Consider the following 144,179-nt stretch of genomic DNA (forward strand, 5'->3'; position numbering starts at 1 on the left):
GGTCGAGAGTCATGTGAGGTCTTGTTGTTTGCGGGACGAGTTGACGTTTTTATTGGTACCATTTTCGGACACATGACATTTTTTGATCGCTTTTTATTCTGATTTTTGTGAGGCAGAATGACAAAAAAACAACTATTCATGAATTTCTTTTGGGTTTGATAAAATTGATAAAGCAGTTTTATTATTCGGGTCAGTACGATTACAGCGATAACTCATTTATTTTTTGTTTTGGCACTTTTATACGATAAAAACTATTTTATATAAAAAAATAATTTTTGCATCGCTTTATTCTGAGGACTATAACTTTTTATTTTTTTGCTGATGATGCTGTATGGTGGCCCGTTTTTTGCAGGACAAGATGACGTTTTCAGCAGTACCATCTTTATATCCGTCTTTTTGTTCAGCGGTATGATAAAGTGTTTTTTTGCCTCGTTTTTTTATGGTATCACTGAAGGGTTAACTAGCGGGAGTTTTATAGGTCGGGTTGTTACGCACGCGGTGATACTAAATGTGTACTTTTTTTTTTTTTAAATTTAGATAAAGAAATGTATTTATTGGAACAATATTTTGTTTTTCATTATTTAGGAATTATTTTTTTTCACACATGTAAATATTTTATTTTTTTTTACTTTGTCCCAGGGTGTGACATCATGTTATAGTGTCAGATCGCTGATCTGACTTTGCAAAGCACTGTCAGATCAGCGATCTGACAGGCAGTGCTCCGAGCTTGCCGACGCCTGCTCTAAGCAGGTGCTTGCAAGCCACCTCCCTGCAGGACCCGGAAGAAGCCCCGTGGCCATTTTGGATCCGGGGTCTGCAGGGAGTAGGACGTAGGAGACCCTCTGAACAACGCAATCACATCGCGTTGTTCCTAGGGTCTCAGGGAAGCACGCAGGGAGCCCCCTCCCTGCGTCATGCTTTCCTATGCCGCCAGAACATGTTTGATCGCAGTGTTCCAGGGGTTAATGTGCCGGGGGATGTAATAATCAACAATGTTGGGAGATGTAATAATCAGCTGACACCCGGCGGCGATCGGCCGCGCTCCCCCCGTGACCGTGGCCGATCGCCTATGACGTACTATTCTGTCCATGGGAAGTAGGGCCCAGGTCACATGGACGGTATAGTACGTCTAATGGCAGAAAGGGGTTAAAGGTTGCCTTTTCCAGATGGCATGTTTCAGTTCTTTCCAAAGATGCTCAATAGGATATAGATCAGGGTACATAGAAGGCCACTTCAGAATAGTCCAATGTTTTCCTTTTAACCATTCTTGTTTGTTTTTAGCTGTGTGTTTTGGGTCATCCTGTTGCAAGACCCATGGCCTGCGACTGAGACCAAGCTTTCTGACACTGGGCAGCATATTTCTCTCTAGAATCCCTTGATAGTCTTGAAATTTCATTGTACCCTGAGATTCTAGACACCCTGTGCCAGATGCAGCAAAGCAGCCCCAGAACATAACAGAGCCTCCTCCATGTTTCACAGTAGGGACAGTGTTCTTTTCTTGATATGCCTAATTTTTATGTCTGTGAACATAGAGCTGATGTGCCTTGCCAAAAACTTCCATTTTTGTCTTACCTGTCCATAGGACAGTCTCCCAGAAGCTTTGTGGCTTGTCAACATGTAGTTTGGCAAATTCCAGTCTGGCTTTTTTATGATTTTTTTTTTCAACAATGGTGTCCTCCTTGGTCATCTCCCATGAAGTCCACTTTGGCTCATACAACGATGGATGGCGCAATCTGACACTGATGTTCCTTGAGCTTGAGGGAGAAAAAGTTCTGAAATCAATCTTCTTAGGGCAGAGACACACTGCCATATTTCTTGTGTGTGAATCGCATAACACTGCAGGAACTGGCCGGCACCTCTCCTGACCTGAGCATGACAGCATGAAGGATTACTATGCAGCTGTCAAGCTCAGGTCAGGAGAGCCAACAGCCAGTACAAGGTTTATGATGCGATTCTCGCATGAGAAATACAGCAGTCTGTCTCTGCCCTTAGAATGATTATTTTTACACAACAAAAAAGCGAGCATTTTCAACAGACATGTAGACTTTGTATATGTACTGTGTATTTCTCTTATTTTTCTTGGTGGGATTCAAACAAGACCCCAGTGCTGTAAGGTAACAGCGCTAACCAATGAGCAACACTGACTGTACACATTCAAGATATTATTTCACTCACTAACAATATTCTAGCTTTGCAATTTGATTAATCAGTTGTGTCTTTGTCCTTTGGTCCCTTTCATTATTGGCAAGGGTCTTTACAGCATGACCTCCAACAGCCCCCTTGATGACCCACCCTGGAAATATCTAGAAGTTAAAGGGAATGTTCTCGTAGATAAGAATTGTTAACTTTTACCACTCTTTCAAAAACAGCGGACATTAGCAAGGCACTACTAGCAAAACGCAAAAGGTTGGAAATGTATACAAAGGCATCCTTAAAAACCAGTAATCAGAAGATTGAAAATGTTTGGAAAACACAACAAGATCAGAGGTAAATTACTATGCAAGATGGATAGTATTTTTGTAACATATCTTAAAAACGCTTCAGACACATACTTGTGCTATAGAGGAAAAATAGGCATGCTGGAAGTAGCATCACAAAAATTCATAGGTCCCCATAGGTAAGTTAGAAATGTCCATCTGCTGGTTGATAGCCAACCAAACTACTGTATAGTAATGCAAACCACATCATACCGACTTTTAGTTGAGCAGTGCCCCTATTCCTACGCCATCACTGTGATGGAATAATATGGTGATTAACAGGAATAACTACCTTAAAGCAATGTAATATTACTGGGAAATAAGGGATTAATATCCCTTATACAGCCTAAGATACATTTTTACTAGCTACTACAAATGACTGCAGTATCAAGTAAAATTTAAAACTAATGATTTATTACAGGCAGAAGATGAATGATGACTATTCTCAACAATTTAAGACTTTATTTCAGCAATGGGAAGATGACGTGCAAAAAGCAGAAGAACAAGAAGAAAAAGTAACGGTAATACCATGAATTGTGTACAGTACTGTGCAAAAGTTTTAGGCTGATACGGAAAAAATATGGCAAAATAAGAATGCTTTCAAACATAGAAGTGTAAAAAATGTATTTATATCAATCAACAAAATGGAAACTGAATGAACAAAAGAGAAATCTAAATCAAACCAATATTTGGTGTGATCATACTTAGCCTTCAAAACATAATGTAATCCCAGACAACTTCAATGATGTTGAAAATAGGGCCCTGTGAGGTCCAGATCATCACTTCCACAACATCTTGTTCTTCTGTACTCTGAAAATACTTCTTAATGACATTGTTTGTATGCTTGGGGTCATTGCCCTGCTGAAGAATAAACCTGGAGCCCATCAGACTCCTCCCTGATGACTTCCTGTTTATTATACTTTGCTTATTTAGTACCATCTTATTCCACAGTGCTCTACCGACATCATCACTGTCCGCATTGTTGCTCACAATCTAAATTCCCTATCAGTATGTCTTTGGAATGGAAGGAAACCAAACTACCCAAAGGAAACCCACGCAAGCACACAAGAACATAGAAACTCCTTGCAGATGTTGTCCTTTGTGGGATTTTATCCTATATGTTTCAGCATTGAGAACAGTAATAATCTTGACCAAATCCCCATTTCCATTTGCTGAAATGCAATCACAAACTTGCAAGGAACCTCCAGTGTCTCACTGTTGTCGGCGGACACTCATAATTGTACTGCTTTTCTGCCCTTCAGTAAATCAAGTGCCTCCTGTTACCAGGGCTGTGGAGTCGGAGTTAGTTTTGGTTGGAGTCGGTAGAAATGTACCAACTCCAGCTTTAAAAAAAATGTATTAATATTTCATAATTGAACTTTCATATGAATTTTATAAATGTTACTCAATATATATAATACTCAATATATAATATATATATTGTAAAGGCAGTGACCGGTGTCATATGTGAGGGTCGCTATGTATCCCCCAGGATGTGCTTAGAAGCATAGTAGATCCGCTGGAGTGCCCTGTGCTCACAGCAGGTTTGCCTGTGAGACACAGGGAAGAATAAAAGTGAATGTGAACTGGATCAAGTTATTTGACCCAGAAATTATGTAGGAAAACCCGGTATGGGCTTTTATTTTTGAAACGGACTGCAGGAAGGTAGTGGGGCCGGTCCGTTTCCTCCAGCCCAGATCTTATAGTGGCCCATGGCCATAGAATCTGGAGGAAAGAAAAAAAAACCCTGCAAGAGAGTTTGGGTGTGTCAGTATTGGTCTGGGAATCAGACCTAGCAGGAGGCTTATGAGGAGCTCTTTCCGTGTGGAGCAACACGGGCCAGGCCGAGCCTGAAAAGCCTGACACCCCAGCGTACACGGTGGTATAATACGTTCACGGCAACGGATTGTGGACTGTTGTTATTCTTTCCGGCTGCATACCGAAGGACTTGTTTGCTTACTTTTCCGGTTTGTGAGTATGCTGTGAAATAAACAAGACTTTATTTTGAACTTTATATGGGTCACTGCGTATTCACTGCACAGCAAGGACATCGCTACATCACTATATATATATATATATATATATATATATATATATATATATATATGTTCTATCAAACTATGAACAACAGTGATAAGCAGTTCTGCTGGAGATAGACACATTTCTTAGTTCTTGTGTGTCACTGTTCTCCACTGCCCTTATCTAATCTTATACTTGATTAACCTCATGCTGCCCTAACCCCCCTACTTACAATGTATGAAACTGAAAGTGAAAATATGTTGCAAATTCTTAGTAAAGCTCCTCCTCTAGACTAGATGTTTGGTGTGCATCTTCCAAGCATCTCACAGCTGCTACTCAGAAGAGGAAGACTGTAAGGGTATGTGTCCACGTTCAGGATTGCATCAGGATTTGATGTCAGTATTTGTAAGCCAAAACCAGGAGTGGAACAATTAGAGGAAAAGTATAATAGAAACATATGCACCACTTCTGTATTTATCACCCACTCCTGGTTTTGGCTGAGAAATACTGACATAAAATCCTGACCAAATCCTGATGCAATCCTGAACGTGGACACATACCCTAAGAAGTATTATCCTTTCAACAAACTTTGCATCAGTTAACTGTGAGTACATGAGGAATAACAGTATTACTGACCACTATCAGTTGTACGACCTGGCAATAATTTTGTACAATTGTTTTTAGGAAAAACAATTGTCATTTGGATTGTGAATGCAGAATTAAAAACCTGAGAATGTCAAAGAAGCGTCACATTAAATCAGCTGAATTTGAACATTTCACCATCACTCAAGATAGAAAACATTATGTCTGTCAGTGTATGACAAATGATCCAGACGAAAACAAATGCTGTGAAGCCAAGATCAGTGCATATTCAGGCAATGATAAAAATGCTCCTACCAGAGCTTCTAATTTAAAGAGACATTTACAGCTCTTTCATCCAGAAGTACTGAAAGCAGTGGATGAGAAAGACTGCATCCAAACCAATGAACCAGTGCCCAGCTCTTCCAGCCAAACAAAGGAGCAGAGAACTTTGCAGCCATCAGTTGCAAGATATTTTGTCAGTGACAAAGTTACTGTGACAACGACAGTAGATACATTTCAAAAAACAGATCATAGAGCTTGTTGTAAAGGATAGTGTGCCTATTTCATTATTTTCACGACCAGCTTTCATGTGTCTGAATGGGAAATGGCCCGCAAGCTTGGTGTTTCTCTGGAGAGAGAGAGTATTAGAAAATTAGTAATCGAAGAAGCTTTTAAACAAAAGGAAGAACTTAAAAAAAACTCTCAAGGGACGCTGTTTCTTAAAATGGATGCCTGCACACGTCACAGAGTGAACTATTTTGCCATCAATGTCCAATTTGTTTGTGACAAAAATGAAATAGTTACCAAGACATTGGCAGTAAAAGACACCAAAGCTCATCACACCAGTGAGTTTCTCCAGGTCTTGGTGGAAAAGGTTCTGCAAGACTACGAATTTAAAGAGCAAGTTCTTTCTGTCGTAACTGACAATGCTTCAAATATGATAAGTACTATTAAAGGGACTCTGTCACCTGAATTTGGAGGGAACAATGTGCGCAGGCGTGTACTATTGAGGACAGAGAATGAACTTCAATCCAATATTGCAGCCAGCATGCAGCCAGCGGGTAAGGAAAAGGTGAATCAAACACCCGAAAACCCCGCCCCTATGGCTGAAGATTGTTCCCTCCAAATTCAGGTGACAGAGTCCCTTTAAGCTAATGAATGAGAGTAATGATGGTGACCAGCAGCTAGAAGAACATTCTGGGTCCACAGACAGAAATGTTTGAAATAGAGGAACACAGTATTGTAACTGAGGAGCAAACTGAAGTTGCTTCAGATGAACAGCAACATGATAGTTTAGATGATCTTGTTGAAACTGTCAATACGTTCTTTCATTCATCACATGCGCTGTGTTGTGCATACGCTACAGCTGGCTATAAGATACAGTCTGCAAGAAGGACATGCTGCTGCACTGATTGGCAAGGTGAGAAAATTGGCTACTGTTGCCAGAACCCCTAAAGTTGACTCAATTTTGAAGAGACGTGCTGGAAAAGGGGCAATTATTGATCAAGCCACATGATGGGGCAGTACTTACTTAATGATTCAGCGCTTGGTTGAACTGAAAACCTTTCTTGTAGACATGGCTAACCCTCAACTGACGCTAAATGAAAGTCAGTGGAATCAGGTGACTGAGCTGGAAAAATTGCTAGAGCACCCATTTACAGTGACTAAAAAATTACAAGCAGAGGACTTAACTCCAGGTATTTTCTTAAAGGGACACTGTCACCTGAATTTGGAGGGAACAATCTTCAGCCATGGAGGCGGGGTTTTGGGGTTTTTGATTCACCCTTTCCTTTACCCGCTGGCTGCATGCTGGCTGCAATATTGGATTGAAGTTCATTCTCTGTCCTCCGTAGTACACGCCTGCACAAGGTGCAATCTTGCCTTGCACAGGCGTGTACTATGGAGGACAGAGAATTACCTTCAATCCAATATTGCAGCCAGCATGCAGCCAGCGGGTAAGGAAAGGGTGAATCAAACACCCGAAAACCCCGCCTCCATGGCTGAAGAGTGTTCCCTCCAAATTCAGGTGACAGTGTCCCTTTAAGGAGTGGAAGAACCTGATGTTTCGCCTGTCCCAAAGAGGAGGGTTAATTGTAAGTGGCATTGCTACATCAATGAAATGGAGAGAGGAGCTACTATTACAAAATAACATTCTTTTGGCAGCTGTTTATGTAGACCCAATGCATCGGATTCTTCTAGATGATCAACAGCTAACTAAAGGAAAAGAAGCTCTGTTTGAAATAGTAGTAAGGATGAAAGGGTTGCAGAACAGTCAGGAGGAACAAGAAGAATTTGGTCGTCCTGCCACATCTTCACCCTCATCAACTGATGAAGAATTTAATTTCGAAAAATATTTGGATCACAAGGACCGTGCAAAGCGTTTCCGCATAGAAGAATCATCCCCATCAAAGAACACAGTCAGTACATTTCAGCAGAAGTTTTCATGTGCACTAAAAGAAATTGAGAAATTTGACCGTTCATCAAAAATAACAGTGCAACAAGCGATTCCTCTGTATATTGACATTGTCAGAGATGTTGCCCGAGTGGTTACTGCTTTGCCACCAACCCAAGTTCGTGTAAAGAGGTTGTTCTCTGCTCTCAAAGTAATTACCGTATATACTCGAGTATAAGCCAACCCGAGTATAAGCCGACCCCCCTAATTTTGCCACAAAAAACTGGGAAAACTTATTGACTCGAGTATAAGCCTAGGGTGGAAATGTAGCATTTACCGGTGAATTTCAAAAATAAAAATAGATCATCATTTCCCCATAGCTGTGCCATATAGTGCTCTGCACCGTTCATATTGCCCCATATAGTGCTGTGTGCCGTTCATACTGCCCCATAGATGCTGCACAGATGCCCCATATAGTGCACAGATGCCCCATATAGTGCTGTGTGCCGTTCATACTGCCCCCATATAGTGCTGTGTGCCATTCATACTGCCCCCATAGATGCTGCACAGATGCCCCATATAGTGCTGTGTGCTGTTCATACTGCCCCCATATAGTGCTGTGTGCCGTTCATACTGCCCCCATATAGTGCTGTGTGCCGTTCATACTGCCCCCATATAGTGCTGTGTGCCGTTCATACTGCCCCCATATAGTGCTGTGTGCCGTTCATACTGCCCCCATATAGTGCTGTGTGCCGTTCATACTGCCCCCATATAGTGCTGTGTGCCGTTCATACTGCCCCCATATAGTGCTGTGTGCCGTTCATACTGCCCCCATATAGTGCTGTGTGCCGTTCATACTGCCCCCATATAGTGCTGTGTGCCGTTCATACTGCCCCCATATAGTGCTGTGTGCCGTTCATACTGCCCCCATAGATGCTGCACATAAATCTGTGCTGCCGCTGCTGCTGCTGCAATAAAAAAAAAAAACCACATACTCACCTCCCTTGATTGCAGCTCCCAGCGTCCGGTCCTGGCGCCTCCATCTTCCCGCGTCTCCGCTCTGACTGATCAGGCAGAGGGCACCGCGCACACTATATGCGTCATCGCGCCCTCTGCCTGAACAGTCAGAGCGCAGACGCCGGGAAGATGGAGGCGCCGGGAAGATGGAGCGACGCCCGGCGGCTGGAACGCGGACAGGTGAATATAACATACTTACCTAGTCCCAGCGATCCTCGCGCTGTCCCTGCCTTCCTCCCCGTCTTCTGTGCTGCAGCATCTTCCTGTCAGCGGTCACCGGCACTGCTGATTAGAGAAATGAATAGGTGGCTCCGCCCCTATGGGAGGTGGAGCCGCTTATTCATTTCTGTAATGAGCGGTCCCACGTGACCGCTGAAGAGGGGAAGACGCTGCAGCACAGAAGACGGGGAGGAAGGCAGGGACAGCGCGAGGATCGCTGGGACTAGGTAAGTATACCTCAGCGCCCTCTCCCCCTCACCCGCCGACCCCACCGCTACCGTGACTCGAGTATAAGCCGAGGGGGGCACTTTCAGCCCAAAAATTTGGGCTGAAAATCTCGGCTTATACTCGAGTATATACGGTAGATCAGATTTAAGGGCATCCATGAAGGAGGATCTGACAGAGGCAATACTTTTTCTGAGGACAAATTTCTAGATTTCTTCTTATTAACTGCATAACAGTGTTTATTGCATATTTACTTACAAGAGTTTAGAAAAGTTTATAAGTTATTTGCTATATTCTAATTGTATTCTAATAAATATAGTTTTTGCTCTAAGTGGTCTGATTACTTATATGATGGTGAGAAACTGAATAAGCACGATGTTAATATTTGACAACAGTAAATTTATTCTTACGAATTAGCCATTTATGAAGGAGTCGGAGCCAGAGTCGGAACCTGATAAAATCCAGGAGTCGGAGTCGCAACTGTGGCTTACCGACTCCACAGCCCTTCCTGTTACAGCCAAATATTTCACATTTTGATTCATCAGTCTAGAGTTCCTACTTGTATTTTTCTGCACCCCTTATCCTGTTTTCAGTTTAATCTCATTTATGTGGAGTTTTTTTTTTGTCACTTTTTTTTGACTTGTGGTATTCGTTGCTGTCTTTTGCGCCAAATTCTTCCTAATGGTGCATGTAGTTCATGAAGTTTGCGCAGTCAAAAATGGTCTTTATTTTTGTCTGTTACCGTTTTGCAACCTTTTAGCATAAAGAGTCACATGTTACAAAAATTGTGCAAAAGTTTTTGGTGTACATAATCATTGCGGTTGGGATTGGAATATGTTTGTGCAAATACTTTCCAAATTTTCAAACAGCTGAAAATTAGGAATCAGGTGAAAACATCTGTAAATTAATTGCCATAGGGCAGGACACGGTGAACTTTTTTATTCTTTCCCCATCATGTTACATTGTTATATTATCCATGCTTATTAACCCCTTTCTGACCTCGGACGGGATAGTACGTCCGAGGTCAGAAGGCCCGCTTTGATGCAGGCTCCGGCGGTGAGCCCGCATCAAAGCCGGGACATGTCAGCTGTTTTGAACAGCTGACTTGTGCCCGTAACTATTAACTAGTTAAATGCCGCTGTCAAACGCAGACACCGGCATTTAACTACCGCATCCGGCCGGGCGGCCGGAAATGACGGCATCGCCAACCCCCGTCACATGATCGGAGGTCGGCGATGCTTCTGAATAGTAACCATAGAGGTCCTTGAGACCTCTATGGTTACTGATCGCCGGTAGCTGTGAGTGCCACCATGTGGTCGGCGCTCACAGCACACCTGATTTTCTGCTACATAGCAGCGAACATCAGATTGCTGCTAAGTAGCAGAGGCGATCGCGTTGTGCCCGCTTCTAGCCTCCCATGAAGGCTATTGAAGCATGGCAAAAGTTTAAAAAAAAAAAAAGTAAAAAAAAGTGAAAAAAATAAAAAAAAAATATAAGTTTAAATCACCCCCCTTTCGCCCCAATCAAAATAAAATCAATAAAAAAAATAAATCTACACATTTGGTATCGCCACGTTCAGAATCACCCGATCAATTAAAGCATTAACCTGATCGCTAAACGGCGTAGCGAGAAAAAAAATTCAAAACGCCAGAATTACGTTTTTTTGGTCGTCGCGACATTGCATTAAAATGCAATAACGGGCGATCAAAAGAACATATCTGCACCAAAATGCTATCATTAAAAACGTCATCTCGGCACGCAAAAAATAAGCCCTCAACCGACCCCAGATCATGAAAAATGGAGACGCTACGAGTATCGGAAAATGGCGCAATTTTTTTTTCACCACTTAGGTAAAAAATAACCTAGTCATGTTAGGTGTCTATGAACTTGTACCGACCTGGAGAATCATAATGTCAGGTCAGTTTTAGCATTTAGTGAACCTAGCAAAAAAGCCAAACAAAAAACAAGTGTGGGACTGCACTTTTTTTGCAATTTCACCGCACTTGGAATTTTTTCCCCGTTTTCTAATACACAACATGCTAAAACCAATGATGTCGTTCAAAAGTACAACTCGTCCCGCAAAAAATAAGCCCTCACATGGCCAAATTGACGGAAAAATAAAAAAGTTATGGCTCTGGGAAGGAGGGGAGTGAAAAACGAACACGGAAAAACGAAAAATCCCAAGGTCATGAAGGGGTTAATGTACAAGTGGTTATTTTTAGGCTATTATGGTAGCTTGAGACATGTAATGTTTCATAGTTGTATTTCCATCTGTAGTTATTTATACTGCGTATTTGATTATTGAAGTATATACACTAGTGAACTACAGTACAGACCACAAGTTTGGACACACCTCATTTAAAGATTTTTTTGTTTTCATGACTATTCACACTGAAGGCATCAAAACTATGAATTAACACATTATATACTTAACAAAAAAGTGTAAAACAACTGAAAGTATGTCTTATATTCTAGGTTCTTCAACGTAGCCACCTTTTGCTTTGATGACTGCTTTGCACACTCTTGGCATTCTCTTGATGAGCTTCAAGAGGTAGTCACAGGGAATGTTTTTCACTTCAGAGGTGTGCCCTGTCAGGTTTAATAAGTGGGATTTCGTGCCTTATAAATGGGGTTGGGACCATCAGTTGTGTTGAGCAGAAGTCTGGTGGATACACAGCTGATAGTCCTACTGAATAGACTGTTAGAATTTGTGCAAACTTTGAAAGTGTCCCCAAGTGCTGTGGCAAAAAACATCAAGCACTACAAAGAAACTGGCTCACATTAAGTATATAATTCCACATGTGTTAATTCATAGTTTTGATGCCTTCAGTGTGAATGTACAATTTTCAAAGTCATGAAAATACAGAAAAATCTTTAAATGAGACGGTATCTCCAAACTTTTGGCCTGTACTGTATATATGGATAATTCTTTATTATATACAGTAGATATATTGCAGCTTTGATCTTTCTATCCAAAGTTTACATTAATTTCAACATATAATGTTTGTCGGAATAATGCGATTGACTTACAATTGGTCCATGCACACAAAGACCATACTGAATGTATAATATTAGACACATAACCTAAAAGCTTTATTTCCTTTCACAAACTAGAATATGTTCCGTCAGCAACAGAAACTTTTTCAACAGGCCAGAATAGTTCAGAACCAGAGATTAAAAGCAATCAAGCAACTCTATGAACAGTTCTTAAAGGTACGGTAATTTACAATTGGATTTTTTATTAGACATTATACCATATCAAAAATTATTAGTTTGATATCTGAAAGTATTTAATACACATCACATTTGAATACCATCCATTAATATATCCCTATATCTTTTATTAAAGGGTTGGTCCAAAAATGCCTATCTAATCATTTTTCTAATATGCTTTAATTTAATTTCTGCTCACTCGTTCTGTTCTTACAGTGTACAATGACCGTTCCCGTGTACCCTCTTTCCGGCTAGTCACATTTGATCAGAACTGGCGAGAGAGCGCATTGTAGCACAATGACGAGATCTTTTACTGTGTAAATTGCCTCTTCTGAGAAAAAGAGGACTTAAACTCTATAGCGCCACCTGTTGGAAGTAGCGATCCTACAAGTCACAATCTTACTGAGATCTTACTGAGCATCCGTTGGAAATGACATGACACTTGCTTCAGTAGAGCACTCACTAGCACAGCCCCTGAAATGGAGGTCACTTATGACGCTTAATTTCATGGAGGGGACTGAGGCGGTGGTAGTGACGGCATCTTCTCCCCCTGGTGAAGACTCTTTTGAATATCCCAGCATGCAGTGGGATTTTAAAATGAAACGTTAAAGAGAAAGTTGTAGAGAAAAAAAATAAAGCAGTCAGAGTAGTGTCGTAACGGTAGGGACTTTTTAATTAGAGTATATTAGAAAAAAGATTAGACTGACATTTTTTAAGAGTAAAATAAAATTTAGTTTGGGATCACCCCTTCACCCTGAAGCCGGTAACATACGGCAGTATCTCTCCTTCCAGATATTCCATAGTGCAGTATATCTCTCCTCTCAGCCCCCCTGCAGTACATCCCTCTCTCTCCAGAATTTTATGCATTAAAATTCAGGTACTACCGAATTCAACGGATCCGTCAGTTTACTGGATGCGTTACATCCGTTTGCCAATCTTTTTACGTCCGTCGATACGTCGCGCCGACGCATTATGACGTCAGTCTCAAGACGGAAGTGTGAAAGTAGTAGCCTTATAGTAATAAAGGAAGCTCCGCCTCTTTCTTGGATATCATCCCTCACAGAGCAGCTCAGTTGCAGATATGTGTGAGTCAGCCAGCGGAGACTGCACTGTGCATGATAGACATTGAGCATTAAAACAGTGGCAACTGCAGGGTCAATAGAACAATAGGGATGTACTATGTGCAAATAGGGGTTAAAACAGGAGTTATACTGGCACCAGTGAATAAATGTACAATATGTGTACATTGTAATTTTGATAGTAACCTTTTAATTTCATGCAGACTTGTTCTTGAATGTGTCAATGGAATTGTGGAAAACTAGCATACTTGCTCCTGATAATGCTAGCCAGAGTCTTTCCATGTTGTTCACAGCACCCCATAATGTGTAGATGTATTTACAGTGTTTTCTTTTATAGAGCATGCATGAACTAGAAAAAAACAACGGAAACCTCTTAACCAGTGCTCAAAATGAGCTCAAGAAGGAAATGGCTATGCTACAGAAAAAAATATTGATGGACACTGTAAGTCAAGGTCAAATACTCTATTACGATATGACACATTGCTCATACTGATTTTTCCATAAAGCTTTTATTATGAAAATATAAGTATAAAAAATAGTTTAACATCAGTGTCCTTTTTCTTCTGCCAGCAACAGCAAGAGATGGCAAGTGTTCGAAAGTCTCTTCAGTCAATGTTATTCTGATGGATCCCTGACGGAATAACTTGTACCTAAGTAACATATAATATAAAATTATCCACCAAATACACAAAGTTGCATTTTAAGGCATGATTTAGAAAGTTATGTTTGGTTTATGTAACTAAATAGTGAAATGTTATGTATATGTCAAAGCAAAAATATGTTAAAGGGTGTTATGAGAGTAATAAAGTTTGTTTTCTTCCAGATAAAAAAGTGAGGATATTGGCTTGTTTGATATTCAAGTAAAGGGTGCTGTGTCACCATACCAGGCACAGCCACTGTTCAAAAGTGGTACTGTGTCTATTGGGAAAAGGGGGTAGAGAAGTCAAACAGCATTTTCTTTTTAATCTCATAAAACCCCTGAACTTTATTACTGTAGTCTATACTTCAGTATGTTATGTGAAATGCTAACTAGTAAATTTATTGAATATAAATACACCATTTGCAACATCCAATTATTTATTGATATTCTACAGACTAATTCTACAGACTAACTTGATTTGCAACTACGGTAATTTAGCAGTTGTGTCTGTGGTTAAATATAATTCTACTGACCCTAATGAACATTCAGTGAGTGTCAATTATTCTAAATGGTGTCCTTGCCTCATTAGCATAAAACAATATTGAACAAATTACTTTTACAGAATGCATGTCCACCTTGTTTAATAATCTCCGGTTTGGATTATTTCATCACACATTTCATAATAAAATTTGTGTTTTTGTGCACAATTTGAAGCAAAACACAGTAAAGCATATTTAATAAAACATTTATTAAACATAAAAACAATTCTGGCTAATAAATCCTTTTTTTTTGCTTTTCCTTTTATAATGAAAATAAATTATTCAGCTTCACAAAGCCCAAGGCTATGGACAGTACGAATGTTTCATAAAAAGATAGTTTTCCAGTTTAATACTGTGTAATTATTTCAGAACTATGATTATTATAAAAAAAATAATTCTGTTGGTCCAGAAGAGACTCAGGTCACGCATAGGAATCTGGAATCCTTGCAAATGAAATTTTCATAACTGTGTGAATTCTTTGTTTATCATGCCACTTCCTAAATAAATAAAACGGTTTAAACAAATTCCCTCTCACTATAAAATGCCAAGATTTAGAACTGCACATGTGGAGGAGAAGAAACAATAATTTCATGTGACTGGCAAAATATTAAAACCAATTAACTGAATAAAGAGCAAGACTATTTGGATTCAACAAAATAATACATTGAAACAGATTGTTATAGGGTTATGGATATTTTTTTCTCACTAACCAACAGTCATATCCATAAACAAAATGTATTCTGTGACTTACACCGCGCCATCAACATAAAATGCCACACTCCCGAATCAAAAAGAATCCACTATACTGAGTGGACTTGGTCACTGTGAAGCTGCAACCGATCCAAACATAACAAGGTGTTTACTATTTTTTTTTTAACAATATATCCATCCCCTCTATTGTTTAAGATGGGTGCGGGAAAGCTAATTGTGCTTATTTCCCAAAAAGATTAACCTTTAATTAAAATTTGCTTAATTAAAGAGCACTATTTGTCAAGGTATTAGACAATTATTAATATGCAGTTCATTCATTCCTTATTTTTCTGCTTAGCACTATAAACTCAGCATGCAATAATTAATTGCTCAATGTTTCTTTTCCTCCACTTGCTTTAGCAGTCAATCACTATGGTTTGGATTTTGAACCTGCTCTGCAGCTGGCATAGGAGGGATTCGGAAGACTGATATTCGCAGATGTGTTGCTATTTGCAGGCAAACGCCTATGCAGTATCTCAGCAATTCAAACAAAGAGATGGCCTGAAAAAAAAAAAAGGTCAATTAAGTATCATGGATGAATACTGTATTCTGAAATGCACATTACTGTATTTTACAAATATATTATCTGAGCAAAGTTCAGTCTCAAAAATACACTAAAGCCGATATCAACTTACATTTTCACACTCTCTAATGATAAAATATTAGCCATATTGGTATTAATTTTATTCAAAGGATGTAGATGGCACAAACTGTGAAACTTGTGATCAACTGCAATAGATAGGTGCGTTGCAGTTGTGATGTTACTGCTGCAGCAAGTAAACAGAGACCATGGCAGCTCTGAAGAGACGGCAATGGACTTGTTATTGCATACCTATATAAGCCTTTGTTATACAAAAAGAAATACAGGATTTATCCTAAACAAATTTGTTTAAAAGGACTGGAGTTTGCAACTATAAGTTAGGCTTTGTTCTTACCATGCTCAAGCACTCCATCTGAAGTGTGTGGATCATGTCATGGGCACGTGGAATGATGCACTCCCCTACCAATGTGTGTTAAATGTTGCTGTCAGATTGACAGCGCCATTTAACATCGCTAACAGCTAAAGGCAGAGCTCTGCTCCGACTGAGGCAGTTTGAAGCAGATGATGGCTGAATAATTCAGCTACCATCTACCTGGAAAGATAGAAAGATACCGGCAGCGGCTTGCGAACCCGCATCAAATGTCAGGGATACGCCTACCTCATAACTGTACGTCATATGTCAGGAAAGGGTTAAACACACAGTGGGCATGAGTTATTGTGAAATCATACCCACTTTTATTGGACAGTAAGGACTCATGCAGATGTCCATTCAAATTGATCAGAACACAGACCGCAATGCGTAAATTGGCTGAAGCTCTCCTGACCCAAGAGTCACAACCTAAGGCCTTTTTCACACATCCGTGTCTCCAGTACGTGTGGTGACAGTTTTCACATGTACCGGAGACACTAACACACGTAGACCCATTGAAATTAATGGGTCTGTGCACAACAGCAGTGCACACGCTGACATGTCCGTTTTTTACCATCAGCATGGGCCGCAAAACGTCCCGCACACAGAGAACATAGATTGATGTAATCCGTGTGACTCGCATCGGCACTGGGGAAGCGATGTTCCCAGTCGGCAGGTGCTTTAGACGCTCTCCCCATTCTCCCCTGCTTTGCCAGCGATCGGCGCAAGGAGAGGAGAATGATGAGCGTTATATTCAAGTCAGAACAATGACAGCAGTTGGGGGCTTTTGGGACTCCAATCAACCTACACCTGCTGCCACTTATAACAGTGACAGCAGGAGCCGATGATGTGGATATTCTTCGCCTGCGCTATAACTAAATAAAAAAAAAACATTCTCACGGTGATCTACTGACAATACAAAGGTGACATCGACCCCACAAATATGAACCCCATTTGCCACCGCTACAGGGCAAGTGGGAAGAATCGGGCAAAGCGCCAGAATTGGCGCATCCATTAGTGTAAAGAACAAACATATATGGAGTCTAAATAACCTCTACAGTCATTTCAATAGAGATATTTCTCGTTTTAAAAATATAGTACATGAAAAAATGGGAATCGGACCTCAACATTTCTTTACAAGTTGAGCAATGGGACAAGGCCATTAAGTCTACTATTTCAATAGCTCTACAAGAGTCCTACTTCAAAGTGATCACACGTTGGTACTACTACACACCAGTTAGACTTGCGCATATATAACAGGATCACTCTCCTTTGTGCTGGAGGAAGTGCGGATATCAAGGAAACCTCTCATCTTTTTTGGGGATGCCCGAAAATAAAACCTCTATGGTCAAAAGTTTCATTTCATATTAATTTATTTGTTAAAAATTTTGTCCTCAGATGGCTCTCCTTTTTCTGGACATGGGAGGAAATGATCCTCAGGTTAAATACAGCCTAATACATATATTTCTAGTAGTCAAAAGTACAATAGCATTCTGGTGGAAAAAAAAAAAAAAATCGGATTCACCCAACTTTACGGATATTCTGGATAAAATCTATCAGCATAGTGCATTAGAATGGAGATTCGCTGCCAACACCAATGGTATTAGAAAATATCTGAAAAAATGGAAGATTTGGAATGACAAGTTTTGTAAAGAGTAAATCTTTTGTAGTCATGCAAAATGGATAAAAATTGTTACTTTATATCTTTTTCCAATACATTGCATAAGAAAAATTGTATTATATTCTATTCAAAAGATCATATTTAATGACTTTTTTCTGTTTTTGTCTATTAGAGATTGATATTTGGTTCTCTAATTTTATGGATTCTCCTTTCCCCTCGCCCTTTTTTCCAATGTCAATCCCTTCCCCAGCTTCCCTTCCCTTTATCCACTACCATTTCTTATGCAAAATTTCAATAAAAAATATTTGAAAGAGAATTGGCACATCTAATAGATGCGCCTTTTCTGGGCAGCTGCGAGCTGCTATTTTTAAGCTGGGGGAGGGGCAAGATCAATGGCCCCTTACCAGCCTGAGAATTCCAGCCCCCAGCTGTGAGCTTTAGCAAGGCTAGTTGTCAAAAATGAGGGGCACCCCATGCCGTTTTTTAAATTATTTATTTAAATAATTATACAAAACAGCATGGGGGTCTCTATATTCTTGATAGCGAACCTTACTGAAGCTGACAGCTGAGGGTTGCAGCCCCCAGCTGTGAATTTTGCCTGGCTTGTTATCAAAAATAGGGGGGAACCCACGTCGGGTTTTTCATTCATTTATTTAGCTATAGCGAAGGCGGCCAGTGAGAAATACTCCAATCATCTGCTCCTGCTGTCACTGTTATTAGCAGCAGCAGGTGTAGGTTGATGGGCGTAATAGTCCCAAAAGCCCCCACCTGCTGTCGTCGTTCTGACTTTAATATAACTCTCATCATTCTCCTCTGCTCGGCCAATCACCGACAGAGCAGGGGAGAATGATGAGAGCAGTTTTCAGCACCCGCCGCTGGAGAACAGTGCTTTTTCCCTGCTGGCTGTCCGTGTGGTGCTGATACGGCACACGATTGCCACACGTGTGCTGCAAGTATTACGTGGATATCTCCGGTACCGGTCTTTCCGGTAATGGAAATTAACAGACATGTGAAATAGATATATATGAATCTGTTTAGTTTGAATCGGGAGACCTGCAGCCGGTCCATGTTCACACCAATTTGCACGAACGTTTGCATGAGCCCTTTGACTAAACAGATTTTCTGCATCTACTATATAATTGTCTTCACTTCCATCTGTCCTTCTGTCTGTCTGTCACGATATTCATTGGTCGCGGCCTCTGTCTGTCATGGCAATTTAAGTCGCTGATTGGTCGCGGCAAAACAGCCACGACCAATCAGCGACTTAAATTGCCTATGCCGCCTAGGCGGCATCAATAGTAAAAAAAAATGTAATGTTAATAAAAAAAAACAAAAAACCTGCTATTCTCACCCTCCGTAGTCCGCCGAGCCGCATGCGCCTGCCGCCATCTTTTGTTCCCGGCGATGCATTGCGAAATTACCCAGAAGACTGAGCGGTCTCGCGAGACCGCTAAGTTATCTGCGAAATTTTGCAATGCATCCTGTGAACGGAAGATGGCGGCAGCTGTGCGCGTATCGCTGGAGCTTCGCTGGATCCCACGAGGTGAGTATATAACTATTTTTTATTTTAATTTTTTTTTTTTTTTTTAACAGGGATATGGTGCCCACACTGCTGTATACTACGTGGGCTGTGTTAGATACCACGTGGCTGCCATATACTACATAGGCAGTGTTATATACTACGTGGCTGTGCTATATACTACGGTGGCTATGTTCTATATTGTGTGCTATATACTACGTGGCCACTGTTATATACTGCGTGGGCAGTGTTATATACTACGTGGCTGCTATATACTGCGTGGGCTGTGCTATATATTATGTGGCCAGTTTTATATACTGCGTGGCCTGTGTTATATACTATGTCGCCTGTGTTATATACTGCGTGGTTGCTATATACTGCGTGGGCTGTGTTATATACTGAGTGGCCACTGTTATACATTGCGTGGCCTGTATTAACGCATCGGATATTCTACAATATATATGTATATAGCAGCCACATAGTATATAGCACAAGCCACGTAGTATTTGTCTGCTATATACTACATGGCTCCTATATATTATGTGGCCTGTGCTATATACTATGTGGCTGCTATATACATACATAAATACATATTCTAGAATACCCGATGCGTTAGAATCGGGCCACCATCTAGTAAACAATAAATGCATTTATTCTACATGTCAACATAGCATAATTCACACCAAAATATGCAACACTTGGTGGTGGATTAACCTGTGGCTATTTTTGGATTCTGTCTGGAGATTTTTCACAACACATTCTGTGCCTATGAATCATCCTTATGCATGACACCAACGCAAATTTCTATGAACTTGTAGACTGACTGGGGGTAATAACAGTTGAAGGGTCAGAATTTATCTTTATTGCAGGTTATGAATGACATTAAGTGAAAGGTCACAGGGGACCAAACACAAGAAGCTGGTGAGGGGTTTAATCCTTACCTCCTTTTTTTGTATAGACCATACAAGCTAGATGCAGAAGGAAATCTAAAGGTTACCCGGATAAAAAAAGAAAGGTGAAGAGATATGAGGACAATTTATTAGTCACGGGGTGAAGGCCTCATGGGCACTCACAGAAGAAGGCATGGGTACCAGGTCACAGTACATTTAGTGGCCATGAGTTGGGAGTGTTTCACTGTTGAGCACTGAATTTATCAGAAATACTTATGAAATAGCATATGCTTTACATTTTATCGGCGCAAGCTGATAGAAGTTGCCTGGAGAAGAAGATGCTACTAATTAGCTCTTGCTGTATTAAGGGTATGTGCACACGTAAAGTATTTGGTATAGAAATTTCTGCATCTTTTCGCAAGAAAAAACCCACGTTTTTGGCATGTGTTTTGCTGCGGATTTTTCTCCATTTATTATTATGAGTGAAATCTACAGCAAAAACACTGATAGAATTGACATGTGGAAGATGTAAAGGGGTTGTCCCACAAACAAAAGTTGATTTTAATCCACAGATATTACAATACTAATAAGTTCCACATTTGGATGTGTTTAAATAAAAAATTCCTGTGCTGAGATAATCTTATAAATGTGCTCCTACTGTGTAATGGCCGTGTCTGACCGTGCAGGAACATGGTCTGATCATACCACAGCTCCTGGGCAGGGGAGGACACAAAACAGTATACAGTCATTACAGCACGGGTTCGCCTGATTCTTTCTTGCTTTGAAGTAATACATTGTTTAAAAACAGGCAGGGAAATGTTTTACCTCACAAAGAATCAGCTGTGACCCCTTGCTGTAATGTCTGTATACTCTTTTGATCATACCTAGTGATGAGCGAGCATGCTCGGATAAGGTGCTGTCCGAGCACGCTCATGTGCTAAAACAGTATTTTTGGCGTGTTCAAAACTATGTTCGAGTCGTAACACACGCAGAGATTGCCTGTTTGTTAAGGCCCCTTCACATTAAGCGACGCTGCAGCGATACCGACAACGATCCGGATCGCTGCAGCGTCGCTGTTTGGTCGCTGGAGAGCTGTCACACAGACAGCTCTCCAGCGACCAACGATCCCGAAGTCCCCGGGTAACCAGGGTAAACATCGGGTTACTAAGCGCAGGGCCGCGCTTAGTAATCCGATGTTTACCCTGGTTACCAGCGTGAAAGTAAAAAAAACAAACAGTACATACTTACCTACCGCTGTCTGTCCCCGGCGCTCTGCTTCTCTGCACTCCTCCTGTACTGGCTGTGAGCACAGCGGCCGGAAAGCAGAGCGGTGACGTCACCGCTCTGCTTTCCGGCTGACCGACGCTCACAGCCAGTGCAGGAGGAGTGCAGAGCACAGCGCCGGGGACAGACAGCGGTAGGTAAGTATGTACTGTTTTTTTTACTTTCACGCTGGTAACCAGGGTAAACATCGGGTTACTAAGCGCGGCCCTGCGCTTAGTTACCCGATGTTTACCCTGGTTACCAGTGAAGACATCGCTGGATCGGTGTCACACACGCCGATCCAGCGATGTCCACGGGAGATCCAGCGACGAAATAAAGTTCTGGACTTTGTTCAGCGACCAACGATCTCCCAGCAGGGGCCTGATCGTTGGTCGCTGTCACACATAACGATTTCCTTAACGATATCGTTGCTACGTCACAAAAAGCAACGATATCGTTAACAATATCGTTATGTGTGAAGGTACCTTTAGGCAATCTCTACATGTGTTCAGGCTGTTGAACAGCCATGCGACATTGTATTCAAGAACGCTAAAGACACTATTAGCACACGAGCGTGCTCGGATAACACCTTATCTGAATACGTTCTCTTATCACTAATCGGACCATGTTCCTGCACTGTCAGACACCGCACATAGCAAGGACACATTTATAAGATTTTCTCAGCATAGGAGCATTTTTTTTTTGTTTTTAACCCCGACTGAGTACATCCTGGAGATTTTGTAAGCATAGCAGCTGCGCGCATGATCAATGCTGGGTGTTCAGCTGATATGACAGCTTACACCAGCACTCACTGCCGCACCACTCTCTGCAGTTTAACCTCATAAATGCTGCAGTCGATATTGAGCACAGCGTTTAGAAGACAATCATTGCAGGGCGCGATCGTTGCCATGGTGACACAATGCTGTCCGGGTCACCACGCTCTAGTAATTTCGTTACATCATGGGCAGTACATGATCTAACTACTGTAACTTAGTGCTACGCTTTATAACTGCGATCAGCTGAAAATATATAATTTATATACACACAATCTCCAAGAAGTTTGTATTTTTATGTACAAAAAACCCCCCGAAAAAAGTGCACATATTTGGCATCGCCACATCCAGAACAACATGCCTCAAAACTGTCACACTAGTTATCCCCTTCAGTGAATGACATCTTGTCCCGCAGAAAACAAGCTGCTATACAGCCAGATCAGCGGAAAAATAAAGTTATAGCTCTCAGAATAAAGTGATGCAAAAACAATTACGTATATACTCGAGTATAAGCTGAGATTTTCAGCCCCCCAAAAAAAGGTCTGAAAGTGCCCTTCTCGGCTTATATTCGAGTCATGGTCGGCAGGGGGTGGAGGTGGGGTGTTCGTCGGGTGAGGGGGAGCGACGACGGTCACATACTCACCTGCTCCTGGCGCGGTCCCTTTATGTCCCATGGTCTCCGGCGCCGGCAGCTTCCTCCCCTGTTCAGTGGTCACGTGGTACCGCTCATTAAAGTAATGAATATGGACTCCACTCCCATAAGGGTGAAGCCGCCTATTTATTCCTGTAATGAGCGGTACCAGTGACCGCTAAACAGAGGAAGAAGCTGCCGGCGCCGGGAGCAGGTGAGTAATTCATATTTACCTTCCCTCGCTCCACCGCCACCCCATCTTCCGCGTCCTCTGCAGTGACTGTTCGGGTCAGAGGGCACGATGACGTATTAGGCTGCCGTCACACTAGCAGTATTTGGTCAGTATTTTACATCAGTATTTGTAAGCCAAAACCAGAAGTGGAACAAATAGAGGAAAAGTATAACAGAAACATATGCACCACTTCTGCATTTATCACCCACTCCTGGTTTTGGCTACAAATACTGATGTAAAATACTGACCAGATACTGCTAGTGTGACGGCAGCCTTAGTGTGTGCGCCGCCGTCTGCCTGAACGGTCAGTTCGGAGAGACGGGACGCTGAGGAGCAGCGGGCAGCGACGAGAGGTGAGTATGTCTTTTTATTGCAGCAGCAGCTGCATTATGTGTGGCACATTGTTATATGGAGCATCTTATGGGGCCACAATGAACTGCATGGAGCATTATATGTGACATATTGTTATATGGAGCATCTATGGGGCCATAATGAGCTGTATGAAAAAGAAAAAATCATCTCCAGCATGGAACTTCTAAAAAGTCAATTTATTGGAAACACTTTAAAATGCAAATATTTGCAAAAAAAGAGATGGGGGTCCCAGGTGGTCAACGCCGACGCGTTTCGACCATCAGGTTTTAGTCATGGCATGAAAATGGAACCACATATTAACATTTTATACAACACAGAACACTAAAACAACAAGTGCTTAGATTAAAACTCAGGTGGGCAATCAGAACATTCATTATATTAACCCCCTGTGAACCGCAAAAGAGAAAGACATGTCCAAGGAAAAAGAACCACATCGGTGTGTCAAAAAGTTACATTAGCCGGAATAATAGAACCAATTCACAGTGTGTACAATATTAAATATCACCTTCTTATGGGGAGAAAAAAAAAAAAAACACAAAAAAAATTGAATTATATTAAATAAAGACATGAAATTATTACATTAACTGCAAAATGAGGTCAAGACGTTTGTTCAGCCCTAAGGGCACCCTTGACTGTAGAGAAAATATCCAAAAAGATTCACGATTTAATATCTTACGTCTATGATCACCGCCTCTAGGGGGTTTATGCACTTTTTCAATAGCAGTCACTTTAATCATGCTGGTATTACCTGCATGGATTGTTTTGCAGTGGTGAGAGACTGCAGAAATGTTATGTGATGTATTATTAAGTGCAGATTCTGAGATATGCTTACAAAATCTTCTTTTTAGAGGGCCCACTGTGCGCCCACATATTGCAGTTTACATAAATCGCATTCTATCAAGTAAATGACACCTTCTGAGTTTCAATTCATGTGTGTTCGAATCGGATAGGTAATGCCAGCCAGACTAGAGGTGAAACTAGTAATTTTTCTTACGAAATTACACATTTTACACGGGTGATGACCACATTTAAAAAAAACCCTTATATGTTAACCAGGCACTATTTCCTGCAGTCAATTTACTGTGGAGATAAAGACTCGGAGATAGGAGGTCACGTAAGGAAGGTGCTTTTTTGGCAAGATATCGTATGTGAGTATGATCTAAAATATGTGCTAGCTTCACATCATTGTATAAAATTGGGACATACTTTTTCACAATTTGAATTATTTCTGCATACTGCGGACTATAAACTGTGGAAAAATTTATCGTACTCAGAGAGTGAGAGGCAGACTCTGTGTGTTTATTCTTGTTAAACCTTTTTCTTTTAATTTTTTTATTATTATTCTTGTTGGGGTTCATAGAAAGAGACCCTGGATCCTCATTATCACTCCATAATAAAGACTTCCTATCAATGTCTTTTGTCACTGATTTTGCTCTGTGTAGCATCCAATTAGGATAACCGCGATCTTTAAGTCTGAAAATTGCAGACTCAGTTTCCTGTGTGAATTGTGCAGCTGAACTACAATTTCTTTTAAGCCTGATAAATTCACCCACTGGTATATTCTTAATGATATGTTTTGGGTGACAAGAGTGTGCCTCCAAAATTGAGTTGCTGTCAGTAGATTTTCTATAAGGGGAAACAGCAACTAAGTTAGTATATTCATTTACTGATAAGGAAATATCCAAATAATTGATAGAAGACTGGGTACCACACGCACTGTGCAGGGGACAGCGCTAGAGATAAGCGCTGTCCCCTGCATCTGGTGCTGAAGCTGCCATTCATATCTTCTCTGCAGCAGCATTTGCTGTCGAGAAGATATGAAAAATCCTTTTTTTTTTTTTTTTGTTTCTCGTGTTTAAAATAAAGATCCCTGTGCCCACCCCCCTCCCACCCCCTGTGCACCCCCCCGCCCCCATTAAAATACTTACCCGGCTCCCTCGCAGTGTCCTGTCCTGGCCGCAGCTTCTCCTGTATGCAGTCACGTGGGGCCGCCCATTACAGTAATGAATATGCGGCTCCACCCCTTTAATCGACGTCTTTTCCCCGCGGTTACCAGGGACGCCTTCGGCCGGGGCTCCCTAGGTATAACGTCAGCTGCCACATACCCTCCTGCTCCCTTCTCCCAGCACACTCCGAAACAGCAAACAGCGGACTCCGGATAGGGTTTCTTTCTCCGGTTTCCCCCGCATATTCCTACGCTGATTGGATACATCCTCCTGCAGCATTACGAGCCGTCACATCGGGATAACAGGCGCACCAATAGCAGGGTAAGCACCGTCCCGCAGCACAGTGTCTATGTTGATATATATGTACGCACTTTTCAGGCATTCTACTAAGGATTTATCTACTCCCTGCTAAGGGTATATACTTATATTTCCATTTTCCGCAATGGTAGGACCCAGTTACCGGCTATACGCCGCCCAGCATCACCTAGCATTTAACCCCTAAGCGCGGCATCACCCCGTTTTTGTGGTAATTCTTTATTTTCTTCCAGGGTAGGCACAGATCCTGTATAGTGATCCCAGCAGCTAGGGGCATATAATTCGTCATCTATTCTTCCTTTCACCGGGCTTCAGCCCACAGTGTGGTGAGCGCCAGTGTGTGTTTTGTATTTCTTTTATTGGTATCTATTTTTATTTTTGAAATTTACCGGTAGCTGCTGCATTTTCCACCCTAGACTTATACTCGAGTCAATAAGTTTTCCCAATTTTTTGTTGCAAAATTAGGGTGGGGGGTCGGCTTATACTCGAGTATATACGGTATTTTCCTATAAAATAGTTTTTTTTGGAAAAGTGGCAAAACATAAAAAAAAAATAAAAAAATTTTTAACTGTGGTATCGCTGTAATTGTACTGACCTAAAGAATAAAGCTGCCTTATCAATTTTACCACATGCGAAACGGCATTAAAAAAAAAAAATGAATTGCTGTTTTTTTGTTCATTCTGCCTCCCTAAGATTGGAATAGAAACCGATCAAAAAATTGAATGTGCTAAAAATGGTACCAATAAAAACATCAAGTCGTTACACAAAAACAAGCCTTCACATGACTTGGCAGAATTATGGAAAAATTACAGCTCTCAAAAAACTAGTTTTTGCAATAAAAGCGTCTTTTAGTGTGTGAAAGCAGCCAAACATAAAAACCCAATATAAATCTGGTATCACTGTAATCGCACTTACCCGAAGAATAAAATGAGGTTATGACTTTTACTGCACAAGAAACAACGTAAAAAATAAATAAAACCGATTCTTCACCTGCTGTTCATTTTTTCGTATTGTCTCCCAAAATTCGCAGTATGGTTCTGCTCACATTTATCTTGTGCTGTATGCTGAGCACTTACAACAGGGTTTATGTGCAAATCTCTGAAATGCGCGATTCAGACACAATCCCCGGTGGAAGATTCTCTATAATAAAATCAAGAACACATGGGCCACCTGCATAGCGAACAAGTCTGTAGGAACCTGTTCACACCACCAAAGAACTTGAAAACACAAAAGCGCACAGAGAGGTCAAAAAATACTCTGTTGTAAAAAAAGTCACAGTAAATAAGCAAGTGCTAGTCAAAAAATGAAAAAATACAGGGTATTTAGTTAATACGATTTTTTGCAAAAAAAGTATGTTAAGCTGCTCCACCAATTGCCAAGGTATAACCATAATAGAGCAGTCCTGTCTAATGTATATAATCCCTATCTGATGTATTTAAAAACCTGATCATCTGTATAGTACCTGTATGAACAGGGCTCAGAGAGAAAATATCCACGTTGAACATGCGAGATGGAACAGCTACAATGCAAATGACCCACAGAGGAGTGGTGAACTCCCCAGTCTTGTAGAAACAAGAGAACAATTATAAAACCAAAAACTGGGGAGTTCACCACTCCTCTGTGGGTCATTTGCATTGTAGCTGTTCCATCTCGCATGTTCAACGTGGATATTTTCTCTCTGAGCCCTGTTCATACAGGTACTATACAGATGATCAGGTTTTTAAATACATCAGATAGGGGTTATATACATTAGACAGGACTGCTCTATTATGGGTATACCTTGGCGATTGGTGGAGCAGCTTAACATACGTTTTCTTGCAAAAAAGTATTACCGTATATACTCGAGTATAAGCCGAGATTTTCAGCCCAAATTTTTGGGCTGAAAGTGCCCCTCTCGGCTTATACTCGAGTCACGGTGGGTGGCAGGGTCGGCAGGTGAGGGGGAGAGGGCGCTGAGGCATACTTACCTAGTCCCGGCGATCCTGGCGCTCCCCCTGCCGTCACACTGTCTCCGGGTGCCGCAGCTCTTCCCCTCTTCAGCGGTCACGTGGGACCGCTCATTAGAAAAATTAATATGGACTCCACTCCCATAGGGGTGGAGCCGCATATTAATTTCTCTAATCAGCGGTAACGGTGACCGCTGATAGAGGAAGAGGCTGCGGCACCGAAGACCAGCTGTCCGGGGGAAGGAGCGGGACTCCGGGAGCAGGTAAGTATGTCATATTCACCTATCCCCGTTCTACACGCCGGGCGTCGCTCCATCTTCCGGGGCTTCGCTCCATCTTCCCGGCATCTCTCCGCTCTGACTGTTCAGGTCAGAGGGCGCGATGACGCATATAGTGTGCCAATGTGACATCGCACCCTCAAACCATACCAGCTAAATCTGAACTCCAATATGGCGCTTCTTCCCTGCACTGTGCCTCAAACTCACATATGGGGAATCTGTGTAGTCAGGAGAAATTGCTCAACAAATTGTGGGTTCCATTTTCTCCTGTTACTCTTGTGAAGATAAACATTTTGGGCTAACAAAAAAAAATTTCTGGGAAAAAATGTGGTTCTTTTTAAATTCTCACTGATCTATGTTATAAACTTCTGTGAAGCACCTGGGGGTTCAACGTGCTCGCGACACATCTAGATAAGTTCCCCAAGGGGTTTAGCTTCCGAAATGGTGTCACTTGTGGGGCGTTTCCACTGTTTAGGCACATCAGGGGCTCTCCAACCGTGAAATGGCATCCGCTAATTATTTCAGCAAATTTTGCATTCAAAAGGTCAAATCTCAACCAAATATGTTAAGAGTGGGCACCATCAAATATAGAAGTACGGGATCACCTATTGCATACTCAAATTGGATACAACACACAAAAAAGGAAAGGTATGCAATAAAGAATGGGATCACCAACACAATAATAGTATACCAAATAATTTATTTACTGGAAACAACACACAGAGCACATTAAAAACATTTAAAAGGCCTCCACCACATGAGTAGAGGTGGCGGGTCCACACTACAGGTTACCAAAAATTATATTGCACAATAGTACACTGATGGGCCACATATGTTATACAAGAAACCTGTGCCCTAATTATAAACATTTTTAGGTTAAATATCCGTACATGGTAATACAAATGGATACAAACATAGTAAATGCCACGTCATGTATAAGCACACAAAAAATAGTGAGAGATCTAGTTGAACAGTCCCATGATCCTCACAGGCTACAGCACACAGAAATTATCTAAAAGCGGTGCTAGGAAGCAAACCTACGGTCAGTCAGAAAATATTTGCCCACTCTACCAAGCGTGCAAAATGCTGCTCTATTTTATCTCACCACGTATAATCTCTGTGGACTGGTGATAGTGTTGGCAAAATACCACCGGATCCTCCTAGAGCTATGTACATCAGCCTGTCAACCCCTTGCATGACGAGCTCTGACTGCAGATAACACAGAGTATCTCACCAAGAGTAGCCTGCTAGATCTCTAGTGTGCTGGGCATAGTGTATCCCATAGACCACATCAGTGTCCTGGACCAACGCGTGTCGACGCACTTAGTGTCTTCCTCAGGGTCAGAGCATGCCCTACTAGTGTGTCCCCAGCAATTTATACAATAAACCTTAATTAATACACCTACCAGGTGTAGGCGAAGATGGCGATAATCAGTCCACATGTCGGCGTTCACTAACACAGGAAGTCCCCGCCGGCCGGAAGTGAGGTGTCGCAACGGCGCCTGCCTGTTAGCCTGGTTGCCATAGCAACTGGCCCGCAGCTTGCTCTGCGCACGCGCAGATACAAGCGTCTAAACTATTGCGCAATACTTCCTCTTACATAAACAAATGTTAGTGACCTAATCCACCGGCGCAGATGGCGTAACTATACAGATTATTTCAATAGTAATTTACGAGGTTAACGTAGACACCAGCCCCGGTTTTATATGCGCATGCGCAAACCGCACAAGAATCTGAGGTACACAAAACGGCACCTGCCTAATACTTGCGTTGCCATGGCACCTCTAAATCTGCTTTGATTAAGCTGCGACGGAAGAAATACCCCTGTTCACACATAACAGTACCCGCTGCATAATCAGTATAGGTGAATGGTAGTCAGGTACCGTACATAGAGCTTACTGCGCATACCCGGTCACTGCGACCTTATTAATATAATTCAAGGTGTGATAAATGCACACCAATTCTCTTAACCCTTGTCAGGCTGCATAATTTTACAACCTTAACAGGCTGCATAGGTACAATTGTACCTTCACATATACCTCCACTGTGGGAAGACTTTACTTGGTTTCAGAAACTAAAGTTCATTCAGCTACAAATGTTATGCTGATATCTATTGTTCAGTGTTGTTACTGGTCACTTATGTTGCTGTCAATTAAGTTAATTCAAACTGGGAGTGGCTTCTACTTGTCTTCCTGCCTCCCTCCTCTCATTAGCCATTTTGCTGTTCATCTCATTGCTGTGAGCACACATTTCTAGGCTTGTGAAGTCTTCAATTTCTTGGAAACGAAGGTAGGAAAGTCTCACAGCATCTAACAGCCAGTTATACCTTTATTCTCATTATGTGGGGACAGAACAGTCAAATTGTCTTTCAGCCTGGACTTGGCTTACATATATTTTGTATGAAACTTATCACTATAGGTATAATTTTTATACGAAAAATGGATAATAATTAGTATCTACATATTGTTTTACGATGTTTTATTTATATTCAGCACAAAATACGAAGCCAAAATTCATCTAGCAAGTCATCATGAGTGATAGTAATGCTGGATCTAGTTTCCGCCATAATCCAAGAAAACGTGTTTGCAGGTTAGTATAATTTTGTGAAAAGCCAATAATGTAGTATTTCGGAAAATTATTTATTTTACATTTTTTCATATTTACAGATTTACGTCTGACGAAATAATGCGAATGCTAGAAGAATCTGATTCTGAGCATGAGGATGAACCATATGTTCCATCTGATGATGAAAACTATGTACCACAAGTGGATGTTACTGAAGAAGATTCAGACATTGAACAAGAAATGGTCATAGAGCATGAAAATGAATACGAATCAGACGAAAGTGTTGAGGATGATTCTGTGCCTCAAAGTGCAGGCGACATTTGGACTGCTAAGGATGAAACTCAATGGTGCAGTAATCCACTGCCAAATGCACAAACAAAATCTCGTAATGTCCTACGACAAAGAGGTGGCCCTGCAGCAATCAGCAACCTATATACAGCAAAAGAGCTATTCAAGTCCATCATGACTCCCGAGATGTGTGACATCATATTACGGGAAACGAATCGAAAGGCCAAGAGAGTTTGTGATGCTTACAACAACGAACTGGTACAACGTTTTCCTGATTCTTCCAAACGGCCACCACAAAAAACATTCAAGCAATTTACTGAAACTGAACTTCATGCATTTTTGGGCATACTGATTGCTGCTGGTGTGCACAGAGCCAACAAAGAGAATCTGGAGGAAATGTGGAATGTTGCTGCTCTGCCTCTTATACGTGCAGCCATGTCTCGTGACCGCTTCAAGATGATACTCAGATTTATCAGGTTTGACAACGAAAATACACGTGCAGAACGTGTACAAACAGATAAAGCTGCACCAATACGGGACATCTGGACAATGCTGAACAGTAATCTGGAGAGAGCCTACAAGCCATATCATTGTATCACCGTCGACGAGCAATTATTTCCATTTAGAGGTCATACTAAATTTACCCAGTATATACCTTCAAAACCAGCTAAATATGGCATAAAGATTTTCTGGGCTTGTGACTCATCAAATGCCTACCCTTTACAAGGTCAGCTCTACACTGGGAAACCAACTGATGGTCCTCGACAAGTAAACATTGGAGAACGAACAGTATTGGACCTAGTGAGCTCGTATAAAGGCTCTGGAAGAAATGTCACCACCGATAACTTCTTTACAACCATGGAACTAGCTAAGGTATTGAACTCCTGGAACATGACACTAGTTGGTACAGTGAGAAAAAACAAAAGGTTCCTACCTAACAACATGCAGCCTGCCAAAGAAAGGCCTGTATACTCGACAAATTTTGCCTACAATCATGATGCAACAGTCTGTTCATATGTACCAAAGAAGAACAAATCAGTCGTGCTTCTATCATCTATGCACATGACGGGAGAAGTTGAAGAGACACTAGCAGCCAAGCCAGAGATAATAAAATACTACAACATAACAAAAGGTGGCGTTGATGTTATGGATAAAATGTTGGGAGAGTACACTGTGAAACGACGAACATCACGTTGGACTTTGGCATTTTTCTACAATATGATTGATGTCAGTGGGTTAGCATCCTACATCATCTACAGAGAACACAATCCAAGCTTCAGGGCAAAGGATCAACGAAGAAAGTTCCTGAAAGATCTCGCAAATCAGCTGTGTATGATTGCAATTGAAGATCGTAGTACAAACAAAATGATAATGAGAAACCATTTTCTTCGAGGTGCAGTAGAAATGGTGCTTGGACGATGCATTGTGGTAGCATCGCAGCCAGCAGCTGGCCCCAAAATACCTCATGGTAGTCGTGGACCCTCCCCTGTTGTTGGTAGTTGCTATGTCTGCAGAGACCTGAGGCGAAAACAACGCAAGACTAGAAAGTCTTGTGTGGTTTGTGTGAAACCCATTTGCGATGAACACTCTGTAGCAAAGCCAACATGCATTACTTGCAAAGAAAATCAATAAAAAAAAGTTTCTTACATTTTCTTTTATAATGTAAATGAACAGTTTTTTACTTGTTTATAATAGTTAAATAGCATTATCATTAAAAAAAAATTTATGCTTTTTCCCTTGCATTATCTTCATTCAAAATATATGAGGTACATTTGTACCTATGCAGCTTGTTATGGATGCAAAAAGATCTCGACCCCTTATCTCGGAAGCGGGTGGAGATATTTTATTGAAATTTGGCCAATATATTCTGGACCAAAAATGTAGAGATGTCACGAAATTTCAGCCCTCTACGTCTTTTCAAAAAAAAGTTATTGCAATTTTAAAACGGAATAGTTACAATTGTACCTATTCAGCCGGATAAGGGTTAAGGTATGTCATATCTCAAAAGATCTCATAGAAAAGTAGGCATTGTTATTCCTTACCAGGCGGAACCTACGTATTACGATGGAACCCCCATGATCATATTTATTACGCGCATGCATGAAAAAGCACACACAAGACAAACCAACGGCCCCTCTGCTATTGGGCTCACTATAGAATAGGTAGCCAAGGTATAGGTACTCATCGCGGACTACCCATTAATGGTCAAATTATAGCAACTACCAACGGCCCACACGCACAGTTGTCACCCTCGTATAGACAACTCAGATGGTAAATACCACCCAGAAATGAGCACCTTCATTCAGGGTGCAGCAGGGTCAAGTTCACCATAACCCAGGCCCACTAAACCCATGTAGGGCAGTGAATCCGGATCCGGTGGCCACTTGAGCCGACAGTACCATTCATAGAAGGCACCGCATGGATAATACAAGACCTAGGGTAAAGAACGAAATGTTAGATAACCATTAAATTCAAGGCGCCGAGTACGGTAAGATGAAGCAACATTGAGATGTTCAACACCCCCGCATATACCTAGCCATAAATGATTTGATTCAGTTGGCTCACGTAGAAATGGTGAGCGGTCAAATGGCGCTCCTTCCCTTCAGAGCCCTGCCATGCGCCCAAACAGTAGTTTTGTCCCTACATATTGAGTATCGGCGTACTCAGGAGAAATTGCAGAACAAATTCTGGGGAGCATTTTATTCTGTTACCCTTGCAAAAATAAAAAGTTGGGGAAAAAGTAACATTTTTGTGAACAAAAGTAAACTAGTTTTTCTTTCCACATAGCAATAATTCCTGTGAAGCATCTGAAGGGTTAATAAACTTCCTCAATGAGGTTTTAATTACTTTGTGGGGTGCAGTTTTTAGAATGGTGTCACTATGGGGTATGTTCTGTCAAATAGGCCTCTCAAAGTCACTTCAAATGTGAAGTGGTCCCTAAAAAAATGGCTTTATAAATAGTGTTGAAAAAATAAGAAATTGTTGATCAACTTTTAACCCTTCTAACTTCCTAACAAGAAAAAAATATGTTTCAAATATTGTGCTGACGTAAACTAGACCTATGGGAAATCTGATTTACAAAAATACTGTAGGCATAAAAATGAAAAAAGTTTGAAAATTGCTAAATTTTCAACATTTTCACCAAATTTCTGATATTTTCACAAAAGCAAGTTGTATCATACAAATTTTACCAATGTCATGCTGTACAATATGTCAAGAGAATATAATCTCAGAATTACTAGAATCAATTGAAGCGTTCCAGAGTTCAAAGTGACACTGGTTAGAATTGTAACGTTTGGCCTGGTCATGAAGGTGATATCAGGATCGGGAGGAAAAAGGGGTTAATGATGTCAATATCAGGGGCATGCCTTAGCGCCATCATGGCGAAAGCGCTTTGTGAACATCAATGTGGTGTGTGCACACGTCGCCATCGTGATCATAACGCTGCTGATGCAATTTCAGCGGGGAACGGATCGCGAGTTCATTCCTGGACTCATCTATCTAATCCATGATCATGCCTCATCACACCTCATTAATGTATTTTATTTGTCTGGTTTGCATTCACAATGCTATTAAGAACAGTGGGGTAGGTCCTGTAGATAGAATAAGCACACCATTCAATTAATTATCGATAAGGAAGGAAAGATCTAGGTATATGGAAGGCAGGAGGTAGATAATAAACCCTAGTTAAAACTTTAATGAATGCCCAATATGTAGTGGCCCCATATGGCAAATCCCAAAGTGTCCGAAGGCAGATTCAACTCTTCTCTCCATGGGTAGACAAAGTACCCTATTCTAACTTAGAAAGCTTTCCCAAAGGTCATGCTTAGTGTATGTCTGAAGCATAATGGAGAGGGTTTTTTTGGCACTGACTCCACAGTGCCATTGCACAAAAAGCAAAATATGGCGTATGAAGTAAAAGCTGAACATAGGCTATGTGTCCATTGACAAAAAATAGCAGCGTTTTGGACACAGCCTACCTACTGCACAGATAAATACGCATGTGTTCAGTGAACCACACAGATTTACCGAATCTAATGAATGGCTATGGGTGAAACTAGACAGTGAAGACCAGTATCCGCTGCAGATAATTGACATGCCGTGGCTCATAAACCCATACTGCAGGTGAGTTTATGCAGAGTTAAATAGACGGACAGTGGGCAGGGGATTTATAGTGGTCGGGGTGCAAGAGCACTTAATTTGGGAAAAGCGTGTTTGTATTGATCTAGTCCATAGGATGGCCACCGGAGAAAAAAGTAGTGAAGGGGCGGCACATAGATGACCAGCAATATACGTATTTAGACAAAGCAGATAGAATTGAACTGTTCCTTAAATCCCTCTTGTTAAACTGTATGTAGCCGAAAAATCCATGCAGTCTCTTGTAGTAGTATTTTATCAAAGTCACCACCCCTCTTTCGTGGTTTGACCAGATCATATACTGAAAATCCAATTGTTTTGGTGTCACCCCCAAGCGTATCCTATTGACATGTCTCCTAAAGGCGAATGTAGTTTCAAAAAAAAAAAAAAGAAGAGAATGTCCAGCTTCACTGAATCCGTAAAAAATAGTTTTTTTTATTCACAAACTTTAAGCATAGAGGATACAGACTTCAGCAAGAACCATATGAGTAAGAATCTCAACGCATTTCTGGAGACTAAGCTCCCTTAATCATGACATGATTGCCTAGTGACGTAGTATATTGCGCAGCCACGTAGTATATTGCCCAGTTACGTAGTATATTGCCTAGTGACGTAGTATATTGCGCAGCCACGTAGTATATTGCCCAGTTACGTAGTATATTGCCCAGTGACGTAGTATACAGTACAGAGCCACGTAGTATATTGCACAGCGACGTAGTATATTGCCCAGCCACGCAGTATATTGCAGTCACGTAGTATATTGCCCAGCCACGTAGTATATTGCCCAGTTACGTAGTATATTGCCCAGTTACGTAGTATATTGCCCAGTTACGTAGTATACAGCACAGAGCCACGTAGTATATTGCACAGCGAAGTAGTATACAGCACAGAGCCACGTAGTATATTGGCCAGTCACGTAGTATATTGCCCAGCTACGTAGTATATTCCCCAGCCAAGTTTGTCACAGGTTAAAAAATAAAAAATAAACATATACTCACCTTTCCGAGGGCCCCTTGTAGTCCACGGCAGCTGCCGGTCCCAGGGTTGGTATGAGCGCAGGACCTGTGATGACGTCACGGTCACATGACCGTGACGTCATGGCAGGTCTTTCTAGCGCAGGGCCTGTGATGACATCGCGGTCACATGACCGTGACGTCATGGCAGGTCCTTCTCGTGCATGCGCGCAGGGCCTGTGATGACGTCGCGGTCACATGACCGTGACGTCATGGCAGGTCCTTCTCCCATACCATCTTTGCCACCGGAACCTGCAACAGAAGATGGCGGCCCACGCGAGCGACTACGGAGGGTGAGTATAGCAGGTTTTTTTTTTTTAAATTATTTTTAACATTACATTTTTTACTATTGATGCCGCATAGGCAGTGTCAATAGTAAAAAGTTGGGGACACTCAGGGTTAATAGCGGCGGTAACGGAGTGCGTTACCCGCGGCATAACGCGGTCCGTTACCGCCGGCATTAACCCTGTGTTAGCAGTGACCGGAGGGGAGTATGCGGGCGACAGGCACTGACTGCGGGGAGTAAGGAGCGGCCATTTTCTTTCGGACTATGCCCATCGCTGATTGGTCGCGGCAGCCATGACAGGCAGCTGGCGAGACCAATCAGTGAATGAATAACCGTGACAGAAGGACAGAGACAGACGGAAGTGACCCTTAGACAATTATATATAAGATTTTATAACTTAGTTATGAACTCCCAGATGGTAAAGGATTTACCAGTAACCATGGTAGTGAAGGTTTTTGTGTTGACAACATGTTGACACGTCACCCATCCGCCACATCTGAAACACCCCTTTGGTGGCTTTGGTAGCCACATGCTCCTTCACTTGATGGTGTGAAGTGGCTTTGTATCACAATATCTCCAATGGAGCGATTCTTGAGGAAATTAATTTGTGGCATTGGCCATATAAGATCAACATCCATTCTCAGGATACCTCAATGTTTTTCCATAACAGCTCTCGTTTGTGAAGCCCCGTTGTCAAAGGTCGCTATCAAGTCTCATAAGAGATCCCATTGGGGGGGGAAGGGGGATGTTGAGGAAGTTTTTATCTTCTGTTGGAGGGCAAATTGGTATTCCTTTCTCAATATCCAATCAGGATAACCCCTTGCTCTGAGTCTTTCTAGAAAGTCTTGGGACTGTTTGAAGTCAACTCTGTAGAGCAATTGCGACTTAGAAGCAGATATTGGCTCTTTGGTATTCCCTTCCTCTGTGGCAAAAGATAGTGGCTATGATACAGAAGAAGGGAATTGGTGGAAGTTGGTTTGCAAAAGATGGTAGTCCTTAAAGAGCCATTACCCTTCTTGGAGATCATGAGGTCATTAAATGACAGTTTGTGTCCATCAATTTCCCATGAGAACCTTAGGCCAAGTAAATTATTAAGAGTTTCCACAACGAGAGTAAAAGTTCTCTAGTGATCCTTTCCATAGGATGAAGATATCATCGATAAACCTCATCCATAACTCTATACTGCCGATAAACCTTTCTATTTCATCTGTGAAAACATCAGCCTCCTCCGACCTGCCTAGGAACAAGTTTGCAATTGTTGGAGTACAGCAATTGCCCATGGCTGTGCCCCTGAGCTAGCAGTAGATCTTCTTGTCAAACAAAAGCACATTATTTCTAAGGCTGTAATTCAAAAGGTCAAGTACAAAGTCACTATGGGCCCAAAATTGTACACCCCTAGATGCCAGAAAATATTGTACTACCCTTAGGCCCATGTCATGCGGTATCAATGAATAGGGCCTCAGCAATAATGCTTGCCAACCATGTTCATTCACACAGTAATACCCTCAAGTTTCTGTAGAAGGTCCATTGTATCCCTGGTGTATGACGGAAAGAGCTGTAACAAAAGCCTTTCCACACTTTTCTAAATTCAGGTGCTTCTCACAAAATTAGAGCATTACCGGTAAGTAATCCGGCTTTTTACTCTTCGCCACGACAGCACCACCGTGCTGAGGACAGTCCTGCCAAAGTCCAGGTCAGAAGCTGAAGAGAGGTCAAGCTTATAGTGGTTATAGAAGGTAGAAGGAGCTGACCACATTGCCGCCTTACATATGTTTTCAATTGGAACGTTTCCCCTTTCGGCCCATGAAGATAACATAGCTCTAGTAGAATGCGCTTTAATGCCCTCAGGAGGATTTTCATTTCTAACGGAGTAAGCCAGCCGGATAGCGTCCCTAATCCAGAGGGATAAGGTGCCCCTCTTGATTCCATACCCCTTCTTGCGGCTCTGGAAGGATATGAACAGAGCCCTACACTGCCTTCAACTCCTAGTCGTTTCAATGTATTTTAATACTATTGTCCTGACATCCAGGGTGTGAAACTTCCGTTCCTCAGGGGTGGAAGGGTTCCTAAAGAAGGTGGGGAGAAGTATTTCTTGTGATCTATGAAATTTTCCTGCCACCTTAGGAAGGTATGAGGGGTCTGTTTTTAAAATCAATCTATCCTGAAACGTCAGTAGGAAAGGTGGGTCTATAGACAAAGCTTGAATGTCACTAACTCTCGTAGCAGATGTTAGTGCTACTAAGAGGGCCGTTTTGAGTGATAGGTGTTTTGGGGATGCTGTATCTATTGGCTCAAAAGGAGGTTCTTTTAGAGTGTTTAGGACCAGGTTTAAATCCCAGGGAGGAACCCTCGGTATGTGAACGGGACTGATCCGTTCACAAGCTGTGATGAATCGGGACACCCATTTATTCCCTGCAACATTATGGCCATGGAGGGCCCCTAGTGCAGACACATGGACTTTCAATGTATTTACAGATACTTTTCCCTTTTGTAGGAATTCTATTGGGTCTAAGATGGGCCCTATCGGGACTTCTGTAGGATCAGAAGTTGTATGGAACTGCAGGAATTTCCTCCATATTTTAGTGTAGATTTTTGTGGTAGACTCTTTCCTGCTGCATTCTGTCTTCGATTTTGGGGGTGACAGGTTCCCTTTAACTAAGACTCACTTTTGGTTAATAGGCTTTGAATTTCTATCTCAAGGGTTTTTGTTGTATTGGCGAATTGAGGGATGTTACAATAAATGCATCATGGGGAATCTGAAGGAATTCGATTTTTATTCCTTCTCTGATTAAACTCAAGATCCACGAGCTAGCAGTTATCTTTTACCACTGTGGGAAGAATAATTTTAGTCTACCACCTACTGGGGTGACTGTTTTTTTAGTACTTATTTTCCTTTCGGAAGCCAGGTCCTCTAAACATAGTACCCCTCTGTTTCTCTTCCTTTGTGGCCCATCTCGTTGGTCTTTCTGCTTGTCTTCTTTTACCAAATGGCCTTCTTTTAAATGCTCACCTATAGACAGGAATAGAAGAATCAGGAAAAGCATTTTTCCTTTCTTTTGTCTTGGTATGTCGTCTAGGGTTTTCCCAAAGAAAAACTCACCCTCACATGGGATAGCGCAGATCTTTGATTTCGACTGCGTGTCCCCTTTCCAACTTTTCATCCCCAAAGCCCGCCTGACATTATTTACCAGACCTTCAGACCTCGCTGCTAGGCGTAGTGCATCCGCTGATGCATCGTCCACAAAGGCTGCTGCCCCTCTAATTAAAGGAATAGCATCCCTCAGTTTATCTCTAGAGACTTTTTTCTCAATCTGCTGGTCCAGTTGATCAATCCATACGAGCATTGATCTGGCGGTGCATGTACTGGCCACTGCTGGTTTAAATATGCCCGCAGTTGCTTCCCATGACCTTTTTAATGATGATTCTGCCTTGCGATCAGGAGGATCGGCAAGCAGGCCTGCATCTTCCACTGGTAGTGTGGCTTGTTTACAAGTAGAGGCAACGGCTGCGTCCACTTTAGGGACTTTAGTCCATGTTAGAAGCTCTTCATCGCTAAATGGGTATTTTCTTTTAGAGGCTGATGGGAGGAAGCTTCTCTGGTCTTGCTTTTCCCATTCCCTTTTTATCAAGGCCTTAACCGCTGGAATTACCGGGAAGGCTCTCCTTTTCCTCTCTGCCAAACCCGCAAACATTATGTCCTGCGTGGTTTGAGCATCTTTTGTCTCCTCACACCCCATAGTGTTTCTTACTGATTTTACTAAGTTAGGGTAAGTTCACACAGGAAAGAAGCTGCATCAAAAACGCAGGTTTAGGTGCATTTTTAGTGTGTTTTTTTTCTCTTTGTCCATGCTAATGTCCTTGAATTTTCTGCAGTAAAAACGCTGCAAATAATGATATTGGCGTTTTTTTGCTGCTTTTTTATGCTAATTTTCAACTGCTTTTTACAGTACCAGCAAAGCCTATGAGATTTTAGAAATCTCATGCACACACACTGGTTTTTTGTGTGATCAGTATTTTGTGCTTTGCTGCATTTTTTGGACACAGAGCATGTCACTTCTTTCAGCGTTTTTGCAGTGTTTTTTCAACGTTTTTCACCCATTGAATGGGTGTTGAAAAAATGCAGCAAAATAATAAACAGGTATCATTTACAGCGTTTTTACCTAAACCTGCGTTTTTGACGCAGCTTCTTTTCAGCCAAGAAGATCAGGTTTTGCTGCAGGAAAAAAAAAAAAAACGCCCTGTGTGAACTTACCCTTTTCCACACTATCCAAGGGGGAAGCATGATCGCCCTTCAATTTCTGATGATAATGATGATGACGATGATGATGAAGAGGATGCGAATGAGGAGTCTGAGTCTATTTCCTGGTCATTATCGGATTCCGAGCTGGAAGCTACTTTCTTTTTGCTTTTACTCTCTGGGGTTGTGTTAGGATGGGCAATGGCTTGCAACTCCTCTCTAATTATAGCATGTATGTGTCTAACTGACATCGCTGCCCCCTGCATGGTCTCACTGATGCATTCCTTAGCTTCTTGGGGTAGGAATCAGGGAGAGGTTGTCTGCATAAGGCGCACTGCTTATGTTTTGATTTTTGCTTCTTCTTGGCCTGAAAGAGGGGGGATACAGCAAGAGAGAAAAGGGTGTCAGCTTAGTAGGAAGAGTTTATACACTCACCCAGTGAAGCTATCGGTACCGGATCAGGAGGCACAGTCCTGGATCTGGAGTCCGCTGCATCACTCTTGCGACTGGCATCAGTAAAACCTCTGCCGGAGTGGTCCCTGCCTGCTGAGTCCCCTGCTGGAGGATTCATGATCTGGCCTGGGGATGACATAATTGCATTGCCGACTGCCAGCGATTCTCCGCTTTTATAGAGCACAATCCACACTTTTTTTTTTGTGACCCGAAAGTCCTCCATCCAGTTCCAGGTCAGCAGCTGCGGTGTACTGCGCATGCGCCTATCAGCGCTACCCCCACTGCTTGTACCTTGGCCTGTGTGCCCCGGAAGTCCAATTTTCACTTCTGGGGCAGGAGCATCTGCGTTAGTGGGCGCATGCGTGGACCCGGCTTCCCGCACCGGGCCGCATCCCGGAACGTTGTCTTCACCCCGCGTGACCACTATGTCAGTCGGGGCCTGCTCCATTCCCGGTACGCCGCTGGAGATGTTAGGGATATGCTCCATGCACCCAACGGCACGTCTCCTGAGTGAGACAGGGCGGCCCTCCCCGTACCCAGTCATCACTCCATCCACCAGACGAGGAGGGAGCCGTCAAATGGAACTCCCCCGATGCTGCCTCTGGACCGCAGCCCCTGCCGTTCTCACGGACACCAAAGAGGTGGCATGCACTGGCCCAGGTATGTTTTCTTGTAGGAGAATCCTGAGGTTCCCATAGGAATAGGCAGGGGCTGACTGGCAAATTTTAGCCTGGGGGGCAAGCACACAGCAGTGGCCCATGAGTAGCGGCTCATCCTTAAAGGGGTTGTCGGATCTTATGCTACATGTCTACAGACACTATGTGTGAATCCTCATATCATGCGCTATGAAGATTCTCTGGTGCCGGCAACAGGTGGTCTTGTGACTGCAAGCATGCGATATATATATTCCCAGCCACATTTCGACTAGACTGTTTTGGGCCTTGTTCAATACAGTTGCATTAGGCCATGCAAGTCTGGTCGGCATGTGACCGCATGTATGCAAATCACAAACTTACAGCCACACACCCGCCAAATAACCACAGCACTGCCAGCAATGTGAGAAGCACAAGTCTGCAGTCCAAAGAATGACAGAGTGAATGCACCAATGGCACACACACACACACGCACAGCCCCACTGTATAATGACACACACATGCACAGCCCCACTGTATAATGACACACACACACAGCTACACTGTATAATGACACACACAGCCCCACTGTATAATGACAGACACATGCACAGCCCCACTGTATAATGACACACACACACAGCCTCACTGTATAATGACACACACACACAGCCACACTGTATAATGACACACAGCCCCACTGTATAATGACACACACACACAGCCCCACTGTATAATGACACACACACACAGCCCCACTGTATAATGACACACACACACAGCCCCACTGTATAATGACACACACACACAGCCCCACTGTATAATGACACACACACACAGCCACACTGTATAATGCCACACACAGCCACACTGTATAATGACAGACACATGCACAGCCCCACTGTATAATGACACACACACACAGCCACACTGTATAATGACACACACAGCCACACTGTATAATGACACACAGCCCCACTGTATAATGACAGACACACACAGCCCCACTGTATAATGACAGACACATGCACAGCCCCACTGTATAATGACACACACACACAGCCTCACTGTATAATGACACACACACACAGCCACACTGTATAATGACACACAGCCCCACTGTATAATGACACACACACACAGCCCCACTGTATAATGACACACACACACAGCCACACTGTATAATGACACACACAGCCACACTGTATAATGACACACACACACAGCCACACTGTATAATGACACACACACACACAGCTACACTGTATAATGACACACAGCCCCACTGTATAATGACACACACACACAGCCACACTGTATAATGACACACACACACAGCTACACTGTATAATGACACACAGCCTCACTGTATAATGACACACACACAGCCACACTGTATAATGACACACAGCCCCACTGTATAATGACACACAGCCCCACTGTATAATGACACACACAGCCACACTGTATAATGACACACAGCCCCACTGTATAATGACACACACACACAGCTACACTGTATAATGACACACACACACAGCCACACTGTATAATGACACACAGCCCCACTGTATAATGACACACACACACAGCTACACTGTATAATGACACACAGCCCCACTGTATAATGACACACACTGCCCCACTGTATAATGACACACACACACAGCCACACTGTATAATGACACACAGCCACACTGTATAATGACACACACACACAGCCACACTGTATAATGACACACAGCCCCACTGTATAATGACACACACACACAGCTACACTGTATAATGACACACACACACAGCCACACTGTATAATGACACACAGCCCCACTGTATAATGACACACACACACAGCTACACTGTATAATGACACACAGCCCCACTGTATAATGACACACACTGCCCCACTGTATAATGACACACACACACAGCCACACTGTATGACACACACAGCCCCACTGTATAATGACACCCACAGCCCCACTGTATAATGACACCCACACAGCCCCACTGTATGACACACACAGCCCCACTGTATAATGACACCCACACACGCACAGCCCCACTGTATAATGTCACACACACAGCCCCACTGTATGACAGGCACATGCACAGCCTCACTGTATAATGACACACACACGCACAGCCCCACTGTATAATGACACACACACGCACAGCCCCACTGTATAATGACACACACACGCACAGCCCCACTGTATAATGACACACACACGCACAGCCCCACTGTATAATGACACACACACACGCACAACCACACTGTATAATGGCATACACACACGCACAGCCCCACTGTATAATGACACACACGCACAGCCCCACTGTATAATGACACACACGCACAACCCCACTGCATAATGACACACACACGCACAGCCCCACTGTATAATGGCACATGCACAGCCCCACTGTATGACAGGCACACGCACAGCCCCACTGTATAATGACAAACACACACCCACAGCCCCACTGTATAATGACACACGCACAACCCCACTATATAATGACAGGCACACGCACAGCCCTACTGTATGACACGCACAGCCCCACTCTATAATGACACACACACGCACAGCCCCACTGTATAATGACACACACACGCACAGCCCCACTGTATAATGACACACACACGCACAGCCCCACTGTATAATGACACACACACGCACGGCCCCACTGTATAATGACACACACACAGCCCCACTATATAATGACATACACACACACACATGTACAGCCCCACTGTATAATGACACACACACGCACAGCCCCACTGTATAATGACACACACACGCACAGCCCCACTGTATAATGACACACACACAGCCCCACTATATAATGACACACACACACACACATGTACAGCCCCACTGTATAATGACACACACACGCACAGCCCCACTGTATAATGACACACACACACACACACGCGCAACAGCACCACTCTATAATGACAGGCACACGCACGGCCCCACTGTATAATGACAGGCAAACGCACGGCCCCACTGTATAATGACAGGCACACGCACGGCCCCACTGTATAATGACACACATGCACAGCCCCACTGTATAATGACAAACACACACAGCCCCACTGTATAATGACAGGCACACGCACGGCCCCACTGTATAATGACACACACACACACAGCCCCCCTCTGTATAATGACAGGCACACGCACAGTCCCACTATATAATGACAGGCACACGCACGGCCCCACTGTATAATGACACGCACACGCATGGCCCCACTGTATAATGACAGGCACACGCACGGCCCCACTGTATAATGACACGCACACGCATGGCCCCACTGTATAATGACACACACACACACACCCATTGTATAATGACAGGCACACGCACGGCCCCACTATATAATGACAGGCACACGCACGGCCCCACTGTATAATGACACACACACACACAGCCCCCCTCTGTATAATGACAGGCACAGCCCCACTATATAATGACAGGCACACGCACGGCCCCACTGTATAATGACACGCACATGCACGGCCCCACTGTATAATGACACACACACACACACCCATTGTATAATGACAGGCACACGCACGGCCCCACTGTATAATGACACACACACACACAGCCCCCCTCTGTATAATGACAGGCACAGCCCCACTATATAATGACAGGCACACGCACGGCCCCACTGTATAATGACACGCACATGCACGGCCCCACTGTATAATGACACACACACACACACCCATTGTATAATGACAGGCACACGCACGGCCCCACTATATAATGACAGGCACACGCACGGCCCCACTGTATAATGACACGCACACGCACGGCCCCACTGTATAATGACACACATGCAGCTCACAGATGCACGCAGCACACACACGCACGCAGCTCACACGCACGCAGCTCACACACACGCACGCACGCAGCTCACACACACGCACGCAGCTCACACACACACGCACGCAGCTCACACGCACACATGCACGCAGCTCACACGACACATGCACGCAGCTCACACACACACACACGCACGCAGCTCACACACACACGCATGCACGCAGCTCACACACACACGCAGCTCACACACACACACGCATGCACGCAGCTCACACACACACGCACGCACGCACGCAGCTCACACACACACACACACACACACACACACACTCTCCTCATACACACACACACTCTCTCCTCATACACACACAGACACTCTCCTCTGTGGTGCAGGGGCGGCTGATGTCCATGTGCAGCTCTTCAGTTTCTCCTGCTCACAGCTCTGCACTGTCCCGGCACCTCCCCCATCTCTTCTTCTCTGCCGGGATAGCAGATAAGAGCAGGAGAAGCCGGAGCTCCGTGCACACACAGGCCGGTATGCCGGTATTCTGACCTTTCATCTTGGCTGCTGGCTCTCTCCCTCAGAGTGGCAGTGGCGCATAGGAGCCTGCTCATCACATACCCCTGCAGCTTGCATGTTAGGGCTGCTGGCGGGATGACACCATCGCGCACTACAGGTGCGCTATGTATTAGTCACTGCCAGTCCTCCAGCGGCCCTGTGCAGCTGCTTAGACCCCGGCCCGGGGGGCATATGCATTTCTGCCACCTGGGCCAGCCCGCGCCTGGGAATAGGAAACCAACTGAGGAGAGGCGGACCGCCCCCTTTTATTTTCTGTAGGTTTCCTGTTCCTGTGGGGCGGATCCCTCTCTCCAGTGGGTGCTGTCAAGGCAAAGAGTAAAAAGTTAATTTCAGTTCTTCAATACAAAAAGTGAAACTCATTATACAGAGTCATTACAGAGTGATCCATTTCAAGTGTTTATTTCTGTTAATGTTGATGATTATGGCTTACAGCCAATGAAAACCCAAAAGTCATTATCGCAGTAAATTAGAATACTTCATAACACCAGCTTAAAAAATTATTTTAAAATCCAAAATGTCAGCCTACTGAAATGTATGTTCAGTAAATGCACTCAATACTTGATTGGGGCTCCTTTTGCATCAGTTACTGCATCAATGCAGCGTGGCATGGAGGTGTTATGGAAGCCCAGGTTGCTTTGATAGCAGCCTTCAGCTTGTCTGCATTGTTATATCTGGTGTCTCATTTTACTCTTTACTCTTCTGATTTTGTGAGAAGCACCTGTATATCCCCACATTTTGACCCAAGCTACCAATGCAGGGCATGAAAGACCTACCTTTAATTGGACTAGGATCTTTATGGATTTCAGGCAAAGAGTAAAACGTTGCCATACTAAGGTGGGTAGGGAGGAGATACGCAAATTCATCCTTACTAATTAAGTTATTCTTGTTGGCCTCACTAAGCAAAAGTTTCAGCTTTTCATACTGGGAGGGAGTAGGACTTGTGGACAGGATGGTACAGCCATTTCTGTCTTTCAGAATCTCCTGACACATGTCTCTGTACTGTTGTGTCCAAGATCACATGTTCCCATCTGTACAGTGATTTGCTAATAAACGAGTCCTTTTCCAACCCTTCAAGTGCCCACATGTGTTCCTTAGAGAGGTTGAATCTATTGATATGGTCATTCCTAAATTGACAAATACATCAATTGGCTAGAAGTCCCCAGTCATGGGTGGCATTTTATTTCTCCTATTTTTAAGAGATGTAAAAGGCCGACATCCCACTATATCAAGGGGATATTCATTTAAGGATGCTAGTTCCTGAACATCAGGCAAGAGGTCTGGGGGGGTGATGTTTAACTCTGCGCAAATATGTTTGTTTCGTCGGACAAAGTGCTTGCACCACTTAAGTTTCCTTGCAAAAAAGTGAATATCTTTAGCCTATTCAAACAAACCGAAATCGCTCTTTGGCACAAATGAGGACCATTATTTCACTACCAGTTAGGGGTCTATTAGACTGATAAGCTGTGAGGCCGTATTTGTCTCACGCTTACGAATTGCGATTTCTGAGGGGATAATTGCGGTCCAAAATAACAGCATTAACCCTTTCACCCCGAAGCCTGTTTTCACCTTCCTGACCAGGCCATTTTTTACAATTCTGACCACTGTCACTTTAGGAGGTCATAACTCTGGAACGCTGTAATGGATCCCACCAATTCTGTTTTCTCATAACATATTGTACTTCATGATAGTATAAAATTTCTTTGATATGACTTGCGGATATTTGTGGAAAAAAGCGTAAATTTGGCAAAAATTTCCAGCAGGCATAAATAGTTCATCTATTGCCCTCTCCTATTTAAAAGCTTTCTATAGTTATTAATATATATATATATAGTGACATGTCAGATTTTACCAAATTTGCATGGTCTGAAAGGTGACAACTGGCTTTGTCTTTATGGACTTAAAGAACATAAGGCTAAGTTAATTTCAAATGTGCAGCAATTTACATTGAAATATAAGTAAACGGAGTTTTCAAAATCTCATTGACACACTGCGGAAAAAGTAAGCATGAAAATAAGTGCATGATGTGGATTTCAAATCTGCAGCATGATCATTCTTGTGCATATTTTCATTTTGTATTTTACCTTATTTAATACTCTGTAATAGAGTAGGGTGAAATCCAGGAGTATGACATGCGTATTCTGTCACTTACTTATTGTGGATTTGTCACAGTGAAAATTTTCTGCAGCATAAATAATATTTATTATTAACCCCTTAGTGACAGAGCCAATTTTTACAATTCTGACTACTGTGACTTTATGTGGCTATAACTCTGGAATGCTTTTACGGATCCCACTGATTCTGAGATTGTTTTTTCGTGACATACACTACCGTTCAAACGTTTAGGGTCACTTAGAAATTTCCTTATTTTTGAAAGAAAAGCACAGTTTTTACAATGAAGCTAACATTAAATGATTCAGAAATACACTCTATACATTGTTAATGTGGTAAATGACTATTCTAGCTGCAAACGTCTGGTTTGTAATGCAATATCTTCATAGGTGTATAGAGGCCCTTTTCCAACAACCATCACTCCAGTGTTCTTATGGTACTTTGTCTTTGCTAACTGTGTAAGAAGGCTAATGGATTGTTAGAATACCCTTGAAAACCCTTGTGCAAGTATGTTATCACAGCTGAAAACAGCTTGGCTGATTAGAGAACCTATAAACCTGACCGTCCTTTGAGCTAGTTGAGAATCTGGAGCATTACATTTGTTGGTTGCATTAAACTCTCAAAATGGCCAGAAAAAAAGAACTTTCATGTGAAACTCGACAGTCTATTCTTCATTCCATCGAGAAATTACCAAGAAACTGGAGATTTCCTACAACGGTCTGTACTACTGCCTTCAGAGGAGAGCACAAACAGGCTCTAACCAGACTAGAAAGAGAAGTGGGAAGCCCCACTGCACAACTGAGCAACAAGACAAGTACATTAGATTCTGTAGTTTGAGAAATAAACGCCTCATAGGTCCTCAACTGGCAGCTTCATTAAATAGTACAGGCAAAACGCCAGTATCAACGTCTACAGTGAACAGGCGACTCCGGGATGCTGGCCTTCAGGGCAGAGTGGCAAAGAAAAAGCCATATCTGAGACTGGCTAATAAAAGGAAAAGATTAATATGGGCAAAAGAACACAGACATTGGACAGAGGAAGATAGGAAAACAGTGTTATGGACAGATGAATCCAAGTTTGAGGTGATTGGATCACACAGAAGAACCTTTATGAGACGCAGAACTGAAAAGATGCTGGAAGAGTGCCTGACGCCATCTGTTAAGCATGGTGGAGTAATGTGATGGTCTGGGGTTGCTTTGGTGCTGGTAAAGTGGAAGATTTGTACAAGGTAAAAGGGATTTTGAGTAACGAAGGCCATACCTTGTACACAGTGCTTGATTGGAGCCAATTTCATCCTACAACAGGACAATGACCCAAAGCACACCTCCAAATTATGCAAGAACTATTTAGGGAAGAAGCAGGCAGCAGGTATTCTATCTGTAATGGAGTGGCCAGCGCAGTCACCAGATCTCAACCCCATTGAGCTGTTGTGGGAGCAGCTTGACCGTATGGTACGCAAAAAGTGCCCATCAAGCCAAACCCACTTGGGGTAGGGGCTTCTGGATGCATGGGGTGAAATTTCTCCAGATCTCCTCAGCAAATTAACTGCTAGAATGTCAAAAGTCAGCAATGCTGTATTTGCTGCAAAGGGAGCATTCTTTGACGAAAGCAAAGTTTTAAGAAGAAAATTATTACCGTATATACTCGAGTATAAGCCGACCCGAGTATAAGCCAACCCCCCTAATTTTGCCACAAAAACCTGTGAAAACGTAATGACTCGAGTATAAGCCTAGGGTGGGAAATGCAGCAGCTACCGGTAAATGTCAAAAGTCAAAATAGATACCAATAAAAGTAAAATTAATTGAGACATCAGTAGGTTAAGTGTTTTTGGATATCCATAGTGAATCAGGAGCCCCATATAATGCTCCATAAAGTTTATGACAGCCCCATAGGATGCTCCATATTAAAATATGCCCCATATAATCCTGCATAAAGGTTAATAATGGCCCCATAAGATGCTCCATAGACACATTTGCCCAATATAATGCTCCACAAATGTCGATTATGGCCCCATAAGATGCTCCATAAAGATATTTGCCCCATATAGTGCTGCACAAACCTTGATTATGGCCCCATAAGATGCTCCATACAGACACTTGCCCCACATAATGCTCCACAAACGTTAATTATGACCCCATAAGATGCTTCATAAAGATATTTACCCCATATAGTGCTGCACAAACGTTATGGCCCCATAAGATTCTCCATACAGACATTTGCCCCATACAATGCTGCACAAACGTTAATTATGGCTCCATAAGATGCTCCATACAGACACTTGCCCCATATAGTGCTGCACAAACGTTGATTATGGCCCCATATAGACACTTGCCCCATACAGTACTGCACAAACGTTATGGCCCCATAAGATGCTCCATACAGACACTTGCCCCATATAGTGCTGCACAAACGTTGATTATGGCCCCCATATAGACACTTGCCCCATACAGTACTGCACAAACGTTATGGCCCCATAAGATGCTCCATACAGACACTTGCCCTATATAGTGCTGCACAAACGTTGATTATGGCCCCCATATAGACACTTGCCCTAAACAGTACTGCACAAACGTTGATTATGGCTCCATAAGATGCTCCATACAGACACTTGCCCCATATAGTGCAGCACAAACGTTAATTATGGCCTCTCCGTCGCTCAGGCCCCCGGCACTTTCAATATTCACCTGACTTAGTTCCGGTGCCGCTCTGACCTGAAGACGGAACAGCGCCCGGAACGAAGAGCAGGTGAATATCGCGCAGCGCTCCCCACCCCATTATACTCACCTGCTCCTGGCGCAGTGCAGTCCCTGCTTCCCCGATGCCGCAGCTTCTTCCTGTACGGAGCGGTCACAGTTACTGCTCATTACAGTAATCAATATGCGGCTCCACCCCTATGGGAGGTGGAGCAGCATATTCATTACTATAATGAGCAGTACCATGTGACCGCTCAGTACAGGAAGAAGCTGGGACACCAGGGAGCCAGGGACCTGCAGGGACCGCGCCAGGAGCAGGTGAGTATAATTAGAGAGCCCCAGCTCCCCCTCCCCTGCCTACCCCTGGGTATGAGTCGACTATAAGCCGAAAGGGGGACTTTCAGCCCTAAAAAATGGGCTGAAAATCTCGGCTTATACTCGAGTATATACTGTATTTCAAATAAAAATCTTTTTTCGAACCTTGTCAATGTCTGGACTAGATTTTCAATTCATTTGGCAACTCATTTGATTAATAAAAGTATGAGTTTTCACGGAAAACACAAAATTGTCTGTGTGACCCTAAAATTTTTAACGGTAGTGTATTGTACTTCATGTTAGTGGTAAAATTTCTTCGATATGACTTGTGTTTAATTATAAAAAAACAGAAATATGTTGAAAATTTGGAAAATGTTGCAATTTTTAAACTTAATTTTTATGTCCTTAAATCAGAGAGATAAGTCACACAATAATTAATAAATAACATTTCCCACATGTCTACTTTACATCAGCACAATTTTGGAAACATATACATTTTTCTTTTGTTAGGAAGTTATAAAGGGTTAAAAGTTGACCAGCAATTTCTCATTTTTCCAGCCAAATTAACAAAACCATTTTTTTAGGGACCACCTCACATTTGAAGTGAGTTTGGGGGGCAACAGAAAATACCCAAAAGTGACACCATTCTAAAAACTGCAACCCTCAAGGTGCGCAAAACCACATTCAAATTTATTAACCCTTCAGGTGCTTCACAAGTACTAAAGCAATGTGGAAGGAGAAAATGAACATTTTACTTTTTCACAAAAAAAATAAAATAAAATTTGGTTCCAAAGTAAATTTTATTTTCACAAGGGTATCAGGAGAAAATTGGACCACAAAATTTGTTGTGCAATTTCTTCTGAGTACGCTGTTTGGGTGCATGGCAGGGCTCAGATGGGAGGGAGCACCGTTTGACTTTTTGAACGCAAAATTGGCTGGAATCAATGGTGGCGCCATGTCGCGTTTGGAGACCCCCTGATGTACCTAAACAGTGGAAACCCCCCAATTCTAATTCCAACCCCAACTTTAACTTGAGTCGGGGTGGATCTCTCCTCTCACGTGCGATCACATCAGAGGAGAGAGAAATTAAATGGAAAATCTGACTTTTTTTTTTTTTTTGCAGTCGCCGTTATTACAGTTATTACAGTAAAAACCGACCCAAATCATGTTCTCAGAAACATCCCGATTCTGGGGGGCGCTATACCCTTATTCCTGTGGTTTAAGAACCCTTAACTGCCGCAATTAAAAAGGTGTATCGGCGGTCATTAAGGGGTTAAGACATTTTTAAACATGTTACATACACAAAGAGGGGACATTAGTACATAGATTGCTCATCAGTATCAAACTACTTACCATTGCCAGCCATAAAACAATGTATTCATCAATGAAACTGTTGAAATACTGATCAAAAAATAGAAGACCGGGTCCAATAAATGCAGAATCCTGAAGATAGAGTTCACTTTTGGTCATGTGAGCAAGCTGAAAGAAGCCAATATTACAGTGGCATTATAGAATGCGGTTATACATACACATTTATATATGTGCTTTCAATAATAACACTTTCTACGTGTTATACAGGTTTTTTAGATTTATCAACAAAAACTAACAAAGCTGTGTGTATATAACATATTATTTCAACTGTTAGGCCTTATTCACAAGTCTCATTAATAGCAGGCGTACATATGATGGATATGATGCTGTTCACAGGTCAGATTTTTTCTTCAGACCGAGTGGTTTGAGCAAAATCACAGAAATGTCAAACTTTGATCGGAGTGTCGGATCAAAATTAGCAATGCAAGTCTTTACGTCAATGAAAAAAATCTGACAGCATTCGGATGTCATCTGCGTGCCATCAGTTTTTCACCGACTGATGGATAGCAGAAGGTGGAGAAACTTTTTTTTCATTCTCATGTGAAAAAAACTGCAGGAACTAGATCCATTTTTCTTGTAAGTCAAAAAAGCTGACGTCTGAATGAAGTCTTAGAGTTGTTCCACAATTCATTAGACAGTTCAGAATTAAGTACATGAAGAGACTTACCACAAGTTTTATAGTAATTTTGGCACTTACAAACCCAAAGGTTAAGGTGTATAGACATGGATGTTTGTAGAATAAATCTGTGGTTGACTTCTTGTAAATCATTAGCCCCAACATGAGGATTAATCCAATATGAAGACCAGGAGATAATACACTCGTTCCCTGTTAAAAAGTGGATAAACAAACTTTATTTTTTTTGCTTTTTTTCTATTCGGCATAATTGCTGCTCAATAAGGCTACATTCACATTTGTGTTGTGCGCCGCTGCGTCGGCGACAACGCACAACGCAAATAAAAACGCACCAAAACGCACGCAAAAACGCTGCGTTTTGCGACGCATGCGTCCTTTTTTGCCGAAATTTGGACGCTAGAAAAATGCAACTTGTTGCGTTTTCTGCGCCCGACGCTTGCGGCAAAAAAAACCGCATGCGTCGCACAACGCAGCACAACGCATGTCCATGCGTCCCCCATGTTAAATATAGGGGAGCATGACGCATGCGTCGCCGCAGCATTTCCCGACGCTGCGTCGGGAAACGCTAATGTGAACGTAGCCTAAGTTAGCAGTAGCTTTCTTTAAATGGTGACTGCTTATTGGCCCTGGTATGTTCTGCTTAGCGACAGTGAATGTGATTGGTTGAAACTACAAAAACTCTCGCTTACAACTTCATTCAATGACAGTGAAATCCCAGACTAGTTCACATAGCCATCAACTGCCAGGAATGAAGCAAGCACAACTCATGAGCCTGCATCAAAGACTGAGACGAGACATTGGACCTACCGATATGTTTACTGTTGGGAAGGTATAAATGATTACTGCAGTCTTAGAATTTTTCAACTCCTTCATGACAAGCATCTGTAGTACCTCGTAGAATATCTTTTGGCTTTTATGACCTGCTGCAAATGTGATGCACTGCCAGATACCCAGCGGCATAGCCAACACCTGGGGCAATGCAAGTATTTTGCACATCCTTACATGTGGACAGTCAGCCTCCCTTAGTTCCATCCACCAGTTCAGTATTGAACCCACTCTGTCCCCTAAACACATTTATTGTATTTAAAAAAAAAAAATACTGATTCAGTTATAGAGTGCTTCACCTTCTACTTATCTTCTTTTTGCTGAAATTCAACAAAACATTTAAAAATAAAAGATATACATTGTTATTGATTTCTTTTAACATTTTTATGTTTAAACCTAACAATCTCTCAAAAATAAAAAATAGGCATTAGACCTACAGGTAATTATGTTTCGAGGAGTCCATCCTGACAGCACCATGGAGGACGTCCTCCTCCTCCTTGCAGGGACAGCAAGCACATGAGAGGTTAAAAGGTCCCATCCCACCCTCTTTCCCTCAGTGTTGTAACAAGTACTACCACATGGTTTAATGCAAATAACACTTTAATGACAGAATTATATTACAACATATGACATATCAACAAAAAACGGGAAGGGAACTACCAATGCTTTCAGGATGGACTCCTGGAAACATAATTACTGGTAGGTCTAATGCCTATTTTCCAGGACGTCCCTCCTGACAGCACCATGGAGAGTACCAAAGAACCTCCCTAGGGTGGGATTACCGCTTGGAGAACTTTCCTACCAAATGCAGTCTGCTGGCCAGACAGTACATCGAGTTTATAATGCTTACAGAATGTGCCCATGTTGCTGCCCTACAGATCTGCTCTAATGATGCACCTGCTCTCTCATCCCAGGAAACAGATACCCCACAGGAAGTTTGGGCACTTAGATCTACTGGAGGGGTAACCCCCTCAGACCGGTAAGCGTCTGAGATTACAGTCGTAATCCATTGTGCAACTGAAGCTTTAGAGGCATTCTTCCCCTTGTTTTTTCCCCCGAAAAGAATAAACAGCTTTGGGTCTATACGCCAGATACTAGTGGTCTCTAGATATTCTATACCCGCCTGTCTGACATCCAGAGAGTGAAGGATTTCCTCTTTCACTTTGGAAAGATTGTTACAAAAGGAGGGTAACACTATCGCCTGATTTCGGTTCTGGGTAAAGCCCATCTTTGGTATGAATGCCAAGTCTAGTCTTAAAATTAAACTATCATCCCTGATCTGGAGATATGCGTCTCTCGTGGATAGGGCCTGGATCTCCCCTACCCTCTTGGCTGTGGTGATCGCCACTAAAAACACAGTCTTCCGTGTGCGAGTTGAGATAGGCATATCTTCGCAGTGGACATATCGATCTCTACACAGGAACCTGAGGACTAGGTTAAGGTCCCAAGGCGGAGTAAACTGCCTAATAGTGGACCTCAGCCTCTGAGTTGCTCGAATGAATGTTACGATCCATGGGTGTGACGCTAGAGGATAGTCAAAAAAAGAGCTTAGTGCTGAGACCTGAACCTTCAAGTGCTGGGCCTAAGACCCTTGTTGAACCCTGCCTGAAGGAAATCTAGGACTCTAGGTATGTCTGGTGTGCCTGCCACAACGTCGAACCTGCCACCCTCCAGACAGAACAGTTTCCAAATTTTTAGATAAATTGCTGATGTGACTGGTTTCCTACTGGCATGGATAGTGGCTATGACTTGGTCTGATAAGCCCTTAGCCTTCAGGATGTCCCTTTCAGTATCCAGGCTGAGAGGTGGAGTTTCCCTGGGTTTGGGTGGCGAATCGGTCCCTGGTGGATTACATCTTCCCGAAGGGGAAGCTCGATTGGGTTCTCGATCACCAAGGCCCCTAGCAGAGGGAACCAGCTCCTCCTTGGCCAGTACGGGACGACCATGATGACTCTTGCTAGCTGAAAACCTAACCGTTTCAGCAGACATGTCAAACAGGAACGCCATGGCTGATTTCATAATGGGAAGGGAGCTTAGAATATCAGTCCTAGGGGTCTTATTGGACAAATGTTCTTCCAACTGACCCATCCATAGATACATAGGTCTGGCCACCGAGGTGGCTGCTATGTTTGTCCTAATTAGGGCCGCAGATGTTTCCCAGGCCCACTTTAGGAGAATGTCAGCCTTTCTGTCCATAGGGTCGCGCAGGTTAGACGAGTCCTCAAAAGGGATGGTAGTCTTTTTGGCACCCTTTGCTACTGGAACATCTATCTTAGGGATCTCTTCCCATAATTTGACTTCCTCAGGGTCGAATGGTAAGCGACCCTTAAGGTCACGGGACAGTACCAGCCGGCGTTCAGCGTCCTTCCACTCCTCTAGGACCATGGCCTTTATATGTTCACTTATAGGGAATACAGTCTGCCTCTGCGACATAAGTCCCCCGAACATCAGGTCCTGTCTGGACTGTGGCTTAGGGGTCTCCGCGATCTGCATAGTACTCCTCACCGCCTGGACAAGCTCGTCCGTGTCCCCTGCCTGGAAAAGGTACTTCCTACCCCGGTCATGGCTCTCTGCTGGAAGCTCCCCCTCTTCTTTTGAGACAGAGTCCATTAGATCGGACCCGTCATCTTAAGTATACTCTGGCTCCCTCCGATCTCTCTCCCACCTGGCTCGCTTGCGGCTTGGAATGAGGCTGGATGGCCGTGGCTGGACATAGAGGCCTGAACCTCTTCACGGATTAGGGATCTCATTTCTGATAGCAGCGACGGCTGCTCATCTCTCATGATCTTTGATGTACAGGGTGCACAGAGAGCTTTGCCATGGGAGTCCGGGAGCTTCACGTGACATACAGGGCATCGGTTGGATTTCACCGTGGCCTTGCCGGGCTTTTTAGCTGTGGTCGAAGGAGCAGCGGGGGTTCCCTTATCCTAAATGACATAAGATAGGGAGTAATAGGCTAAAAGCTTCCTGGGGCCTATGTGAGGTGAGGGTGGTCTGCGCCAGGCGCACTTACCATTCCTTCCTCCAGCATGTCTCCTTCCATGGCTGTCTCCGCAGCTGCAGTCAGAAGCATGGCAGCACGACACTGGACGCTGTTGTCAGAAGCGTCCATGCTGCTATGCTTTCCACTCCTGGAGCACACGCTCTCCCTGCCTTAGTGACATCACCAGAAGTGACGTTACTGGAAATGACGCGCTCCCCTCCGAGACCCCGGAAGCTGCTCGCCGCCAGTCTCTGGTGAATCTGCATTCCACCTGGAACGCCCGACCTACTGCGCTGGATGTAGCGGCGCCTCTCCCCAGAAGTCTAGCTGCCTGTGAGGCGCAGCTCAATCCCCTGGAGCACCCGCCGCCCGAGCACGGTGGTCCTGCGTCCTGAGCCGAGATGCTCCCTCTGGGAGGAGCGGCTCTATCCAGGAGCCTCGTCCTGCTCCTGGCCTTTGGGACAGAGGGACTCCCCACCGGGAAGTTTCGGCCCTGGGCCTCTTGACATGGGAAAGGGTATTGGCAGGCCGCAAGATCCCCCTCAGCCCAGTAAGCTTGCGCAGCTCGTCTCCTGTGTACCTCCATGCAGGGACAGGAAAAACACTGAAGGAAAAGGGGTGGGACGGGACCTTTTAACCTCTCGTGTGCTTCCTGTCCCTGCAAGGAGGAGGAGGACGTCCTCCATGGTGCTGTCAGAAGGGACGTCCTGGAAAAAGAATTATGTAAAAACTTAAGGTTCATTATAATGTTTTTTCTTAATTGTTTATACAGGGGATACTTTTTCACATTTTGGACAGCACCCCAAGAAACCTGTCGCTTCTATCACAAGATTGTGAGTGAGATGACAGTGGGGAACGGTGCTGGAGGACAGTGTAACCTATGACATTTCACTTGCTGACTAAGAAGAGTACAGTAACAGGCTGCTGCACTCCAATCCAATTGGAGCAAGTTCTGGGAGTTGCAGCTGCCCCGGGCACATCTCCGCTGCCTGCTCCATCTCTTTGGCGTGTACACACGTTATGATGCAGTAAATACAGTACTCCCCATCAGAATGTACGTAAGTTTTGTTGGACAAGCATTTGATTTGTCTGTGTATGTGAACTAATAATTGAGCAGGCATACTAATGTTGTTTATTTTTCCAATCTCAGCATATTTAGCTTCAGTAATCCACATTAACAGTAAATCTATGTACTGTACACCATAGCATACATAACACGCAGTATATGTAAAACATACTTACTGCAACCGTAGATCCATTTTTGCCTACTCCACCGCTGAGAATGACTCTAAAATAGTTGCTACAGGAGTAAATTGTTCCTGATACAATTCCCATAAGTGGAATAAATTTCATTGGCAATCCAATCATAGGAATCTTAAAGGAAAACATACAATGGGTAAGGCTTGTTTCACACATGACTTTTAATAGCATTTTTCATGATGTGTTATTTTAGGGAGGTCAAGTGTCCGGCGAGAGCCTCTGTGTCTACATACACAGTATTTTACTTTCTGGGGTTTGGGGGAGCTTTTTCTTATTTTTTTCCTGTTGCTTTTGTCTATAGAACATATTCCATATGAGGTTGTTGGAAGGTGGAGCAACAGACTTTTCCCTTACACCTATTGTGTATGGTTATGATGGAGAAGTCTTACTGCCCTGTTTTTTTTACAAAAAAATTATTTCCAGCACTTTAAGGGTTCTTCCCGCAGTTTCACATTATGTATGAATGTGACTTATCATTTACTAAGGTATGTTTGTCTTTAATTAGATAAGCATTGATTGATGGCACATAAAATATATATATTTTTTGCTATTTTAGTATAGGTTACACTATTTGCCTAAAATATTGTTACCATCTGTGATTTATCTACAATAGATTTCTTTGTTGTAATCTTTAATATCCTGCAATTACAGGGGTTCAAAACAATCTACTTTGAGCAACATTGTCAATCACGTTATAAAATATTAAAAAAAAAATTATCACCCCCACATTCAACTTAATATCTAAGATTAGGTGGTCTTAATACAGAAAAAGTTCTTCATAGCAATATAATTTACTTTTTAGCATTTAAGTTTCACAGTTTTTTAAATGTCACTTTTAGATACGGTCAGTATTTTTGACCACTTTGCATTTGTGTAAATCATGTAAATAATCACTTTCTCTTTCTTTTGACTAATATCACCTCAAAATTCAGATTTGATAGTGATTTAAATAATTCTATATTGTTCAAGGTGATACACTGATTCATTATCTCCCATTATCGTTCTCTCCCTCTACTAACCTACGGTACCTTTGCCTGACATTGCCATCTCCGTGTGCGGTTCCACCATTACTCCAAAGCAACATGCCCGCTGCCTTGGGGTCATACTTGATTCCGAGCTTTCATTCACCTCCCACATCCGATCACTGGCTCGCTCTTCTTATCTGCATCTCAAAAACATTTCTAGAATTCGCCCTTTTCTTACTTTCGACTCTGCAAAAACTCTTACTGTTTCACTTATTCATTCTCGTCTGGACTATTGTAACTCTCTACTAATCGGCCTCCCTCTTACCAAACTCTCCCAGCTCCAATCTGTCCTGAATGCTGCTGCCAGGATTATATTCCTCACCAACCGTTACACCGATGCCTCTACCTTGTGCCAGTCATTACACTGGCTACCCATCCACTCCAGAATCCAGTACAAAACTATTACCCTCATCCACAAAGCGCTCCATGGCTCAGCACCACCCTACATCTCCTCTCTGGCCTCAGTCTACCATCCTACCCGTGCCCTCCGCTCCGCTAATGACCTGAGGTTAACATCCTCAATAATCAGAATCTCCCACTCCCTTCTCCAAGATTTTACACGTGCTGCGCCGACTCTTTGGAATGCACTACCCAGGTTAATACGATTAATCCCCAATCCCCACAGTTTTAACTCATTTGTTCAGATTGGCCTACCGCCTTAATGCATTAACCTAACTATCCCTGTGTGGCCCATTAAAAAAAAACAAAAAAACAATCAGGTTCCTTGGATCATATTCTCATACACTTTATGCAGTTAATAGCCCACTTTGTCTATACTGCTACATACTTAGGCAGTTAACTGGTTCATGCAGCTTTACATGAACACCTGAGCCTTACACTATGGCTGGTCCGAATAACTAAAGCAATTGTTACCATCCACCTCTCGTGTCTCCCCTTTTCCTCATAGTTTGTAAGCTTGCGAGCAGGGCCCTCATTCCTCTTGGTATCTATTTTGAACTGTGATTTCTGTTATGCTGTAATGTCTATTGTCTGTACAAGTCCCCTCTATAAATTGTAAAGCGCTGCGGAATGTGTTGGCGCTATATAAAATTATTATTATTATTATCATCATCATGTCAGTACATCACAACTATTTATGACTTTAGTTATTAAAATATTCACTACAGTGACTGGGATATGCTCTTTGATGTAAATAGATACCATATATACTCGAGTATAAGCCGACCCGAGTATAAGCCGACCCCCTTAATTTTGCCACAAAAAAATTGGGAAAACTTAATGACTCGAGTATAAGCCTAGGGTGGGAAATGCAGCAGCTACTGGTAAATTTCAAAAATAAAAATAGATACCAATAAAAGTAAAATTAATTGAGACATCAGTGGTTTAAGTGTTTTTGAATATCCATATTGAATCAGGAGCCCCATATATGCTCCATACAGTTTATGATGGGCTCCATAAGATGCTCCATATTAAAATATGCCCCATATAATGCTGCACAAATGCTGATTATGGGCCCATAAGATGCTCAATACAGACATTTGCCCCGTATAATGCTCCACAAATGTGGATTATGGCCCCATAAGAGGCTCCATACAGATAATTGCCCCATATAATGCTGCACATGGCCCCATAAGATTCTCCATACAGATATTTGCCCAATATAATACTGCACATGGCCCCATAAGATGCTCCATACAGATAACTGCCCCATATAATGCTGCACATGGCCCCATAAGATGCTCCATACAGATATTTGCCCCCATATCATGCTGCACATGGCCCCATATAATGCTGCACATGGCCCCATACAGATGCCCCATAAAGATATTTGCCCCCATATCATGCTGCACATGGCCACACAAGATGTCCCATACAGATATTTGCCCCATATAATGCTGCACATGGCCACATAAGATGCTCCATACAGATATTTGCCCCATATGCTGTTGCTGCGATTAAAAAAATAAAAAAAAATACATACTCACCTCTCCGGCCCCCGGTACTTGCTATAGTCACCTGCTCCCCGTTCAACCGCCGACCGCCGCTGTGTCTTCCCCATCCTCTGCACCGACGTTCAGGTAGAGTGCGGCATGCAGTAATTGCGTCACCGCGCCCTCTGACCTGAGCGTCACTGCGGAAGACACAGCGGCGCCAACGGTGGAACGAGGAGCAGGTGAATATCGCGCACTGCCACAGTCATACTCACCTGTTCCTGGCGCCGTCGCTGCCCGTCTGCTCCCCGGCGCAGCATTTTCTTCCTGTAGTGAGCAGTCACCGTTACCGCTCATTACAGTAATGAATATGTGGCTCCACCCCTATGGGAGGTGGAGCTGCATATTCATTACTGTAATGAGCGGTACCGTGTGACCGCTCACTACAGGAAGAAGCTGCAGCGCCGGGGAAGCAGAGACCTGCAGGGACCGCGCCAGTAGCAGGTGAGTATAATTAGACAGCCCCCGCTCCCTCTCCCCTGCCTTTCCCCTGGGTATGACTCGAGTATAAGCCAAGAGGGGGACTTTCAGCCCAAAAAAGTGGGCTGAAAATCTCGTCTTATACTCGAGTATATACGGTACTTTAAGTTCCCCATAAGTTATTAATGGATTTCTTGATAATTGCATTTTTTCAATCTTATATACAAACTGGTATTCTGAGCTTGAGCTGCAGTATGAAGACTTGCCCCCAGGGTGCAGCACAGTGTGTTTCCATGCACGGCTGAACCTCATGTCCGTCTTGTTGACGCATTACTGTGATGTCGTGTGCCCTGCACCCTGTGATGCGTTGAGAGGTGGTATATGATGTCAGCCACCAAAAAGGAGGCCAGAAACGCTCGGCTCCATGATGGCAGCACCATTTGTGCTTAACACCTGAGGTGATTTGGTTATTATTTTAGACAGGTAATCTGGGTCACTAAACACCCCTTCAGAAAAAAGTTGACGCATTAAAGGGAACCTGTCAGCAGGATTGTGCTCAGTAACCGACAGACTGTGTCAGGTTGGCGATCTCAGTGACCTGCTCCCTCATTTACATAATATTACACACTAGCTGTACTACCCGGCTTCGCCCGGGTTAATAACTGCTATTAGCAAAATAGAATGTGTTAACAAAAATTTATTCTGCACACAAAAACCACAAAACAAATAGATAGAAATGTAATTATTAAAAGGCAAAAACTAAGCTAATAGAAGCATTTCGCAACATATATTTCAACACCAGAGATATTCCACACAGATTTAACTAAATTGGCCAAGTAATGTGAAGTAATCTTCTACTACTTATTCGAGAGCCTTTTGATAAACGACATTCTTAGTTTTTCCTTCAGGTGCAAAGACGAACAGATTTTTGGCTGTTCCAACTCTTGAACAGGCCACATAAAGTTGACCATGAGAAAAGCATGGAGATTGTAAATCGATTCCAACTACTTTCAAGGACTGTCCCTGAGCCTTGTTGATGGACATAGCAAATGCCAGTCGAACAGGAAACTGGAGGCGTTTAAAATCAAAAGGCAAATCAGATGGAATGAGAGGAATTGTTGGAATGAAAACATCTTCTCCTGTGGCACATCCTGTCAAAATGGTTGCCTCAATTCCATGTGGAAACAGGTTCTTAATCAAGAGTTTTGTTCCATTACACAACTTTGGTGGATCCAAATTTCTCAATAGCAGGTTTCAGAAAGAGGTTGTGAGGAGGAAGTCCTTGTGGCTCCAAGGAATTGAGAAACTCAGTTGGATAAAGCTTGAGTAGGGTCTATTACTATAGCCACTGACTTATAGGTTGTGCACACACCTGGAAGCAGATTTTGAATTTGAAGATTGATCTTGTTGACGCTGTCATTTTTGGGAGCTACAATAGCCCTTTTTCACACAGCCAGCCAGAATTTTTGAAGTGGAGTTGAATGTTTGGAAAAACCTTTGCTTTCAACTCCTCAATGGAATTCACAATGCAACAAAAGTTGCTTGGGAAGGTGATCTGTCCAGTGGTTGAGTTTACTGGTGCCTTGCCATCTCCAATAGTCAACAGCTGGCTCGAAAACAGTCCAGCAAAAACATCGCCTGTCATGTAGACCCTCATGTTTGTGTCGACTTTTGTGAGATGAGTTGTGTGGCAACATGCGTGTAGCAACTTTTTGTGTGTCGAGTTGCATGTGACAGGTTAGTGTAGCAAGTTGTGTGCAGCAAGTTTTGCGCATGGCTAGTTTTGCGCGTGGCAAGCTTTTATGTGTGGTGTGTTTTGAGTATGTAAGTTTTGTGTGAGGCAACTTTTGCATGTGTTGCAACTTTTGTGCATGTGGCAATTTTTCTGCATGTGTAAGTTTTGCGTGTGGCGAGTTTTCCATGAAGTGAGTTTTGCACGTGTGGCGAGTTTTGCGTGAGCCTAGTTTTGCATGTGACGAGATTTGCATGTGGCGAATTTTGCACGTGGCGAGTTTTGAGTGGCGACTTTTATGTTTCGACTTTTATGTGGCGAGGTTGGTGTATGTGTGGTGAAATGTATGCTGAGGGTGGTATATCTGTTCACGCACGTGGTAGTGTGTGGTGCATTTTGTGTGTGTGTGTTCATATCTCCGTGTGTGGTGAGTATCCCTTGTCGGGGCCCCACCTTAGCAACTGTACGGTATATACTCTTTGGCACCATCGCTCTCATTCTTTAAGTCCCCCTTGTTCACATCTGGCCGCTGTCAATTTGCCTCCGACACTTTTCCTTTCACTTTTTCTCCATCATGCAGATAGTGGCAAAATTGTTTCGTGAATTGGTACGCGCGGGGTTAAAATTTCACCTCACAACATAGCCTATGATGTTCTCGGGGTACAGACGTGTGACTGTGCAAAATTTTGTGGCTGTAGCTGCGATGGTGCAGATGCCAATCCCGGACATACATACAGTAGATACACACACATTCAGTTTATATATTAGATACACACACATCTTGGGGAAAAAAAAAAAACCTTCAACAGGCAGATGGCAGCTGTGACACCTGTCCAGCAGCCTGATCACATATGTAATGTGTATGTCATTAATTTCTTTCATGTTATCCTTAAATTCATAAAGAAAAAAATAAATAGTTTGAAAGTGGCGCCAGCCGTGCCTGCGAAGTAGCAGCCATCGATGATCCGATAGCTGCTACTGCGCAGGCGGCGCCATCTTGGAGGAGGACACTTTTTTTTTTTTTTAAATAAAAGACAAGATCCAGGCACCAATTGCTACAGCTTTTGCAGTACCAGCACCTCATATACCTCCTTTCGGATCTCTTCAGGGTGGTGCAACTACAAAGAGTATATGCATCAATCACAGGAATTTAAAGAATTAGAACGCTCACCCGATCCTTGCTGGTGTGTATTTTTTTTATTTCACAGTTACAATATCATAAAGTGCGCTGTGCAGGTGGCAGGAGATTTTTAACTTGCGAAAGCCTGATGGACTTCCCCTCTCCTGCACACCACACTTTATGATGTTATTGGAACTGTGAAATAAAGAAACACACCTGCAAGGATTGGGTGAGTGCTCTAATTCTCTAAATTCCTGTGATTCTGACTTTTTTCTCTAGCAAGATAGTGCCGCCGATGCCATTTTCAAACCTTTTTTTTTTCATGAATTTTAAGGGAATTCTGTAATGCTGTAGATAAGCCCCCGATGCTGTATCCTGCGGCTCCCCTGTTGAGGGCAGAGCAAAGTACTGCAGTGCGCAGGCGCCAGGAAAGGTCAGAGAGGCCCGGCACCTGCGCACTGCAGTACTTTGCTCTGCCCTCAACAGTGTGAAGACCAGAAGAGGACATCATCTGATGAAGATGGGAGGCCCCGGACCGGACCGCGACGCCCACCGGATCGGACCGCGCGCCCAGGTGAGTATAATCTAACCTCTTTTTCTTATCTTTTAGGATACATCAGGGGCTTATCTACAGCATTCCAGAATGCTGTAGATAAGCCCCTGATGCTGGTGGGCTTAGCTCACCCTCGATTTTGGGGGTGACAGGTTCCCTTTAAGGATAACATGAAAGAAATTAATTACATACACATTACATATCATTATACACATATATACAGTATATCTATATATACAATTGTCTAAGGGGTACTTCCGTCTGTCTGTCTGTAACGGAAATCCCGCGTTGCTGATTGGTCGCGGCCGCCAATCAGCGACGGGCACAGTCCGGCCGAGAATTAATCCCTCCCTACTTCAGTCCAGTCAGTGCCCGGCGCCCGCTCCATACTCCCCTCCAGTCAGCACTGACACAGGGTTAATGGCAGCGTTAACGGACCGCGTTATGCCGCGGGTAACGCACTCCGTTAACGCTGCTATTAACCCTGTGTGACCAACTTTTTACTATTGATGCTGCCTATACAGCATCAGTAGTAAAAAGATCTAATGTTAAAAATAATAAAAAAACAAAAAACCTGCAATTGTCACCTTCCGTCGTCCGCCGATGCGCGCACGGCTGCCGCCAGCTTCCGTTCCCAGAGATGCATTGCCATGAGCGCCAAGTCATCTGGGTAATTTGTTATATACTGCGTGGCTGCTATATACTACGTGGCCTGTGTTATATACTGCGTGGCCTGTGTTATATACTGCGTGGCCTGTGTTATATACTGCGTGGCCTGTGTTATATACTGCGTGGCCTGTGTTATATACTGTGTCGGCTGTGCTATATACTACGTGGGCTGTGTTATATACTGCGTGGCCTGTGTTATATACTACGTGGGCTGTGTTATATACTACGTGAGCTGTGTTATATACTGCGTGGCCTGTGTTATATACTACGTTGGGTGTGTTATATACTACGTGGCTGTGCAATATACTACGTGGGCTGTGTTATATACTATGTGGGCTGTGTTATATACTACGTGGGCTGTGTTATATACTACGTGGGCTGTGTTATATACTACGTGGGCTGTGTTATATACGGCGTGGCCTGTGTTATATACTACGTCGCTGTGCTATATACTACGTGGGGTGTGTTATATACTATGTGGCTGTGCAACATACTGCGTGGGCTGTGTTATATACTGCGTGGGCTGTGTTATATACTGCGTGGGCTGTGTTATATACGTCGCTGTGCTATATACTACGTAGACTCTTTCGCCCGGGCCCCTCAAAAACCTGGAGCTGGCCCTGGCTTCACTGATTAGTTGCGCCTGGCCGGCCGCGAACATTCAGCGACAGACGCAGTCCGGCCGCGAATTGGCGCGCGATTATATATATATAATTCATTATGTAAGATAGGGATCAGTGACCTGTCAGAAGCCATACTGGTGAATACCTAATCCAAGCACTACATAACCCCTCACAGGCTGCCCTGGAGCATGAGCATATCATTAGCTGAAAACTGAAAATAAAGATTAAACAACCACCACAAGATGGATTTTATCCAAGGTATCACTGAAATCAGTATAACGCTGCCGACCTGACACTGTGTGTAGGTTACTCAGCACAATCCTGCTGACAGGTTCGCTTTAAGGGGACTCAGAACGTTGCTGACCCTTACTGAACAGTGATAATCAATGTGTCCAGTATTTATGTGTTACGTGCGGGGACCACACAGTGCATAGGGTAAAGCTTTATCAGGAAGGCACTTAGATTTGTATTTTTTACTTTACATGTTAGAAAGAGTTTCCATTTTTTGGGTTCCTGATGCATTTTACCCATTATGCTGTGGTACACCATATACCCAAAATATATTTAGGAAAGGTCTAGCATGTCCACATTTGATACACTCACTTTTGCATAAAAATGTGTGTTAAATAAAATGTTTTTATGAAGCAAGGTATTTAAAGGGAGATTGTATTTTCCAATAGTAGTCTATAATATTGGTACACACCAATAGGTGGTAACATATTACCCATTTTGGACTGCAAAGAATATGACTGCAAATTTCTCTCTAGTGAGTGTAAAGGTACCTTCACACATAACGATATCGTTAACGATATCGCTGCTTTTTGTGACATAGCAACGATATCGTTAAGGAAATCGTTCTGTGTGATAGCGACCAACAATCAGGCCCCTGCTGGGAGATCGTTGGTCGCTGAGGAAAGTCCAGAACTTTATTTCGTCGCTGGACTCCCTGCAGACATCGCTGGATCGGCGTGTGTCACACCGATCCAGCGATGTCTTCACTGGTAACCAGGGTACACATCGGGTTACTAAGCGCAGGGCCGCGCTTAGTAACCCGATGTTTACCCTGGTTACCAGCGTAAAAGTAAAAAAAACAAACACTACATACTTACCTACCGCTGTCTGTCCCCGGCGCTCAGCTTCTCTGCACTCCTCCTGCACTGGCTGTGAGCGTCAGTCAGCCGGAAAGCACAGCGGTGACGTCACCGCTCTGCTTTCCGGCCGCTGTGCTCACAGTCAGTGCAGGAGGAGTGCAGAGAAGCAGAGCGCCGGGGACAGACAGCGGTAGGTAAGTATGTAGTGTTTGTTTTTTTTACTTTTACGCTGGTAACCAGGGTAAACATCGGGCTACTAAGCGCGGCCCTGCGCTTAGTAACCCGATGTTTACCCTGGTTACCCGGGGACCTCGGGATCGTGACAGCTCTCCAGCGACCAAACAGCGACGCTGCAGCGATCGACATTGTTGTTGGTTACCGCTGCAGCGTCGCTGAGTGTGAAGGTACCTTAAGAATACTGTGTCCATCTTTATCCCCTTATGGCAATCTAACTTGATTTGCATGTCAATTCATTTTTTTGATATAATACAATTTTTTGCCTCCCCTATGTTATCCTTGCTCTGGGCATAACACATTGCACTTAATCCATTTTTGCAGTTCTATTTTACCATATATTTGTGGCCTGAGCAATGCTCTTTTTATTTAAGGATGCAGCATTATAGAATTGTATGTGTACAATAAATTTCCACATTTATTCTCACTGTCCAATTATTTATATGGTTTTGCCACGTGATGCCTTACCTTGTGCCACCTCATAACCATTATATGTTCTTAAAGTTGTTTATGTGTTAATAAAATTTGATACATTTTGAAAAAGTTTGTGATAGCAGGATTTAGTTATGGATTAGGAGACACTATAAGGATTAATTGGCCCATTTATCAGATATTTACAGTTAAAAGGGGGTTGACTACCATTTTGAGAACCCCTTCTCAATTACAATATTTCCCCACAAAGTAAATACACCTTATACTTGCCTTTGGTGCCATTGCTGTGCCAGTGACGGGTGTCCTGGCGCTCAAGCGACATTATGTCACATAAGCCAATCAGCAGCCGCTTCACTCTTACATCCTGTGGGCAAAACTGACATCCGGACAGCTCACATATCTTCCAGCTGTTACGGTAGTTTGTCTAAATTAAGTCAGTAAAACGGCCCATTAGCGGCCGCTGATTGGCTGCAGGGCTCACGTGACAATGTCACACCAGCCATGGGAGATCCATTGTCGATGTTGCTGAAATGGCACTGGTACTGGAGTGGAGTATTATTCTACATAGGGGAATATTGAAATGGAGAATGGTTTGTCCGAACAATGGACAATCCCTTTAAGTGTAGCTATACTTCAATGCACTGGACTAGACTGTGTTACAATAGCCATTGAGAAATTTGAGCTTATTTTTATTAGTACTATATATTGTAACTCTGTTTTACTTTTAACTGCGGGTGTCAGGAGATACTAAGGGTCGTAACTTCCCCTAGAGGACAGTAGAAGACCACTGCTCAACAGCATATGGTTCCCTAAATAGTAGCACTTCTGGACACTGTTACATGACATTTTTTTTAAATCGTTTTTCAGCAGTTTATCTAAAGTAATAAATCAAATGTATTATGTTTTTAAAGTTTTAATTGGATCTTTTGATAAAACAACTATTATCAGAATAATTACCTGGGAATCCAGTGATCTTTAAAAACATTCCATTGGCAGCAGAAAGTGAAAAAAAAAAGCAAGTAAGAGCCTTAAGTGAGTTCTACCTGATACAAGATGCGAACTGTGGCATAAACCACCTTTCTAAACAGCTGAAGGTAAAAAACAGAGCCCTATCCATAGACTAGTGAGCTCAGTGGTGGGGCTGAGCATTAGTGGAGTACACATGGAAGGGACTCTGAAGATAAATAATAGCGCTTCATTTATTTTACTGGCTTGTGTAGCGCCATTAATTCCACAACTTCATGGAAATAATATTGCATACATATTTACATTGCTATAAATGACAGACCTATGCTCATCAGTTAGCCACCTCCCTGACACTAAACAGAGCGGCCTGTAAGTCCCCACAATCCATGGTATGATCATATAAATTTACTGATAATTGGTGGTCATTCTTGGGTACCTCATGACACATCATTAAAGGGTTATTCCCATCTGCAAGATCCTATCCCAATATGTAGTAGGTGTAATAATAAAAATATTAGCAAATACCTCCAATTAGAAATGTAACACAGTTTTTTGATTCCCCAAGTCTCTTTCCTCATGTGCAGGCACTGCAGAACCTTAGGTATCCATGGCTACGACCACTAGCAACTAGCTAACTTACTGTCACTATATCAGTGGTCGTAACCATAGACACCTAAGGTCTTGCAATGCCTGCACATGAGGAAAGAAACATAGAGAATCAGATAAACTACACAACATTTCTAATTGGAGGAATTTGCTAATACTGTTTTACTTACTACATATAGGGATAAGATCTTGGACATGGTAATACCCCTTTAAGCATGGGGAATATCATAAAAGTGAAAGTGAGTCCTGATTAGGAAATGACAATGGCCCTGGAAAATCATGCAAAACTGACTGTAATATTTAGGGGTACCATTGTGTTTTATCATTCACATGCAGGACTTACCATGCTCAAATATTATGATGTTTCTATATATTACCTCATAGTCCCAAAATGTAGTTCCGAAAAACGCAGTCAGCAAAAATACTGCAGTCACAGAAAGCTGCAGCTCGGTGACATCAATCCTAGAAAAGGAGATAACATTTCAGTTAATGTTTAAGTTTACAAATCAAGTTTTTGTTACCGTATATAAGCCGACCTAAGTATAAGCTGAGGCACCTAATTCTGCCACAAAAAAAACTGGGAAAACATATTGACTCGAGCATAAGCCGGGTATGCATTGTTCCCTCATCCCCATCCTTGCCTGCATGGCTCCTCATCCCCATCCTTGTCTGCATGGCTCCTCATCCGCATGGCTCCTCATCCCCATCCTTGTCTGCATGGCTCCTCATCCCCATCCTTGTCTGCATGGCTCCTCATCCCCATCCTTGTCTGCATGGCTCCTCATCCCCATCCTTGCATGCGTGGCTCCTTATCCCCAACCTTGTATACATGATTCCTCATCCCTATCCTTGCATGCGTGGCAAAAAAAACCCCAAAATATCCTACTTACCTTACCTGTGCATCCTCGGTGCATCTCGTTCCGGTGCCAGCAGCTCCTGCGGCCAAGCGATTATGTGTCCCTGCTCATTAAGGGAAGGAATATTCACCTCTCTCCAAGCCTGTACCACTCTGTATAGCAAATGTGGTGCCAATATTCAAAAAGGGGACAAAAACTGAACTCGGAAATTATAGGCCAGTAAGCTGAACCTCTACTGTGGGTAAAATCCTGGAGGGCATTCTAAGGGACGCTATACTGGAGTATCTGAAGAGGAATAACCTCATGACCCTATATCAGCACGGGTTTACTAGGGACCGTTCCTGTCAGACAAATCTGATCACTTTCTATGAAGAGGTAAGTTTCGGACTGGGCCAAGGTAATGCAGTGGACGTAGTGTATATGGACTTTTCAAAAGCTTTTGATACGGTGCTACATAAAAGGTTGATAAATAAAATGAGAATAATGGGGATAGGGGAAAATATGTGTAAGTGGGTTAAGAGCTGGCTCAGGGATAGGAAACAAAGGGTGGTTATTAATGGAGCACACTTGGACTGGGTCACGGTTAGCAGTGGGGTACCACAGGGGTCAGTATTGGGCCCTCTTCTTTTTAACATATTTATTAATGACCTTGTAGGGGGCATACAGAGCAGAATTTCAATATTTGCAGATGACCCTAAACTCTACAGGGTAATCAATACAAAGGAGGACAATTTTATATTACAGGATGATTTATGTAAACTAGAAGCTTGGGCTGATAAATGGCAAATGAGCTTTAATGGGCATAAATGTAAGGTCATGCAATTGGGTAGAAGTAATAAGATGTGCTGAAAAACTCGGCTTCTTCACAAGTATATATGGTATTTACTAAAAAAAAATTTTTTAAATTCTTAAAATTGCACTTATTCAGACAATGTAGGTGGTCATACTCCTTCAATAGTCCTCAGCTAGACTCTTGTTCAACCCACATTCATACTCGGCTTAATTCGGCTAAGTGTACAGGTGGGCTTTTCTTTAGGAACAAATGAATGAGCATATTAAAATTTTGACATGCCTGAGCTTTGAAGAATGACTTGATATATGCAACTGCCATTTGTTAACTAGTTCATAACAAGTAATTTGGTGTGCCCTCTAAGTAGCTCAACACACAGCCACAGTTCATTGCTGGAACCATGAATGCCAACATTTACTATGACCTACTGAAGCAGAGCGATCCCCTCCCTTCGGAAACTTGGCCGCAGGGCAGTATTCCAAAATGATAACGACCCCAAACACACCTCCAAGATGACCACTGTCTTGCTAAACAAACAGAGTAAAGGTACTGGACTGACCAAGCAGGTCTACAGACCTAAATCTAGAACATACAAACCTGAAATACGAAATTTGAACTGCATTACTGCACTAGAAATATGAAAAATGAGAGCGTTTAGCGCATAAAAATGGCCATTTTTATGCACTAAACGCTCTCATTTTTCATATTTCTAGTGCAGTAATGCAGTTCAAATTTCGTATTTCAGGTTTGTATGTTCTAGCGCTGCAGTGTGCTGCCTTATTTATTTAACTATTTACGAGTTGGCGACTCTAGGTTCAGCACCTGTTCACACTTAGTCTATGTTTGGATGTGCAGGTCAGGTTTTTGAAATACAGACCTAAATCTGACTGAACATCTTTGGGGCATCATCACAAGGAAAATAGAGTAGCGCACGGTCTCTAACATCCATCAGCTCCATGAGGTCATGGGGGAGTGAAAGAGGATTCCAGTGGCAACCTATAATAAAGCTCTAGTGAGCTGCATGGCCAAGAGAGTTAAGGCAGTGTTAGAAAATAATGGTGAGCACATAAAATATTGACACATTGGGCAGAATTTGGCCATTTTGACTTACTGGAGTGCTCATTTTTGTTGCCAGTGGTTTTAGACATTAATGGCTGTGTTTTGAGTTATTTAGATGCATTCCAAATTTACACTGTTATACAAGCTGTGTACTAATAACTACACTGTATCAAAGTGTCATATCTTCCGTGTTGTCCCATGAAAAGATATAAAATATTTACAAAAATCTGGTGGGTGTAAATATATATATTATATATCATGTTGTTGAACTTGTTATGAAAAAGAATTAAAAATATCAACTTACAATCCAAACCTCAGGGTACCACACACATAGCTCTGCCACTGGGCACAAAAGAACATGAACATGCTGACAAAGCAGCAGTAAAACATCCAGTTGGGCATAGTTCCGAGACGTACTGCAGCTGTCGTCCCCACTGCTACAAACACTGTGTGGGGAAAGGAACAATTATTACACATAAGAACTCCCTACTGATTTGTGGAATCTTAGTTAAAAAAAAAAAACACATGCACAACGGAGAATGAAAAATAAAACATAGACAGAATCAAGTCCAATGAAAAGAAGTATCACCTATTGATATAGAGTCACATCCGTGGTCAAACAATTCCCCGAGCGGAGAGCTACTGTTGGTTCTTCGAGCTTGTTTCCCATCAATAGCATCCAATGACTGGTACACAAACAAGCCTATAGCACAGAGCAGAAGAGCCCATGATGGTGCCTGTGGGCAAAAGAAAAACTTGTCATGAGGCAGGTTTGCCCAATTACAAACACTACAGCATTTGAAATGCAAACATTCTCTACAGAAAACTGCATTGATTTACTATGAAATTAAGCTGGTATCTCCTAGTGTTTTAAAATGTGTTCAATGTCTCGTACTAGTACAACAAGTCATATTATATGCTCTTGTAGCATGAATGAAACCGATAATTAGTTCATGAAGCAGAATACTGTTACTAAACACCGACTGTGCAATTTGTGTAGACAATAACCAAATAATGTAGGTAAAGTACAGAGTTCAGTGGCTTGCGAATGTATTCACCCCCCTTAGCTTTTTACCTATTTTGTTACATTGATACCTGTGTAAATCTTTTTGTAATCTGATTTGTGAGTGATGAATCGGCACTAAATATTCTAAGTTGGTGACGTGATAACAATATAAGCATAAACTAATTAACCCTGCTGTTCTGTTGGTCAAAAATGACCGACTTTGAACTTCAATATTCTTTAAAATATTCAAGATGCGGCTCTGAAACCCGTGGCCGACCGACCCATCCTCATTTAAGTCAATCAACCACAAGTTTCAGAACCGCATCTTGAACACCCCAAAAAATACCAAAGTTCAAAATAGGTCTCCCCAGACCGAACAGAACAGCAGGGTTAATTAATGCGATGAAGCCCCCATAAATATCTGGTGCAAGCAATTACATTCATAAGTCACATGCTTAGTTAAAGGAAGTCCACCTGTGTGCAGTCTAAGTGTCACATGGGCTGTCAGTATATACACACCTTTTCTGAAAGGCCACAGAGGCTGCATCATTGAGCATGAGGCACCACTAACCAAACACCGTGAAGATCAAGGAAATCTCTAAACAAAACAAAGTTGTTGAGAAGTGCAAGTCAGCGTTGAGTTAAACCCCCCCCCCCTCCCCAATCTCTGATGATCACCCAAAGCACCATTATCATCAAATGGAAAGAACATGGTACCACAACAAATCAGCCAAGAGGCCGCCCACCAAAACTCTCAGCTCGGGCAAGGAGGGAATTAATCAGAGACGCAGTACAGAGACCGAAGGTAATCCTGAAGGAGCTGCAGAGTTCCCAAGCAGAGAATGGAGCATCCTTCCATACGACCACAACAAGCCGTACACTCCATAGAAGTGGCCTTTATGGAAGAGTGGGCCAAGAAAAAAGCCTTTACTTACACACAAAACTGTAAGGCTCGTTTTGAGTTTGCCAAAAGACCTGTATGAATGGAGGAAGCTGCTGAGGCCAGACGAGACCAAAATTGAACGTTTTGGCCACCAAAGTTGACGCTATGTCTGGCACCAAGCCAACACAGCTCTTCATCCCAAGAACACCATCTCCACAGTGAAACATGGTGGTGGCAGTATCATGTTGTTCAATAACATGGACAGGAAAAATGGTCTGAGTTAGGGGAAGATGGATGATGTGAAATACAGGGATATTTTTGAAACCTGTTTTAGTCTGTCAGTGAATTAAGACTGGGACGGAGGTTCACATTCCAACAAGACAATGAGCCAAAGCATACTGAAAGGTTCAAGGGGAAATGTGTAAATGTTTTGGAGTGGACTAATTCAAGCCCAGATCTTAATCCAATAGAAAATCTGTGGTCAGATTTGAAGATTGCTGTTCACCAGAGGAAACCATCTAACTTAAAAGAGCTGGAGCAGTTTTGCCTTGAGGAATGGCCAAAAATCCCAGGGGCGAAATGTGGAACGCTCATAGAGACTTATCCAAAGCGACTTGCAGCTGTAATTGCCGTAAAAGGAGGATCTACAAAGTACTGACTTTAGGAGAATTGTTAGTTATGCACACTGAAGTTTTCAGTCATTTTGTTTATTTGTTGTTTGCTTCACAATAAAGAAAACCAAATGTTCACAGCTGCAGGCATGTTCTTTACATGAACTGATGTAAACCCTCAAAACAAAAAACAATGACATTCCAAGTTGTGAGGTAGCAAAACACAAAAAAATGCAAAGAGGGTGAATAATTTCACAAGCTACTGTATATTGGAAATAGTCACAATGTCTCAGCTGCACAGCAGCGTGTACCTGTAGTAAAGATATGAAGTTGTCATCAGGCAATAATCTAAAAAAAAATAAAAAATACATTTGTGTGACCTTTTAACTACTAGAGGAGGATGGAGGTACACCACTGTGACTAAGAGTAAATGATTTACAGCCACAAACACGAATCCACTTGCCAGATGAAAAAAAAGACAGTAAGAACGTGATGCCTAGGATCCCCACCAATCACAAAATGTGGGACCTATGATCCCCATAACAACAAATCATCAAAACCTTAGCCAATTAATGGAAACAAGGTTATTACAAGGAGGCAAGGGGAATAAGACACTGCTTGATCTGGCAATGGCTTATCTTTAACAAGAATCTGAAGTTCTAACATCTAACATGTCTGCCATCAGAGGACAGTAGGTAGGCATCTTACACAATGTTGATTGATTTGTTGACACTTGTGGGTTCAGCTGACTTTACTTTAACATATGCACAGCTTAACTCCTTAAAGGGGTATTCCCATCTACAAGACCCTATCCCAATATGTAGTAGGTGTAATAATAATATGGTAATAATAATATTAGCAAATACCTCCAATTAGAAATGTAGTGTAGTTTTTTTTGTATTCTCCAGGTCTCGTTCCTCATGTGCAGGCATTACAGGAGCTTAGGTATCCATGGTTACAACCACTGATATAGTCACAGTTAGTTAGTTGCTAGTGGTCATATCCATGGATAGCCAAAGTCCTGCAATGAAGAAGAGGAAGCCAGGGATCAGCTGCAGCCCGGACTTCCTCTTCATATTCAGTATGTCCAAAGGCGGCAACAGTGATGCCAGCGTTGATTGGGCGCCGGGCATCACGTGTCATTCCATCACATCACAGCCCCGGCACTGCGAAAGCAGACACTGCTGGAACAGCGTCAGCATGGGAGGCAAGTATATGTTTATTTGCTTTACTAGATGGTGGCCCAATTCTAACGCATCGGGTATTCTAGAATATGCATGTCCATGTAGTATATTGCACAGCCCACGTAGTATATTGCCCAGCTACGTAGTATATTGTCCAGTCACGTAGTATATTGCCCAGCCACATAGTATATTGCCCAGTCACGTAGTATATTGCACAGCCACGTAGTATATTGCAGCCACGTAGTATATTGCACAGCCCATGTAGTATATTGCCCAGCTACGTAGTATATTGCCCAGCCACGTAGTATATTGCCCAGCCACATAGTATATTGCCCAGCCACATAGTATATTGCACAGCCACATAGTATATTGCACAGCCCACGTAGTATATTGCCCAGCTACGTAGTATATTGCCCAGCCACGTAGTATATTGCCCAGCCACATAGTATATTGCACAGCCCACGTAGTATATTGCCCAGCTACGTAGTATATTGCCCAGCCACGTAGTATATTGCCCAGCCACGTAGTATATTGCACAGCCCACGTAGTATATTGCACAGCCCACGTAGTATATTGCACAGCCCACGTAGTATATTGCCAAGCCACGTAGTATATTGCCCAGTCACGTAGTATATTGCACAGCCACGTAGTATATTGCACAGCCCATGTAGTATATTGCCCAGCTACGTAGTATATTGCCCAGCCACATAGTATATTGCACAGCCCACGTAGTATATTGCCCAGCCACATAGTATATTGCACAGCCACGTAGTATATTGCACAGCCACGTAGTATATTGCCCAGCTACGTAGTATATTGCCCAGCTACGTAGTATATTGCACAGCAACGTAGTATACAGCACAGAGCCACGTAGTATATTGCCCAGCCACGTAGTATATTGCCCAGTCACGTAGTATATTGCACAGCCACGTAGTATATTGCACAGCCACATAGTGTATTGCACAGCTACGTATACAGCACAGAGCCACGTAGTATATTGCCCAGCCACGTAGTATATTGCACAGCTACGTATACAGCACAGAGCCACGTAGTATATTGCCCAGCTACGTAGTATATTGCACAGCAACGTAGTATACAGCACAGAGCCACGTAGTATATTGCACAGCTACATAGTATATTGCACAGCTACGTATACAGCACAGAGCCACGTAGTATATTGCCCAGCTACGTAGTATATTGCACAGCAACGTAGTATACAGCACAGAGCCACGTAGTATATTGCCCAGCCACGTAGTATATTGCCCAGCTACGTAGTATATTGCCCAGCTACGTAGTATATTGCCCAGCTTCGTAGTATATTGCCCCGCCACGTAGTATATTGCACAGCGACGTAGTATACAGCACAGACACGTAGTACATTGCCCAGCCACATAGTATATTGCCCAGTCACGTAGTATATTGCCCCGCCACGTAGTATATTGCCCAGCTACGTAGTATATTGCCCAGCGACATAGTATACAGCACAGACACGTAGTATATTGCCCAGTCACATAGTATACAGCACAGAGCCACGTAGTATACAGCAGAGTCATGTAGTATACAGCACAGAGCCACGTAGTATACTGCCCAGTCACGTAGTATATTGGGCAGTCATGTAGTATGCACCATATCCCTGTTAAAAAAAAGAATTAAAATAAAAAATAGTTACATACTCACCCTCCGGGTGGACCCCGGATCGAAGCGGCCGGTTACGGATGCTCATCGCTCGCTCCGGTCTGAAGCTTGCATTGCGGTCTCGCGAGATGATGCCGTAGCGGTCTCGCGAGACCGCACGTCATCATCATCTCGCGAGACCGCAATGCATGCAGCGGTCACCGGGGCGTCGCGAGACCTCGCCTTAAAAAAGGACATCATCAGATTGCTCGCGTTTCAGGATATGGACCACCATCAATCGGCTGAATAGCGGGCTTCAGTTGTTTGTTTAGTGGCACTCCCTATCCATTGTTTATCAGGCCCAGCTCAGTAGTTGTGGTGACATGGCCGAACTTTTTATTACAACACGTACCACCTCATTCCTATTCAGGTGACTGGGACAGAACTGCAATACCAGACATGGCCAATTCAAAATCTACAGATCTGTGACTGGTAAAGACAACGCAGCCATCAATACCAACCTTGGAATATCAGAAGTGCTCAATAGTTCTGTATTGACCTGACTGGTGCATAAAGCAAGTACAGGACAAGAAGCGATGAGCACGTTTATGTCCTGAAGTGATCTGTGTGTACGTGAATATGACTAATCAGGCTAACAAACAGGGCCAACGATTAGGGCTGAATATTTTAAACACACCTTAAACTGACACTGAAGGTGTTACGGTTGTATAAAGAGCTGCTCATGACTCCTCAGGTAGCAGCTTCTTCACCCTTCTTACTGGAACAAATGGTTCAAATCTTTAAGTCCTATAATCAAAAGACTTCAAGAATATAAATATACTGTATATATTATATATATATATATATATATATATATATATATATATATATATAATAATAATGACCCCGGTGGTCATCTAGGGGACGCTGTGTGTGCTCCTTGGGATATGCATGGAGGCGTATTTGTTGTTATAATGGTGGTAAAACAGTGTCTGGCAGAATTATGAGTGGCTGATATGTGTCGCAGAGGGAGTCTGTGTGGTAAGTCTGATGTAATGTTATAGTTTTGGGACCTGTAGTCCCAAAAGGATTTGTGCAGTTGTAAGGGAGACTTACTAGGCTAGTTATGTGAGATGGGTGGGACAAACTAGCCACACATCCACACTCCCACCCAGGGGAGTGGTTAAGGGTATATAATGTGACCAGGGTGTGGGTCACATGGTTCCTGTGTGGTTCCAGTGTTTGGATCTGAATGGTGAAAGGTCCTGGAAGCCTGTGTTGGATTTCCTGGGAGTAGGAGTCCTGAAGAGCACATGCTGGGGCTTTGGGCCTGGTGTGTTGGACTAACGTCCTGAATAGCACCCAGACAGGTCCCATGCTTAAGTGTTGGACGAAGTCCTGAATGGCACCTGGACAGGCCACATGTGTTGGATGTTCTGGGAGTAGGAATCCTGAAGAGCACATGCTGGTGTGTTGGGAGGTCCCGGGAGTAGGACCGGATCCCTGAATAGCGCACAGTAAGACTATGGTTCTGGATGGTCTGTGTTGGGGAAGCTTCTGTCCTTCGGTGGGTCTGGACTGACTAAGGTATGCCGCCCAGGCAAGTTGGTGATCCCTGTGAGGCAGCTTTCCAAGAAGAGTGGACTGACAAGGAGTCAGCAGGTGGAGCAGGAGCTCCCGTCAGGTACTATACAGACTGTTGGTGCTTGTGATGTTCTATGAACTGTCTGGTCTCCCACGGTGACTGAACGGAGTGAGGTTCGGCGTGTTTATAGACCACGACCCAGTGTCATGTGCGCTGTATGTGACTTGGGACATTGGTGAACTGTACGGCGTACAGACACCCATGGTAACTGGGTCCAGTATGTTTAGTTACTGTGAGACAAAGCCGTAAATGAAGTGTTTAAGATAAAGCTGTAAGTTAATATCACCAGTTGGTGCCTGTTGTGTTTTATGAAAATGTATAATATGAACTGTGCACAACCCGGTTTATGACACTTTAATAAACTGTATAGACTGTGTTTAAGCGAAAAATCGTGCCTGACTACGTTAATCCCGTGCCAAGCGAGTGTCCCCCAATACACTCAGTAAGTGCAATCATAATATATATATATATATATATATATATATATATATATATATATATATATATATATATATATATATATATATATATATATATATATATATATATATATATATATATATATACTAGATTGTGGCCCGATTCTAATGCATCGGGTATTCTAGAATATTCGTTGCCATGGCAACCATTATGACATCTACGTCGATACTGTGCCCGTCGCTGAATCAGAAACGTGAGATTTCTACGTCCTTTATGACATCATCGTCGCTGTGCCCGTTGCTGATTGGTCGAGGCCTGGCGGCCTCGACCAATCAGAGACGCGGGATTTCTACGTCGATGCTGTGCCCGTCGCTGATTGGTCGAGGCCTGGCGGCCTCGACCAATCAGAGAGGCGGGATTTCCAGGACAGACAGACAGAAAAACCCTTAGGCCGGCGTCACACTGGCGTTTAAAACGGCCGAGTGCAATGCGATAAAAAAAAAATCGCATTGCACTCGGACCAATATTAAGTTATGGGGCCGCTCCCAGCAGCCGACTTTTTGTCGGCCGTTTTCCTCGGTCCGAGACAATCGCAGCATGCTGCGATTGTCTCGGACCGAGGAAAACTCTCGGCTCACTCGCACCCATATAAACCTATGGGTGCGAGTGAGACAGCGCACATCACTCGGATAACATCCGAGTGATGTGCGCTATAAGCGGACCCCAGCAATGGAGGAGATGGAGAAATTAATTTCTCCGCCTCCTCCGCAGCTGTGCTCCGATCCTCCCTGTGCGAGAGAATCGGAGCACAGACGCATGACACTCGGCTCCTGCTCTGCTGCGAGCAGGAGCCGAGGGTCATTAGCATATCGCATCCGATGCTCTCGCATCGGATGTGATACGCCAGTGTGACGCCGGCCTTAGACAATTTATATATATATATTTATTACACACATACATACATACACACACTGCTCAAAAAAATAAAGGGAGCACTTAAACAACAGAATATAACTCCAAGTAAATCAAACTTCTGTGAAATCAAACTGTCCAGTTAGGAAGCAACACTGACAATCAATTTCACATGCTGTTGTGCAAATGGAGTAGACAACAGATGGAAATTATTGGCAATTATCAAGACACACTCAATAAAGGAGTGGTTCTGCAGGTGGGGATGCTCCTGATGAGGCGGCGGATGGTCTCCTGGGGGATCTCCTCCCAGAACAGGACTAAAGCATCCGCCAACTCCTGGACAGTCTGTGGTGCAACATGACGGTGGGGGATGGAGCGAGACATGATGTGCGAGATGTGCTCAATCGGATTCAGGTCTGGGGAACGGGCGGGCCAGTCCATAGCTTTATCTTGCAGGAACTGCTGACACTCCAGTCACATGAGGTCTGGCATTGTCCTGCATTAGGATGAACCCCGGGCCAACCGCACCAGCATATGGTCTCACAAGGGGTCTGAGGATCTCATCTCGGTACTTAATGGCAGTCAGGCTACCTCTGGCGAGCACATGGCTGTGAGGCCATCCAAAGAAATGCCACCCCACACCATTACTGACCCACTGCCAAACCGGTCATGCTGAAGGATGTTGCAGGCAGCAGATCGCTCTCCATGGCGTCTCCAGACTCTGTTACACCTTTCACATGTGCTCAGTGTGAACCTGCTTTCATCTGTGAAGAGCACAGGGCGCCAGTGGCAAATTTTCCAATCCTGATGTTCTGTGGCAAATGTCAAGCGTCCTGCACGGTGTTGGGCTGTGAGCACAACCCCCATCTGTGGACATCGGGCCATCAGACCATCCTCATGGAGTCAGTTTCTAACCATTTGTGCAGACATGCACATTTGTGGCCCGTTGGAGGTCATTTTGAAGGGCTCTGGCAGTGCTCCTCCTGTTACTCCTTGCACAAAGGCGGAGGTGGCGGTCCTGCTGCTGGATTGTTGCCCTCCTACGGCCCCCTACACTTCTCCTGATGTACTGGCCTGTCTGCTGGTAGCGCCTCCAGCCTCTGGACACTACGCTACACTGACAGACAGCAATCTTGCCACAGCTCGCATTGATGTGCCATCCTGGATGAGCTGCACTACCTGAGCCACTTGTGTGGGTTGTAGAGTCCGTCTCATGCTACCACGAGTGTGAAAGCACAACCAACATTCAAAAGTGACCAAAACATCAGCCAGAAAGCATTGCTACCGAGATGTGGTCTGTGGTCCCCATCAGCAGAACTACTCCTTTATTGAAGATGTCTTGATAATTGCAAATACCGTATATACTCGAGTATAAGCCGACCCGAGTATAAGCCGACCCCCCTAATTTTGCCACAAAAAACTGGGAAAACTTATTGACTCGAGTATAAGCCTAGGGTAGAAAATGCAGCATTTACCGGTGAATTTCAAAAATAAAAATAGATGCTCCATACCGTTCATTATTGCCCCATAGATGCTCCATATACAACTGTGCTATATAGAATGCTCTGCACCGTTGATTATGGCCCCATAGATGCTCCTTATAATGCTGTGCCATATATGCTCTGCACCTTTGATTATGGCCCCATAGGTGCTCCTTATAATGCTGTGCCATATATGCTCTGCACCTTTGATTATGGCCCCATAGGTGCTCCTTATAATGCTGTGCCATATATGCTCTGCACCTTTGATTATGGCCCCATAGATGCTCCTTATAATGCTGTGCCATATATGCTCTGCACCTTTGATTATGGCCCCATAGATGCTCCTTATAATGCTGTGCCCCATATATGCTCTGCACCTTTATGGCCCCATAGGTGCTCCTTATAATGCTGTGCCCCTTATATGCTCTGGACCTTTATGGCCCCATAGGTGCTCCTTATAATGCTGTGCCCCATATATGCTCTGCACCTTTATGGCCCCATAGGTGCTCCTTATAATGCTGTGCCCCATATATGCTCTGCACCTTTATGGCCCCATAGGTGCTCCTTATAATGCTGTGCCCCATATATGCTCTGCACCTTTATGGCCCCATAGGTGCTCCTTATAATGCTGTGCCCCATATATGCTCTGCACCTTTATGGCCCCATAGGTGCTCTTTATAATGCTGTGCCCCATATATGCTCTGCACCTTTATGGCCCCATAGGTGCTCCTTATAATGCTGTGCCCCATTTATGCTCTGCACCTTTATGGCCCCATAGGTGCTCCTTATAATGCTGTGCCCCATATATGCTCTGCACCTTTATGGCCCCATAGGTGCTCCTTATAATGCTGTGCCCCATATATGCTCTGCACCTTTATGGCCCCATAGATGCTCCTTATAATGCTGTGCCCCTTATATGCTCTGCACCTTTATGGCCCCATAGGTGCTCCTTATAATGCTGTGCCCCATATATGCTCTGCACCTTTATGGCCCCATAGGTGCTCCTTATAATGCTGTGCCCCTTATATGCTCTGCACCTTTATGGCCCCATAGGTGCTCCTTATAATGCTGTGCCCCTTATATGCTCTGCACCTTTATGGCCCCATAGGTGCTCCTTATAATGCTGTGCCCCTTATATGCTCTGCACCTTTATGGCCACATAGGTGCTCCTTAGAATGCTGTGCCCCTTATATGCTCTGCACCTTTATGGCCCCATAGGTGCTCCTTATAATGCTGTGCCCCTTATATGCTCTGCACCTTTATGGCCACATAGGTGCTCCTTAGAATGCTGTGCCCCTTATATGCTCTGCACCTTTATGGCCCCATAGATGCTCCTTATAATGCTGTGCCCCATATATGCTCTGCACCTTTATGGCCCCATAGATGCTCCTTATAATGCTGTGCCCCATATATGCTCTGCACCTTTATGGCCCCATAGGTGCTCCTTATAATGCTGTGCCCCTTATATGCTCTGCACCTTTATGGCCCCATAGGTGCTCCTTATAATGCTGTGCCCCATATATGCTCTGCACCTTTATGGCCCCATAGGTGCTCCTTATAATGCTGTGCCCCTTATATGCTCTGCACCTTTATGGCCCCATAAGTGCTCCTTAGAATGCTGCTGGTGCTGCCATAAAAAAAAAAAAAAAAAAAATCACATACTCACCTCTCTTCTCAGGACGCCGGCGCTTTCAATAATTACCTGCTCCTCTGCGTCTCCAGCACTGACGCTCAGCAGAGGGCGCGCACTGACTATGTCACAGCGCCCTCTAACCTGAGCGTCACTGCCAGAGGACGCTGCAGACGGAGCCGGAGCGAGGAGCAGGTAATTATAGCGCTGCGCTCCCTTTACCCTTTTCCTGTAATTGAGCGGTCACATGGCACCGATCATTTACAGCAATGAATATGTGGCTCCTCCCCTATGGGGGTGGAGCTGCCTATTCATTTCTGTAATGAGCGGTGCCATGTGACCGCTCAGTGCAGGAAGAATCTGCAGCGCCGGAGAAGCCAGGGACTGCAGGGACCGCGCTGGGAGCAGGTAAGTATGATTACACAGCCCCCGCTCCCCCTCCCCTGCCGACACCCGGGTATATGACTCGAGTATAAGCCGAGAGGGGGACTTTCAGCCCAAAAAAATGGCATGTGAAATTGATTGTCAATCAGTGTTGCTTCCTAAGTGGACAGTTTGATTTCACAGAAGTTTGATTTACTTGGAGTTATATTCTGTTATTTAAGTATTCCCTTTATTTTTTTGAGCAGTGTATGATGATGAATGCCACACAACTCCAGGCACATTTAGGGTATGTGTCCACGTTCAGGATTGCATCAGGATTTGGTCAGGATTTTATGCAGGTAAAATCCTGACCAAATCTGCACCTGAGGTCACTGGCAGGTCACCTGCGCTGTCCTTGCGTTTTTTCTGCAATGTAAGGACATGCTGCGTTCTGAAAAGACGTGCCGCATGTCCGTTTTCACGGGTATGCCGCCAGCGTGTTTTACCACATAGTGAAGACGGGATTTCATGAAATCCCCTCCACTATGCTGTAACATCTGGACGCTGCGGCTCAACGCAGCGTAAAAAACGCAGCGTTTCCTGAATGTGGACACATACCCTTAAGGTAGGGGAGAGGCACCCATGTGTCACATCAGACCATTTGAAACAGTTTACATGAGCATGGTCTGCGTGCTAGATGACCTGGAAGGGCACCTCACCACTCTACCAAGCACAAGCGTAATAGTCTTGCATGGGCTAGGGAGAATCTATGCTGTACGAGGGACCAGTGGGCCTCAGTGTTGTTCATTGATGCAAGTCTATTCACACTGAGCAGAAATGATGGACGCCAACAACGTTGGAGACGTCAAGGAGAGCGCTATGAGTCAGCCACTAATGAGCCTTTGGTGGTGTTACAGTGTGGGCAAGTGTGCATATTTAATACAGAACTACCCTACACTTTATGAATGGTACAGTAACAAGCCCCTATTACTAGAAGAACATTATTATCCAGTCACTGTGCCTCTTCATGAGCAACACAGGACTAATTTAATATTCATGGATGACAATGCTCTAGCTCATCAAGGTCGCATTTTTAGGGAATGGTTGCTGGAGACTGGGGTACTTCAAACGGAGTGGCCCACAATGTCTCCAGACCTACGGTAAATCACATAGAAAACCTATGGGATCAGCTGAGTCACTGTGTAGAGGCATGTGTGATGGTGCAATGTGTGAGCATTTGGCGCCCCAATTTTAAACTTTTGCCCAGGGCCCCACTTTGTCTAAAACCGACCCTGACTGCGATATCCCAGTGTTCTTTTAATCATGGCTGCATCTATATGGCCATGACACCTTATAGATCTAATATACGCCAAGTTTTTCAGCACATTTTTTTGTTCTGAAAACGCCCCCCTCGGCTTATACACGAGTCATGGTACAGAAACCTACCTATGCGCCCTTGAAGCAGGCACTGCATCCCATTCCGGCCGCCGATGCCTGACTGCAGCTCTTCCTGTGCTCAGCGGTCTTGTGGCACCATTCATTAAGGTGAAGAATATGGACGCGTCACCACTCCCATAGGCATGGAGCGCATATTCATCACCTTAATGAGCGGTACCACGTGACCACTGAGCACAGGAAGAGCTGCAGGCAGGTGCCGGCAGCCAGAACGAGATGCCAGCACCGAGGGCACGCAGGTGTCGAGTATTATGGGGGTTTTTTTCAGTAGGAAACATGCACACAGGGATAGGGAATAAGGAGGCATGCATACAGGGACAGAACGGGGAGGCATGCATACAGGGCTGGAACAGGGGAGGCATGCATACATGGACGAATGGGGAGGCATGCATACAGGGACGGAACAGGGGAGGCATGCATACAGGGACGGAACAGGGGAGGCATGCAGACAAGGGCAGGGATGGGGAGACATTCATACCAGGACAGGGAAGGGGGAGGCATTCATATCAAGGCATGCAGTTAGGGACGGGGAGGCATTCATACCAGGATAGCAACGGGGTAGCCACGCACAGCACGACAGGAATGAGGGGACAATGCATACCCGTCTTATAAAGGACTCAATAAACTTACCCAGTTTTCCGTGGCAAAAGTAGGTGCCTCGGCTTATACTCGAGTATATACGGTATATTGTAAATATAAAACGAAAATTACGGTAGTATAAGACGCCCTTTTTTCCTAAAAATTTTTTTGGGGGAAATGGGGGTGCGTCTTATAATGCACATATACCTTAACGGTACCGTTGCTACAGGCCACGATGAGGGGGTGTCCGGCACTGCGGGGGGGGGGGGGGGGCTTTGCCAACATTTTGTGAAAGGCCAGAACCCCCGCAGTTCCATGGTTTCCTATGCGGTGGACTTCGGGAAAATGGATGCCAGGGCAGCGAATGCGCACATGGAGATCTTGGCACCAAGATCTCGAGAGAGGAGAGCTCAGCACTGATAATATGTCATAGCCATATAGATGCAGTCATGGTTAAAACCACAGATAACACGCTGGGATATCACCGTGCAGAAAAGAGTGATCAGGCACCTAATTTGTAACGTTCATGAAGGCCCCTCTCCAAAGTGTACCAGGAGCCATTTTTTCAAAAATGACAGCAACAGTCCACATGTTGCTCTTGCTACTGCGAGCAGAGTGAGAAACCTAAAGTTGCTGCCGTGGCTTACAGTCTCACAAGACATTGAACACATCTGGGATGTCATCGGTCGACAATTCCAAAGGCAGCTGCCAGCAGTGGAACCTGATGATTTGCATGCCCAAGTGCATTTAGTTTGGTAGAAAATTCCTCATATAATCAATTGATAACCTCACTGATGTCACAAGGTGTGTAAGTGCAAGTATTATTACCTGTGGCTCTCATACTCATAACTGAATAAATCAAGATGTTTTGAAAAATGTGTTTCCATTTACATATCTATAGCATGTCTATCAATCCTGTGATTTCCATAATTCCACAACTTTTCCTTCTGGGTGTTCCAATTGTAAATGAGATCCAAGAAGTATTGTTTCTCCTTGTGGAGAGTGACATGTTAAGCATGTCGAGATGAGGAGACAAAGCAGCAATGCTCCTCTAGGAAATATGCAAATTGTCCCTTCAGAGAGGAAGAGGACTAGAACTCTAGTGCCATCTATTGGAAGTAGCAATCCTAACAGTCAATGTTGACCCTTTAACGAGCCTTGTCATATGACTTAGGATAATAGCCAAACCAGAATCTCAATTTGCAGACACTGTGTTTCAGGGTACTGCCCCTCGTCAGTGCAAAGCGGAGATCTGGTTTGGCTGAGAGAGAGGCGTCTGACCGGATCCAAGAAGTATCGTTTGTCCTTGCGGAGAGTGACATGTTAAGCATGTTGAGATGAGGAGACTTGAAGCCGCAATGCTCCTCTGGGAAATATGCAAATTGTCTCTTCAGAGAGACAGTTGAGGCGTGTATATATACAGACCATATAGCTACTTACTGACTCTTGCTCCAGTCCAAATTCCAGTACAATGTGTATCCACAGCTTCCCTCTCCATTATCATGACCTTTGGAATCTGGATTTCTAGAAATACTAATGTGTTCTCTGACATGAGATGACCTGAACTCAAACAAATCCGGACATGTTAACAGCCCAATAGACTATAAAAGGGACATGATCTAGCCGTGAAAAACAGGTGGAAGATCTACATGACTCGTGAAAGCAATGTTAGTCAATGAGAAAATGACAATTGATGTGCACATGCTGTGGAAAAAAAACACACGGATTTGCAGCGTTTTATTTTCTGCAGCTTGTCAATTCTTTTTGCGGATCTGCAGCGTGTCTGCACCCATTGATTCAGTCAAATCCTCAGCAAAACCCCGGTCTAAAAAGATCTGTGGTTTTGCTGCGGAGTTGTGTGTGAGAAACGCTGCAGGCAGGCATCGTCCGATGGGACTACTACTAATAATAATAATCTTTATTTTTATATAGCGCTAACATATTCCGCAGCGCTTTACAGTTTGCACACATTATCATCGCTGTCCCCGATGGGGCTCACAATCTAAATCAGGGGTCTCAAACTGCATTCCTCGAGGGCTGCAAACAGGTCATGTTTTCAGGATTTCCTTGTACTGCACAGGTGATAGGTGAATAAATTATCACCTGTGCAGTACAAGGAAATCCTGAAAACATGACCTGTTTGCAGCCCTTGAGGAATGCAGTTTGAGACTTCTGATCTAAATAGTCCCATCCAGCGATGCCTGCTCCAGTGACAGCTAGCCGGATGATGGGACAGTAGTCCCATCATCCAGCTACTGCATTCAAGTGTAAAAAAAAAAAAAACACAAAAAAACACACACATATACACATACAGTACATACAACATACAGTATATACTCACCATACCCCAACACCCTCAATCACCTGTAAAAAAAATAAAAAAGATAAACCAACAGTATACTCCCTGTTCCAATGTAGTCCAGTTAATAACGTGGGTCCCATGACAATTTCTTGTGGAGAGCAGTCACATCAGCAGATGTGACCGCTCTCCAGGGGCTCCGGTCATACAGTAACAGGAGGTAATCACAAGCACTGTATCCCTCAGCCGCCGTGAGTTCAGCAGAGTTCATACTGTCACTTGCGGCACCGCTGCGTGGGAAAATTCTCACGCAGCAGTGCCGTAAAGTGAGAGCCTGAACTTATTGAACCCTCAGTGATAACACTGCAGGAGCCATTGTCTCCTGTCAGTTTGTCACTGGAGGCCCCGTAGAGCGGTCACATCTGCTGATGTGACAGCTCTATAGGGGAGATCGTCATGGGACAGTCATTATTAAATGGACTACATCGGACCAGGGAGTATTTGTGTTACCGTTTATTATTTTTTCTTTTTTACAGATTGGGGCGTCGCAGGAATTAGGCGTAACAATAAAGATAGCAAAACTGTGTGGTGTTTTATTTAATTAAAATACTTTATTCTGGCTGTATATTTAATAAACCTTTCACAACTATAGGATTAGTAATGGATAGGTATCTTATTGATTCCTCTCCGTTACTAAGCCGGCTTGATGTCACCTTACAATACAAAGGTGACATTAACCCCCTATTACCCTATATGCCACCGCTATAGGGCAGTGGGAAGAGAGGCTAAGTGCCGGAATTGGTGCATGTTAGAGACGGAAAAAAAACAACAACAAAAAAAAAAAACACACACAAGTAGTCAGCTCACCTGGAAATCAGCCAACTCTCCTCTGTTCCTGCAGGAAATTCAAGTAAAAATTCTTGTTTATTTCTTCATATTAAAATATAGATAATGGTAAACCACTCAAAAAGTATTACACAGCAACACGCATAAAAAGTTCATGGAGTGGCAGCGTTATTCCGACGCGTTTCGACTTAATCTCTTAGTCATGGCCTCAAACAAGAATTTTTACTTGAATTTCCTGCTGGATTTATCGTATTTCCATCTTAGAGATGCACCATTTCTGGGGCGGCTGTGTCATACGTTTCAAACGTTTTTCGCCGGATCCATCGCTGTGCGTTTTTTCACCGGACAGGAAAAAACCTTCAGTATGTTTTCGCCGTCCCCCGGAAACAGCTTTTTTGACTGATCCAGCAAAAAACGGATGAAACGTGTGGCCATCAGGCGCAATCCGGCGCTAATACAACTCTATGAGAAAAAAACGGAACCGGTGGAAAAAAAAGCGGATTTGTTTTTTTCAAAACTCGCCGGATTGTTGATTAATGAACAGGTTTAATTTAAAAAAAAAAAAACGTAAAAAAATGGCGTGGGCTCCCGCACAATTTTCTGTGCCAGAGGGGGAAAACCGACGGCCGGGGGCCAAAATTTGTAGCCTGGGAAGGGGGTAATATCCATAACCCCTTCCCAGGCTATGAATATCAGCCCGCAGCTGTCTGCGTAGCCTTTACTGGCTATTAAAATAGGGGGAACCCCCCAAAAAATGACGTGGGGTCCCCCTATATTTTATAGCCAGAAAGGCTACGCAGACAGCTGCGGGCTGATATTCATACCCTAGAGAGGGGCCATGGATACTAGAGAGGGGCCATGGATATTTGGCCCTCCCCCGGCTACAAATACCCGCCCGCAGCCGCCCCAGAAATGGCGCATCTGTATGTCTATATGAATGTACTGTATGTCTATATGTATCTTTTGTATGTACTGTTGTACTGTTGTATGTTGTATGTACTATTATATGTTGTATGTACTGTTGTATGTTAGTGGGGTTTTTTTACATTCAACACATTAGCCGGGTGAAGGGACTACTACTGTCCTATCATTGGCTAATGTGTCAATCACTGTCACTGTAGCAGGCATAGTCCGATGGGTCTTGTAGTGCCATCGGACGATGCCTGCACGCACAGACCCACGATCGCCGCACACAGCCGCGCAGACACACACACAAACACCAGCACACAGACACGCACATCTCCGCCCCCACACACTTTTCCCCCTTCCGATCTGCAGCGTTTCTCGCACCCAACTCCGCAGCAAAACCACAGATCTTTTTTACATCTGCGGTTTTGCTGCGGATGTGCCCGACTCAATGCAAGTCAATGGGTACAGAAACGCTGCAGATCCGCACAAATAAAGGACATGCTCCTTTTTTTTAATCCGCAGCGTTTTCCACACCATTAGCACAGCATTTTTTTTTTTCATTGATTTACATTGTACTGTAAATCACTTGTGGATCTGCGTTTCCGAGCGGAAAAAAACGCTGCGGATCCTCAGGAAATCCGCAACGTGCGCACATAGCCTTAAACAGATTTACACACCTAAACATTTATCCAAAAAAAAAAAAAGAGAAATTCATAAAGCGTAGCAATATCAATACACCAAGAAGGAAGAGCTTTGAGCAAAGACTATATGTAAAAATAAGTTTTATGTATCACACAGTATGTTAAAAACATCTATCAATACATTCAAAAAGCAGTGAGGTACCACAGAAAAAACATTGGTGGGTGTACCTGGATAATAGTCTATACACAATAGTAAAGATGTATGTAGGGCAATGACTACAGTGACCCAATCAGAAAATTTAGAAGCACAAGATGAACATACAAAATTAGTACATACAAACTTTTTTTATATGTTTTTGCGGGCGTGCTGGGAACTTGAGTATGCAGGTACATAAGAACATTTGTGTATGTCCAAATAAAGTGCATATAGTTCAATTGTACAGCAGCAATAAGGAAAAGCAAAAAAAGCAATTTTGCAGGATATCTCATTACATGTCTGAGGGTATATGCACACAATCCAGAGTTTCTATGGGTTTGACACTAAGCACTTGAGATGCATCCAGATGTTACAGCATTGTGGATGGGCAAGATTAAAAAACAGCGGGCATCGCTAATTCTTAATTGAATTCGTTGTTACTAAAGGTACCGTCACACATAGCGACGCTGCAGCGATACCGATCCGGATCGCTGCAGCGTCGCTGTGTGGTCGCTGGAGAGCTGTCACACAGACAGCTCTCCAGCGACCAACGATCCCGAGGTCCCCGGTAACCAGGGTAAACATCGGGTTACTAAGCGCAGGGCCGCGCTTAGTAACCCGATGTTTACCCTGGTTACCATCCTAAAAAGTAAAAAAACAAACGCTACATACTTACCTACAGCCGTCTGTCCTCGGCGCTCTGCTTCTCTGGTCTGGCTGTGAGCGCCGGGCAGCCAGAAAGCAGAGCGGTGACGTCACCGCTCTGCATTCCGGCTGACCGACGCTCACAGCCAGAGCAGGAGGAGAGCAGAGCACAGCGCTGGAGGACAGAGAGCGGTAGGTAAGTATGTAGTGTTTGTTTTTTTACTTTTAGGATGGTAACCAGGGTAAACATCGGGTTACTAAGCGCGGCCCTGCGCTTAGTTACCCGATGTTTACCCTGGTCACCAGCGAAGACATCGCTGAATCGGTGTCACACACGCCGATTCAGCGATGTCTACGGGGAGTCCAGCGACGAAATAAAGTTCTGGACTTTCTTCCCCGACCAGCGATCTCCCAGCAGGGGCCTGATCGCTGCTGCCTGTCACACTGGACGATATCGCTAGCGAGGACGCTGCAACGTCACGGATCGCTAGCGATATCGTCTAGTGTGACAGTACCTTTACACTAACAGTTCAAATCTTTTTGAAGATTTTTCCTGGGAGTTCCCCATCTTGCAGCATGCATCTTTTTTTCTTCTATTTTCAGCATTGTGGATGGGATTTCAAGAAATCCCATACCCACAATGAATGCAGCGGCACCAGCGGAGACGGACATGCGGTGCATCTCTCCAGGCCGCAGCATGTCAACTTCTTGTGCAGAGATGCTAGACTCCGCAAGAAAAATTTCACCCATAGAATGTATTGGATGCGGTGAATCCGCATGGTTCAGTGATCACATGGGGATTTACCGGTGTTCAATAGACAGCAGCGCTTTGGACGCAGCAGACATGTGCTGCGTCCAAAGTGCTGCCAATTCTGGATCGTGGGCACCCAACTTGATAGATGCACCGGTGTCTATCTCAAGAATGGTGCCCTTTGACTCTGAACAAGAGCAAAAAAAGAAAAAAGAACCACTCTTAAAGACTGCACACCACAATATATACTTGAACATATAAGCAGGTAAACTTTTATTGACAAATCAATAAAAACATCTAAAACCAATGAAGTAAAAAAATCCCCATAATAATCCCTATAAATAGCAATAGCTGAAAAAAAGAGCACGTATATGAACAATATGGAGGTAAATATATCACATTTAACACTGAATCATAATAATAAATCAGTATAATTAAGATACCAGATATGGCGCAAATATGCCCTATATATATATATATATATATATATAAAGCCTCTTGAATACTCACAAACCTCCAATATAAGGAGTATGAACGATGCCCGTAAAAGCCCAAATGAACAAAACGCTATGTCCACAAAGGCTAATTAGCCCAAAAAAACAAAAGTACAACCGGTACCTGTATGCCAGCAAATCTAATGGACCACTTATATATGAAGCAGCGGTGAACAGCCCAGAATCCATACAAATGTATGCAGATGCGCTTAATGTCCCATATGTGGGACTATAATAGCCGCATATCAATAAGGTATGCAAAGGTCCCAGGTCGAGCCAAAAAGATAGTACAAGGCAGATGAAGAAATGCCACCAAACGGGCAAGGTGTAAAGAGGGAGGGATAAATATGGGGAAAGACCCCACGCGTATCGCCAATACAAGGACAGCTTCGTACCATGAACAGTCCATTACACACTGTACCGGAACATGACATTAAGTTACGGTCACTAAACATGCTGGACATTACTCCGTCCAGTTACCATGGGAGACCGCACAGTTCATTAACTGATTCTTGTCAGTACACACAGTCCCCCAACTCTGTGTTACCTTCCTGGAGCTCCTGCTCCACACGCTGACCTCCTGTCAGTCCTCTCTCCTGGGGAAACTGTCTTACTGGGATCACCGTCCTTGTGACCAGGTCACTCACGACAATCCAGACCCACAGAATAAACCGCAGCTTCCCCAACGCAGTGCCATCACAGACTCACATACGGCCTCTCCATGTGCTATTCAGAAAGTCCTACTCCCAGGATCTTTCAACACAGGCCTTCAGACCCATGGCCTCACCATGTGCTCTTCAGGGATCCGATCCTACTCCCAGGATCTCCCAACACTCAGGCCATCCAGGATCTTAGAACACACAGACCATTCAGGTCCATACACTCTCTCTCATGTGACCACGCCATGGTCACATTATGCACCTGTACCACTCCCATAGGTGGGTGGTATGTGTGATTAGTCAGACCCACCCAGCTCTCTGACTAACCCTGTAAGCCTCCCTATAAAGCTGCACAAACACAACTCTTATGGAACTACAAGTCCCAGAACAATACTGGCTTATTAACAATACAGAGGAGACTCCCTCTGCGACACATACCGGCCATTTACAATCATTCCGGACACTGTTTCACAAACCCAATTACGCATCCATGCGTATACTGAGGAGCACACACAGTGCCCCCTAGCTGCAGCATGGGTCACTGCATCACAATAGTTACAAGACCTTTATGGCATAACTCATGGACACGCCGTAAATATCCAAGATGACAGTATCCATTTAAGGCTACTTTCACACTAGCGTTGGTACAGGTCCGTCGCTATGAGTCGGGCCAACGTACCGACGCACGTTGTGAAATTTATGCATGACCTGGGCAGCGGATGCAGTTTTTCAACGCATCCGCTGCCCAGTCTAAAGTCCGGGGATGAGGGGGCGGAGTTTCGGCCGCACATGCGTGGTAGAAAATGGCAGACGCGACGGACAAAAAAACGTTCACTTGAACTCTCTCTCTCTCGTCCCCGGACATTAAATCCAGGAAATTTGTGATGACGCATCCGTCATTACACTGGATGCGTCAAACACGTTTTTTAGGCTACTTTCACACTTCCGTCGTTTGGGCAATGCGTCGTTTTGGAGAAGAAAAACGCATCCTGCAAAGTTGCCCGCAGGATGCGTTTTTTTCTCCATAGACTTGCATTAGTGACGCATTGCGTCGTATGACCACACGTCACATCTGTCGTGCGACGGATGCGTCGTGCTTTGGCGGACCGTCGGCACAAAAAAAGTTCCATGTAACGTTTTTTTGTGCGTCGCGTCCACCATTTTCTACCGCACATGCGCGACCGAAACTCTGCCCCCTCCTCCCCGGACTGCAGAATGGGCAGCGGATGTGTTGAAAAACTGCATCCGCTGCCCACGTCGTGCAGTTATTTTCACAACGTCCGTCGGTACGTCGGGCCGACAGAAGTGTGAAAGTAGCTTTACCTATTTTCATGACGTCCGTAGATGCGTCATTTTGCTGTACAACGACGGACAGCACAAAACGCAAGTGTGAAAGTAGCCTAACCTGCCCATATGCATAAGGTTTAAAATTATACACAAATGACTGTTGATGAGGACAGGTGGCACACCATCATCTGCATACACGAGAGCAGATCTGGATGCATATACTGGTCTTGGTGGGCTTAGAGATAAATTATGTATAGTAATCTGGAGATCGAATGATATTGACAGTCAGAGGAGGTGTTTGAAGCTGGATGTGACAGTGTGATAGGAGGGATTGATGCAAAGATACCAAATTGCAAACGTGGTAACCCCTGGATTTAAGTTTGCCTATAAGGGAGGGCGCCACAAGTTCTTGGTGTGATGGAGAAACTTTGGTTGCCATTATACCAGTAATAGGGGGGGTCTTTGGAGTTCTTTACTTTAAGAGGGAGTGGAAGTGGGATGGCACTACCCCAAGGATGAGGTGGAGAGAGGAAGGAGAGGTCTGGATGTAGCTCTCGCCCTTTTTCAGAGCTGAATGTGGCTCACCAGATAAGGAAGGTTGGAAACCACCGATGTATGGCATGATCGCCACTTTGCCAGGCCCAATGTGTTGTTTTTACATTAACTAGTTTAGTCTGAATAGGAAGATCATTCATACAGTTTGATGGATCTTGTCTATCACATTCTGGCACTGAGTCTTTGTAACTAAATCAGCTGCGAAATTTGCACCAAAATTTCACAATAAAGCACAGTACAAGGTTATTGAACGAGGTTTTAGCCAATTTCCATTCAGTAATGGATCCGTGCAGCAGATTTTCAGCCCGCAGCGTCTCAATACATGACAGATTTCACTTTATCAACTGCTTTTATAGTGGATCCATCGCCATTTTTCCAACACAATTCATGCCCTGTGCAGAAATGACTTTGGGCTTTACTCTACACTGAAATACAAGTTGTTATTTCCATAGGCGGCTATTCAATACCTCCCCATCTTGTCAGATCTTCATGTTGCAATCCATAGCTGGTAAATTATTAATAGCGGGGAGGAAGCTTCTAGTACATGATACAATGTGCACACTTCTGGAGATTAGGAAGCTCATTCCAAAATAATTACACACACAATAGTAACAAAATGCCAAAGATGTGACATCTCTAGGTGAGCAGAGGTGCAGCCCAACAAAAACGGCCCCCACAGACCCCTACTACTACATAACACACTACCGAATGTGCCCGGACACAGTACATATACGTACACTATAGGATCCATCTCAATGGAAAGATCAGGGTGGCCACAGATTGGCACCGAGATGGTCGGCAGACTACAGGCTGTCATTTATGGGACCCTGAAGAACATCTGTTCACTGGAATCTGAAAGTCACAGGGACTCTGAAATCCTTTCTGGACATTACGAGTTACATACACGGCCATTGTTGGGGCCGTATCACATAGATCCTGAGTACTATGGCTATAGGGTGTCAGTGTATACTTCAGATTTTACTATATAGAAGAGCACAATAAGGGTCCGCTCCATGGGACTGTACTGCAGCATAGCTCCGAGCACACAGGCCTGCGGACCCTTATGGTGGGAACCCTACTGCTTGCAAGGAGAATTAAACTGCTTTCCCATGCCTGAAAGGACAATGTTGTGGCTGCCATTTCCACTAGTGACTGTGCAGACTTGGGAGGACACTGACCTGCTGAGACTTGTGAGTGCCGAGGTGGCAGTGACACATAATCAGGTGACAATGGGGAAGACAAACACTGGGAACGCTGCACTCAGCTCTGCTACATTGTATGTTTGGATAACACCAAAAAAGCTGCCAGATTGTATACTGCTACTTTTGCACGCTATCTGGCAGCTTTTTTGCACTATATACACTTTTATTGACGGTAATTTATTTAGGATATATATTCTGTGGACTTGTGATTTAATCCCACTTGGGGAAAATACAAGTGGTGTGGCCTCCCCTGATTAGTATATGGTTTTATGTTTTTTGCAGCCTCTGACATTACAATTGTATACTTTTGTATTTGTTTAATTGTCTATTTAATAAAAGAATTTTTATGGTACTTATACTCTCTTTTTGGTGTTATTCATGGCTAATGACAGTTAAATGTATATTGTATATATTTTTGGGTAGCACTTGGTGCCTTCATATACATTGTATGTCTACCTTGTATTGTTCATGCTGGCACTGCCATTATTGAGTATACACAGACATGGCATTGCCATTATCTACTATATAATTGTCTAACGGTCACTTCCGTCTTTCTGTCTGTCTGTCACGGATATTCATTGGTCGCGGCCTCTGTCTGTCAAGGAAATCCAAGTTGCTGATTGGTCGTGGGTGTTTTGCGACAGGCACAGTCCGGAAGAAAATGGCAGCTCCTTACTCCCTGCAGTCACTGCCCGGCGCCCGCATACTCCTCTCCAGCCACCGCTAACACAGGGTTAATGCCGGTGGTAACAGACCGCGTTTGCCGCGGGTAATGCACTCCGTTACCGCCGCCATTAACCCTGTGTGTCCCCAACTTTTTACTATTGATGCTGCCTATGCTGCATCAATAGTAAAAAATGTAATGTTAAAAATAATTTAAAAAAAAACAAAAAACCTGCTATACTCACCCTCCGTTGTCCGCAGAGCCGGCCGCCATCTTCCGTTCCTAGGATGCATTGCGAAATTACCCATAAGACTTAGCAGCCTTGCGAGACCCCTAAGTCATCTGGGTAATTTCACAATGCATCCTAGGAACGGAAGATGGCGGCAGCCGCGCGCTACAAGGGCCCTCGGATCCGAAGGCGAGTATGTTTATTTTTTAACCTGTGACATACGTGGCTGGGCAATATACTACGTGGGCTGGGCAATATACTGAGTGGGCTGGGCAATATACTGAGTGGGCTGGGCAATATACTATGTGGACATGCATATTCTAGAATACCCGATGCGTTAGAATCGGGCCACCATCTAGTAGAATATATACAGGGGTTGAACAAAATAATGGAAACACCTAACGTTTTGGCATCATAATCTATGAACATGTGATAAACATGCAAACCGTGACATATGGTAATGTTTTGTAGTTGATTATTTGTGATATGTGTATGTAAATTAACTGTTTGTTTTGCATAATTGTAAGAACATTGATGAGAACCTGATACCAATGGCAGACTTCTCGGATTTTCAAAGAGGTCAAATTGTTGGTGCTCGTATGGCAAGCGCTAGTGTAACAGAAAGTGCCCGAATGCTTGGCGTGTCAAGAGGTACTGTCTCCAAAGTAATGACTGTGTTTGAAAGAGAAGGCGTCCGCAGCAAAGCACAGGTCTGGCCGAAAGTCAAAGTTGACTGAGAGATCGTTGGGACTCAAAAGCGAATTGTGACAGAGGATCGCAAGACCACGGCTCCGAAAATCAATGCTGAGCCCAATGAACACCTACAGAACCCAGTTTCCACAAAAACTGTTAGTCGGGAGCTGCACAAATCTGGATTCCACTGAAAAGCTGCAATTAGAAAACCGCTGCTCTCAATGACAAATGTTTCCAAGCATTTAGGGTGGTGTAGAAACCTCCAGAATTGGTCCTCGAGCAGTGGAAACATGTGATATTCTCAGACGAATCATCATTTACCCTATTTCCGACCTCCAGCTGGCTGTACGTTTGGAGACAGCTGAAAGAAGCATTCCATCCAGACTGCCTTCTCCCAACCTTAAAACATGGTGGAGGTTCTGTGATGATCTGGGGTGCTATTTCGTGGAGATCCGCCGGGCCAATGATACCCTTCATGGAAGAATTAACAGCCGAGATTATTAAGGGTACCGTCACACAGTGGCACTTTGATCGCTAGGACGGCACGATCCGTGACGTTCCAGCGATATCGTTACGATCTCGCTGTGTCTGACACGCTACTGCGATCAGGGACCCCGCTGAGAATCGTACGTCGTAGCAGATCGTCTGAAACTTTATTTGGTCGCTGGCTCTCCCGCTGACATCGCTGAATTGGCGTGTGTGACGCCGATTCAGCGATGTCTTCACTGGTAACCAGGGTAAACATCGGGTTACTAAGCGCAGGGCCGCGCTTAGTAACCCGATGTTTACCCTGGTTACCAGCGTAAACGTTAAAAAAACAAACACTACATACTTACCTTCAGCTATCTGTCCCCGGCGCTGTGCTTCTCTGCACTCCTCCTGCATCCTGTGTCAGCGCCGGCCAGCCGGAAAGCAGAGCGGTGACGTCACCGCTCTGCTTTCCGGCTGACCGGCTCTGACAGTGCAGAGGAAAGCAGAGCGCCGGAGGACAGAGAGCTGAAGGTAAGTATGTAGTGTTTGTTTTTTTAACGTTTACGCTGGTAACCAGGGTAAACATCGGGTTACTAAGCGCGGCCCTGCGCTTAGTAACCCGATGTTTACCCTGGTTACCGGGGACCTCGGGATCGTTGGTCGCTGGAGAGCTGTCTGTGTGACAGCTCTCCAGCGACCAAACAGCGACGCTGCAGCGATCGACATCGTTGTCGTATCGCTACAGCGTCGTTTCAGTGTGACGGTACCCTTAGGCATTTTGGGCGACCAAGTGCATCCAATGGTTCAAGCACTGTTCCCGGAGGGGAATGCCATCTTTCAGGATGATAATGCACCAATTCATACAGCTAGAATCGTTAAAGCATGGCACGAGGAACATTCTAATGAAGTTGAGCATCTCATCTGGCCCCCACAATCCCCAGACCTCAACATTATTGAGCATTTATGGTTAATTTTAGAGATTCAAGTTAGACGTCGATTTCCGCCGATATCGTCGCTCGAAGAGCTGGAGGGTGTTTTAACTGCAGAATGGGCTAAAATTCCTTTGGAAACAATTCACACCTTGTATGAATCCATACCTCGGAGAATTGAGGCTGTAATCGCCGCAAAAGGTGGACCTACACCATATTAAACTAACTTTTGTTGATGTTTCCAGGTCTTTCCATTATTTGGTCCAACCCCTGTATGTACACACAGACCTTGCACTATTAGGGTATGTTTCCACCTTCAGGAAACACTGCGTTTTTGACGCTGCGTTGAGCCACAGCGTCAAAAACGCAGCGTCCAGATGTTTCAGCATAGTGGAGGTGATTTCATGAAATCCCGTCTCCACTATGCATTAAAAGACGCATGCGGCAGACCTGCGAAACCGGTTTTTACGTACCGGTAATAGGATTTTACGGAGCCACGACAGCACCCCTACGAGAGAGGGGATCCGCCCACCTTCCGGACAGGAACCTACAGGATTTAAAGGGGCGGTCCCCCTCATCATTCCAGTTTGTGTTTCACAGTAAAAGGAACACCGCCATTGAGTTAGTACATAAACATATATACTTAAACATTACTAAATACCATCACCTTCTAAAGAGTGATTTTTTAACAAGCACACTTCCCAAAGGGTGCAGAAACCAGTGATTAACTACGGGGGGGAATGTGCGGGTGCTGTCGTGGCTCCGTAAAATCCTATTACCGGTACGTAAAAACCGGTTTTCCTATCGCCACGACAGCACCCCTACGAGAGATTTTCAAAGATCAATCACCTGGGAGGGACTACAGCACTAAGTACTGTACGGCCATTATAGAGTATATACACAGCCCTGGCACTGCCATTATAGAGTATATACACAGCCCTGGCACTGCCATTATAGAGTATATACACAGCCCTGGCACTGCCATTATAGAGTATATACACAGCCCTGGCACTGCCATTATAGAGTATATACACAGCCCTGGCACTGCCATTATAGTGTATATACACAGCCCTGGCACTGCCATTATAGAGTATATACACAGCCCTGGCACTGCCATTATAGAGTATATACACAGCCCTGGCACTGCCATTATAGAGTATATACACAGCCCTGGCACTGCCATTATAGTGTATATACACAGCCCTGGCACTGCCATTATAGAGTATATACACAGCCCTGGCACTGCCATTATAGTGCATATACACAGCCCTGGCACTGCCATTATAGAGTATATACACAGCCCTGGCACTGCCATTATAGAGTATATACACAGCCCTGGCACTGCCATTATAGAGTATATACACAGCCCTGGCACTGCCATTATAGTGTATATACACAGCCCTGGCACTGCCATTATAGAGTATATACACAGCCCTGGCACTGCCATTATAGAGTATATACACAGCCCTGGCACTGCCATTATAGAGTATATACACAGCCCTGGCACTGCCATTATAGTGTATATACACAGCCCTGGCACTGCCATTATAGAGTATATACACAGCCCTGGCACTGCCATTATAGTGCATATACACAGCCCTGGCACTGCCAGTATACAGTATACACAGCCCTGGCACTGCCAGTATAGAGTATGCACAGCCCTGGCACTGCCAGTATAGAGTATGCACAGCCCTGGCTCTGCCAGTATAGAGTATGCACAGCCCTGGCACTGCCAGTATAGAGTATGCACAGCCCTGGCACTGCCAGTATAGAGTATGCACAGCCCTGGCACTGCCAGTATAGAGTATGCACAGCCCTGGCACTGCCAGTATAGAGTATGCACAGCCCTGGCACTGCCAGTATAGAGTATGCACAGCCCTGGCACTGCCAGTATAGAGTATGCACAGCCCTGGCACTGTCAGCATAGAGTATGTACAGCCCTGGCACTGCCAGCATACAGTATACACAGCCCTGGCACTGCCAGTATACAGTATACACAGCCCTGGCACTGCCAGTATACAGTATACACAGCCCTGGCACTGACAGTATAGAATATACACAGCCCTGGCACTGCCAGTATACAGTATACACAGCCCTGGCACTGCCAGTATAGAATATACACAGCCCTGGCACTGCCAGCATAGAGTATGTACAGCCCTGGCACTGCCAGCATACAGTATACACAGCCCTGGCACTGCCAGTATACAGTATACACAGCCCTGGCACTGACAGTATAGAATATACACAGCCCTGGCATTGCCAGTATACAGTATACACAGCCCTGGCACTGCCAGCATAGAGTATGCACAGCCCTGGCACTGCCAGCATAGAGTATGCACAGCCCTGGCACTGCCAGCATAGAGTATGCACAGCCCTGGCACTGCCAGCATAGAGTATACACAGCCCTGGCACTGCCAGTATACAGTATACACAGCCCTGGCACTGCCAGCATAGAGTATACACAGCCCTGGCACTGCCAGTATACAGTATACACAGCCCTGGCACTGCCAGTATACAGTATACACAGCCCTGGCACTGCCAGTATACACTATACACAGCCCTGGCACTGCCAGTATACACTATACACAGCCCTGGCACTGACAGTATAGAATATACACAGCCCTGGCACTGACAGTATAGAATATACACAGCCCTGGCACTGCCAGTATACAGTATACACAGCCCTGGCACTGACAGTATAGAATATACACAGCCCTGGCACTGCCAGTATACAGTATACACAGCCCTGGCACTGACAGTATAGAGTATGCACAGCCCTGGCACTGACAGTATAGAATATACACAGCCCTGGCACTGCCAGTATACAGTACACACAGCCCTGGCACTGCCAGTATAGAGTATGCACAGCCCTGGCACTGCCAGTATAGAGTATGCACAGCCCTGGCTCTGCCAGTATAGAGTATGCACAGCCCTGGCACTGCCAGTATAGAGTATGCACTGCCAGTATAGAGTATGCACAGCCCTGGCACTGCCAGTATAGAGTATACACAGCCCTGGCACTGCCAGTATACACAGCCCTGGCACTGCCAGCATAGAGTATACACAGCCCTGGCACTGCCAGTATACAGTATACACAGCCCTGGCACTGCCAGTATACAGTATACACAGCCCTGGCACTGCCAGTATACACTATACACAGCCCTGGCACTGCCAGTATACACTATACACAGCCCTGGCACTGCCAGTATACAGTATACACAGCCCTGGCACTGCCAGTATACACTATACACAGCCCTGGCACTGCCAGTATACAGTATACATAGCCCTGGCACTGACAGTATAGAATATACACAGCCCTGGCACTGCCAGTATACAGTATACACAGCCCTGGCACTGACAGTATAGAATATACACAGCCCTGGCACTGACAGTATAGAGTATGCACAGCCCTGGCACTGACAGTATAGAATATACACAGCCCTGGCACTGCCAGTATACAGTACACACAGCCCTGGCACTGCCAGTATAGAGTATGCACAGCCCTGGCACTGCCAGTATAGAGTATGCACAGCCCTGGCTCTGCCAGTATAGAGTATGCACAGCCCTGGCACTGCCAGTATAGAGTATGCACAGCCCTGGCACTGCCAGTATAGAGTATGCACTGCCAGTATAGAGTATGCACAGCCCTGGCACTGCCAGTATACAGTATACACAGCCCTGGCACTGCCAGTATACACTATACACAGCCCTGGCACTGCCAGTATACACTATACACAGCCCTGGCACTGCCAGTATACACTATACACAGCCCTGGCACTGCCAGTATACAGTATACACAGCCCTGGCACTGCCAGTATACACTATACACAGCCCTGGCACTGCCAGTATACACTATACACAGCCCTGGCACTGCCAGTATACAGTATACATAGCCCTGGCACTGACAGTATAGAATATACACAGCCCTGGCACTGCCAGTATACAGTATACACAGCCCTGGCACTGACAGTATAGAATATACACAGCCCTGGCACTGACAGTATAGAGTATGCACAGCCCTGGCACTGACAGTATAGAATATACACAGCCCTGGCACTGCCAGTATACAGTACACACAGCCCTGGCACTGCCAGTATAGAGTATGCACAGCCCTGGCACTGCCAGTATAGAGTATGCACAGCCCTGGCTCTGCCAGTATAGAGTATGCACAGCCCTGGCTCTGCCAGTATAGAGTATGCACAGCCCTGGCACTGCCAGTATAGAGTATGCACTGCCAGTATAGAGTATGCACAGCCCTGGCACTGCCAGTATACAGTATACACAGCCCTGGCACTGCCAGTATACACTATACACAGCCCTGGCACTGCCAGTATACACTATACACAGCCCTGGCACTGCCAGTATACACTATACACAGCCCTGGCACTGCCAGTATACAGTATACATAGCCCTGGCACTGACAGTATAGAATATACACAGCCCTGGCACTGCCAGTATACAGTATACACAGCCCTGGCACTGACAGTATAGAATATACACAGCCCTGGCACTGACAGTATAGAGTATGCACAGCCCTGGCACTGACAGTATAGAATATACACAGCCCTGGCACTGACAGTATACAGTACACACAGCCCTGGCACTGCCAGTATAGAGTATGCACAGCCCTGGCTCTGCCAGTATAGAGTATGCACAGCCCTGGCTCTGCCAGTATAGAGTATGCACAGCCCTGGCACTGCCAGTATAGAGTATGCACAGCCCTGGCACTGCCAGTATACAGTATACACAGCCCTGGCTCTGCCAGTATAGAGTATGCACAGCCCTGGCACTGACAGTATAGAATATACACAGCCCTGGCACTGCCAGTATACAGTATCCCTGGCACTGCCCCAAGCCCTGTACCCCACCTGCCATCTTCCTACCTCCTCGGTGGCAGTAGGGCAATAGAAGACCACAATGAGGGTAGTGAGAACATTCATGACCAGCCCGACCAAGGTGATAGTGTTGGGTGCCAGCCATAGGGGCACCTTCTCCACCAGCCAGTTCCAGTAGACCTGCATGAGGGGCTCCAGCAGGGAGCGACCGGCCACGCTGTACTTGTGCTCCTCCAGCCGCTTCAGCTGCAGGGCCGTGAGCGGCTCCGGTAAGCACAGGACACCGGCCATCCTCTGCTGCCTGCGGTCCGGTGTCGCTTCCTGCTCGCAGACGTACGCGCTTCCCTTCCCTGCGGGCTCAGGGGCCGGAGCCGAGCGATCGTCTCGGGAATGGAGCAGCAGCTCCTGTGCGGCGTGATGTCACGGGATCAGCTGGAGCCTCCCACCGCCGCGCTGGGCTCATAACAGGAAGCTCGGTGCACGTGTGCGGGACCTCCGGGCTGCGCGGTGCGGCCGGGTGACGTGGAACTGACAGGCTTTCTGTGGGGCTGCATGGTGCAGCCGGGCGACATGGGACTGACGGGCTGTCTGTAGGGCTGCGCGGTGCAGCCGGGTGACGTGGGACTGACGGGCTTTCTGTGGGGCTGCATGGTGCAGCCGGGCGACATGGGACTGACGGGCTGTCTGTGGGGCTGCGCGGTGCAGCCGGGTGACGTGGGACTGACGGGCTGTCTGTGGGGCTGCGCGGTGCAGCCGGGTGACGTGGGACTGACGGGCTGTCTGTGGGGCTGCATGGTGCGGCCGGGTGACGTGGGACTGACGGGCTTTCTGTAGGGCTGCGCGGTGCGGCCGGGTGACGTGGGACTGACGGGCTTTCTGTGGGGCTGCGCGGTGCGGCCGGGTGACGTGGGACTGACAGGCTTTCTGTGGGGCTGCATGGTGCAGCCGGGTGACGTGGGACTGACGGGCTTTCTGTGGGGCTGCGCGGTGCAGCCGGGTGACGTGGGACTGACGGGCTGTCTGTGGGGCTGCGCGGTGCAGCCGGGTGACGTGGGACTGACAGGCTGTCTGTGGGGCTGCGCGGTGCAGCCGGGTGACGTGGGACTGACAGGCTGTCTGTGGGGCTGCGCGGTGCGGCCGGGTGACGTGGGACTGACGGGCTTTCTGTAGGGCTGCGCGGTGCGGCCGGGTGACATGGGACTGACGGGCTTTCTGTGGGGCTGCATGGTGCAGCCGGGTGACGTGGGACTGACGGGCTTTCTGTAGGGCTGCGCGGTGCGGCCGGGTGACATGGGACTGACGGGCTTTCTGTGGGGCTGCGCGGTGCAGCCGGGTGACATGGGACTGACGGGCTTTCTGTGGGGCTGCGCGGTGCAGCCGGGTGACGTGGGACTGACGGGCTGTCTGTGGGGCTGCGCGGTGCGGCCGGGTGACGTGGGACTGACGGGCTGTCTGTGGGGCTGCGCGGTGCGGCCGGGTGACGTGGGACTGACGGGCTGTCTGTGGGGCTGCGCGGTGCGGCCGGGTGACGTGGGACTGACGGGCTGTCTGTGGGGCTGCGCGGTGCGGCCGGGTGACGTGGGACTGACGGGCTGTCTGTGGGGCTGCGCGGTGCGGCCGGGTGACATGGGACTGATGGGCTTTCTGTGGGGCTGCGCGGTGCAGCCGGGTGACGTGGGACTGACGGGCTTTCTGTGGGGCTGCGCGGTGCGGCCGGGTGACATGGGACTGACGGGCTTTCTGTGGGGCTGCGCGGTGCAGCCGGGTGACGTGGGACTGACGGGCTTTCTGTGGGGCTGCATGGTGCAGCCGGGTGACGTGGGACTGACGGGCTTTCTGTAGGGCTGCGCGGTGCGGCCGGGTGACGTGGGACTGACGGGCTTTCTGTGGGGCTGCGCGGTGCGGCCGGGTGACGTGGGACTGACGGGCTTTCTGTAGGGCTGCGCGGTGCAGCCGGGTGACGTGGGACTGACGGGCTTTCTGTAGGGCTGCGCGGTGCAGCCGGGTGACGTGGGACTGACGGGCTTTCTGTAGGGCTTCGCGGTGCGGCCGGGTGACATGGGACTGACGGGCTTTCTGTGGGGCTGCGCGGTGCAGCCGGGTGACATGGGACTGACGGGCTGTCTGTGGGGCTGCATGGTGCAGCCGGGTGACATGGGACTGACGGGCTTTCTGTGGGGCTGCGCGGTGCAGCCGGGTGACATGGGACTGACGGGCTGTCTGTGGGGCTGCATGGTGCAGCCGGGTGACATGGGACTGACGGGCTGTCTGTGGGGCTGCATGGTGCAGCCGGGTGACATGGGACTGACGGGCTGTCTGTGGGGCTGCATGGTGCAGCCGGGTGACATGGGACTGACGGGCTGTCTGTGGGGCTGCATGGTGCAGCCGGGTGACATGGGACTGACGGGCTGTCTGTGGGGCTGCATGGTGCAGCCGGGTGACATGGGACTGACGGTCTGTCTGTGGGGCTGCATGGTGCAGCCGGGTGACGTGGGACTGACGGGCTTTCTGTGGGGCTGCGCGGTGCAGCCGGGTGACGTGGGACTGACGGGCTTTCTGTGGGGCTGCGCGGTGCAGCCGGGTGACATGGGACTGACGGGCTGTCTGTGGGGCTGCATGGTGCAGCCGGGTGACGTGGGACTGACGGGCTTTCTGTAGGGCTGCGCGGTGCAGTGATCTGAGGTGAGGCCCCGGGTCACATGTCTGTTCACAGAAGGTTATGAAAATGTACAAGACCGAAAATCGTTTCCTTTGGTAACTGCAATGTATCAGTTGAGGGCTCTGCACATGCTCCTTGTGGGATCCGGGTTTTTTGGGCACCTATGGGCTATGTTAACACTGGGTGTTTTTGCTTCCTTTTTTATGCTAATTTTCAGCTGTTTTTTACAGTACCCACAAAGCCTATGAGACTTTAGAAATGTCATGCACATGCAGCGGTTTTTTTGACTTCGAGCATGTCACTTCTTTCAGAAAAAATGCTGCAAAAACGCAGGTATCATTTTATTGCAGCATAGTTGCTGCAGAAAAGTCAAGAACAGTAGGATGTGACCTCCCAGTCAGCTCTGCTAACTCTAGATGGCAGGCTGCATGGTTGCTTGATGCGCCCATACAACCTGTCATCGAGCAGAGTGGACCTCAACCCCATTCACTTGAATGGGGGGTCCGACAATACAGTGTTTGACACGCTGTCAAATGCATGACAGCACAGCAAACACCGCTTCTGATTGGTGGGGAAATCATCACCTCCGGTCAGACAGAGGCGAGTTCACCGCAGTTCTGGAGAATTTCACCAGTAAAGGCTAAGTATACAGCCGTGAGCTGATATCAACCCCTTCATGGCTGGAGGTATTTTCATTTTTACTTTTTGCTCCTCTTCTTCCCAGAGTCATAACTTTTTTTTTTTTGGGTCATTGGCTTTAACATATCGTGTACTGGAAAACGGGGAAAAAATTGCAAGTGCAATGAAATTGCAATAAAAAGTGCACTCCCACACTTGTTTTTTGTTTGTCTTTTTTGCTAGGTTCATTAAATGCTAAAACTGACCTGCCATTATAATTCTCCAGGTCATTATGAGTTCATAGACATCAAACATGTCTAGGTTCTTTTTTTATTTAAGTGGTGAAAAAAAAATCCAAACTTTGTTTGAAAAAAAAAAAATTGCGCCATTTTCCGAGACCTGTAGCGTCTCCAATTTTTGTGATATTGGGTTGGGTGAGGACTTGTTTTTGCGCGACAAGCTGACGTTTTTAATGATACCATTTCGGTGCAGATACGATCTTTTGATCGTCCATTATTGCATTTTAATGCAATGTCGTGGCGACCAAAAAAACAGTAATTCTGGAATTTTGACATTTTTCTCGCTATGCCGTTTAGCGATCAGGTTCAATCTTTTTTTTTTTTTTTTTTTTTTTTTTTTTTATTCTGCCGATTCTGAACGCGGCGATACCAAATATGTGTATGTTTGATTTTTTTTTTGTTTTTTATTGTTTTATTTTGAATGGGGAGAAAGGGGAGTGACTTGAACGTTAATTTTTTTAATATATTTTTAAAAAGTTTTTTTTTTTTTCACTTTTGGCATGCTTCAGTAGTCTCCATGGGATACTAGAAGCTGCCACAACCCGATCGGCACTGCTACATACAGGCGATCAGATCACCTCTATGTAGCAGAATTACTCACCTATGAGCGCCGACCATCGGGCGGTGCTTTTAGCAAGCTGGCAGTGACAACCATAGAGGTCTGCAGGAGACCTCAGGTTGTCATGTCAACCCATTGGTGACCTGCGATCACGTGAGTCACCGATGGGCAGATTTCCAGCACTATTTTAAAAAGCACATGTTAAATGTCGCTGTCAGAATTTGACAGTGGCATTTAATGGGTTAACAGCTGTGGGTGGATTGTGATTCCACCCGCAGCTGTTAGAGGCACATGCCAGCTGTTCAAAACAGCTGACATGTTCCGGGAAAGATGTGGGCTCAGCGTCGGAGCCCTCGTCAAAGGGAGGGTATCCGACATTGGCGTACTATTAGGCCTGATGTCGGAAAGGGGTTAATAGCCTGGGAGGCTCCATGGGTTTTATCCCCTTCATACTGTGAAAAAAATCGGGCAGCACTTGCATGGTCTAAGTGCTGTACGATTTTTTTTTTTTTTTTTTTTTTTCAGTCCGATCGTGATGGTATGGTTCTACAGGAAGTTTTTTTTTTTTTTTTTTCCTCTGGGGGCACTCAACTTTATTGTCATGCACAAAGAGACACAAGTTAGCCCAAAACAAAAAACGCATGAAAAAAATGCACCAAAACATGCATTTATTCGGACTCCCATGACAGCACTACGAGAGAGGGGATCCGCCCTTCAGGAACAGGATACTTACAGATAAAAAAGGGTGGCACCTCTCCCCATGCATCAGTTGGTTTCCTGTTCCTGGAGGGACAGGATCCTACAGATGAATCCTCGTAATGGATCCCAGGCTGGCCGGCCAAATCTGGGGGGGGGGGGTCGTCTTCTACCTCGGCCGGTGCGGAAGTCCCTGGAGACGCCACGGTGGTCCTGGCTGGTCTGCACGGCGGTGGCATATACAGCAGGGAGCAGAGTCCGGAGGATTCCTGATCTCTAAGCGCCGGTAAGTATAGCCGCTCCTTCGGCTCCATGCGGCGGTGCAGCGCGGTGGTGAGGTAGCGGTGTCAGGGGGTGTACGCTGTCCGGAGCGCTGCTGCATGTTTTTCGGCGTCCTGCACCGCTCTCAGCGTCTGCTGGAGCGTTTCCGGGTGCGGTGACGTCGGGGGGGCGGAGTTAGCAGGCGCTTCTGGGTCGCTGGGTGACTGCGCATGCGCAGTCTATCCAAGATGGCAGCGCCCATCGATCCTGAACGCCGGATTCCTCACGGACTGCGCTGACCTCCCAGCTGCAGCCTCATCAAGCAGGGACCAATGAGAGTGGCGCCAGGCAGCCTGCTGACCGGATTCCAGGGGGATTTAAGCAGGTGTTGGATTTAGAGCCCTGCTTTTGGCCACATCTTCATCATGGAGAGTGAGGGCAGTCCCGGAAAAATCGGTACCGGAATTATCCGTGTCCGTGCGTTTCTGTGGCACATCAGTGCCTATGGGAGGTGGAGCCGCATATTCATGACTAATCGGCGGCCCCACGTGACCGCTCATACAGTAGAAGGTGCGGCCAGGACAGGAAGCAGCGCCAGCCAGCGAGGGAGCCGGGTGAGTATTTTAAGAACAGCGGGCGGGCGCACAGGGGGTGGGGACATGGATATTTATTTTAAACACGAGAAACAAAAAAAAAAAAAAAGAATATTCATATCTTCTCTACAGCAAATGCTGCTGCAGGGTAGATATGAATGGGGCTTCAGCACCAGTGGGGGGGGACAGCGCTTACTGTAGCGCTGTCTCCTGCACGTCACACGGACAACGTCCGTGTGCGGTACGTGTTTTACACGGACCCATTGACTTTAATGGGTCCGTTTAATCCGTGCGCTCCCACGAACACTGACATGTCTCCGTGTTTTGCACACGAAGACACGGTCCGCAAAAAATCAATGACATCTGCACAGATGCATTGATTTCACTGTGTCTACGTGTGTCAGTGGCTCCGGTACGTGAGGAAACTGTCACCTCACGTACCGGAGCCACTGACGTGTGAAACCGGCCTGATGGTGAGCAGCAGCCTCAGCTGCTGGATGAAGTGCGACAGAAGCCCATGGAGAAGGAGCATGTCAGAAGTGACCAGTCCAGCCATAAAAGCTCATCCAAGCAGGGATCTAGAGCATCAACTGGGAAAGAACCCCCTTGTGTTCCGGTACCTTTTTTGGCGTACGCTGGTAAGTGATCTACGTGAATGTTCACTCAGTGACGTGGGCCCCTTATACTTTGTCATTCTAGGGGAAGAAAAGTACAAAGACGAAACATAAGGAGTGCGCCCCATGTGGAATCCCCTTACCAGATTCTTATCCTAAAAAATTATGCGCCCCCTGTATACAGCAGACGGTGAGGTCTACAGGAGTGGTAGGGGTTGAGTGACATCAGGTCAGATAGCAGGTATCACCCTTATTGTCCACCCTTATTGTCCTCCCCTAGGTAGCGGAAGAATCTGTGACTACGGCTAATCTAAAGGAGATGATCCGTATGGAAGTAAGGGAATCCTTGCGGTCTCTATCCCAGGTGGGAAGTTCAAAGCATAAAGCTCCCGTGATCTATGATTCTTCGGAGGAAGAAAGAGAGGAAGGTTCTTATGGCTCGATTTCCACGTCATCAGAAGAGGACTCTGGCCGATTTTGTCTTCCTCTGGACCGGGTTGATAAATTAGTTAAATCGGTCAGGGGTACGATAGGCTTAGAAGAGCCTAAAACGCAGCTTTCCCAACAAGAATTAATGTTCAGTGGGTTAGGTCACAAGAAACGTAGATCCTTTCCGGTGAATGAAAAGATTCAAGATCTAATTCTCCGGGAGTGGAAAAAAACGGAGAAGAAAGGTTCGTTGCCACCAGCTTTAAAGCGCAGGTATCCTTTTGAGGATGCGGCTGTGGATACCTGGGACAAGGCCCCTATATTAAAAGCTGCGGTGGCAGCATCGAAAAAAGCCTCACTACCTTTTGAGGACATGGGGACCCTTAAAGATCCTCTTGTTAGGAAGGCAGATACCTTCCTTAAAGGTACCTGGGAGATGGCAACCGGATATTTGAGACCGGCAGTGGCCGCGACATGTACAGCCAGATCCTTAATGATCTGGCTAGAACAGTTGGAGTCCCAACTTAAAGAAGGCGCTTCCAGGAATACAATCCTGAATGTGCTCCCAGTAATTCAGGATGCTGCTGCCTTCCTGTCGGACGCTTCGGTGGATTCAGTCAGAATGGCAGCCAGAGCAGCAGGACTCTCCAACGCGGCTCGTAGAGCCTTATGGTTGAAGTGTTGGTCGGGAGACATTCAATCAAGATCCAAGCTCTGCGCTGTTCCATGCAAAGGGGAATATATCTTCGGACCAACCTTGGATGAGTTGCTTGAGAAAGCAGGGGATGACAAGAAAAAGTTCCCTAATTTGTCATCGGCATCTTACCGGCGTCCGTTCAACAGAAGGAGATTTGGTCGTGGAAGAAAACACGCATCCTCGCCTTCTAGAGATAATTTTAGATGGGAGGCTAGACGCAGGAGAGGTACGGGCTACATGTTTCGCCGTTCCTCAAAAGAACGTAAAAAACCAGACCAATGAATAGCAATCCCTGTAGGAGGGAGATTGGCAGCCTTCTCTTCCGGAAAGAGAAGGAGATCCAGCTCAACGAAATAGTGAAAAATCCATAATTTATTTCACTTAAAATATAGTGAAAGGACAAAACATCAGCATACAGAAAAAATTATAAAAACAAGGTCAACGCGTTTCCGGTGACTAAGCACCCTTAATCACCCTTCTCTTCCGCATGGTCTGACATCACAAACAGTGACTGGGTCCGAGGCGTTATATCAGAGGGTCTGAGACTGGAATTTAATCACTGGCCTCGGTATAAGTTTAAGCTAACCCCCTTATGTTCTTCCACCGTTGAACAGACAGCTTTGGAGGCTGAGGTCATGAATTTATGCCTTAAAGTGCTGATTGAAATCCCAGAATCATAAAGAGGAAGAGGATTCTACTCTCCTCTATTTCTGATTCAAAATCCAGACAAATCTGTTGTGAATTCTGTGGCAGAGCTCCCTCCTGTGGTCACAAGTGGTACTTCGGCTGATTCTCTCTGTGAGCTTCCGTTGGTGGAGGAAAGTGGTACTGCAGCTTCTGAGTTTCCTTCCTCAGGTGATGTGGTGAAGTCGTTAGGTGCTGCTCTATTTAACTCCACCTAGTGCTTTGATCCTGGCCTCCAGTCAATGTTCTAGTATTGGACCTGTTTCCTCCTGGATCGTTCCTGTGGCCTGCTGCTCTGCATAGCTAAGTTCCGCTTTGCTATTTTGTTTGCTGTTTTTTCTGTCCAGCTTGTCTATTTGTTTTTTCCTGCTTGCTGGAAGCTCTGGGACGCAGAGGGTGTACCTCCGTGCCGTTAGTTCGGTACGGAGGGTCTTTTTGCCCCCTTTGCATGGTTTTTGTAGGGTTTTGTGTTGACCGCAAAGTTACCTTTCCTATCCTCGCTCTGTTCAGAAAGTCGGGCCTCACTTTGCTAAATCTATTTCATCTCTACGTTTGTCTTTTCATCTTAACTCAGTCATTGTGTGTGGGGGCTGCCTTTTCCTTTGGGGTGTTTCTCTGAGGCAGGGTAGGCTTATTTTCTATCTTCAGGCTAGCTAGTTTCTCAGGCTGTGCCGAGTTGCATAGGGAGCGTTAGGCGCAATCCACGGCTGCCTCTAGTGTGGTTGGAGAGGATTGGGGATTGCGGTCAGCAGAGTTCCCACGTCTCAGAGCTCGTTCTATGTTTTTGGGTTATTGTCAGGTCACTGTATGTGCTCTGACCTCTATGTCCATTGTGGTACTGAATTATCTTATCATAACAGTACTGGAGGCCGAAAGTACTAATGATTCTCAATAGAGGGAAAAAAGAAGTTCTGAGACCATTTTTTTTTTCTCTGCACTGTTTTGCCTTTTTTTTCCCCTAGACATTTGGGTGGTTCAGGACACAGGTGTAGCGATGGACATTAAAGGTCTGTCTTCATGTGTGGATCAGCTCACGGCAAGAGTACAAAATATTCAAGACTTTGTGGTTCAGAATTCTATGTTAGAACCGAGAATTCCTATTCCTGATTTGTTTTTTGGAGATAGAACTAAATTTCTGAGTTTCAAAAATAATTGTAAACTATTTCTGGCTTTGAAACCTCGCTCCTCTGGTGACCCAGTTCAACAAGTTAGGATCATTATTTCTTTTTTACGTGGCGACCCTCAGGACTGGGCATTTTCTCTTGCGTCAGGAGATCCTGCATTAAGTAATATCGATGCGTTTTTCCTGGCGCTCGGATTGCTGTACGATGAACCTAATTCAGTGGATCAGGCAGAGAAAAATTTGCTGGCTCTGTGTCAGGGTCAGGATGAGATAGAGGTATATTGTCAGAAATTTAGAAAGTGGTCCGTACTCACTCAATGGAATGAAGGTGCACTTGCAGCTATTTTCAGAAAAGGTCTCTCTGAAGCCCTTAAGGATGTCATGGTGGGATTTCCTATGCCTGCTGGTCTGAATGAGTCTGTCTTTGGCCATTCAGATCGGTCGACGCTTGCGTGAGCGTAAATCTGTGCACCATTTGGCGGTAATACCTGAGCTTAAACCTGAGCCTATGCAGTGCGATAGGACTTTGACCAGAGTTGAACGGCAAGAACACAGACGTCTGAATGGGCTGTTTCTACTGTGGTGATTCCACTCATGCTATCTCTGATTGTCCTAAGCGCACTAAGCGGTTCGCTAGGTCTGCCACCATTGGTACGGTACAGTCAAAATTTCTTCTGTCTGTTACCTTGATCTGCTCTTTGTCATCATATTCTGTCATGGCATTTGTGGACTCAGGCGCTGCCCTGAATTTGATGGACTTGGAGTATGCTAGGCGTTGTGGGTTTTTCTTGGAGCCCTTGCAGTGTCCTATTCCATTGAGAGGAATTGATGCTACGCCTTTGGCCAAGAATAAGCCTCAGTACTGGACCCAGCTGACCATGTGCATGGCTCCTGCACATCAGGAGGTTATTCGCTTTCTGGTGTTGCATAATCTGCATGATGTGGTCGTGTTGGGGTTGCCATGGCTACAAGTCCATAATCCAGTATTAGATTGGAAATCCATGTCTGTGTCCAGCTGGGGTTGTCAGGGGGTACATGGTGATGTCCCATTTCTGACTATTTCGTCATCCACCCCTTCTGAGGTTCCAGAGTTCTTGTCTGATTACCGGGATGTATTTGATGAGCCCAAGTCCGATACCCTACCTCCGCATAGGGATTGTGATTGTGCTATCGATTTGATTCCTGGTAGTAAATTTCCAAAAGGTCGACTGTTTAATTTATCTGTGCCTGAACACGTCGCTATGTGGAGTTATGTGAAGGAGTCCTTGGAGAAGGGGCATATTCGCCCGTCATCGTCGCCATTAGGAGCAGGGTTCTTTTTTGTAGCCAAGAAGGATGGTTCACTGAGACCTTGTATTGATTACCGCCTTCTAAATAAGATCATGGTTAAATTTCAGTACCCCTTGCCGTTGTTATCTGATTTGTTTGCTCAGATTAAGGGGGCTAGTTGGTTCACCAAGATAGATCTTCGTGGTGCGTATAATCTTGTGCGTATTAAGCGAGGCGATGAATGGAAAACTGCATTTAATACGCCCGAGGGCCATTTTGAGTATCTAGTAATGCCAGTCGGACTTGCCAATGCTCCATCAGTGTTTCAGTCCTTTATGCATGACATCTTCCGAGAGTACCTGGATAAATTCCTGATTGTGTACTTGGATGACATTTTGATCTTCTCGGATGATTGGGAGTCTCATGTGAAGCAGGTCAGAATGGTGTTTCAGGTCCTGCGTGCTAATTCTTTGTTTGTGAAGGGATCAAAGTGTCTCTTTGGTGTTCAGAAGGTTTCATTTTTGGGGTTCATCTTTTCCCCTTCTACTATCGAGATGGACCCTGTTAAGGTCCAAGCCATCCATGATTGGACTCAGCCGACATCTCTGAAAAGTCTGCAAAAGTTCCTGGGCTTTGCTAATTTTTATCGTCGCTTCATCTGCAATTTTTCTAGTATTGCTAAACCATTGACCGATTTGACCAAAAAGGGTGCTGATGTGGTCAATTGGTCTTCTGCTGCTGTGGAAGCTTTTCAAGAGTTGAAGCGTCGTTTTTCTTCTGCCCCTGTGTTGTGTCAACCAGATGTTTCGCTTCCGTTCCAGGTCGAGGTTGATGCTTCTGAGATTGGAGCAGGGGCTGTTTTGTCGCAGAGAAGTTCTGATTGCTCGGTGATGAAACCATGCGCCTTTTTTTCCAGGAAGTTTTCGCCTGCTGAGCGAAATTATGATGTGGGCAATCGAGAGTTGCTGGCCATGAAGTGGGCATTCGAGGAGTGGCGTCATTGGCTTGAAGGAGCTAAGCATCGCGTGGTGGTCTTGACTGATCATAAGAACTTGACTTATCTCGAGTCTGCCAAGCGGTTGAATCCTAGACAGGCTCGTTGGTCGCTGTTTTTTGCCCGTTTTGACTTTGTGATTTCGTACCTTCCGGGCTCTAAAAATGTGAAGGCGGATGCTCTGTCTAGGAGTTTTGTGCCCGACTCTCCGGGTTTATCTGAGCCGGCGGGTATCCTCAAAGAGGGAGTAATTGTGTCTGCCATCTCCCCTGATTTGCGGCGGGTGCTGCAAAAATTTCAGGCTAATAAACCTGATCGTTGCCCAGCGGAGAAACTGTTTGTCCCTGATAGGTGGACGAATAAAGTTATCTCTGAGGTTCATTGTTCGGTGTTGGCTGGTCATCCTGGAGTCTTTGGTACCAGAGAGTTAGTGGCTAGATCCTTTTGGTGGCCATCTCTGTCGCGGGATGTGCGTACTTTTGTGCAGTCCTGTGGGATTTGTGCTCGGGCTAAGCCCTGCTGTTCTCATGCCAGTGGGTTGCTTTTGCCCTTGCCAGTCCCGAAGAGACCTTGGACACATATCTCTATGGATTTTATTTCAGATCTTCCCGTCTCTCAAAAGATGTCAGTCATTTGGGTGGTCTGTGATCGCTTCTCTAAGATGGTCCATTTGGTACCCTTGTCTAAATTACCTTCCTCCTCTGATTTGGTGCCATTGTTCTTCCAGCATGTGGTTCGTTTACATGGCATTCCAGAGAATATCGTGTCTGACAGAGGTTCCCAGTTTGTTTTGAGGTTTTGGCGAGCCTTTTGTGGTAGGATGGGCATTGACTTGTCTTTTTCCTCGGCTTTCCATCCTCAGACTAATGGCCAGACCGAACGAACCAATCAGACCTTGGAAACATATCTGAGATGCTTTGTTTCTGCTGATCAGGATGACTGGGTGTCCTTTTTGCCTTTTGGCTGAGTTCGCCCTTAATAATCGGGCCAGCTCGGCTACCTTGGTTTCGCCGTTTTTCTGCGACTCTGGGTTCCATCCTCGTTTCTCTTCAGGGCAGGTTGAGTCTTCGGACTGTCCTGGTGTGGATACTGTGGTGGACAGGTTGCAGCAGATTTGGACTCATGTAGTGGACAATTTGACCTTGTCCCAGGAGAAGGCTCAACGTTTCGCTAATCGCAGACGCTGTGTGGGTCCCCGACTTCGTGTTGGGGATTTGGTTTGGTTATCTTCTCGTCATATTCCTATGAAGGTTTCCTCTCCTAAGTTTAAACCTCGTTTCATTGGTCCGTATAGGATTTCTGAGGTACTTAATCCTGTGTCTTTTCGTCTGACCCTTCCAGATTCTTTTTCCATACATAACGTATTCCATAGGTCATTGTTGCGGAGATACGTGGCACCTATGGTTCCATCTGTTGATCCTCCTGCCCCGGTTTTGGTGGAGGGGGAGTTGGAGTATATTGTGGAGAAGATTTTGGATTCTCGTGTTTCAAGACGGAAACTCCAGTATCTGGTTAAGTGGAAGGGTTATGCTCAGGAAGATAATTCCTGGGTCTTTGCCTCTGATGTCCATGCTCCCGATCTTGTTCGTGCCTTTCATATGGCTCATCCTGGTCGTCCTGGGGGCTCTGGTGAGGGTTCGGTGACCCCTCATCAAGGGGGGGGATACTGTTGTGAATTCTATGGCAGAGCTCCCTCCTGTGGTCACAAGTGGTACTTCGGCTGATTCTCTCTGTGATCTTCCGTTGGTGGAGGAAAGTGGTACTGCGGCTTCTGAGTTTCCTTCCTCAGGTGATGTGGTGAAGTCGTTAGGTGCTGCTCTATTTAACTCTACCGAGTGCTTTGATCCTGGCCTCCAGTCAATGTTCTAGTATTGGACCTGTTTCCTCCTGGATCGTTCCTGTGGCCTGCTGCTCTGCATAGCTAAGTTCTGCTTTGCTATTTTGTTTGCTGTTTTTTCTGTCCAGCTTGTCTATTTGTTTTTTCCTGCTTGCTGAAAGCTCTGGGACGCAGAGGGTGTACCTCCGTGCCGTTAGTTCGGTACGGAGGGTCTTTTTGCCCCCTTTGCGTGGTTTTTGTAGGGTTTTGTGTTGACCGCAAAGTTACCTTTCCTATCCTCGCTCTGTTCAGAAAGTCGGGCCTCACTTTGCTAAATCTATTTCATCTCTACGTTTGTCTTTTCATCTTAACTCATAGTCATTGTGTGTGGGGGCTGCCTTTTCCTTTGGGGTGTTTCTCTGAGGCAGGGTAGGCTTATTTTCTATCTTCAGGCTAGCTAGTTTCTCAGGCTGTGCCGAGTTGCATAGGGAGCGTTAGGCGCAATCCACGGCTGCCTCTAGTGTGGTTGCAGAGGATTGGGGATTGCGGTCAGCAGAGTTCCCACGTCTCAGAGCTCGTTCTATGTTTTTGGGTTATTGTCAGGTCACTGTATGTGCTCTGACCTCTGTCCATTGTGGTACTGAATTATCTTATCATAACACAAATCATTTAGAACTATCATTAATCTTAAGTCCCTTAATGAGTACCTGGTTAATAACACTTTTAAAATGGAGTCAATCAGCTCATCAATAAAGATGTTGTTCAAACACTGCTTCATGGTAGTTGTGGATTTAAAGGATGCATGCTATCATGTACCTATCCATGAGAACTTCCAGAGGTTCCTAAGAGTAGCGGTGTCTATGGGAGGAATTGTTTGCCATTTTCAATTTAGAGCTCTTCCCTTCGGCCTTTCAGCAGCACCTAGGGTGTTTACTAAAGTAGTCGCTGAGGTCATGGCGCACTTACGAGAATTCAATATCCTCATTATTCCTTATCTGGATGATTTCCTTATAGTGGGAAACTCGGCAGACCATTGCCTTTCAGAAGTAAAGACAGCTACGACCAAACTAGAACATCTGGGCTGGATTATAAATTATGAAAAATCCCGATTACAGCCCCTAAAAATCCAGAGATTCCTAGGGCTGTTATTAAATTCAGAGACCCAACAATGCTGTCTTCCACCTGATAAATTACTCCATATTCAACAACAGGTGTTAAATGCGATTAATAAACCGTCCATGACCCTTAGACAGGCTGTCACTGTTAGGATCCCTAACTTCGTGTATTCTCGCCGTCCGTTGGGCCCAATTCCACACCAGACCTTTACAGTTTGAGGTACTGGATAATGGTAGTCTTACAAGGGTCCTTGCAGGGTCAGGTGACATTAAGTCCAGTAGTTCTTACATCTCTTAGATGGTGGCTAGAGGAAGACAATCTGTCAGCAGGAGTTCCCTGGGTGACACATGTGACTCGTGTAATAGCAACAGACGCCAGCCCCACGGGGTGGGGGGCACACATGAGTGACATTGTAGTTCAGGGTCTATGGGACCCCCAAACTTCAGCTTCTTCCAATCAGAGAGAGTTAATGGCAATTGAATTCTCAGTTAAGGAACTCCTCGTATATCTACAGGGTCACCATGTCAAGATCCTCTCGGACAACCAAGTGGCAGTGGCCTACGTGAATCACCAGGGTGGAACACGTTCCGAATCTCTGATGGAAGTAGCGGACCGCCTGCTCCAGACAGCAGAGAACCATTTTCTATCTTTAACTGCACTGCCTATAAGAGGGAAAGAAAATATAAGAGCAGACTTTCTAAGCTGCAACACTTTTAAAACAAGGGGAATGGTCTCTGAACAGAGGCATCTTCAACCAGATTGTCCGCATGTGGGGTCATCCAGAGGTGGACTTATTTGCCACCAAAGACAACAGAAAAACAAAAAAGTTCTGTTCCCTAAACCCCAGGGAGTATCCGTTGGCAGTGGATGCCTTTCTGATCAGATGGGATTTCCGATTGGCTTATGCATTCCCCTCGTTGGGCCTATTGCCTCTTGTAGTCAGAAAGATAAGGGAGGATCGAGTAAGAGTCATACTGATCGCCCCATTCTGACCCAGAAGGGCTTGATTTTCCTGGCTCAGGACCATGTCAGTGGAAGACCCCTGGGTACTTCCGGACATTCCGGATTTACTCCATCGAGGTCCGATCAGCCATCCACAAGTGAAGGGACTCCATTTGACGGCATGGAGTTTGAGAGGTCGTTGTTGAAAAACAGAGGGTTTTCCCCAAATTTAACAACTAAGATCTACTCTAGAACTTGGAGGAAGTTCCTGGCCTCTTCAAATTTTAATACTGAAGAAGGAATACCAATCAACCAGATTTTAGAATTCCTGCAGAAGGGGCTAGAGGTAAATCTATCTACAAGTACGCTAAAAGTACAAGTCTCAGCCCTAGGGGCCCTGTTTTCTTGTAACATTGCTAGTAACTATTGGGTATCAAGGTTTATCAAATCATCTAGTAGAGCTAGGCCTATACACAAGAATAGGTCGGTGCCTTGGGATCTCAACCTAGTCCTTTCTGCTTTGACTAGGGAACCGTTTGAACACTTACATTCAGCCTCAGTTAAATTATTATCCCTCAAAACAGCATTTTTAGTGGCAATAACATCTGCTCGTAGAGTAGGGGACATACAGGCACTTTCTAGACTTTCCCCTTATACAGAGTTTCTACAGGACAGAGTAGTCCTCAAACCGGACCCGGCTTATTTACCAAAGGTAGCCTCTCATTTCCACAGATCACAGGAGATAGTTTTACCGTCATTTCTCCCTAATCCTGCTAATTCTAAGGAGGAGCTACTCCATACATTGGATGTTAGGAGATGCCTGTTAGAATATATCGCAGTCACTGATGTTTGGAAGAGAGATAAAAATAACGCATTATCCTTCCAAGGTCCTAGGAAAGGGCTTAGAGTATCGAAGTACACACTAGCGAAGTGGATTAGGGAGGCTATCTCTCTGGCTTATACTGCAGATGGAGGTCCGGCTCCGCAGAATCTGAGGGCACATTCCACCCGGGCCATGGCTACATCCTGGGCGGAAAGATCTGGAGTATCGATCGACCAGATATGTAAGGCAGCTACGTGGTCATCCCCTTCCACCTTTTTTAAACATTATCGGTTGGACTTGGGGTTCTCCTCTGATCTCCCCTTCGAGTTAAGGGTGTTACAAGCTATTCACGTGGGGGTTGCACTTCCTATAATGTATATAATGAGATGGATACAATGGATTTTTGTATATAAACTGTATATAATGTATATTTGTGTGCCACTAACCTCGGTAGTCCTCTCAGGCTCTGAAATACAACTGATGCATGGGGAGAGGTGCCGCCCTTTTGTATCTGTAGGTTTCCCGTTCCTGAAGGGCGGATCCCCTCTCTCGTAGTGTTGTCATGGGCCTCCGAAAAATGCCGCTACCATTAAGTAGCTTAATGCTTTTTGCCACAGCTTCTTTCCTGCCAAGAAATCGGGTTTTGCTGCAGAAAGAGGGCAGCAAAAACGCCCAGTGTGAACTTAGCCATAGACGTCAATAAGCTATGGACTGGTCCGCCCATTGCCCAGACCTGAATCCGATTTGAACACATCTGGAACGACATGTCTTGCACCATCCACCAATGTCACGTTGCACCACACACTGTCCAGGAGTTGGTGGATGCTTTAGTCCAGGTCTGGGAGGAGATCCCTCAGGAGACAATCCGCCTCCTCATCAGGAGCATGCCCAGGAGTTGTAGGGAGGTCACACAGGCACGTTGAGGCCACACACGTTACTGAGCATCATTTCCTTGTCTTGAGGCATTTCCACTAAAGTTGGATCAGCCTGTAACTTCATTTTCCACTTGGATTTTGAGCATCATTCCAACTCCAGACCTCCGTGGGAGATTAGTTGTGATTTACGTTAATCATTTTTAGGTTTTATTCTCAACACATTCCACTTTGTAATGAATAAAGATTTACAACTGGAATATTTCATTCAGTGATGTCTAGGATGTGGGATTTTAGTGTTGCCTTTATTTTTTAACTTCTTATCTTCGGCATTTTTCTAATGCTCATCAGAACGATTGGGTCAGCCTCCTTCCTTGGGCGGAGTTTGCATATAACAATCATTCCAGCAAATCTTCTACCAAGTCTCCTTTTTTAATTGTCACTGGGCAACATCCTGCTATGCCTCTCCCGTTTCCTCCAGTCTCTGGTGTGCCAGCAGCTGACTCTGTCCATGGAGTTTTCTGAGATCTGAGAGGAGACCAGGGGTGCCCTGGAAAGAGCTTGTGGCAGGATGAAGAGACATGCTGATAAGAGGCACTTGGATACTCCCCTTATCTACCTGGCGATAAAGTGTAGCTCTCTTCAAAATATATTAGACTTAAGATTCCATCTTACAAATTGGGTCCCCGCTACATCGGTCCTTTCAAGATCCTGGGTCAAATTAACAACGTTGCTTATAAACTAAAGTTGACTGCTTCACTCTGTATTCCCAGTACCTTCCATGTGTCTCTCCTTAAACTCGTGATACTTAACCGCTTTCATTCTTCTCCCCTTCTCACCCCTCAACCTGTTGGTACCGAAAATATCTTTGAAGTGAAGGGCGTTCTGCTATGAAGTTTAGAGGAAAAACGTTCTTGATTGATTGGAAGGGTTTTGATCCTGAGGAGAGGACGTGGGAACCACAGGAGAACATCAATGCACACCATATTCTTGGGAGATTTCTTTCCAGCCTTAAGAAGGAGGGATGTAAGAGCGGGTGTACTGTCACAACCCCGTAAACCCGCTCCCGCAAAATTTACCCTGATCCTCTCGCTCCGGTGTCCCGACATGCCGCCAGGTGGGGATCTTATCTCGTTGCACCTGTACTTCTGGTCTCTCGGCCGACCCGGGGACCCCGCTGTCCGCGCATGCTCCCTGGCCAGCTTAGGCCGTGCTCCTGTTTCTTATATTGCGGCGGTGTCCTGACCCGGAAGCGCCGTTCTACCAATTAGCAGTATGTGTCGGGTATATCAGTCGGCTTACTACTTGAGGAGGCGCCTGATTATTGCTCTAAGTACCAGTCTTGGTGCTTGTCAGTACTCTGGCCTTTGTGTACCACCCAGTGTGCTTGTCTCTGTACTCTGGCCTCTGTGTACCACCCTGTGTGCCTGTCTCTGTACTTTGGTCTCTGTGTCCCCCCAGTGTGCTTGTCAAGCTCTTGCTTTATCCTACCTTGCTTTTTCCCTTCTAGTGCCTATCTTTCCCTTAGCCTCTGGAAGTTCCTGTTCCGTTTCCTCTTTTTTTCAGATCCCATTTCCTACTCCTACCTCTGGTTCCAGCATTTCCGTTGCCCTTTTTCCTTGTCTCCCTTTTCCCCGGTGCCCTTTGTATTCCCACAAGATTCATGCATTATTTCCTTGTCTCCTATGAGCTGCCCCCTTCGTACCGGCTGTCATGGTATTCGACCTCCCAGGGCCTGCCCCTGATGATCCCTGTATAGGGGTTGGTTCCACTAGGTTACCTCACTTTGGGAGGGTTTGGTACCGTATCCAAGAAGATGGTCCACTCTAGGAGGCGTAACACCCTCTCTTGTTATGTATAGCACCGTCCCTTACATATTGGATTTTATGGAGCCGTGTTTTTTATTACATACTGTCCTGTCTTGTTAGCTGTATAATGCAGTGATGGCTGATCGAGCATGGGAAAGCTTTTTTAATGAAGGAGTTAATGGACTGGTCGTCTGGTCACGGCTACTCCATCAACAGTCATTTTATATCTAACGAGAGGAGACTATGTAATAAAAGAGGGCGCTCTGAATAACAAAAACAACAAGAATACACTATGTAAGATAGCACTATACATAACAAGTCAGCAAGCAGTTCTAATGGTATTTAGCTTATTCATCTTACTCTGCTTGTCCCTTAATGCTTTGAGGTCATTTATCCTCCTCAAAAAAAGTTTATGATCCATGTAGGCCTGCAAACTTGTCACTACATTTATTGTCTCCTGCTGTCTTAACTTAGTTGATTGATTGCTAATGAGGTAAAATAATGGGATCTTAGAGCAAGCCTCCTATATATTCAGACATAGCTTGGGGATGCATTTATGTACATTTATTCTAAGTACATTTTTCAAAGTACTTTTAGCAGTTAAACATGGCAGTTAGACAGGGCAGGAGACAGGTAAGACATTTAAACAAACCTGTTCCCAGTATTTTTGGATTGCAACAAATATCCATCATATGCATTTGTATAATATATATCCTTCCTACTGCATCCACACACATCCACCGTCTTTGCATTAACTCTTTGCACTCCATCCATATCGGCCCCTCAGTCCTCTCCTAATGTATAGCACTCACGTTCTTTTCACATTGCTAAACTGCACAGATCCATTCAGTCCCACCATCCAACACAAGAGACACTCTCACAAATCACTTAACCATCTGCTCACTCTTTCTATCCTCCTTCTCCTAGTCCCAGGAGATATCTCTCCCAACCCCGGCCCCTCATGTTATAGCAAGTTGAACCCCCAACTGCTACACTCAGAAACCCCTCTAATCTTATTAATATTCCCTGCATGCATTCTGTCTCTTTTAATTGTGCCCTTTGGAATTCTTGCTCAGTGTGTAATAAACTCTCCTTCATCCATGACTTCTTCCTTTCTGATTCTCTTTATCGTCTAGCACTTACTGAATCCAGCAGTCAGACACCACCGCTGCTGCTGCTCTTTCATATGGTTGACTACACTTCTCTCATACCACAAGACTAAATAACAGCAGGTGGGGGCGTTGGTCTGCTTTTATCACCCAAATGTACCTTCCAGGTTATTCCTCAAGTACCCTCACTTGTCTTCCCTTCTTTTGAGGTCCATGCTGTCAGACTCTACACCCCCCTCTCCATGCGAGTGGCGGTGGTGTATCGACCTCCGGGCCCCTCCATCAGTTCCTGGATCACTTTGCTACCTGGCTTCCACATTTTCTCTCCTGTGACATCCCCACCCTCATCATGGGAGACTCCAACATTAACATTGCTTTTCCCCTCTCCCCATCTGCTATGCACCTTTTATCTCTCCTACGCATGAAGACGGAAACTCCCTAGATTTGGTCTTCTCCCGACTTTGCTCAGTGGATGATTTTACAAACTTCCCTCTCCCGCTCTCTGACCACAACCTTCTTTCATTCTCTATCAAGAACTGCCATCCCGCTCAGGTCACCCCCACTTTCCATACTTATAGAAATATACAGGCCAGTAACACCCAGAAACCTATCAAGGATTTGCAGTCATCATTGGCCCCTATCTCCTCTCTCTCATGTCCTGATTCTGCACTGAAGCATTACAATCAAACACTGCAAAGTGTTGTGGATGAAGCTGCATCTCCTATACATAGAACAACTCTGCACAGATGGCGACAACCCTGGCACACGCTGCAAACACGTTTCCTACAGCGGTGCTCCAGGTGCACCGAACACCTGTGGGAAAAAATCCAATCTACCTGAAGATTTAATCCATTTTAAGTTTATGCTTAAAACATACAACACTGCCCTTCACCTCTCCAAACAAACCTATTTCAACACCCTCATCACTTCATTATCCAATAACCCTAAACGTCTCTGACACTTTTCATTCCCTACTCAACCCAAGAGTGCAGGTCCCAACCACGGATCTCCGTGCTGATGATCTGGTCAATTACTTTAAAAAAAAATTACCATATCCGACCGGAAATTTTCTCCTAATCCCCTCATACCATGTACTGTCCGTCCTCCCTCACTACAACTAGCTCACTCTCTGATTTTGAACCAGTCACAGAAGAAGTGATCAGGCTCCTTGCATCTTCTCGCCCTAATTCTTGTGCCAGTGACCCTATTCCCTCACATCTCCAGTCCCTTTCCCCTGCTGTCACCACTTACCTAACAAAAATATTCAACCTCTCTCTCTTCCGGTATCTTTCCCTCCTCATTTAAGCATACCATCATACAGCCATTACCTTAAAAAAAATCCCTCGACCAAAACTGTGCCACTAGCTATAGACCTGTCTCTAATCTTCCCTTCAACTCAAAACTCCTCAAAGGCTTGGTCCACTTTCGTTTTATCTGCTTTCTCTCAGATAACTCTTCTCCACCCTCTTCAATACGGTTTCCATTCATTACACTCTACTGAAACTGACCTCACTAAAGTCTAATGATCTACTAAGAGGTAAATCTAATGGTCACTACTCCATGCTAATTCTCCTAGATCTCTCCTCAGCATTCAGCACTGGATCATCAGCTCCTCCTCACTGTGATCGGCTCCATTGGCCTCAAGGACACTGTTCACTCCTGGTTCTCATCCTACCTCTCTGACCGCTTCTTCACGGTTTCTTTTGCTGGCTCCTCTTCCTCTCATCTTCCCCTTACTGTTGTGGTTCCTGAGGGATCAGTCCTAGGCCCCCTCTTCTCCTTCTATACTGCCCCTATTGGACAGACAATCAGTAGATTTGGGTTCCAGTACCATCTCTATGCTGATGACACCCAACTATACACCTCTCCGGACTTCACACCTGCTTTTTTAGAAAATGCCAGTGATTGTCTTACTGCTGTCTCCAACATCATGTTCTCCCTCTATCTGAAACTGAACCTGTCTAAAACTGAACTCCTTGTCTCCTCCTTCTGCCTGCCCGACATTACCATTTCTGTGTGTGGTTCTACCATTATTTCCTAGCAACACGCCAACTGTCTTGGGGTCATACTTGATTCAGATCTTTCATTCACCCCCTAAATCCGATTACTGGCTCGCTCTTGTCATCTGCACCTCAAAAACATTTATAGAAATCGACCCTTTCTTTCAACTCTGCAAAAACTATTACTGTTTCTCTTATTCATTCTCGTCTGGACTATTGTAATTCTCTACTAATCGGTCTCCCTCTTACCAAACTCTCCCCTCTCCAATCTGTCTTGAATGCTGCAGCCAGGATCATATTCCTCACCAATCATTACACTGATGCCTCTACCTTCTGCCAGTCATTACAATGGTTACCTATCCACTCCAGAATTCAGAATAAACTTATTACCCTCACCCACAAGGCACTGCATGGCTCAGCACCACCGTATATCTCCCTCATCTCAGTCTATCACCCTACTTGTGCCTTCCGTTCTGCTAATGACCTGATCCTCAATAATCAGAACCTCCCACTCCCGTCTCCAAGACTTTTCACGTGCTGCACCAATTGTTTGGAATGCACTACCGAGGGAAATTTGATTAATACCCAATACCCACAGTTTTAAGTGTGCTCTAAAAATGCATTTCTTCAGACTGGCCTACTGCCTCAACACATTAATCTAACGATCCCTGTGTTGCCCATTCAAATTTTATACCATAGCCAGGTTCCTCTTATCATGTTCTCATACACTTTATGCATTTAATAGCCCTATGTGTCTGTACTTTTACATTTTCTGGCTGATAACCAGTTCATGCAGCGTAACATGAACACCCAATTTCTTACATTATGGCTGGTCAGAACAACTAAAGAAATTGTTAGCATCCACCTTTTGTGTCTCCCCTATTTCCTCATAGTTTGTAAGCTTGCGAACAGAGCCCTCATTCCTTTTGGTATCTGTTGATCTATGTGCGTATTGTTATGCTGTAATGTCTATTGTCTATACTAGTCCCCTCTAAAATGTAAAGTGATGCGGAATATGTTGGAGCTATATAAATAAAATGATTATTATTTTAACAGCAGAGGAAGCTATATAATAAGGGATGGCACCATATATACAGTAACTAGAGAGGATGGTACGTAATAAGGGACGGTGTTATACATAATAAAAGAGGAAACTATGTAAATAAGGATGGTGTTATACATAGTGAGTACACTATATACTAAGGGACTGTGCTATACATAAGAAGTGACTACACAATATACTGAGGAATGGCAGTATACATAATAAGCAAGTACACTATACACTAATTGACTGCTATACATAATAAGTGAGTACACTATATACTAAGGGAATGTGTTAGAAATAAGCGATAATGTCTTCCTACACCTCTCCCTGTTCCTAAGTCCATTATAAATCCCCCTTCCTCCCATCCCAATCCCCAACACCCCTTATTGTCCTCCTCCCCCACATCCCATTGCTGTCCTCTTCCCCACCTCCATCATTGTCCTCTTCCCCACCCCCATCATTGCCCTCTCCACCTCCATCAATGCCTTCCTCCCCACCACCCCATCATTGCCCATACCACCACCTCTCTTCGCTTTCTCCCCCACCTCCATAATTTCCTACTCCCCCACCACCCCCATTATTGCCCTTTCCTGCACCACATCATTGCCCTTTCCACCACCATCATTGCCTTCTTCCCCACCACCCCCATCATCGCCCTTTCCACCACCTCCATCTGTGACGGCTGCGACCGCAGACGCGGCCGAGCCGATGCCTCCATGTCGCCAAACCATGACAAGGTCGGCGAGCGTCCCAAGTGGTAACGCAAGGTGGACCCACTGGACCACATAGCGTATACTGGACCTACCCAGACTAGGGAAGGGCAGCGAGAAGGGTCTGTGGCAGCTGAGCAGATGGCAATGTGCAGAACTAGATTACACTGCACAACTTCAGGTATGAAGAAACAAAGTTTACTCAAATTATAACACAGTACATAAACAAAACCTATTGATGTCAGGATCCCGATTCCACACATCAGAGTAGGGTACATGTCTCAGGATAACAGACGCAGGCTGGAGGACATCACGGGTTGATGCAATCCAGGGTTATCTGGCACAGGCTTACTAGGACAGCCTCTCTCTCAGGCCTCAGGTGTAGCGCAGGCTCAGCAGGAGAACATCAGACACCGACCTTGGACAGACGTCAGATGATAGCAGGGGTCAATACGGGTTGATGCAGTCCAGGGTCATCTGGCACGGGCTTACTAGGACTGCCTCTCTCATGCCTCCACGTCCCAAAAGAGGGGGCAATCACATCAAATTACTTAAAACCAGAGAAACTTTCTGGATACACACCTTAGATACTCTAGCACCTAGGGGTCTGAATAGGGAAATTGATTGGCAGGTATGTTAAATTTTAGCATTAATCATTTATTCCGTTTTTTCCAGACCCTCTGGTTACTCTACACAAAGGTGAGTGACGACTAACATTTTTTCCGTCATTCATTTTCAGTTTTGTTTTTTATTTTTTATTTATTTTTCATATTTCATTTTTCATTCTATATATTTTTTATTTTATTTTTATTGCTTTAATTTCATTATTTTTATTGCCTCATTTTTCTCAGCTTTATTTTAATTTTTTTTTCATTTTTTTTTTTTTTTTCATTCCATTTATTCAGTTTTTTCTTATTTTTCCAGTATGCTGTTACTTGTTCATGGTTAGGTTTCATCCATTCATACCACCTCTTATTTTTAGTTATTTTCATCACTCATCCCACATTTTTGATTATTCTTTTTCTTCCCTCCAGTGCTTGTATCTTACAATCACACCAGACCCTTTGTTCCACAGTCCGGCTATCCCTAGCACTTGTTTACATGCTCTTAGGGTACCGTCTCACAGTGGCACTTTTGTCGCTACGATGGTACGATCCGTGACGTTCCAGCGATATCCATACGATATCGCTGTGTCTGACACGCAGCAGCGATCAGGGACCCTGCTGAGAATCGTACGTCGTAGCAGATCGTTTGGAACTTTCTTTCGTCGCTGGATCTCCCGCTGTCATCGCTGGATCGGTGTGTGTGACACCGATCCATCGATGCGTTCGCTTGTAACCAGGGTAAACATCGGGCTACTAAGCGCAGGGCCGCGCTTAGTAACCCGATGTTTATCCTGGTTACCATCGTAAATGTAAAAAAAAAAAAAAACAGTACATACTCACATTCCGGTGTCCGTCAGGTCCCTTGCTGTCTGCTTCCCGCACTGACTGACTGCTGGCCGTAAAGTGAAAGCAGAGCACAGCGCGCTGTGCTGTGCTTTCACTTTACGGCCGGCAGTCAGTCAGTGCGGGAAGCAGACGGCAAGGGACAGACACCGGAATGTAAGTACAGTATGTAGTGTTTGTTTTTTTTTACGCTGGTAACCAGGGTAAACATCGGGTTACTAAGCGCGGCCCTGCGCTTAGTAACCCGATGTTTACCCTGGTTACCCGGGGACCTCAGCATCGTTGGTCGCTGGAGAGCTGTCTGTATGGCAGCTCTCCAGCGACCACACAACGACTTACCAACGATCACGGCCAGGTCGTATCGCTGGTCGTGATCGTTGGTAAATCGTATGGTGTAACGGTACCCTTAGGAGCGCTATTATCATATATCTCGATCACTGCAAGCTGGTACACAAAGCTGGTCATTATGGTGACACACACACATGCGCTGTCGCTCTCTCTTGCCCCATACCGCGGGACTTCCGGTCCGAATGACGCACTTCCGGTCTGACGGTTGCCACTGCTATTTAACAGCCTTACCTCTCGTCCCTGGCCACCGCTGACATCAGCAGGGCGCGGGAGCGCCGCTAAGCAAGACATCCACCCCAGGTAACGTACGGCTTTGCCTCCACATCTAATGGGGGACCTCTCTGACATGTAGTGCCGGTTCCTTCCACGGGTGACCAATGAACATCTCACGCAGTCATTGCGATCCCTCCTTACTCAGGCCTCCCACTCCTCTCTCCTTACCTTCTCCCCCCCCCCTTCTATTGGTATCCGGACAGCCCCTGCTATAACTCCAACTCACCTTTATTCCAGATGTAGAGTGTATTTAATTTTTACTTTGGTTCAATATAGGTCCAACACACAGGGCAGCAAACCACGGCTGGCCATACACCGCCTTACCATCTACTCTGTATTGAACCTGGCACCTTCTTTCCATTGTTATTCTTTATTTGCACACCTTGCTTATTTTTACCTCCTGTCAATCCTTTGCAGCACCACCTATACCTTAAAGCGAAGGATTCACTATGTTTACTTATCATTGCTATACCAAGGTAACGAGTGCCTACTGTCCTGCTCCTCTTCTTCTCTTGGTCTTAACCTTTTTGACCTCTAGACCACCTATGGTATCCACATCTGGCATAACTTTAGGAATTTTACCCACTTCGGTGCATCCTTGGTGCTTGGAATACTATATAGTTGCTTGCCATTCCTTTTGTACCTTGGCGTAATGTTTATTGTTATATTACGCACGGATATTGTATATATGTATATATTTTCTTTTTGTTGTGTATATTTACCCTTGTTATGTTTTTGTTTTTTAGCGATAGTATGATTAAGGCTCGGGAGAGCCGAAACGTCATTGATACTACAGTGGTCGCTTATCCTTAAATTGTTTATTGCTCCCATGTATCACTAATGTGTAGTTGTGTTCAATAAATTTGCACTCACTATCTAATATATAATTGCCTAGAATACTACTTCCTGCAATTTGTGCCAACTTCCGTGGCTTTGTCCGGAGCTAATGTCCGGAGCTAATGTCCGGAGCTAATGTCCGGAGATAAGTGACGTCAACAGTGTCCAGTGTCTGATTGGTTGCCGCCTGCTGCGAGCGACCAATCAGAAACGTGCCGTACTGTGACACACTCCGCCCGCCATTTTGGTGTGATTTTTGAATTTTTACCTCACAGCAAGTTTCTACTGCGTGGAGGCGGGCCCAGTGACGTTGCTCTTCAAGCTCCTGCCGAATTTCGTCAAAAAAATGATAATACCATGTACCAAAACTATATATATTTAGTTGTGAAGTGGTTCAGTGACATTTTCACACCAATTTTGAACTTTTGTTTGGTGTTTTCTCCATATACTGCCTATTATTTTTGTTCTTTCTTACTATTATTTATTAATTGTATTATTCTTACATTTGAATAAATAAAGTATATATGGATTCTAGACTCCCGATTCTTTAGAATCGGGCTGCCATCTAGTCTACTATATAATTGTCTAAGGGTCACTTCTGTCTGTCTGTCCTTCTGTCACGGTTATTCATTCGCTGATTGGTCTCGCCGGCTGCCTGTCATGGCTGCCGCTACCAATCAGCGACGGGCACAGTCCGGAAGAAAATGGCCGCTCCTTACTCCCCGCAGTCAGTGTCCCCGGCGATCTGCTCCATATGCTCCGCTCCCCACAGTCAGTGTCCCCGGAGCTCCGCTCCATACTCCCCGCAGTGTCCCCGGCGCTCCGCTCCATGCTCCCCGCAGTCACTGTCCGCGGCGCCCGCTCTATACTCCCCTCCGGTCACCGCTAACACAGGGTTAATGCCGGCGGTAAGGGACCGCGTTATGCCGCGGGTAACGCACTCCGTTACCGCCGCTATTAACCCTGTGTGTCCTCAACCTTTTACTATTGATGCTGCCTTTGTGACATCAATAGTAAAAAAAAAAGTAATGTTAAAAATAGTAAAAAAAACAAAAAACCTGCTATACTCACCCTCCGTTGTCCGATCGTGCCTGCCGCCATCTTCCTTTCCCAGCGATGCATTGCGAAATTACCCAGAAGACCTAGCGGTCTCATGTCACTGGGCAATATACTATGTGGCTGGGCAATATACTATGTGGCTGGGCAATATACTATGTGGCTGGGCAATATACTATGTGGCTGGGCAATATACTATGTGGCTGGGCAATATACTATGTGGCTGGGCAATATACTACGTGGCTGGGCAATATACTACGTGGCTGGGCAATATACTACGTGGCTGGGCAATATACTACGTGGCTGGGCAATATACTACGTGGCTGGGCAATATACTACGTGGCTGGGCAATATACTACGTGGCTGGGCAATATACTACGTGGCTGGGCAATATACTACGTCACTGGGCAATATACTACGTGGCTGTGTGCTGTATACTATGTCGCTGTGCAATATACTATGTGGCTCTGTGCTGTATACTACGTGACTGGGCAATATACTACGGGACTGGGCAATATACTACGTGACTGGGCAATATACTACGTGGCTGGACAATATACTACGTGGCTGGACAATATACTACGTGGCTGGGCTATATACTACGTCACTGGGCAATATACTACGTGGCTCTGTGCTGTATACTACGTGGCTCTGTGCTGTATACTACGTCGCTGTGCAATATACTATGTGGCTCTGTGCTGTATACTACGTGACTGGTCAATGTACTACGTGACTGGGCAATATACTACGTGGCTGGGCTATATACTACATGGCTGGGCAATACACTACATCACTGGGCAATATACCACGTTGCTGGGCAATATACTACATCATTGGGCAATATACTACGTCGCTGTGCAATATACTACGTGGCTCTGTGCTGTATACTATGTGGCTCTGTGCTGTATACTACGTGACTGGGCAATATACTACGTGACTGGGCAATATACTACGTGGCTGGACAATATACTACGTGGCTGGGCTATATACTACATGGCTGGGCAATATACTACGTCGCTGGGCAATATACTACGTTGCTGGGCAATATACTACATCATTGGGCAATATACTACGTGGCTCTGTGCTGTATACTATGTGACTGGGCAATATACTACGTCACTGGGCAATATACTACGTTGCTGGGCAATATACTACATCGCTGTGCAATATGCTACTTGGCTCTGTGCTGTATACTATGTGACTGGGCAATATACTACAAAAAAAGAAAAAAGAGCAGCGTCCATACCAGGTGAAGTCGTGTCCAAAGAGGTCTTTATTCAGCCATACAAAGAGATACAACGTTTCGGCCGGGTTGGCCTTTGTCAAGTATACAAAACATCCACAGTGACCATCTTAAATAGTGTGGAACCAATGAAGGAACCAATCACTATCAAGGGGCGGCCTTTATTAAATCCCAATAAAATCGCATATAAGACATGCATATTATATATAACATTATAAAATCAAGCAGTTAATAACCAATCACCGCCTTATCATATAGAAATCTATAATAATTCTAGAAGGAACACACAGGGAACATAATAACAAATCGAACGTCCAATCCTGGCTGTAGCTATTTCGTTGTCATGACGATGGTTCACCCAATCGCACGGTCCCATATAAGTCCATATGTCGATCATCAAATCACCATCTGTTAAACAAAAGGGGCACAGGTGCTGCTCACCAATAGTCGACACCTACCCATGTAAAGGTATCCATCCACCGTCGGACGCCGGCGCCTGCACAGAGCGCACACCAGGAGAGCGGTCATGTGATCGCAACCTGGTGTGACACACAGCGCCTGCGCCCAGCGCCGCAGGAGGAACGTCATCACCCAGACCATCAGGCGGAGGGCGCAACCACATGATCGGCAGGGAGGAGCCAGGCGCATCAGCGCCAACGCCCCCCGCACGCCCATATGCCGCACCACATCAGCACTGATAGGGATGATATACACTTAGCCAAATCCATGGCAACCGCCTTATACTCACATAGGATGCCTTGTTAGTAAGGTGATTTGGCAGACAAGGATCAAAAGGAGGAGAAACTGAAAATCAGCCAGAATAAAGACAAGGGGAAAGAAGAAAAAAAACCCTAATGTCCTCCGTATGTTCCTTGGATATCAAATCCTAAATATAAAAAGACAAAAAAGAAAAAAAGGGGGGAAGAAAAGAAAACAACACTTAAAAGCATGTACAACACAAAATTAAAAATACACAGGGGATGCCACATGAGGATTAAGGTACATGATATACATCTTGATACTTTTAATAATATGGACCATCCAGTCCTCACATATAGTAGCTATATTAAACCATACATATTTGTAGATTATAATCTACATTTAGCCCTCTTGGCTGTAATGTCTCTAGTATTGAGATCCACCTTAGCTCCTTTTGCTTAAGTTTCAATGTCCTATCACCACCTCCCCTCAAGGCCGGAACCCCATCAATAACCCTAAAACGCAGCTGGTTAATAGAATGTCTACACTCACTAAAGTGTTTGGGAATAGGTAACTCATGTAAATTAGTTCTTATTGTGCTCTTATGTTTACTTATTCGTGCTTTGACTTCCATCGTTGTCTCACCAACGTACATGAGTCCACATGGACATACTATTAGGTAGATGACAAATGGATGCGGTCGATGTGGCGCTATCAGGCTCGGACGTGGCCCCGGATTGTGCACGGTTGGTCCTCACGCTGCTGGAGTTCATCCTCGGGAGGAATTTTTTCCTCTTCGGGGATGACTACTACCAGCAGCTGAGGGGTACCGCCATGGGGTCCAATGTGGCCCCTACTTATGCTAACATCTACATGGCGGTACTCGAGGACCAACACGTGTACAGATCCATCTTCTGGCGTCACGTCCAGGCCTGGTCGCGCTACATTGATGACATCTTTTGTGTGTGGGATTATAATCTACAAATATGTATGGTTTAATATAGCTACTATATGTGAGGACTGGATGGTCCATATTATTAAAAGTATCAAGATGTATATCATGTACCTTAATCCTCATGTGGCATCCCCTGTGTATTTTTAATTTTGTGTTGTACATGCTTTTAAGTGTTTTTTTCTTTTCTTCCCCCCTTTTTTTCTTTTTTGTCTTTTTATATTTAGGATTTGATATCCAAGGAACATACGGAGGACATTAGGGGTTTTTTTCTTCTTTCCCCTTGTCTTTATTCTGGCTGATTTTCAGTTTCTCCTCCTTTTGATCCTTGTCTGCCAAATCACCTTACTAACAAGGCATCCTATGTGAGTATAAGGCGGTTGCCATGGATTTGGCTAAGTGTATATCATCCCTATCAGTGCTGATGTGGTGCGGCATATGGGCGTGCGGGGGGCGTTGGCGCTGATGCGCCTGGCTCCTCCCTGCCGATCATGTGGTTGCGCCCTCCGCCTGATGGTCTGGGTGATGACGTTCCTCCTGCGGCGCTGGGCGCAGGCGCTGTGTGTCACACCAGGTTGCGATCACATGACCGCTCTCCTGGTGTGCGCTCTGCGCAGGCGCCGGCGTCCGACGGTGGATGGATACCTTTACATGGGTAGGTGTCGACTATTGGTGAGCAGCACCTGTGCCCCTTTTGTTTAACAGATGGTGATTTGATGATCGACATATGGACTTATATGGGACCGTGCGATTGGGTGAACCATCGTCATGACAACGAAATAGCTACAGCCAGGATTGGACGTTCGATTTGTTATTATGTTCCCTGTGTGTTCCTTCTAGAATTATTATAGATTTCTATATGATAAGGCGGTGATTGGTTATTAACTGCTTGATTTTATAATGTTATATATAATATGCATGTCTTATATGCGATTTTATTGGGATTTAATAAAGGCCGCCCCTTGATAGTGATTGGTTCCTTCATTGGTTCCACACTATTTAAGATGGCCACTGTGGATGTTTTGTATACTTGACAAAGGCCAACCCGGCCGAAACGTTGTATCTCTTTGTATGGCTGAATAAAGACCTCTTTGGACACGACTTCACCTGGTATGGACGCTGCTCTTTTTTCTTTTTATGCTATGATGGGTCTGATTGGATCCTCGGACTCTTGAGCGTGCATCCTTTTTCTGAGTGCTGGTGGTGAACTTTCTATAGTACTGTGGTTTGAATCCTAACCAACGTGCACCAGACTGCGGCTATGGAGCCTATGAATAATCCAGAGGTGGGTGAACTGGATAATGCCATAACTTTCTCATACACGGAGGAGGATGCTATACGGATCCTATCTGGTCCCTCTAATGATAATGCCTTTCTGAGCAAACCGACTGCAGATATGGTATGCAAGAGACATGAGAGTGACCAGAGGAGATTGATTTCTTTAAATTACATGTGACCACACTCACTGAGTACTACAAAGCCCGTAGGATACCTCGTGGCTTACGTCCGCATTTACGTCCCACCTTGCTGGTGGATAATGTTCAGTTTTGTAATAAATTTGAATCCATCACTAACAAATTTTCATTTGACCTGATGCTCCTGAACATTGAGTTTCTCCGAAAGAAGATTGAGCAGGTGAAATTATCAGTGGTGGACTTGGAGCAACAGCTGACTGTCTTAATGACAACACAGGATCTAGAGTCTTACAAGGTCAAACTGAGCGAAAACCTTGCTAAATTTCGTGCTGACATTGAAAAAACCAAGAGATCTAAGTGGTTCCGTGATATGGAGGACTACAGGTCGGGCCGTGTGTTTTCATGGCATCCTGGCACACAAGGATCATTCCAAAACAGGAGATCCAAGACCTTTCAACAGAGGAAACGGAGGAGACCACAGGAGAGAGATCTACATAGATTTGGCTTCACTACAGCAGAGTCTGATTCCACCGATGATTCGAATTTGGGAGCCTCCTCTTCTTCTTCTAATTTTTTAGGAGCCAAGCAACCGGACGTAACCGCGTCAAAAGGAGGAATCGCAGAGGTGGTAGGAAACACAAAAGGAGGCGGTATGAACAGGGAGAGGAGGAAGAACTACAAATCTCCCATGAGGACACGGAACATGGACGACCGTCGGAAAGGGAATTAAACTGCAATGAATTGGTGGTAAATATATCATCAGTACAACTATCAGATATTGAATGTACTATTTTGTCCAAGGGACTTTCCTTTTGCCCTAAAAACTCCCCTGACTGGTTTCAAATCGAGTGTGATCTATTTGCCTTCTTTAGGAGGCTGCGGTTAACCTCTTATTTTTCAGAGACTGACTTGATAATGAATGAACCAACTGATGAGAGAACAAGGGGATTTACGCTTAAAGGAGCTGGCTTGTTTAACAAGAGCTCTTTTCAACCCCAGGTGAAAAATCATTTTGTCGAGTCATACATTGCATTGGTTGAGAAAGATATGAAAAAATTTAAAGAGGGGTTCCGCAATGTTGGTTATAACAATTTGTCCAGTGTTGAGAGACAGGCCCTTGATCGTTTGTCTAACAATACTGAACTTACAATAAAACCGGCCGACAAAGGCCGACGTCATCGCCGACCCCCGTCACATGATCGGGGGTCGGCGATGCTTCAGAATTGTAACCATAGAGGTCCTTGAGACCTCTATGGTTAGTGATCGCCGGCAGCTGTGAGCGCCACCCTGTGGTCGGCGCTCACAGCACACCTGATTTTCAGCTACATAGCAGCGAACAGCAGATCGCTGCTATGTAGCAGAGGCGATCGTGCTGTGCCTGCTTCTAGCCTCCCATGGAGGCTATTGAAACATGGCAAAAGTAAAAAAAAAAAAAAATTAAAAAAAATGTGAAAAAAAAAAAAAAAATTTAAATCACCCCCCTTTCGCCCCAATCAAAATAAATCAATAAAAAAATATCAAATCTACGCATATTTGGTATCGCCGCGCTCAGAATCGCCCGATCTATCAACTAAAAAAAGGCATTAACCTGATCGCTAAACAGGGTAGCGAAAAAAAAATTCGAAACGCCAGAATTACGTTTTTTTGGTCGCGGCGACATTGCATTAAAAATTTTTTTTTTTTTTAGCAAAGTTTGGAATTTTTTTTCACCACTTAGGTAAAAAATAACCTAGTCATGTTAGGTGTCTATGAACTTGTACTGACCTGGAGAATCATAATGTCAGGTCAGTTTTAGCATTTAGTGAACCTAGCAAAAAAGCCAAACAAAAAACAAGTGTGGGATTGCACTTTTTTTGCAATTTCACCGCACTTGGAATTTTTTTCCCATTTTCTAGTACATGACATGCTAAAACCAATTATGTCGTTCAAAAGTACAACTCGTCCCGCAAAAAATAAGCCCTCACATGGCCAAATTGACAGAAAAATGAAAAAAAGTTATGGCTCTGGGAAGGAGATGAGTGAAAAACGAACACGGAAAAATGAAAAATCCCAAGGTCATGAAGGGGTTAAAAGATGAGCCCAGGAAGTTCAGACACTGGGTACGGGGAGTCAGACACAAAATGACTTCAGGAACATAACACAGAGGACAGTTCAGACAGGATCAGGTACTGGATATGCAGCCTCCAGGATAGGCGGATCTGGGTACTCTGCCCCAAAAACAGGCGGAAAAAACAAAACACAAACGGACTGGATATGCAGCCTCCAGGATAGGCGGATCTGGGTTCTCTGCCCCTCAGAACAGGCAGAAAAGCAAGATACTAACAGATCTGGGCACTCTGCCCCCAGAACAGGCGGAAGGCAGGTATCAGCTCTCCCAGAACAGACTGCAGACAGACCGGGAGCTGGATACCTAACACACAAGGCAAGACTCAGAAACGCTATGCTCTGGCAACGCCCAACAGGAAAGAGGGAGTTTACATAGGAGCTGCCCCTCAGCAATAGGCTGAGGGAGCAACACAGGTGCACACTTAAACCCTAATAAAAGCAGGGTAGACGTGGCCACGCGTACCCTAAGGGCAAACAGAAACCATTACAGCACAGTCAGCACAGGAACTGTGGCTTTGGGCACCTGGCAGCGACTGCTAGCCTGAACACACGTGGAAAGTCATGCACCAGTTGCAGGGGACCCTGAAACCCGCGGATAGCTTCTACAGTGGAAGCCAGGGTCCGCACATGTGGGTGGTCATGCAGCAGAGCAAAGACATCACAACACTTGTGCAGCGGAGCAGGGAACTGAGCCGCATCCATATAAGTAACAGACAACAGTATCCTTGCACATTAGGAGAGGAGCAAGGGTTAAAGCAGAGACATGCAGAGTAACGCCGAAGAAACAAGGTATAAACCCACCAGCGTTACACCATCATTGCCTTCTCCCCAACCCCCATCATTGTCCTTTCCACCACCACCACCATTATTGCCTTTTCCACCACCACATTATTGATTTTTTTCCCCCACCAGCACCCACCATCATTTCCTCCTCCCCACCACCCCCATTATTGTCCTTTCAACCACCACCACCACCATCATTGGTTTCTCCAACACCACCTCCATCATTGCCTTCTCCCCATCATTGCCCTCTACATACACACAAACACAGCACCATTCACCTCTCTGCACTTTCCCCCACAGCGCTATGCGCACACACACACACACACCACTCATCTCCACACATACACACCACCACCACTCATCTCTATACACATGCACACACTCATACACACAGCACCACTCACTTCTACGCATGCATCACCATTGCCGACAGCTTCCTCTCTCTGGCACAGCCGCACTCTGAATGATGATGTCATCCAGCCGTGCTACTGTGAGAGACCGGAAGCGAGGGCAGAAAGCAAGACAGATCGCTGCAGCTCCGCTCCGCTGCCATTTTCTTTTGTAGGCAACGGAGCTGCAGGGAACGCTCCCTGTCCGCTGCACATGAGGGCAATCTGGCCAGGGGCCCCCAAGGGCCTCAGGGCTGGATAAACAGGCCAGATTGACCTCATTATTAGCCGCCCTTCAGGTGCCCCCCACCTCCGGGCCCCGATGCAGCTGCACATATGGTATGTCCGCCCCTGGTCCTGATTGAAAAGTAATTTCCATTTCATGATCTAATAGTATACTGTTAGGATATGTCATCGTCTTTCTTGGCATAAAGTAGAGCCAGCACCTGTACGCTCTCTGTTACAGCATACAGCATTTGTATGGATAATGCATTCTACGGGTCAACATAGTGTCCTCCACTGCACTGAGAGCAGAGCAAAGTATTGTAGTGCGCATGCGCCAACACTCTTTCTGCCTTACAGTACATTGCTCGGCTCTCAACAGGGCATAGAGATGTATGTCTGTGCAGGTGTGCAAAGAACAACATCCACATGAAGCAAGGAGGACAACGATCACAAGAAACGAGGGGGCGATGGATCAAGACCAGAGACGCCGGCTTGATAATATAATAAAAGCTCTTTTATGTGTTATACATATCGTCTAACATTTCTAGAAAGGAAAGAGGGACAAAGGTAGTGGCAAATTTTTAGACCACACCCATGTCCAGGCACCCCACCACCACACCCATTTATCATTGCGGATCACATTGTTTTAAGAACCATAATCAAAAACAGAAAAAAATAATTCATTACTTGATAGAAATAAATATTTAAGTATAAATGCAAACTTGCTTGTGTTATATGTAACCCATTTCCGACATCAGGCGTGATATAGAAGGGTTAATAGTTTGCCTTTAAGTGCCTTTTGCCTTTAATTGTTAGAATTACTAGAATCTGTTGATGCAGTAGTCTGATGGTCTCCACTTCAAGGAGACTACCCTTCTTATCATGTATGTTCTCAATAGTCAGTCACAACATGTTATTTGGTACGTGAGAAAATAAAGGTCAGTATGACCCTGGGTGATGGTGGGGGCTACATGAATTGCATTGAGAATTACATTTGTTGTAAATGGTATAAAATATTGCTTCTTGCTCTATTACTTCAGATAAAAGTGACTTGCTCACAGGATATGTGTGAGTGTCTTTTTGTCTCCAAGCGCGCTTGTAAAATGACGGGCGTAATTCTACAATTTGGCCCTCACTGGTGATCTGTCAGCTGACATTGGTCAGAACGAAAACAGCTATAACAGTTTTGGCGCCCGACCGGGGCCGTGTAACCAGCACTATTCAGAATCCGTATGTGGGAGCTCCTGGGAGATTGGACATGCAAAACACCAGCTGCAGCAAGGTGAGAAATACTATTCTTACAAACCTGTTTTGCACTTGCAATCTCTCATCTTGATCTCTCCATACCTCTGGGTAAAAGGCTGCGAACATGGTTCAAAGAATCCACATCACCAGTGAGTTTTGTGTTTTGTCTATGTCCGTATGAGAGTTGAATAATAGAGTTATAAGATGATAATTGTTATCTGTATTATTTGTCAGTATCCAAATTGGTTGTGTATTTGTTTAGTGTATGTGTGAATTACAGAGCTGGGATAGACTCTGTGCAGTGTTGTTATTTTGGTCATTTTGGATTGGCAGTACATTATATGAAGCTGTGTTTTGTATTAGGGCCGTGGTTTTTGTTGTTTGGCCTTAAAGTGCTTTCAGAGTGCTGCAGTTTTTGTTATATAGAGTTGTGTTAATTCCAAAGTGCAAAATAGGCAGGCTGTGTGAACCTTGTAGGTATGTATGTCTATGAGAACTCTGAATGAGATGACAGGTGAGTAAATGAGTATAAGGAATAAACATAAATCCCTGATTGATTAGGGGTTCCGTTAGGTGTGGTCCTCTGTATGTGACAGAAGACATTATTCAACGCAGTTTGAGCTGAATTAGGTGGAGTGATTGAGATAAGGAATTTTCTTGTAAAAATCAACTGAAAAGTGAAAGGAAAAGAAACAACAATCCCTGAATGAGCATGTATGAATGAGTGATCACATAAGTATCATTACTTATCTAACTGTTGTTAATTGTCCAGGATGAATGAGTTGTGGATATTTTTAATGTGCATTTAATTTACATCTGAGATTCAGTGAAACCCGTGTTATATATGGTTTGACATTGGATAGGTTTCTATATGTGTTTTGGCCGGACGCGGTCAGAATCAGCTTATTCAAGTTGTGCAGTGATCTGCCTGTATAGAGAACCTGTTTTTAATTCCGAGAGAATGAATGGTTTGTAGAGATTAAGTCTGAAAACTGCTGCATTTTGTTTCTGTGTGTAAGACAAGCTCTTATCTGTGTTTATACCTGATGGGAGGAGGGAAGCAAATCGCTGCGCGAATTGGTTATTTCTCCTCTCTGTGCTGCGGGCCAGAGGAAAGGGGGCCATGCAGCTGCGCTGAAGAATATGGAGCTGTGCATATTCTGTCCTCGGTTCAGTACGCGCTGAGAGATTTGTGTTTAAAGCAATAGTACTGTATGTATTGAAGTAGAAAGAAATATCGTAAGTTCAAGTTGGAATTTGAAAGTGAAAGAATTGTGCCTATTTTAGAGGAAACTTGTAAGTGATTGAAAGATTGGTAAAAGATAAAACTGCTTCAAGTTGAGTAATTGATATGTATATATAGCAAATTGAGGATCAACAGAGGAGGTAGCCAACTGCACGGCTGATGTAGTAGGTGGTGTAACCTGCTACAGTCAGCCTACGGCAAATAGGTGGTGTAACCTTGCCGTTCCATGGAGCTGTGCTAGCCAGCTGATCTACCGGGTGGTAGGTGGTTTAACCTGCCCGCTAGAATCCTTTAGGTCTACCGGGTGGTAGGTGGTGTAACCTGCCCGCTAAACCTTGACACTCGCTCTGACTTGTCACGTGTTGCAACCCTGGTTTAAGGCAAGGCACACTAAAAAGGGCATTTTTAGAGGTGAGTTGTCTGAGCGGATAAGTTGAAGCCATGGGCAACTTATTCTGTGTGCAGTCAGGGCCCCCAATGGGATCCAAAAACCACTGTACAGATTGGAAAAAGGAAGCAGTGAAAGATGTGAGACCAATATTGAAACAGGCAAAAATGCCAGTGAGTGGATGGATGTTTGGATGTTCAAAAAGGCACAGACAAAGGAGGAAAATAGCATGTGAATAAATGGCATCTGAGAGAGTGCAGCAGGACGGAAGTAAGGTGTATTATGAATGTTTTGATGCTCAAAAGTCCGACTATGACCGACACATTACTGCTACGGTCATACCTTTGTATAACCAGAGACCAAGACAAGACAGATGGATTTGTAAACATTGCGGTCAGACAAACCCAGACTGGAGAAATACTTGTATGATCTGTGCTGCAACCCAACCTAAGTTAATTACACTGAATCCTGTCCAGACAAGATCACATGTAGTGATATAAGAAGCTGACACAGGATTGTGGGTAGTGGGGACATTAACTTTTGGGAGTAAGCTGACAGTAATCCTTTTGGGAAGGAGCTGTAGACCATTATGTCATGTCACCCCCAACCGGTCATCTAGTCACCCCTACCACCAGAGAACCAACCACATCAGGTAGTGTAAGACAGATACAGCAGTATTATCCCTGGAAGCCCTCTGACTAGCTAGCTACGCTAAAATAATTGGCTGACCCTGAGAACAAACCTTTCCCATTTTACAAAGACAATATAATGGACGTATAGGTGCACCTGAGCAGACCTAGAGAGTTGGTGAGCACAAAAGCAGGTGACGTACTAGGATGCAAATTAAGACTTTTACAGATGTGGCAAAAGGAGAGAGTAGAGATGTACTCTGGATGGTTACAGCTGAAATGGGCAGACATGGGGTACAGTCCAGTAAACCCACTCAATGTTAAAATATTTGTAAATACATTCATTGACGGTATGACAAAAGGCTTACGAGACGCAGTACAGCCAGCCAGACCTAAATGTAGATCCAAAGACCTCCTGAAAGTTGCTCAGGAGTTGAAGAAACTAGGACAATAAGACGACGTGACATGTATGCTGGAGCACAAGGAAAACAGTAGAGACGTAGTAAGGGACCTAAGGACTTAGAAACAGTGAAGTGCTGGAATTGTGGAGAAAATGGACACTCAGACCAATCTTCCACCTCCTTCACCTTCAGACTAGGAAACTGACAACCCAGTGACAAATGTGTGCCCTGTTCTTGTCCCCTCCGGACCTGGTCCTGCCTTGACCACCATAACAATGCTGGGAGGGAAATAGACAGAATTCTTGACTGACACTGGGGCAGCCGGAACTGTGGTACACAAAGACTTGATAATGCCAGACATGATTACTGACGAGACTGTGGAATACGTGAGGGTAGGGGGACAAGCGACTGAAGCCCCTATGACTAAA

The 144,179-nt window shown here is 44.8% G+C and overlaps 1 protein-coding gene across 1 annotated transcript; it reads right to left on the reverse strand.

Moving 5' to 3' along the window:
- Positions 1-13,713: 13,713 nt before the first annotated feature.
- Positions 13,714-104,982, reverse strand: CHPT1 (choline phosphotransferase 1). Its single transcript, XM_069764279.1, has 9 exons — positions 104,381-104,982; positions 72,834-72,981; positions 72,549-72,690; positions 69,916-70,000; positions 58,098-58,229; positions 53,081-53,239; positions 52,396-52,521; positions 15,543-15,653; positions 13,714-13,873 (listed from the first exon to the last, which is right to left on the reverse strand). Exons 1-9 carry the CDS (start codon positions 104,621-104,623, stop codon positions 13,829-13,831), a joined length of 1,191 nt encoding a protein of 396 aa, XP_069620380.1. The 5' UTR covers positions 104,624-104,982; the 3' UTR covers positions 13,714-13,828.
- Positions 104,983-144,179: the final 39,197 nt, after the last annotated feature.

The sequence above is a fragment of the Ranitomeya imitator genome, chromosome 4 (assembly GCF_032444005.1).
Source record: "Ranitomeya imitator isolate aRanImi1 chromosome 4, aRanImi1.pri, whole genome shotgun sequence".
NCBI lineage: Eukaryota > Metazoa > Chordata > Amphibia > Anura > Dendrobatidae > Ranitomeya > Ranitomeya imitator.

What these genes read in the sequence shown, in the direction of transcription:
- CHPT1 (XM_069764279.1), bottom strand. Translation starts at nt 104,623, where the DNA reads ATGGCCGGTGTCCTGTGCTTACCGGAGCCGCTCACGGCCCTGCAGCTG. An exon ending in GCCCTACTGCCACCGAGGAG is followed by an intron (nt 72,982 to 104,380) that starts GTAGGAAGATGG and finishes TTTTGCCCACAG; the next exon opens with GCACCATCATGGGCTCTTCT. An exon ending in AAATTACTATAAAACTTGTG is followed by an intron (nt 52,522 to 53,080) that starts GTAAGTCTCTTC and finishes GGCTTCTTTCAG; the next exon opens with CTTGCTCACATGACCAAAAG.